Source organism: Drosophila elegans, unplaced genomic scaffold (genome assembly GCF_018152505.1).
Source record: "Drosophila elegans isolate 14027-0461.03 unplaced genomic scaffold, ASM1815250v1 contig_149, whole genome shotgun sequence".
NCBI lineage: Eukaryota > Metazoa > Arthropoda > Insecta > Diptera > Drosophilidae > Drosophila > Drosophila elegans.
This window is the reverse complement of record NW_024545513.1, coordinates 22,866,187-23,006,408: the sequence shown is the minus strand read 5'-3', so window position 1 is coordinate 23,006,408 and position 140,222 is coordinate 22,866,187. Positions and strand designations below refer to the sequence as shown.

Here is a 140,222-nt window from a genome sequence, read left to right as displayed (position 1 = left end):
TTTGAAAATAAAATTTTTGAATTTTATACCTTGGCAGAGGGTATTTCCAGTGAAGAATACATTTCCTTAACCCTAAAAAATTATAACTTAGCTGTTTATTAATTTCTTCCGTATTTAGTGATGGCTTATAATTTGTTCAAAATCGGACGGCTTCATAATATAGCTTTCACGCAAACAATCGGAATATTAAATTTCTTAATTCTTTTGGACATAAAAGTGGCTTAGTAATTCAGAATTACGATTTAAAATCCAAAAATCTAAAAAAAAAACTAGAAAATCAAATTTTTTTTATCAAAACGCTGAGTAGTAATGGTCAAAATATGGAATGTCATACATCGTTGAATTCGTCATTAAATTGCCAATCGAATGACATTCACAAATTGCTACAAAAATGTAATAAAAAAATTTTAAAATATAAAAAATATATAACTTTTCTATAATAAATTCTGTTTGGGCATAGTAATGGTTGAAAATTTCAGAATTACGCTTCTAATTTTTTTTAAAACGATCGAATAATTGATGCCTTATACTTGCATATAAATCAAAGTTTGATTGGAATAAAGAATAGTTAATTTTAGCAATAGCTGCCAGGGTATATAAACTTCGGCTTGCCTTCCATTCTTGTTGTGTACTGAAATGTGTGAAGGTGTGTTTGTGGAAATACCATGGTTATGAGAAAAGCGGCTCAGTGTCATTAGGTGTTTGGTTTGGCAGCAGGAACAGGAACAGGAACAAGAATCGAAACAGGGCGAAAGGGTGGACGAGGTTGAGGACCAGAGCTGCCATGTCATCGAATTTTCCGCATTTATGAGCGCCCAACGGAGGAATATACGAACATTTTCGTGGAGCGGTAACGTGGAGGGACTTCGGGACTATTTGCCGGGATTGGGCCGTGAACGAATGGCAAAGTTATTATGTAGCCGCGGCCGCAGCCGCGAACGCTGCATTCCTTTTATTAATGTATTCAGCGTGCCGGCGCAATCAATCCGTCAATAAATATAGACGGGGGAATTGCGGCAGCGGAATCGCAAAATCGGCTTTCGACCCCCTATGGTTCTACGTCGAGCAATCACAGAAAGCATTTAAAAGCTGTTGCATGCAAAATTCCTAGATTACTCATCCAGTGTGTACTGTATGTCTGCTCTGCTTTCCACAAAACCGTCTGCTTTGCCTAAGGATCATTTCAGACGAACAATGTTCACATTACTCCCCTTAATGTTGTTCACTTTTGTTGTATTGATTTGCAGGAAACAGCCATTGGGCATTGAAATTTCCTCATATTTTATATGCAATTTGTTCACTGTGTTAGACAAAAGACTGAACAGCTTACATTTCAAATGAATTCATACATACTCCAATTAACATTGTCTTGAAGTAAAACATTAATATAATGATTAAATATTCAAGAATTGACTGGGCACCCTGAAAACCTATCCTTAAATTTCCTTTGAAAGTAGCTAGCCTAAATCAATGTAAGTTGTAACTTAGTTTGTGGATTTCCTGTGACTGTTTGTTTTATGTACCAATTAAGTTGAAACTAATGAAAGCAGCTGGCTCTTGAATTTTTCAGTTCAATGTCAGGAGTCCTGCTCAAGTGGTAGTTTTGAGAACAATTCATTGGAGTCCTTTGCCTCGCATGTCGTTCATAATTGCACCAGCCGACCGCAAAACTTTTGTTTAATAGACCCAATCACGCGTTTCTCGGGATGAAGGGGACTCCTTAGGGGGCAGCAAGGTTGGTTGGCAGCGGCGCACACTTAGCTCAAGTTTCATTCAATTATTGTTAAGCACCTCAAGTTTTCTTAGCCGCATACCGCAAAACGGCCGCAGCCGCATTCCATTTCCATTCCCATTTCGATTCCCTTTTTCCCGTTCGAAAAAGCAGGGCCAACGCCCACCTTTTGGGTTTGTGCCACCCCTGGGTTTGGGCCACCCCTGGGTTTGGGCCACCCCTGGGCTTGGGCCCAAAAACCAGGCCACTTGACAACCAAGCCGACGGAGAAGACAGCGTCACCTACTCAGCGGACCCGACAAACCCCATAAACACCGTGTCAGGGACTACGGACTGCGTTCCCTTGCAAAAATGTTGTCGCACGATTTCCTGGCCGGCCAAAGTCTACTACACTGAGCGAAAACCAATCTAAGAGGGCGGCAAGCTTATTAATAAATTTTTTTGTTTGTCATTTCCTTTTAATATAGTTATTATTCGCACATTGTTATCTGTGATTTCAAATATAAAAGTTTGAAAATTAATGACTATTTGGGAAATTAAGAGGAAGTTAATATGGTATAACATACACACAAATTTAAAAAACTTTATTTATAATACATTTTTTATATTTATATATTTTGTAATGTATTTATTGACTGAGCTTAAATTAAGAGGAAATGTTTAAAAATCAATAATGGCATCCAAACTAGGTTTTCGAAACTACACCCAAACAAAAAGTAGTTTTGATTTATTGAGTGTGTCTTGAAATTAACTACAGATAGTATTAAATTAAAGGTATCAATTCAATACTAAATAATATACCCCCATTAGATTTTAGTTTCTTTCAAAACTGTAGTTTAGGGCCTCATTTTTAAAACACATAAGTTTGGTTTTAATACTTTTGTTATTATATTATTTTAATCCTCTTATTAAAAAATTGTTCATACCCATTAGTTTAAGATGCCTGCTTCAATAGTTTAGTTATAAAAGTGTGTCAAAGTTTGCAAACATTTATTTAAAATCAAGAAGCATGTGGGACCTTGTTTGAAAATCAACGGCATATTTTTTAGGAAATTGTTTACTGTGGAACCCATAAATCAAGTTCTTTTTCTCAATTTCGGGACTAGAGTGTTAATAAAATAAAACTTAAATTAATTAAACAAAAATACAAGTTTTTCATTACATATATATAAGCCGTATTTAAAGTCATAACAAGTAAATTGACATTGCAAACTCGTGGAGATTTTCTACTGTGTATCCATACACATACCCTGTCACACTTGGCTATCCCTTGACGCATCCTGGCCAACTCCCGAGGCCTGACACCAATACTAATGCGTGCGATTAACATTCGGAATGGTCCAGACGGAGATGCGATGGTGGTGATGTGGTGATGATGGTGCAGGTGCAGGGGGGGCTGAAGAAGACACTGCGGAAGACAGAGATGCAGGACGAAGGACGAAGGACGCAGGACGCAGGATTTCTGGCAATCGGCAGGCAATTGGCATGGTTGTGGGTTGTGGGGGTCAGTGCAGGGGGTTGGGGCCCCCATTCTGTGGCCATAACCCGTCGTGGAGCGGCGGACACGGTCAGATGGATGCGGTACATGTGTATCTGTACCCCACACACACCCACCCCCCCACACACACATACATATGTATAATCTAAGCCAACACGTCCGCCCACGCATACACACGGTTGCATATGTTTGTTTTAAGTCCCCCTGCAAATATGCGATAAACTACTTGCCACCTTGGGGGTTTCGTGGGCTTTCGCTGGGGCTTGGGTTTGCTTTACTTCGGTGCGGCATGTGATTTCAAGATCCCGAAATGGTGTCGGCCACACGAAAAATGGTGGCATGTCCTGTCCTGTTGCCGCAACGTGTGTCTTTCGATCGGGTGGTAAAAATGGCCAGAGATGGCCATTTCCTTTCAAAATTTTCAAGCTAAAAATATTTATTTTTTACTAAATAGCTAAATTTTTATAGTAGGTATTGAGGAGAAATACAATATTAAATAAATTCAAAAGAATGACTAGTTTTTGTAATGTAAAAATATATTTTTTTGTAAGCACATATTTTATTTAATACAAGAAATTGGACAGCTAAAAATTGAAAAAATATATTTGAGAACATGTCTGGCAAAGATATTTTTATAATATAAACATAAAACTTTCAAACTTACGGCTTTAACTGAAATTAATTTTAAAACATCATACTACTCATTGAAGCATCTACTTAAAAAAATAAAATTTTTTTACAGGATTGTGTACATGCTTAAGCAAAAATTTAAGATATGTTCATTAAAACATATAAAGTGGCTTTCATATAATTTCGCAATGATATATAATTAAGCATTTAAAATCATTTAAAATTAGCTCTTTAAATTAACTATTTGAAACCAATTAATAATATACTTGGCTTGGTCTAATTTAAATATGAACCAAGATCGTGCCTTAAGTATGAGCTGTTTCCGGTGAAATATGGCCGTTTTTCACCCCATTTACGAATGGGGAATTCTCCGACGGGCAGTTGCCAGCCCTTTAAGAAGCCGACTAAAAAAATGGCAACCATATTGCCAGCAGCCACGTAGATGGCATAACTTCGCTTCACTTTACGCCTATTTCACATAAAACTTACGCTTACACAAATAGAAAATAAAAAAACAGAAAACCCGAAGAAGAGAAACGAAAAATGAAAAACGAAAAAAAGGGGCGGCAGCGGTGAGTAGTGGGCGTGGCAGCTCACTTTAAGACTTCTTAGCGGAAAAGCGACACACAGGGAGTTTATTTTGCGGTGCGATTTGATTTTATGCAAATGATTTGGGATCGGAAAGTCGGAAAAGAGGGGAAGAAAGGAGTGGTTGCGGCAACTTTCAGGCAAATCAATTCGAGCTTGCCAAAGTGACACAACTTTGAGCACACACAACTACACACACCCACACACATAGACGCCAAAAAGGATGCGAAAAGAAGCAAGGAAACAACAACTCGGCGAAAAAAAATAAGGGGAACGGGTGTGGAAAAGTGTCGAAAATGCGAGTCAAGGCGCCGTTTTTGCAATTTGTGTGCGACGCGATGTCAAAATACATTGCCAGCTACAAAAACAACAGCAACAAAAATCGCACATGTCGGTGCAAGAGGAAGAGCAATGGCAAAAAGTTAAATAAAAAAATAGCAGAAGAGCAGAGAACCAACCGCATGTAAATGCCAAATGCTAGTTGCAGACAGTCCGTGACATAAGTCGAGTTAGCCCAAGTGCCCGAAACCCTTCTCGGTTTCTTAATGAATCGAAAATTCAAATTTTGATAAATATAAATATGCATGAACACCGCAGATTCACACAGTTGTATGCTAATTCTAAGGTCCTAGAAAATCCCCTCTGGATTACATTAAGACCCACAAGAAGTTACATAAAACGGAAATGGTTCTAAATAACTGTAATCATAGCCGCAGGTTTACCATATTTTCCTATTGATTTATTTTTAAAACTTTATCAGGGTTTTGTGAGTCATATATATTATATAAGCCAGCCCACGTGACGTATGAGTGATGTCTTGAAGACGCAATCTGTTTCTCATGTCGTATGAGTAATATTTTTTTTTAAATTTATTTATTTGATTATTATTTTTAATTCGTTAGGCTAAAGGAACAAAAATGATTAAGTTTATTCGACTTTTCAAACTTACACTAATTTGGCTTACGTACAAATTCATTAACAAATAAAACAACAACAAACCAACATACTATAATTTTGCTTGTTTTTTAAAAACTCGATGCAGACATACATATGCTCTTGTCGGTCACTGTACTTTGCATTCGGCTTGTGTTGTTATTGTTGGTCTGCATACGTGTCGAGTGTTTATTTGAAGGTTAAAAATGCATAAACTTTTAAGCTCGCACACACACAGATACCGACACTAACACTAATGGCTTTAATTATTAATATTTCAACGAGAAATTTAAATTCAAAGCATGGCAGCCAGCAGAGCAAAAGAGAAAGGGGAAATTGGGTATAGAGAAGAAGGAGTGGGAATGACAGAGGAAAACCCATTTCACCCATTTCACCTATTTCTTTCCCTTGTTTTCCTTTCTGTTCGCTCCGTTTTGTTATTGTTGTTTGAGCAATATATTAAAATTCAATTTAATACAATTTCGATTGCTTGTGCGTGGCATTGCAATTGCTTTGGCTTTGCCAAATAGCGAAAGGTGATGTGTTTACACAGTGGCACCCATTAGTTCGCCCAAACGAAGGGATATGACCCTTAAATTACTGACAAGGCTCTGTCGTACTTTGCTGAATGAATATATATTTACAAAATACACGTAGACAAATGAACTTAATGGAATCTTTAATGTTTCTCAATGACATTTACTTGCAATATAATCAGAGGATTAAGTTTAAAGCATACAATTTCTTCTTAATTTATGCAGCATGCTCTCAGACCCTATTAAAGTTCAGTTGATATGAAATAAAATATATATTTAACGAACGTTACAATGTTATTGGCTGAAATTTTAGGGATATTTTATAAATGCAATAACTTCTTACCCAGATTTCTCCATAAATAGGTAAAAAACCTATATACAAAGAATGTGTTACGAAATATAAATAAATAAACAAATTTAACGAAAATCGTAATGTTACCCTATTTATGTACTTAAAACAGTAATCACAATCTAAATAAAGTTACAATTATAATAAACAGTCAAAATTAAAAAAGAAGAAATATTAAATTTGTTTATGTTGTTTAAAAATAAATAACAATAAAATAAAAGCAAGTTCCTGTTGATATTAAGTTCCATAAAATATTTCCGCGACATTATGTCGTAGTTTTTAGAGTAAAATAATTGACTTTTACCTTAAGTATATTTAAGAGATAAAACAGAGCAAAGAGCTGATTTATTTAATAAATATACAAATATGTTTTAAATACTCTACAAATATATTTAGGACACATATTATTCTTTAGAATATTCGTGAACAATATTGCATAGAATGTTTGCTCTTAAAAAGAGAAAATAAACCTCTAGAGAAAATTAAATTTCTGCTACAAAATTAATTTGAGCACATTGTTCGGACATATATATATATACTCGTCTTGACAAATGCATTTTTAATATTTGTGAAAATCTGAATTACCCATGTTTGTGCTGAAATCTTTTGATACTGGGTATAACTAAGTTCTGCATTTTTTTTGTCTAAATTTCTTGTAGTTTCTCCACCACCTTTTTTGTTTGGCTGATATATTCTGCTTTGTATGCAAAACGTGCAAAGTTCTGTTGTTGTTGGTGAGTTGTTATTGTTGTTTGAAGTGCGTGTTGCATCGCTCAACGCTGGCGTTATTTATGCAGCAACAGCAGCAACAGCAGCAATAGCAACAGCAGCAACAGCAGCAACAGCAACAACAGCAACAGCAAAAAGCTAGGGAAGCGGCAACAACGCCTGCCAGTCGATCTCTGTGGCCCTTTTCTGTTGTTTCTACTGGCATTTAATGAAGAGCCCACATCCACATCCTCATCCACATGGCCGGCTCATATTCTCCTCCAAAAGTCGAGGCCATTCCATGTCAGTGTTGCTCTGCTGGCAGTGCTTGTTGTAATTTGCATTTCACTTTTCGCCTTTGTGCTGCAAAAATGTCATTAAATTAAAGGGCAAAATTGAAGGAAGCCTAGTGCGAAAGGATCCGAAATTTTAACTCAGTATTTTGAATGCGTCTTGCAGAGAAAGTGAACTGAACAAAGTAAAATAAATCAAGAAATCCAGCACAGGCACACAATCTGCACTTAATGTTGATTTTTCCCCTTCTTCGTTGTGCGGCAAAACAAAGCGGATAAAGCTCTGAACTTAAATCATATATATAACACTCGAATGAATTTCGATGAATGTCTCTATGAAAAAATTAGTTTTTTGTTTAATTTTAATTGGTGAAAAACATTTCAATTTTAAGTGCTAATCAATTTTATGACGAGGCACGACATTTAATAATTGGGAAACTATTGTCCAGAATCGATTTTTCTGATTGTAAATACATTAATTGCTCAATTGACAGGTAATCCACAGCATTCCCGGCAAGCGAAATTTCGTATCTAATTTGAATACCCTTGCAGAGGGTATTATAATTTCAATCAGAAGTCATATAGCTGCCATAGGGACTATCGAATAATTGGGCTGCAAATCATCATAGCTTCAATGTTTTTAAACATATACGCAAGTTAATCATATTTTTAATGCTTTCAAGAATATTTCATTTTTGCAATAGCTGCAAGGACATATGAACTTCAGCTTGCCGAAGTTTGCTTCCTTTCTTGTTTTAGATTATAATGTTTGGTTGTCTATTGTGCTTATGAAACCTTTTCAGCTTCTGCTATCCTTAGGCCTTTTAAGGACCTTGCCTTTTTACTCAATATTTGGTATTCATCTTGGGGTGAAAGTAAGCTGGACAACGTAAAATAAATCATACAAACACACACACACACACACACACAGAATCTGCACTTTATGCACAACTTTTTGTTTTTCCTTTCACATCCTGGGTGGGCAAAAAACTGATTTAACTGGAAATTTAATTCATGGGACACGCATATGCATGTCGATATAAATGTCACTGTGTGTTGTCCTGCATATAGAATTTATATAACATTTTTGTTAACAGACCAACTATATGTACATATATACGTATATGTGCGTGGACAAGCAAACAACTTACATAGGCGAACTGCAATCGTTGGCAAAACTTTATCAACGGCAAGTGGCGGGGTCAAAGGTTAGCCATAAATATGTATATATATATATGGACTCCTCTATGTGCATCCAACTGGCTATTTACTAACTGAATCAGGTCAAAGAAAACACGCGAAGGGTAATAAACATGATAAATACTGGGCAAAAAACACAGCAAGGGCAAAGGAATTAATAAAGAACGCAAAATAAAGATGCAAGAGCCTCAAAAAAATAAAGTATATAGATGGAGCATCGTAGGATGAGCAATAAACATCTACATAAATTTACTTTATTTCTTCTTAACTGAGCCTTAAATTGAAACTTAAGTTATTGTTCCACTGTTTAATTTTAAATCTCTTTAAAAGGTATCTAAAAGTATGCAATGAAAAACTGAAAGTCGTTTTTCGAAATAATTCCCACGGAATTGCGGGCTCGAATTATAATCACACACTTGTTTTATTAATTTCAAAATGACAATGATTTCTGCGGCACACCTTTTAATATATTATTTTTATATTTTTTATATATACAAAATCAAATTTAAATACTAAACAAACAAAAAAAAAGCTATTTATTACCCGCCAATTGTATTTGTTCGTTATAATATCAAGACAAAAGCCTTAAACAAAAACATAGTTAAGCCAACACGTAGAAAGCTGGCTGGTAAATCAATGAATGGTTGAAATCAGAAATAAACCTAATTAAAGCGGAAATTCTCGGGGCATCTCCATCTGAGCCATCATTACAGTTCCAAAGCCAATTGCAATTCCAAGCTGGACCACTGGCAATCGGACATTCCCTGGGAGGACAAATTCCAGAGGACGAACAGCGACTGGATCAGGAAGCTGGGGACCAGGGGCAGTACATTTTGCATTCCGGCAATGCCGAGAATCTCAGTTTCAGTGCAATTAGCTGGGCGTCCGGCTTAATCAAATGCCCAGCTACCTTCTCCTACTTCATTTTTTGTCTTGTAAAAAGTGCAGAGCATAAAAATGTTTGCTTCCGGCCAACAATACAAAAGCCGCAATGTTCACACTTTTTCCCACACACACACACACATATCCCGATGGCAAAAGGACGAAGAACGCATACAAATGAAGAGCTGGCAGGCAAAAAGCTGCCATGATGCAGCGCCCGACGAAGTCGTTCGAAATGAATGTGCGTGCAGAGCCGAAAACAGGACAGCATCCTCGTCTTGCTCATCATTCCGATTCCGATTCCCATACCCGTTCCTTGTCCCATTCCCAAGCACCCTCCTCTCCATCATTTATGATTGCCGCAGTCTGTGGTCTCATGATCGTAATTTACTATTCAGAAAATATTCAAAACTGCTGCACAAGTGACACTCGAATGTCTTTTCGCAGTCCCACTGACAGACGCAGACGCATTCACAGTTGGAGTCGGAGTGGAGTCGGGATTCAGGATTCAGGATTCCGGATTCAGGATTCAGGATTGAGGCTTGAGGATTCTGGTCTGGAGACATCCCCCAATACTCATCATCAACATCCCCCCATCCCTGTTGTCGTCTGTCAAGTGCCAAAAGTGCTTGTGCCTTTTGCTTTTGGCCCTCTGCGTTTTATTGTAACGCTCTTTGTCAGAGCTGGTAAAACTTTGTCCCAGGTTCGTCTTAATGAGGATGGGATAGGGCAGCTCCGGGGCATGACAACGATCCTTAAACAACACACCTCAGTCACAGATTTATTTAATTGAAATCTTAAAGATGCATGCTTGAAAATACCACCAGTAATAAATTTGATTCCAGCGAAGTATATTTATCCTACGTTGAACCATTTTTTCAAGAGGTGAGGCATATTATTTGTATGTATATTAAACTCTTTTGTTATATCTGAGAGTTAAGTTTACTAGCCATCCTAATAAGAAGGCTTTGTCTTTAAATAAATTTAGCCAAGCTCAATAACATATTGAAAATTCATAGAACAATATAATTTAATGTGGATCAATACTTCTTAGCATACTCTGTCCATACAAATAGGAACCAAGTATTTTAATATTAAATAATGAAATTTAACTTGAATTGTATTTATTATTATTATTTTATCACACATTTAACTTAAAGATTAAAGTAAAAGACATATATCTTTGCAACCCAAAGAGAAATTGTGGTTCAATATAATAATGAAATGATCTTTAAATAGCCGGTCATTTGATTTTAAAATTTTTCTTTCATTTCTTTCGGCAAAGAATAAAATTGTCTAAATGCATTTAATAATGATTGCCCCTTCAAGCAGTGTAAATTTGATTCTTCGTTTATATTATGGAGAACTAGCTTTCAAAGCATTCCAAGCAATTTGTCTTAAATCCATTGTACTGTTTGGCATAAAGCAAATTCAATGTTTGGCAGAAGGATGGTTCTCCCTGATTGGGGATTTAATTACCTTGGCTACTCATCCTAAAATACTACACTAGATAACAGTAGAAATAATTAGTTAAACTAAAATATAAAAATTAGTTAAATACTTTTTTAAATAAAATTAAACGTTTTGCCTTCACTGATTTATGTAAAATTAAATAAATGTTTAGGTTCAATATTAATATTAACATTACTCGTATTAATTTATGCAGTCCTGTGTTATTATTGCTCTGTTATTTGAGTTTGAATATTTGAGAGAATTGCATTAACGTGTGTCAAGAATTTGTAACCGACTCGATTTCCTTGAAGCTCCGAAATTTAATGAATTGCATGTCTTGGCTTGAATGATTCGTCGATGCACAATGCAAACCCCTTATTAGACCTTATCCTCGAATTTTATAGTTAAAAGCCAAAAATAAGCACTGCTCTGTTTTCTGGGATCTATTTTTGAATTGTCCAGAATTGTCCAAGAATTTGGATTAATATTCTTTTTCATTACTTTTAGTTTTACTTATAAGGAAGTTTGAGTATTTTAAGTAAATAGATAATTATTTTATAACTATTTTCTGGTTGACATAAAAGTTTAAGGCATACTTTAAGTATTACTGTATACTGTAAGTATTATTAAAGAGCTTAAAAACTGCAAACAAAAATAGTTTTTCGGCTACAATTGTGTAAAAGATTATAAAAATTTAACTTAGCATCAGAAGTTTTCTTTTTTACTTACCTGTTCCTTAGTTCAAATGCCTCTTAAATTGATTTATTGAATTGATTGTATCTTTAGAATTGCCGTCCGGCTTGCATTGACTAAATTACATTTGTTTTTTGTTCTTAAGAAACTTTCTTCTGTTTTGAAGAAAAAAGAGCTCGTATTATTGACAAACAAGAATATAATAATTTACTTTTGGTTGCGAGGGACTCTTTTTTGTTTTCACCTCCTTGCATTTTTCAGTGGAACAAGTCGAGGCAAACTTTTGGCTGATTGTTTCGACTTTCTGCCCCGCGCTGCCCGCTTTTGTCGCCTTTCACTTCTTTCACTTTTGGCAACAGGACCAACAAAAAGCAGCGCAGAGGGAAACAACAACTTGGTGGACCATAAACCAAGGTAAACTACATATAAAAAAAGCGACGCCAAAAGAAAGCAATTACAAATGCAAACTACGAGCAACAGCTGCGGGCGGCAAAGTCCGTGGGGAATTTGACTTGGGGGTATGGCTTTGTTAGACCGAAAGATATAGGGGAAGTCCGTAGTTGAAGTGTGTCCAATCTGCTGTTTTTGGCAGATGTTCTTGGCCGCGAAGGGAACTTCTTCTTCTTGTTTTTTTTTTTTTTGCAAATTTTAATGTCCAACCGAGGGCATATGTTTATGACGTTTACTAATAAAAATGTTTTTACGACTCGACTCGACTCTTCCACTTTCTAGCGGCACTTACAGTTTATGTGGCTTTCTCCAGCGAATAAACGAATCAAATTCCTTGGCAGGCGCGCACACGGCGTATGAGTAATGCAAGAAAGTGTTCGCGACGGAAATGGAAGAAAAAAAAGGGGTGAAGATGGGTGGGAATTTGGTAAGATAGATCATCATCATTGCCATGGCAATGGTATAACTCACTCGCATTCCAGACAAGTTGAGCGGGAGGAGGACCACGAGGTGGATGTGACACCCATCGAGGAATTCCAGGAACCAGGAGAACCATTCTCGCACAACTAGAGCCCAAGGAGCAGTCATAAAGTGCAAGGATACGTAATGCAATATTTAGCATCCTTTGAGCGCGCTTCCAGTAAAGTGACAAAAAAAAAAAGAAAGTAGAATAATCGCGCAAGGAGCAGCCGAAGGAGCCGGAGCAGCCGAAGGAGCCGGAGCAGCCGGAACAGATCCTTGGGCTCATCCTGCACGGCTCCTTGCTACGTGCATATCAAGTTACAACTTACAACAAATATTAAATCAGTAAAATGTCCTTTGGGGCGCACTCAAATGTAATTGTTGTTACTGCCCGGCACCCTCCTTCATCTCGCCGCCATTGTAGTCCTTGTTGTCCTTGCTGTCCCTGCCGTCCTTGTTGCCTCCCTTGCCGTTGCCTATGCTGCTGCCATTGCCCCATCTTCAGTTACAGCGCGTCAAAATTGCTGCCAGCCCGCTAGTGTTTATGGCGACTCACAGGATCGCCTTCTCCTGTTCGTCCTGTTCGTCCTGTTCGCCCTGATAGAGCTGCTGTTCCTCTTGCCGTCAGGTGAGTTTTACAGTGGAGCACTACTCCACATGTTCGATCCAAGCTGGGTTGAAGATACCATGCATTATTTGTAGTATTAAGTCCTCAGCAATTTATAATTTCCTGAGGGCATGTAGCATAGCATTTTCCCACATATATAAAATGCTTTATTCATATTACAACCATGGTTTTAATATGCCCTTTACAACATTTTGTTTGTAGTATTTTAATAATGCTCCAAGGAAATTACTCTCATAGCAATATCAAATTACTTGTATAGTTCCTATCGCTGCTACATAGTTGTTTTTTATAAGCACTGAGTTTAAATATTGGTACACAGATACAAACACACAGATGAGCTGAACTTCTATTTTCCATGCATCCGCATTTTTCTATATCAAATATATTATTATATATTATATTGGTATATATATTATAATATTTTATTATTTAGCTTACCATTTATGAATATAATTTGTTTATCTTTTAGTTTTTTCTGTTATACATATTTACTTTTGAAAATATATCCGTCAGAAGTATCATTCAGACCTAACATTCCATAAAAGATATAGATATATTACATAAAGATATCGAACTGATTTCTAGTGTATGAATTTCAAAAAAAAAGAAAAAAAAACTTAGCTGCAAATCATCATAGCTTCAATGTTTTTCAACATATACACAATTTTAATGTTTTCAAAAGTATTAAATTCTTGCAATAGCTGCAAGGGTATATGAACTTCGGCTTGCCGAAGTTTGCTTTCTTTCTTGTTTTTAATGCATTAAAAGGACGTTTTCCTTACTCTTAGCCACTCTTAGCCATTTTCTCAGCACTATCAGACCATCTTTACACGGTTTTTGTTGACCGTGCGTGTTGCCAACCATTCCTCGTCGCCTCGAATTGAATGCGTCTTGTGCCGGACACTTTGTCAGTGGGATAAATTGATTCCGATCCAGTGTGCCACGGTGCCACTACCCTTCAATCCGGCGGGATAGTTCGCTTTGGCCCGATCCCGTGGCGCATTTTATTACGCGTCCCTGTCGTATGAGACATTGTTGTGTCGCTGATGGATACCGCTACTTAGACCGGATTCCAGCGCACGGTCCACCTACTATAGATTACACTCATAAAAAAATTGAGCTGAATTTAGGATAAACGCTTTTGACTTTAAAACACAGAATCAAATGTTTCTTATAAATACAAAACTGTACATGAATTTAAAATATATTTGTTTAGAACAAACAAATATTTTTTTAAAATTAAATTAAATTGAGAATATTTCCTTATGTTTATTTTTAGGTCGTTTTTATGGTGTGAGCGAGTAAAAACTTTTCAAAATATAATTTTTTTCTGTATATAAAATAAATTGTTAAAATATAAAATCATTTAATAAAGTTAAACCAGTTTTCTAAGCTAAAGAAATATTTCTTAATTTTATGATTGGTTTAATATTCATGCTTTCTAGAAAGGTAAATCTACTGGCGATTTTTTTCCTAAGTGCATGGACTACGGGCTCCGGACTGAAAGAGCTAAAAGATTGTGCAAGTGCAAATGATTCTCGCGGCTTTAAAAATACCACCGACTTGGCCGCAGAAAAGCGGATATGGAAAGGGAAAGCCGGGCGGAGCCAAGTGCTCGGGATTCAACACCCACTGCATTTGACATTGTAATTTGATTTTGTGGTTTGCAGATACAAACGTGAAGGGCCTGCGATGTGGTCAGCCAAAGGCGCTGTCCAGGATTTGTCGGGTGGCTGATGCCCCAAAGGGAGTCGGTCCTCTCGGATTCGCACTCGCGAGTTTTGCCACTTGGTCTGCTCCTGACACTTGCACTTTTCAGATTGTGTGTCCTGTCCTGTCCTGCAGTCCTGCAGTCCTGGCCATGTTATTTATGCCCCTCGGTGTGCGTGTGTTCGTCATGGTGCCTGTGTGCCTATGTATCTGTGTGCTGCAATAAACGACTGTGTGTGTGAGCGGAAGTGTGAGAACGCCTCCGCTGGGATGATAATGTGTGCGCATAAATATACATGGGGAATTTATTAAGTTTTATGTGCCAGCGCACAGAAGTAGGCAACAAGATGCGCAGCTCACGGCAAGGACTCGCATTCGGATTCAGTTTTGACACCTCCAACCCCGCTTTGCCTCCTTCTCCCCTCCTTCCCCTCCTTCGCCTCCATCGCCCCCTTGCCGCCCTGCTCCATTGCTCTAACCGAATTCTGCTCTTGCTTTAAAACAAGTTTATCAACTTTTTTGGCAGGTCGAGAAATACAAGGCACTCGGAAAAAGACTTTCTCAGTTATTATAGATACAAATATCAAGTATATACCGAATGAAAATATTTTATACAAAAAATCTATAAAATCCCTAAAAATAGCTTAATATTAAATTTAATAAAAGAAAGCCTTTTCACTTAAGTCTGTTTTAGTAAATAGCACATAAATAGAACACAAGACAATATAGCTCAGTTAAATGAAATTTAATTTTAAACAACAAATTTTTTTTACAAAAATTACATTGATTTTACTACAACTTAAAGAAGGACAACCTTTTTCAAAATTTAGAAATATTTTTTTATTGACCGTTTTCCAATATTTTTACTTATATTTTTAATTGTGAATTTAAAGCTGTAAGTTGTCTTACTTTCTTATTTTAACCTTTTGAAAGAACAGAAAGCTTTAATATATAAAGAGAATACAGATCGCATTAAGTATTGGGATAGGTACTAGTTTAGGAAAATATTTTTTAATACCATTTTTTTAATATTAATCAGGTCATTTTGTTCTTTACGAAGTTGCAGATGAATTAAGTTATTGTGTATACGCTCTGTCAATTAAGTCTGGTTGTGTAAACATGTAAAAAAAAGAAACATATTATACCTTGCATATGCGATGGAACTAACTTTTCTCCATGTTGAAGTGAAATTATTCTCCTTTTTATTACCATATTGGCGAAATTAATACAAATATGAATTTAGTGGTAAGCTACATTGTAAACAAAACTAAATAGAAATTAACAGTACCTAAATACCTAACAAATTTTTATGATAAATAAAAATCTTTAATTAAATAAAATAACCACATAATTTTAAGCTTGTAAATATGGGCATTTTTTTTGGTGTTTATCCTTGAAGATTTCTCTGGAGTAAAACCATTTTGTCACAGTGCCACCAAAGTCATGACATCGCATTAGGTTCGTGTTTTCTGGATTCGGTTCAGATCCCTTCACATTCTGTCCCATTCATATGTGACGCATTTGTCGCACATTTGCTTTTAACGAGCCAAATTGTCTAAGCCGAAAGTTTGGCTCTTTTTCGGTGGAAAACTATGCGACGATGATGATGAAAAGTGGGAGTGGAGTGAATCTGAACTGGTGCATCAGCGACTTCATGCGCAACTCCCTGTGCTGGAGGAGTCGTCGAAAGGATCAGTCATCTGAGCGGTGCACATAAGGACGTAAACATTTGCCAATCTGCAGACAACGCCTCCGGGGCCTTGGCCCCCATCACTTCCTGTACCAACTACTTATCTTATTACTCGGGACCCTCCGGTATCCTGCTCCTGCTCTTTTTCGTCGAGTCCTCTCATCAAGTAGTCGCCATGGGAGGTAATTCCATTCCGGTTCTGGTTCGTACCGTTCCGATCCAGTCCCCACTGTGTACAGCTGCAGAATGCAGCGTTGACAAGTCGTCATTGCACTCCGAATTTCCCAACTGCCAGTCCGGAAAACCCTCCGAAAACTCCCACCCCCCCAGCCAGTACAACTTAATTTGCACTATTCAGGGTGCGACTTCGTCGTCGTCGTCGTCATGGCTGCCAGCATCAGGCGCTTTTTATTATTTCTCGCTCTGCCAAATTGTATCTCAGTTATTGTCGTAAAACATATGAAGCTGCCACAGTGCGTATGTGCTATATTTGCCGCACCACCTCTCCACCGTCTTCAGTTCTCACTTCCTTGCGGCCCTAGAGCATTGCCCGCTTTTGTTGCGACTGTACCCTGCCGCTAGGTACTCTGCTTTTCCATTCAAATCACCTAGTATGTGTTAAAAATAAATATATAATTTTAAAGTCAACAATATAAAGCTGTTTTCAAAATATTTTCCGCAATAATATTGCTAAAGGTCTTAACAAGTGTAGCCACAGTATATATAAAATATAAAAAATCACTATAAATTCGTATTTACTCATTGTATTTTCTTGAATTAATCAGTACTTTTTTTTTCTTAATCTTAAAATGTATAAAATCTATTCTTAATTCAAAAAATCCAGAAACATTTTATTATCTAGAACAAATTAGTTTGTTTTCCCCTTAAAATTGTTATAATATATTATTTTTTTAAATTTCCAAAAAAAAACCAAGATTAAATTTAAAAAAATTAATGTATATATATTAAAAAATTTTTTTGTAATCCTGGCAAAAATTCTTTTATTTTAAAAACCTTAAGAAATTGCATGTTTAAATAAAATATTCGTTCATTTGTTGTTTCTGTAATATTCACCATATATGTTAAAGATATTTGGAAAATGGTCGCCAATGTTAAACTTATCCAAGCGAAAGGTTGAGAGTGTTTTGGAGGTGGTCCATTGCCATGCCTGGCTGCGGTAGTTTTTTTTGCACAATTTTTATACATTTTACGCTGGCGTTGTCGCTGCCGTTTTTGATTTGGATTTTTCTCTCTTCGCGACTCGCAAGGCAACTTATCCCGCCAGCCACTCACTATCTGCCACGCCCACCTCCGCTAACCCACTTGCCCGCCCAAAAAAAAAAAACCACCAACACACCCACCCATATGTCAGCAGGCATCACGGGCTTCCCCCCCCCACACTTTTGCTCGTTTTTCCACGACTTTTTCTCGTGTTTTATTTCGCTGAGCGAATGTGTCACACAGTTTTTAGTGTTTTTAGTGTGTAAAGTGCAAACAATCAACGCAAGCGACTTTCAGCTGCACCGCCCCCTTGGTTTTCCGTCACGCTTTTAGCTAAGCTCGGTCGCACTCCACGTGGCTCCACTGTACTCGCACAAAACTGCATCTGGTCGCTTGTCAAACGCCAGCAGCATTTTTTCAGCTTGTTTCTGTCACTATTACATTTCATATTTCCACGCCCTTGTTGTCCAGCTTAGAACTGGAATTCCACACTTTACCCTCGTAAGCCCATTTTCATTTCCATTCCCATTTCCATTCCCATTTCCATGCCCCCGAACTTCAAAAGCCGTCCCCTAAAAAATCCCCCTTGACCTCTTTCGCTTCATGGAAACCCAAACTCCCTTCTATTTGGCTGCCAATTTTGTTGCCTCCTTTTTTTGGGACCCTCTTCACTGCGAGTGGGTTAAGTTCAGATCTTAGTGCTCAATTTTCTTCCGCAGCGAAAAAAGATATGTTTCAATTAAATTTTGATATTTTTAGACGATTAAATCTTTGTAAATTAGTAATTCATTATTTAATTGCAAAGGTGGAATGCTTTTTTCTGAAAATTTCTTACCGATGGCAGCACCCATAATCTATTTTACCATTTTCTTTAGAATTATTTGCTAAAACGTAACAATTTTATTTGTTGACCTTTTTAGCTAATTAATTCTTTACAGTACGGCCAAAACTTTTTTTCCAGAAGACAAGTACTTTCTTTATTGATTCTTGACGCTAGTAGCGTGTACTTTACCAAATATATGGAAATTAAACGTACAATATTTTTAAGCAAGATAAATAAAGGGTACCCCCTTCCCTGGTATGGGAAATTTTCAAGAGTTTTTTATGGTAAAAAATATCTACACTTATACTGCAGATCTATTGATTTATTTGTGGCGAGCATAAAACTGGCCACCATTTCCGACGTTCTTAAACTAATTTTATAACTGAAAAAATAAAACCATTTTATTGCTCAGTTCTTATATTTTTAAAAGCAAATATAGTTTATTTAAAATTATAATATTTTAAACTCAAAGACAAATGAATGAAAACCAGACTTTGTTGATTGGACATTCACGTCGGAGTTCTCATCAGCAACTGCAAACGGCGGCTATCAAAATCAAACCCCGATTTCAATTCCATTGGGAGGCTCCAAGGACAATGGCACCCCTGGCCCTGTCTGCTCATATCATTGTCGACTGACTCGCTTTAAATGACAGATTTATACGGCATACACAGGCAGCAAACAAGGACAACTCCGATTCCGAATCCGAATCCGAATCCGACTTCATCTCGAAGCTCCCTGAACAATTCAGCAGCACTGCACAGCACAGTATGGCAGTTGCAACTACAGTCCCTGTCCGAATGAGTGACATGTCCAGCCAGGACCAGGACATTGGTATGCACTACGCTCGTCCTTCCACTCATAAATGGAACGGGTGGGAGGGGCGACGTCGTTGTAATCCCAAAACATATACTTAGAAGTGCGGAGATCCTAGGAGATACAAACAACAATAAACCGGAAGCACAACGGGAAAAACCAACAAACGAGGGAAAGAATGCTTCGCAGGATGCTGAAGGAGTCGGAGCGGCAACATAAACTGAATAAAAAATAATTAAGCCACTGTTGACGCACTTTTTCGGCACGCTAAGCACGTGACAGGATTCCAAGGGAGTTAAAAGAAGATGGGTTACAAACTCAGCACAGAGGTGACCATTAACTTGAAAAAGAACCTGGAACTTAAGCTGGAATTTATATAAAGTTGAAATGGAGCAGGTTAAACTTTCTTCTATGGCCCATGGGATATCGTTTCTTTAGATTAGATTTAGATTCAGTTTACAGCTTTATTTTAATCATATTTTCCAACAAAAGAAGAAAAGATTACATTGTAAAAATATGTTAATTTCCAAAGTGTCTTTATTTAAATAAAAATAAAAGTTGTTTACTAAATAACTAGGACAATTCTTTCTTTAGACTAGATTTAGATTTAATTTAAAGCTATAGCTTAATCATATTTTCTAACAAAAGAAGAAAAGATTACATTATAAAAATATGTTATTTTCCAAAAGTGTCCTTATTATTAACAATATCCATAAAACAACTTATTTCTTTTGTATAGAAACGAAGTAAAAATGCAAATTAAAAGATCCCATTTGGCTTTAATTTTTTTTAATTGTTTGGAATTTTGGAAAGCTTTAAAAAAAGGTCGTTTTGGGTATGGCTAATTTATTACACTTTTTACACAAAACTGTATACTGTATGATTTATAATACAATGTTTTATTAACCAACACATTCGTTTGACAACAGATTCGTTTGATGGCGTTCTATATATTTTTTCTCGTTATAAATCGATTCATATCGCTTCAGATGGAACAGAGTTTAGTATATATAGTAAAGGGTTCAGTAGCCCCGGCATTCTCTGCAAAAGGGTCTCAATTATGCATTCATCGGGTTCTTTTCATATTTCCCTCTATTCCTGACCCACTTCCGGTCGCCCAGTTAGCGACCAAATGAACCAACATGGCTGACGCTGATGACCGCCTGCCATTGCCGTTTTGCCGTTTTGCCGTTTTGCCATTTTGCCATTTGCCGTTTTAGTTGTTTCTCTGTCCGACGCCATTTTGTGACCCCTAATGAATATGAAGAGAAGTTGGCTGCATAATTTAAGGGGGACGAGATCGGGGGAAAGGGGTGTTGAACATGAAGGACCCCCCAGCAAGGACATCCAAAAACTGCATTGAATGACATGCGTTTTGCCATCAGAGTTTTTACGAGTCGACTGCTGGTCAGCTGGTCATAAAAAATACACGCACAGCTTAACCAAGACAAATGACAAGGAAATGTGTCAGAAGGGGGGATACAAAGTCAAAATAAAAAAGGGGAGGGGGGTTCCAAAAGGTCAAAGGGGGGTAGGAGGGGGGTGGATCAGAAAGTGGGCCAAATTCGGCCAGTTCCTGGTAGTGTGCAATGACAGAAAGGCAACTGATTAAAGTTGCTGATTGAATGGCACGAGGCTAGAACACTCACTAAGGCACACACGCATGCACTTAAAAAAATGGGGAGTGGTTAAAGTGTTCGTTCAAAAATAAAAGTCATATAAAAAGGTACAAAACTTAAGCCATCAATAAGCAGCGATTAAATTATCAAACATGTTTTTGAGCAACTTTCAATTTTAAGATTTAGTATATTCTAACGTTTATTTATTCTTAATTTTAATCCCTTAGTTTTTAATTTTAATCACATAGATAATCACTTATCGCTACCATCTGTATGTCATTTATTAATTTAATTTAATAAATTGTAATTGTGATTTATGCAAACAGTTTAAAAAGTTAAAAAAAAATAATTATAATTCAATAAATACAAAAATGATATAAAAATGTATCAAGTTATTAGCATTATGATAGTTTTTTCACTTAAAAACTTAAAACTTACTTGACTTCTCTCCCAACTGGGGTAAGTTTTTCGCTCAGTGCAGTGTTGCCATAAATAAGTAAATGCAAAAGTCAGAAAGTTGACAGGGCCCGGGCTACGAAACGAGGCGCACATCACTGGCTGCGGATGAGGGGCGAAGGCCACTCAGAGGCAGGGGTTGGGATAAGGGTGGCTCAGGGGGTGATCAAGATGGGGGGGGGTCTTGAATGGGCGGCGGATTGGGGGGACAGCGAACGGCACGCATTTGTCAGGCAAACGGCAAACGGCAAACGGCAAAAGATGTTTGACGCTTTGACAGCTGTGGCAGCGGCAGTGACAGCGGCAGCGGTAGACGCAAAAATCAAACAAGAAATATGCGCGTCGATTCGCCGCTTTCGTCACTAGACGAAGGTGACAGGGGGGCTGAGTTCCTGAGTTTCTGGGTTTTTGGGCTTCTGGGGTTCTGGGCTTCTGGGCTCAGGGTATTCTTTTTTGGGCAGGGGAAATGGAACGTCATCTTCAATGGGACATTTCCACTTTGTCAGCCATCATCGTGCTTGTCGTCGCCGCCGTCATCGTCAATGGTCGCCAGGGACTGTTCGCCATGACAACGTCTGCTTTGAGCTTCCCATTTTCACCGCCGCTCTTAGATACGCCAACTCATATACCCAGTCAACACCATTTTGAATATATATATAGAATCCCTACGCCTACGAAGCAGGTCCTTTTTGACTGCAGACCATCTAACCCCATGACAAGTCTTTCAAATATATTTCACTGCACGTTCTCCTGCCACTTAGGAACGCTTTTCGGTTATTTTTAATATGAGTACGTGACTTTTTCCTCTGACACTTTGTCGGCGGAAAGCGATGAAAAACAGGGATGTGGCTTTTTTTGTCCAAAGCCTAATTGAATATAAGCCTGAGTCAAACGGATTATTGCTGCTGACACCGTTCAATCAGAAACCTTAAAACTAAGCCACCAAAATTTAAGTATTCTTTTTACAAAATTCTGGTTTTAAAAATTCATAGTTTTAACAAAACCGTGTTTTATTTGTATTTCTATTCCACTTATAATTACTTACAATTTTCAAGTTGATTCCTGCAGATGACGTTTGCAACTGTATCGTATTTTACCTCTGCCTTTTGCTTAATGCCACTTAATGAATTTAATTGTTTGATTCTTGATATAAACATTTTCTATGTAGGAATTACTTAAATCAGCATATTGATCCACATTCTAGGCTCTTATATATTAAACTTTTTAACGAATAATCAACGAGTAATGGATTTGAACATTTTTACAGACACTGAAATAAAGTTTTCAGGACATTTGAGCCACAATAGAATTTGCATTAATACAAAATAGAAATAAATATCGAAAATTGTCCATTAGTGGTTACACTGAAAAATAACGTGAACACAAAGATTTTGAGCTCAACGTTATTATTTTCACTTTGATTTTCATTCATTGCAGTTTTAAGTTATTTTAAAACAACTAATAAATTTTAAAAATTCGTATTTGACTATTTTTGTAATTTATTTAAATATCTGAAAAATTAATTTAAACTTATTTAAATTAATTTTTAATTTTTTTAACTGAAATAAAATGCACTTAAATAAAATATGAAATATAATTTAATTTCAATTTGTTCCACATAGCTTAAAACAATTTAATATGCATGGTATTTAAATTATGAAATTTTGAGCTCAAGTTAATGCTTTAATACAATTTCCAGAACTTCAAGTTAATGAAAGATAACTACTTGAGTGCCACCAAGACCTCCATCATTATTCGTACCACTATCGCGGTAGCCTCTAGTTGGCTGAAAACATCAAGTACTTCAAGGACTTACACTCTTAAATCCTTAACAATGACAGGGAATAAAAAGGAATTGTTTCTTTAAGCCGGAACGCTGCGTCGGAGCCGAGAAACTGACCAGGGAGCAGCGGCCAAGGAAAAGGATGCCCCTCACACCTTTTTGGGGCCAGGGTTTTCCAAATTTTGGCAGCCACACCAACGTGCAAGCTCGGAAACAGGCACCAATGCAGACGAAAATGGCAAATGTGCCAAATGATAACATTTTCGGGCCACCCCCAGCCCACGTATCGTATTTCATGGTCGAAAGTAGCCTCCAAAGTCGAATCTGCATCCTAGTGCTAATACATATGTGCGAGCACTGCGAGAAAATAAGAAATATTTGAAATATTTTTTCAATTTTTTTGTCCTAGCTAAACTAACACTTAATTGTTATACAATACATACAAAAAAATAATTTAATTTTGATATTAGTCATCCAGTTTTTCGCTCACTGCACACTGCCTTTTAGCTTCTTCGGCCAATTTGGCCAACTGCTCGGTGTTTTGGTTTCGGTGCGTGTGTCGCATTGCATTTCTTGAATGCTCATTTGCCCCGCTTTCACTGCGCTCTTGCTGCCACGTCCACACTCCCACACACCCACAAACGCACTCGCACCCACACACAAGAGCGAGAAGAAGAGGGCAGATTTTTCTGTTGCTGTTGATGCGATTTTATGTATTTCCATGATGCGCTTATTCGACTACGGCATTATCCAGGCGAAGCCACGCAGCGCTTTCCATGCATACAAATTGCTAAATTATTTAAGCAACGACAACGGCGCCGTTGTTGGGGAAAGCCGGGAGGAAAAACGGGAGGAAAACCGAGAGGAAAACCGTGAGGAAAACCGGGAGGAAAAGCCGGGTCAAAACCAGCAGGCTGGGATAGCGAACTTGCTATTAGTCCAACTTGTTCTATCCGGTAAGTCTAATGGTCAAGGGGATGGATGGTCAAGGGGGTGATCAAGGGGGTGGTCAAGAGGGTGGTCAAGAGGTGCGACTAGGGAGGCAGAAGGGGGTACAGGAGCTTAAGGACAGGCACGTGTGTGTGTGTGTGTGTGTGAGTGTTTGCGGTCAGTCCAATAATAAATAAGTGGCCAAAAGCATAGCATACTTTTGTGCGCCGTTAAACTTTCTGCGTAAATTCAGCGTTCATCATGGCTAACTTCGTTTCCTTTTTACCCCCTGCCACTTTCATTTTGCTGCTGCCATTACATACAATTGCTGTATGCGACACACACACACACTCACACTCAAACAAAAATCGCTTAAATTGTAGATAGATTCGAAATTAAAAACTACTCAAGAAAGAAAAATACTTAAAAGTAACATGATTGTTTAAATTCAGGGTGAAATACATATTTTTTTTTACACTTTCAAAAAATATTTTCAAACAAGAGTAAATTAAAATATATGTATATATATATTTTAAAATAATCTAGTTCTACATGTTTTTTTTACTCTAAGCCTAACTTTTTCATATTAAATGCTAGAATAAAAATCAAATTATTATTTTTTGTATTTGTATAATTTGGCACATATAACGTCACCTTTTTTATTATGAAATTAAAATTCCACCACACATTTTTTCCAGTGCACTCGCACACTTTCGGGCAGTGGCCACCGAAGTTGAGCAACTTGAACATGGGTTTCTGGCCTGCTGGCGGTTACGCGGTCACCGGGCCAGTGGTCACTGTACCGTGGACACCATACGCATTCAATTCAATTTGAAATTCATGGCATTAACTTTAGCTTCAACTTAAGTCCGCCGCATGCAACTTGATAAAATGTCTGAGTGTGTCCTGCGAAAAGAGAGGTCTTGCGGAAAATGAAAAAGGGGGCGAGAGGGAGCGTCAGGGGGCGTGACCACTGCAGTGAAGTCTTTTAACTTAGTTTGTGTGTGCGTTGATGTATTCCTTTTATGCTTGCAGCTTTATAATTTGATTGCATACTTTTCGGGATGCCCATTAACACGATACGCGTGAGTGTGTGTGTGTGTGTGTGTGTGTTGCCAGTTGCGTGTGCGTGCCAGCTTTTAGCTAGCTATTTGCGGCCAATTGGCCAAAACAAAACAGCCGCAAAAAAAAATATAAAAAAAAGACTGCACAGAAATTCAACATGTTCAACAATGTATGTTTTTAACTCAACCCGAAAAAGACAAACCAGAAATATTCACAAAATTTTGCAAAACTGTGTGAAAAGAGTGCAGCTATACAGTTATATTTATGCTAACTAGTTTGAAGCAGTGGCAGCTGCATAAACAATTCCCTGCGACTCGTTGCAACTTCCATGGACCAACTCGTGGCGAACAAATTTCGGTAATTAAACTACATTCGCATTCGCATTGCAGGGAAATGAGAAATGAGAAATGGGTAATAGTGCAAGGGGAAGGGGAAGGGGAACAACGAATTTGTTCACAAAAACATTGATTGTTCTTAATTGCGAAATGGATGGCTGATAAACTCATTCGATACCAAACCATAATAATTTCAATCGATGCTAATGAATGGGCGGCGGAGAATGTTTATTAGCGGAAAAGATCAACCGGCAAATGATTTTTTTTTTATTGTATACGATTCGTTGTTAAGTGAAACTTATTTTCAAATGTGTAGAGCTGCAGACGTCAAACAAAAAACAAATACATTTGAAGTTTGTAAAATATATTGTTTGATGGGGCTTATTGATCCTAATTTTATTCTTCATTTAGTTATTATTGTAATAATTTTTTGTTAAATAATTTTTAGCATGCAAATGATTTGTTTTTTATTGTATACAATTCGTTGTTAAGTAAAATTTATTTTCAGGTGTGTAGAGCTGCAGACGTCAAAAAAAACAAATTTGGAGTTTGTAAAATATATTGTTCGATTGTTTTAATATTTCTACCAAGCCATTAATATAAACAGTGCGACCGTAGTTTAGTTATGAGTTACAAAATCGTATTTACTATAACTTATATTTAAATTATAAAATATATATAAAATAAAAAAAATACAAATTTTAAGAAATTACCAACGCTTAAGAGTACTAATAATAAAACTCATTAATTATCGTTGCTTAAGAAAAATCACTCAAATCACAAGCGTATAGAAAAGCATTCCAAAGTTTATTAAACTTTATAAATTTGTAAGCCAAGTAAGCAATATAACTTGATAACATAATTGATGCCCTGCGTCGGCACTTGGGAATGATCTGTAATAGTTTCCTATTAAAATTGCAGCACTTGATTGTGCCCAAATTTTAATAAAAGTGTTGCACGTATCCATATGAATTGGATGCGTAGCGAAACTCTTGCAAGTTTAATAAGGCAATCATTCTGCAGAATTCATGAGCCGCAAAAGGCGCAATCAATCACTAAATTGCACAGAATTCTTGAACAGATTTATAGTCGACAGTAATTGAACCAATTACCACATGTGTTGGATTAGGGCAAACCGAAGAACTTTACAATTGCGATGGCAGGCTGGCCAAAAATATGAATATAAATAAAGTGCCCGTCCATCCGCTGACAGTCTGAGCCAACTTTATTGCTCTCCTTCGGCCACGTTAGCCACTTGAGGCTTCTAGCAACTTCCAACTTCGAATCACGTCGCTTTATTAGTTCAACTTTCATCGTTCGTCGGTTTTTCAGGTCCCCAGATCCCAGCCAGCTTTTCCAGGGGGCGGGATTTCGTTGCGGGTTAGTACTGGGTCGACTCACCTATTGACGTTTATTGAATCAAAAATGTTCGATTCGCCGCCGCTTTGGTTTTAGTTCAGTTCGCTCTGGTTTTCTAGCTCAACTTGGTGCTTTGTTATGGCGCCGTTAAAAAATAGCAAAACACTGCGAAAAATATCTCTCAAGTATGCTTAAAATTAGACATTTTTTGGAGGTAACGGGCGAAAAGCTTTCTTTTTGCCAATACGAAAAGGACGCAAACAAAAATGTCCAATAATCGAATAAATATATGACTTAACAGAGTCTCCAAAATAAAAAATGTGGTTAAGATCATTGAATTTATTTATGAATTGCAATTTGGCTATTTCTTTTCAGTTTTTAAAAAATATGGTTGTAAAAAGTCTAGAAATTTCTGTTGTAATACGTAATTTCTGTCAAAGCGTAATAATAACTTTGTGAAATTCTTATATAAAGGATGTTCAAAAGGATGTCCCAAAAAATAATCTTACTTAGATATTAATGTCCAATAATGTGTTCGAAAAAAGAACCATTACATTTTGAAGGAGTTCCGAATTGTCCTTTATTTCCCTTAAAAATTACTCATACGATTCTTTTTGTCAGACAAAACAAACGCTTTGATCAAAGGCAACAGTGCGTATAAGTGATAAACTTTATAAAAAAGCGCAGACCGTAAAAATTTGTTGGTTCTAGTGGTATGTTTTGAAAAAGCTCAAAATTTTTAATGCATATTTGGATAGCACATTATTATATCCTTTGGACGCCTATAAATACTAATGTACAATGTAAAGAAATATCTGAAGAAAAACATTTAATTGATTTAACTTTTGGTGAAAGCCAATTCAGTTGCTTGCCAATTTTTTTTCGTGTGCAGGGGAAATGTTTGCGCGAAGTGGAAAAAACAAAAGGGATTTCCCCACAGAGCGTGTGCTCGGCAAACTGCTAAGCCTTTTCAGCTCCATCGCTGCCGTTGCCCATACATCCACACATCCAAACACCCGGCAAACATTTCAAATCGCCGGGTCATGATTCAAGCACTCAGTCAGCTGTATTTTATTGAATTAAGGCGGAGCCCCGACTGCTGTTCGATGGGCTGATCGGATAGGATTGGATCGTGTGGGTGGATGGTTTGGGGGGTTAAGGAGTTGGGCTTCAAAGGGGGTGCCACAACAAATGCGACGCCTGGGGCCAAAGTCGAATGCGATATGACTGCAGGAGCTCCGGGCTTCATTCGTCCTTTGGTCCTCTTTTGCACTTCCATACATGAAAACGATAGGTATGTGCATGTACCCCACACAACCCCCAATAACTTCATAAATCAATGCTTTTGCTCAGTCATTTTAGAATTTGTTTGCCACTCCGCTGCAGTGCAAACGAATCCCCGGTTAGGACAACTCGTATGAGGATGCAAAAACGAACGGACGAGATGTTTGTGCTCCCCCGTGAAGCATTCCCTTTAGCCTTTGCTTTTCGCTGATTTTTCTGGCGTTTGCTCTAATGGCTATTGCAACGGGGTATATTGGAATACTTCTGAACTAAATTGTCTACCTAGCTCACAAGACTACTCCAAAATCTATGATTTTTGCGCTAAATACATTTGCGCCATAAATCCAATTGCTATTTTATCACACCCTTTCATCTTAAAGAATGATTTTCTTTCGTAACGACTTAAAAATCAAATCTTTGTAAAAGTTTTGCTTTAAAGCTAGAATTGATGGAGTTTTCTATAGCTCTATGGTCTTAAGCAAATATTTTTTAGGCTACAAAGATTTTTATTAGAAGAAAGAGTTTAAAATTAAATTTTTTTAAATTTAACCTTTTTTTTATTATCATTTAATTTGAATTTTTTCTTGCAATAATCAAAAACTAATACTTTTTGAAACAATGAAATTTGTTTAAATATAAATATATATTTTCTGTTTTGTACTTATGAAAGAAAAAAAATCATGTTTTGAATTAATCTTTTAAATAATTTTGAAAATGAGAAACTCAAAAATAAAGTACTTAAATTAATGAAAAAAGAAAAAAAAAATGTTCCTTTATCACATAATACATTTATGTGAAATAAGAAAATTTTATTTTATTTGTGCTCTAGGGAATCGAAATCACTTTCGAGGGCACCTGCAATTCGAGTCCATTTGGCATTGCGTAAATTCTTTGTCCTGTCCCATTTGGATTTCCATTGTTGTTGTAATTGCGCTGTTTGCATTTTTTGCTCTTTTTGTTGACTGGTGTTTTTGTTATTATTTATTTTTTTTTTTTTTTGCGCTACCTTTGCGTCTACGCTTGTTGGTTTCTCTGCCAATGCTATTCCCATTGCCATATATCCACGTTTCCAGTGATTAAAATTACAAATGTGGGCGGTGGAGGTGGAGGAGCCTGTTCATCGATGTGTCGCGTGTGACATTGTCATTTGTTTAAGCTTTATTAATGGTTTTTTGGCTTTGTGCTGCAGCGACGGAGTCTGGTGTATTGCAAATGCGAAACGCGAAATGTGGGTAGGCAACACTTTTGTCCCCGCCGAGTGCTTTCTAATTAGTTCTTGTTTACGGGGTCTGAGAACTCTTGACAGCCGGCGCCTTCAAGTATCCAAGCAAGTTTTGCCAAATACGATTTGCATATTAAAGTAGTAGGGGAGGAATGACACCCAGAGGGAGAAATGTTAGACCAGCCAGGCGAAGTCATTGAAATTGAACGGATATTTTGCGACCAAGTTGAGCGAAAGTTGAGCAACTTTTCCTCGTTTCTTGTTTTTCATGTTTATGGATTTATTCTAGCCACTTGCCTTTCACATTCCGCATTGCTTGTTGTTTAGCCTGGCTTTTTCTATTTGCAGATTATATTTTACCGAGGCCCTCCAGTCCATTCCTTGGCTCCTCTTCTATTTTATTTACACGCTCGCTTTGACTTGCCCGTGGAACAATGAATGTCACTTTGGTCTAGACCCCAGACATTGCCCTCGGCGTTGCGGTTGAAGCGGTTGAAGCGGGTTCCTGTCGCGCATCCTGCCAAGTATGCTGCCGAAGCTGGGATACTCTTTGGATACCCGAAAACTCTTACTATATAGTATACAAAACTGTTTACCATAATCTTGGATAATAAAATAGCATTGTCTGACTTCAAGATGGCTTTTTTTACACTGATTCTGATGATTATTTTATTTTATTTGATTTACCTTCAAACATGAAATACAAATAATCATATCAGTTTAATTACTAAACGTTCAAACACATTACCCTTAACATAAAAGAATTAATAACTATCCTGACAGTACAAATTTAGATAGCTTTATCCCAGTAGTCACAATAATATTTAAAACAATATAACTTCTTATTATCAGATTTGTTTTGATTTCCCTACTATTTTTTGTTTTATTTTGTTCATTTTTAAAAAATGCAAATAAAGGCATTTTAATTATATAATTAATATTATCGCCAACTTTAGCAAAAACTAAGTATTCTTGTAGTGTCTGGTATAAAAGTAATTTTAAGAATTTAATTTAATTCTGTTGAGTAGAATATAAGATCTATGAACATTTTATTTTAATAATATAATTAAATTCTGCTAATAAACCTGTCAAACTAAGTTTAAAATCATCCTTCATTTTTTTAAGCTTATACTTGAAGGTGAACTCCGATATGGTCTTTAATAATTTAATAACCAGCTTTGGAAAATGCTACGTTTTTTGGCTAACATATTAGATATATTGATAATTATACTCATCAATTTAATTAAAACGAGATTAGAAACATTCAAGACAATAATCAAATATATTTTGAAAGTATTTTGTTTTTTGTATTAAGCAAAGCCATAACTCTTGTGCGTTTTATTTATACTTTTAAATATTCATATTTTGTTCAAAGCAAAACCCCAATTTTGATCCGATTTTCAATTTCATTCGAATAAATCATTCCGCATTGGGTTGAAGATATTTTTGGAAATTTTTCGCTTATGATTGAATGAACCTGTTGCCCCCGGTAGAGTAATCGCCTCAAATATTTTCGTGTATAACTTTTGTTTGTGTCGAGCTGATGGCCAGGGGCTGCGGGTGAAAGGGGAAAGGAGAAAGGGAAAAGGGGATAGGGGGGCTCGGGATTTAAGTATATATATACGTGTAGAAGGTGGTATGTGACCTGGCCTGGAGTCACACGTGAAACGGGGTAAGCTTATAAGTTTATAAAGTTGCGGATGGACGCACGTGTCGTTGCTTTTTTAATGCTCAACTCGGCACGACTCAACTTTTTTGTTTGTTTGTTGTTTTATTTGCCATCGATGCGGCTGACCTTTTGCTGTTGACTCTGACCCCTGACCCCTGACCCCTGACCCCTGACCTCCCGCCCACCCCCTAGCTTCCGTTTGTTCCCGTTTCCGATTCCCTTGCTGTTATGGCTGCAAAGGATTATATTTTTGATGCTTTTCGGGCTAAAGAACATTTGAGGAAAGGCTCTTTCGCTCCCTGTGTCGCAATCGGATTCATCGCATTACGCATACGCACCGTTGGCAGCCTGGATATTCCCCAGCATCTCATCTTGCCGTCCCATAACCCATCGTACTGTTTATGGTCGTTTTACATAGCCAATGCTTTAATTAGGCCCACTTAGTTGTTGCTAAACTCATGTGGATGGAGTTTAGGTTACCCGTGTGCTCTCATATGTTCGTGCAAGTCAATCGATTATTCATCGTACATGCTAATGGACGAATCACTGAGTCCCACTAATTAAGGGCTTTAATTGGAGTCCACACAACTTTTTGGCACTCATTAAATATAACTGCTTGGTTGGCTAAAGACAAAACTAATATTTTGAGTGGTAATTGATTTTAAATAGCATTTCGACAACTTTAGTGCTGAATAAGGATACATTTGTAGTTCAGAAGTACAAGTTTAATTAAGTTTAGCAAGCATTATAATTGAAGGACTTGTAACTAACTTTTTGGTTTATCGTTTTTGATACTTTCTGGGAGGCAATGCCAACCCATACTTTGATTTTTCATGCATTGCGATGTATAAAATATGACAGCTTATTTAAAAAAAAAATTTCAGTAGTTTCAGAGGTTCTTCAATAAAAAAAGAAATAATACGGAAAAGGGTCTTAAGATATTGGCATTTGTTAATTTCCCTTTAATCCCTTTCAAAAACTTTCTGTTGAATTCCCCAGAAACATAAATACTCTTTATAGTTGGTACCTAAGAACACAATTAGACATATTTACTAATTTACCCTGACTTTTGGTTTCCATTTAAATGTAAAAACAAAAATATCTCTTAAATCTCTAGACCTTAGGGCCGAACCAAAAATAAATTATTCAGAGTTTTTAAATGCTTAAAAAATAAAATGAACTTGTAGATTGACTTAAGAATACTTAATTTAAATGAACAAGTAATTTTGTCTGACTTCTTAACATAAATTAATTGAGCATTCAAAAGAACAATACTTTTTCAATATTGTTTTCAATTCAAACTGAATCACACTACACTATTTGAAACTTCGCCATTTATCAATTAATCGACATTCATAAATTCTAAAATACTTATGTATAGGCAAAAAGGGTTGGCCTTTTTAAATGTATTGTAAGGTAATTTTGTATAATAATGGCATAATATGTTCACATTCGTGCCACTAGTGCTCTAAGTGGCCAAGGCAGGTGGTAATTCATTGATTTTGCGCCTGGGTAAACAATAATAATGCCACCTGCCAAGAACTCCGACCTCAAGCTAATAATCTCGACCAAATGCCTTTGTGGCCGTGTCCGACTTGTGGCCAAGTGCAGATCATATCCCTTGTTTTCCAGCTGGACAGCCTTAGAGGCTCTGGGGCATTGCTTATTTTTCGTCCTTTTCTTTGCACTCTTGCACAATGAAATCGCAGAAATTCCATGCCAATTTTATAAACAACAATGAACAGGCAAGTGTCGGTGGCGTGTTGATGCCAATACAAGGGGGGTGATGAGGAGAGGGGGAGGTGGGGAGTTGGGATGTTGGGAAGGTTGCCCACATTCCAGATTCTGCATTATTCTGCTTGTTAAACAGTTGACGGTGGCCTTTGACTGGCGACGCCGAATACTACCAAAAACACCAACAAAAGGACAAAACCAAAAAATGGAAAAGCAAAAAAAAAAAGAGGGAAAAAACACAGCCATCGCACAGAAATGCGGAAACAAAAAATAATGGCTTGACTTTCAATTGCACAAGGACAACAGGAACGGCAGGACGAGCAACCAGCGGCAATCAACAAACAACACAGCAGCGCCGACAACAATAAAAGGCTCAGTGGGGGGAGGGGGGGAAGGTGCTGCGGCGGGGGGCATCAAAATCAATTCGAGTGCGGAAGCTGCTGCAGTTGTTCAGTTGAACGGCCTGGACACACAGGCTGGAAAAGTGGCAGAGAAACCGGGCAGACTGCGCTGGCAAGAGGAAAATGCACAGCAGAAAAACCACAACTCTTAATCCAGAAATGCGAATTATAACAGCTGCCAAAACAATGAACAGGTTAACCGTAAAAACAACCAAAGCAACACTTTCTTCAAGCTCTGTCACTCGAAGCTGTACAAATAAAAATTATTTCAAAGTCTCTAGAGCTTAAAGTCAAACGAAAAATGCATTTTTCATATTTTATTCCTAGTGTCGTATTTTGCTTAAACAAATTAAAACGAAACGCATTTTATGCCAAGCTCAGTAAAGTCGATGATGAACTTAAAAATAGTAAATAAAATAAACTTCTAAATTAAACTGCAATAATTCTAAAACACAGAATTTTGTTTTTATGAATTTTTGTCTTATTGATGGCTTTGTGCTCCGTTTGTAAAACTTGGTGTACAAATAGTATGTTTTTATGTGTGCGGTGTACCATTATAATTATAAAAATAAGTTTTTCGTAGAAATAATTGTTTTTTAAGTTCCCTTAACCTCGAAAATTTTAAAAACTGCCAAATTTGCATACGTTTACACCTTCTATACCTCACTTTTCCATTGTTGTTTTGCTTTAAAAACACTATTTTAAGTAAAATTAAATATACCTAAAAAGTTATTCTTTACAATTTTTATCACACTTTCTTATATATATGCTACTATTCATATATCGTATTTAACATATATTTTAAAAATGTTTGCTTTGTGTTCCAAATTTGAAACAAAGCTCAAGTATTTATTCTTTATAACATTTTTTTCAGTGCATTGGAGTCATTCCCGGAAAGGATTCCCATTGTTTTTACTGCTGTGGTTGTTGTTGTTGCTGAGCAGGCTCTGCAGAATATGCATCGATATAAATGAATTGGTAGATTCAAAAAAGGATGGAAAATGGATGCACACGCGTTAAGAGGGAGACAGAGAGAGAGAAGAGGGAGAGAGAGAGAAGTGAGAGAGGGAGAGGAAGAGAAAGAGAAGAAGAAACACGATACTGCAAACCATGAAATCAACTTTAGTGTCAGAAATTTGAATTTAGATTGAAAGCAGACCGTGAATTGTCGAACGACTAAGGATCCCCATCGAAGATCATTTTTCCCATAAATCTTGTCCTTTTAATGATTAAATTTAAAACTTAAAAAATCTTTTAATCAGCTAAACAACCAAAAATCAGAGTGACCTGAAAAGTATCAAAAAAAGGTTAATAAATGTCCTAAATTTAAAGATTACATACAAAAATATTACCTTGATTAGATTTTAATTTATATTCTTTCGACAATTTAACATTAAGGTGTTTCTTTTTTCCTTTGAGTGTATGTGCGCATACTTATAAAAGGCATTTAGAATATGGAAATGCAACCAATTTTATATTATTCAGGAGAAAGGAAGCAAATATCGGCAATCCAAAGCTTATACACCCTTGCAGATACTGCAAAAATTAAATATGCTTTAAAACATCTAAATTTCGAGTTTTATAAGTATATGTTTAAAATCATGGAAGCTTAATGGTTTTTTGCTGAATTATTCAAAAATTCTTTATATTAAATATTAAAAAAATATAAGCCATTAAAACCTTACTACTACTAAAGAAAATTAAAAAACATCGAAGTAACAAATTTGTAAATTTTTTTCCGACTGCTCCTATGGAATACCCTTTGCAATGTTATAATACTTTAAATGATTTCCATTATATTAGTCGTTAATAAATATAAACAAGATAAAAAAGTATATTTAAAATAAAGAAATTATTTTTTTATGAGGAAGATGTTTAACAAGAAGTTCCACAGGTGACATGACAGGAAAACGAATAAAATTTAAACTGGATTAAAATAAGGTATAAAAAAAGAAACTGAGGTATTCATAAAGAAGAAAGGTAAATGAATATCTTCTTTCGTTATTTTGCTTTCTTGAATGAATGAAAGAAATGCAAATGAAAAGAGCTCGTATGGTACTTTCGCAATCAGGATTAATCCAAAAATGATTCGAAGGCTCGTTGTCCTTGCAGGACCTCGGTAGAAGAGCCATTTTTGCCATATACTGTGCCCACAGCTCATTCCCAAAACCGATCAGGTTCGGTCCCAAAAGGAAATCAATTCAAATTAGATGAAAATTATAGTTGAAATTGCCGGGGGCACCCAGCCGCCAATCTCTCCGATCTGATTAACACTTTGCAGCCGACGGGTTAGATAAAAAAAATCGGTTTGCTCACCACCCACGTAATCAGGGCAACCGGAATCGGAATCGGAATAGGAATCAAAATCGGAATCGAAGCAAAGCGAAGCGAAGGGATGACGCGCTGACCACCAGTTGCCCATTTGGTGGCCACCAACTGATTACAGTCTAATAAGTATGCGTGGGGCGTGACCGAGGGTCCTTTGTTAATAGGTCTCCAAAGGGTCACTCGCACACTCTCGCTCACACACACACGCGCACAAACACACACAGCTCCCATTGTGGTCATAAAAGGGCGAAAAAGAGAGAAAACTCGAGAATCGGACATGGCGAATGGAGCCTTCCAAAAGGGAATTCAAATTGAAGGCCACAAAACGAAATCTTAACAATAAAATGAGTTCAAAAGTTACGCACTAAAACACTGAGATAAACAACACAAAAAAATAAAAACATTAACAAATATCTTAAATTTTCTTTCCGCAGAATCCCCAAATACAAAATTGAAGCTTAAATTATGAAAGAATTAAACTAAGATACATAAATTTTAAATATGTAACCCTATTAAATACATTCTTTCAAAAGAGGTAAGCTTATACATCTTGGCAATTTGATTAAATAATTAACGATATAATTAAAAAAATGCTAGCAATGAGGTAACAAAAATATACAGCTTATCAATAATTTTATGTCAATTATTTTACCAACTTAGTAATAAGAAAACCAATGAAAAAACATGGTTGTTTCAAAAATTCAGTTAAAAGATATATTCTCCTCGGATGTTAACCAAGAATTATATTAATAATTGTACGAATGCTACTTAACAATCAAACTATTGTAGCAAAATGTATAACCCCCCATTATTAATAGTTTTATGTACCAATTTAACAATTTATTTTATTTAGCCCATTCTCATAAACTATTTCTAAGTTTCTTGAATTTATTCTCTGTGAGAATACTTTGTTACGTTACCCATTTTCTCCCCTGTTTTTTTGGGGGTTAAAGGAATCATGGCATTTTGAGTTTGATGTGTTCATTTACACTTGTCCTCACTCCCACCGAAGATAAATTAAATTTAAACTGATAATAAAAGAAGGAAATTTACGAGCCAATAAGACAGGGGTTTGGCCTTGAGATTCCGATGAGGAAAAGCCCTTCGGCCTCCCACACAAATAAATAATAACAAAGGGCCAAAGCCAGTGCCAAAGCAACAACAACACGCCTGACGGCAAAGGAGCAGCAGCAGTGGCAACTTCAAGTCCTGACAAAAGGGATATGTGTGTGTTTGTATGTGTGTGTTTGTGTGTGGAAAAGGAAAAGGGAGTCCTGACAAAGGGATGTGGGCAACGAAGGAGGGAGCCAAAACCGAGATAAGGACAAGACAAGTGCAGTGCGAGATAAACTTAACAAACGAAGTCAACAGCAACCAGACAGGCAGTTGGTCGGAGGTCCTTGGAGGTCCTGGCCGGGAATAGGGGGGCTTGGGATTGCCCACAATAAGAGTAAGAACAAGAACAATGGCATTGACAATGTTTAGCACATGAGAGCAGGACCACCAGTAAAGTAAAAAAAAAAAGTATAAGAAGGGAGCCAAGGAACAGGAGCAGCTGGGTCATAACAACAGATTCCAACTGCTTAGTGGATACTTATCCTGGCGAGCACACACACACACACATACACAAACTCACACTCACATACTGATCCCCACTAACAATCAAACGTTAAGGTAAATTACGTATACGTATTACGTATACGTAATGTTTGCTTAACGTGAGCGGACGGCGACAAAGAGATTAGAAATCTCACAAAGCACAGCCAAGCCAAATCCGACTTCAATTTAAGCTTTTGTCAGCGAAAAGAAAGGCGGACAAAAATGTGGGTTTGAGCCACAAAAAAAAAAGACAAAGAAAGGGCATGCTAAGGCGAAAGAGAATGGAGGAGTGCACTTGGCCAACAAATGGAATTAAATTCGCCACTTACCAACTCGCTGGAGGGAAAACTAATCTGGTTGCACTGAAGTTGAGCGAAATGTCTTGTTCTGGTTTTGCTCTGGCTTCTCTAATTGATTTAAATTGGTTTCTCTACAATTCTTTGATTACTTGCAATCGATCGCTTTCGTGGATCAACTAAGCTGTCTTTCGGTTCTCTGTTTTTCTCAGTTAAACTTCAATATCCGTATAACGCCAAGTCAAAATTAGTTTCGAATTGTTTCGACTTTCAGTTTTTCAATTTTAAAATTCAACCCACATTTCTTTGTAATCGTATCGCCAGTTCAAAAGTAAATACGTTAATAAGAACAAAATCTATTTTCTTTTAATTCAGTACAACTAATGTTCTGCCCTGCATTTTCTAATTGATTGTGCCCGATATTTTAGGCATGTCTTGTTTGTGTATTTATCGTTTCCCAATTTTCTTTTCTTAGTCTTGTTTTTTCTTGCTCTTCTTTGCTTTTCAAGTGATTAAATAGCTTTTTTAATTTACTTTAATTCTTTTTAAGCATTTTTCATTTGATCAGTGCGCATCTTTTTTATTCCCGCCGACTGCCTTACGAATGACCCCCAAACCTTGCGCCCATATTATTTTCCAGAAGCGGCGAAAAGTATGCTAAATGATTTCATTTAACCAGCAAATGGCACCGACACCAATTCACCAATACACCAATACACCAATACACCAAGTACACCAACAGGCGGCAAAGAACAAGTTCAGCAGATGCAAAGTACGAAATACGGCGGCGAGAACGAATGTAATTGCAGCAAATGAATAAATGAGACGAGGCAGACGAAAGCCACCGTTGGATGGTATTGCGTTGGTATTGGGTTGGGTTGGGTGACTCCTCCTCTCAAGACCCCCTAAAAATCCCCATCAGAAAACCCCCCTTGAAAACCCCCTGCTATCCTGCCATCTGGACATATTTGTGTGTGGGTCTCGAATGCAACGCATGTTTTGCCGCTTATTGCCCCAACAGCAACAACGACAACAACGGCCGACAGCGAGAGCCACAAAAAAACGTATGAAAGAAAATAATGAAATAAAAGTGCCAAAAATAGGTTTGCAACTAAGATATACCTGGTAATCCAATAAAATAATAAAATCTCTGGCGATTTTAAATCTAGTTTAATTTAAGGCCCTAGTGAGTTTAGTAAGCTTAAGTGCCAAGCATTATATATTACTCTTTGGACGCTTCTCTACCCTTTGGTATTTAACTGTTTAAAAACCTAACCTTAGTTTAATAGATTAAGAATTACGAATATCTCCACTGATCTTAGATTTTTATAAAATGCTAGTCTTAATGTTAAGATCACCAGAGATGATAAAATTATAACAAAAATGTGGTTGTAAATCTATGTTTATTGTAAGTGCCCGATATTTATAGTGGTTTTTAATAGATCCGGTGACTCGAAGATATTTTAATTTCCTGGTGGTTATAATATTTAAAGTCTCTATTTTATGAAGTTCTTAAATCTTTAAAAAACCGGATGATTGTAAATCTACGTTAATTTATATATCGTGTTATTATTATTAAATTTCCTAAGGTTTATTTTATAAATACGGTAACTCGAAGAGATTTTAACTCCCTGATCTACGAGGGAGTTAGGTCTCTGCTAAACAGATTTAAAAATTGGAAAAGTGTGAAAAACTTTGCGTAAAAACTTATTAATATGTTGATGACTTCAAATGAATTCGCTAAGGAAAAGTAGAACTATTTTGAACATGTTCCTGTTGCAAACTCCCCAAAGAATACGATATACCCTCGAACGCCACGTGCACCGGGTATTAAAATGAAAATGAGCAAATGTAAGCGCACAGTCGCTGGTTCTCCTCCTTCACCTTCTCCACCACCATCTCCCCCGTCCAGCATCCCATATATCCGCCTGATCCCGACGCTATACTGCTCGACTCCGCTCCCCGGGTGCTTCATAAATTCAAATTTGATTTTCATGTTGATTATGATGCGAGAGATGCGCAGATGATGATGGAAATGAAGATGGCAAATGGCAGTCGAGTCGAGTCGAGTTGAGTCGAGTCGAGGCCTCGGAGATGGAGCCACAATCAAAACCAAAGGCACACGGACACCCAGCATCCTGATTATTGTCCTGTTGTGTGAGTGTGCGAGTGTGCGAGTGCGTGAGTCCTTGTATGGGCATGTGTGAATATATGTGCGGTGACTCTGTTGCTTGTGTTTTGCATTCCACTTGGATTTTTATTAAAGCTTTCCTATCGTCTCGTCTCGTCGCGTTGGTTGCTATTACGTTTGTGTTTACGACTTGAACGAAACTTGTCAATTGTACTATCCTATTTCGCCGAGAAAGAGCCTTTATGTGTTTTGCCCCAGAAGTGCCATATACTTAATATGGTATACTATGTATATATTCCATACATAACCTATTCGTCAAATGTGTCATTTCGACATGATATCTTTTATTGAGTGACATCCAATGATTAAGTGACTTGGCCATTCCACACAATTTCAGTTAATGTACTCGTAATTACTTACGTAATTTACCTTAAAATGATAATACTGCACAAGATGGCCAACCTTAATCAACGGTATTCAGTGATGTTTATTCAAACAAACAACAAAAATCTCAAAGGACTTAAGAGCCAAAGTTGATTTATATACAGTCTCTGCTGAAACCCATTTGCTGATGCAACGATATGGCTTTAACTCTGTCGGATATACAAATGACATATAACATTTCGCTTCCATTCCGCTGTTTGCAGCAAAATCTCTGACTGCCAAATGGCCAAGACAATCAAAGGCGGTGGCCATAAAGTCAACTGACTTTATTACAGCCCTCCAGTTGGCTCGTTAGCGCGGTTAATGCCCAAAAGCGGTGATGGCAACGCCGATGACTGCGATGACGGCGATGACGGCAATGCATTCCCATTCTCGATCTGCAGCTCCGTCTATATCTGCCACATCCCACACTCACATTTGTCGCCTTCGCCTTGGCCATCTGCATTGTCAATTCCCGGACCACACCACCAATACCAATGGCGATACCAACAGCAGTACCAATCCACGTCGCACTTGGCCAGAAAAGACACAAAAACCAAACCAAACCAAACCGAATGGCTGGCGACATATGGACGTCATCGGCCAAAAAAAGGGGGAATTCCCCGCAATAACAAGGCGACTGGCGGCATCTGCTGGCGACACATCCTCCGATTTCCATCCGTACACCCACTTCCATTTCCATTTCCACTTCCATTTCCATTGCGAATCGCAATCCCAAGCGCAGAGACAAAAGACAAAAGACGCACCACTGTTGAAAGTCCGCCGTAAAACCCTCATTCTCAATTACAATTGTAATTGTAAAAGGCAATAATTTGGTGCAGGCGAGTTTGGATCCAGATCCATACGCTCGAATACATTACCTTTTAACAATTCACGTTTTCTTTCAACCGACATGGGGCTATCCTCATTCGTGGCCATACAAAAGTTTGTCCATTATTCCGTACCAGTTTACACGGAGAAACATTTTTGTTGCTGGCTGAATCGGCCAACTTTTGCAGTATATGGACTGCACAATAAGGGTATTGCATTTTGTTGGTTCAATTAACCACCGAAATCGTTACATATAAGTTGCAAATTGTCTATTTTGTTTTTGCTTACTTTAGCGAAGCAACTCGTACAAAGTAACTACGAAAATTGTATCTTTTTGGGTTTTTTTCTTCCACTTATGCGACCATAACAAATCAAACTTATATAAGTAAATAGAACGGAAAGAAATATAATAGATAATTTATTCTTATTCTTATTCTTAATAGAATAATATCTTCACATACTCGAAAATAAACATTTTGAACCCAAGCTTTACAGCGCTTTGGAATAAATTTAAACAATTTGACTGTGGAATTTATTGTTTCATTGAATTTATTTATTATTTATTTATATTATTTTAAAATATATATTTTAAGACACTCACAATCATTAAACTATTTAAGTGATGATTCCTTTATAAAAATATTACAATTTTATGGACTTAATCCAGTTTATATATATTATTTCTAAGTTAAGAAACCAAAAAAAATAAATACACCAAAAATTTTGAATGTATTTAAAAAAAAACTAATTGAATTTAAATTCTATTTAACACGTATTTAAATGTTAATGATAGATGTGGCTTAAATATGTTAATATGTCTATATGGGTGTCAGAAAACGTAGTTTGCGAACCACCAGAACTTTATTTGTGTAAATGAAACGAGAAAGAGTATCCCGCTTCCGGTTGGGTTCCATGGACATACTTTTCGCGTCATACCAACAGGTGGAAGCGACGGATGCGAGTCCGGTGTCATAACATCCAGTGGCGGCAAAAACAAAAGGACATGCTGTATGGAAAATGGGGACAGGATGCCGGGAAACGGGAGGAAAGGAGGATCGGCCGTTTGACTTCGGCCAAATGGCGAACGTTGACGGTCCGGTGCGGTTGTTATTGAAATTTTTCGAGCGTATGCTGTCGATTGGGTGACAGAGACGCACCGAAGTCGAGGAACAGAACGGGGGCGAGGCAGCTGCGAGGCCATTAAGTATGCAACAAATTGCAGCGAGGACAACCGGTATGCACACAACATGCAGGACATCCAGGACATCCAGGACATACAGGACATACAGAACCTCCAGGACATCCACGACATCGACAATCAAATGGCCGCAGCTGGAATGTAATGATAGGTGTCGAAGAATTTCCAAATGAGAAAACGGCCAATCGGCACCAAAAAGAACCTTAAAGTGGGCAAATTTAAGCTGCCAGTGCACAAGGTCCTGCATTGAATCAAGAATTTAACGACACGTTCTACACTGTACACACTCTCAAGCAAAAAAATAAACAAGAACCCTTTTGGCATATATTCTGTAAACTAAGAAAAACGGCGCCCGACTGTACCTAAAAATGGAATCGAATTGATCAACTGGGAATGCCGCACTCCTTCTACTCTATATGTACTCACCCAGCTCCGCCCGCCATTCAAGGTAAACCAGCCATAAATCCAACATAACCTCACATAAACTTCAAGAGAGGAGTGCCACCTAAAAAGGGCCGAGCAGAAAGTCGAGCAGAGCGGCGACCGTCGTAAAGCAGCTGTTGCTCCTATGTGGAGTGTCCTTGCCACACCACTTCCACACACACATCACCTCACACCCACACGCATACACTGGCGCAAAACTAATTCTTACTTTTAAAAATGAATTAAAAAATATCTTTCTACCTTCAAGGGGAAACTAAAATAACCTCCTACTTTTGTTAAAAAAGGGTGACCGAAATCTATTTTAAAGAAGTAAAAAAAAAAGTTACCAAAAATAAAGTTAGCATTTAAACATGCAAAAAATGTCATCGTAAAAATAATGTTAATTTTCCGTTTCTACATCATTTTTGTAGTCAATTATCAGTTTATCTTTAGCATACAAAAATTATAAAATTGTTACTCTAAAGCTTTTTATATATGTTACGTGTATGGTTAGCATTTTTTTATATTTTTAACAATAAAATATTAATGAAACAACCATATTTCATTTAAATTAAAAAGCCTCTTTTTTTAAAGTTTCTCGATGATTAAACAAATTCTTGACTTAAAAACTATTTGTTTTATTATAAAACTTGACACTATTTGGTGTTAATGTTTCTGTTATAATTCATTGCTGTTTCAGCTATATGAACAAAATGCTGCGAAATGTAATGTACTTTTTTTTTCAGCCGTTCACAATTGCCTGAATAGAGTTTTTACCAAAGAAAGCCTTGTTGGAATCCCTTGTGCACATGTTTGTAGTTTTTCACCGGTTAATATAAGATTATATTGAATAATAAACAAAACTTAACACATATAATGCGGCATATATTCTTATTTTTCCAAGTACATTTGGGTAATATATTTATGCAAGTCTGATGGGCGGGGATGATAAAGTGGAGGAGAAGAGCCGAAAAGAGGGGGAGACGTTGGCCGCCGCAGAAGGCAACAAAATTCAATTTACTATGCGCGCTTTATGGCCGATTCCAGCCGTGTGTTTGTGTGGGTATAAGCCGGGCAAACACCCAGTTCCGCCCCGCCCTCCCCCAAAAACAGCCCACTTTGAATGAATCCCAGTTTATGGGCAGAAAAGCTTGGCCAGTTGCCCCGCTGCTCCGCAGACAGAAGTAATTACAAGTGTTTGCTTATTAAGTTCCATGGCTCATTTGGCGGAGGGGAGCAGGAATCACCATGTGATCCACCTAACAGGAGGCCAAGGACGAAGGATGGCCCCCGCGGGCCATCGACACCGCATTAAGGCAACAGGAAACAGGAACCATCCAACCCACCAACTAGCAACATCAACATCATCGAGCAACAGGAGGCTATACGGCCGCTTAAGCCCACGTTCGCATCATCTAATTGTCAGTCTTAGTGCCGGGGATTACTGTACTAATTTTTCATCCATCAGTCCGTAAAATCCCACCATCCACGACCTCTGACCCCAGGGAAAGCACCGTTCCGCGCTGCGACCATCGGCAATCAGCGAAATTGTTAAAGCGTTAACCACACGGCCGGAATGGTGGAACTCCATCTGCTTTCACGTGGGGTTCCCCCGATTTGATGGCTGCACTTTGTGGCTGCCAGCAGACAGATTTTCCATTTTCCATTCGAAATTTTAGACCATCATGTTGCGTTTCCCTGCCATTTAATTCCACTGATTACAAAGCATGTTAGTTTTAATGGCTACCAGCAGTTAAAAGATACTGAAACATCTATTAAAACTGAAAGCCTACCTTAAGTGTTTTGCTAAAATATTTCTGACTTCAAAAATTAATAGAAATAATGCCTGAAAAATAAATTAATATATATATATTTATATTTTAATTGGTATTAAGAAGATGAGGTATGTTCAACTATTATCAAATTTTCTTGACTAGCATGTCACATTTTCACCTATTTACTGAGTGTACTACTTTTGTACTACTTGTTAACACAAGAGTGTTCGATTATTGTGCGCTAATATAAGCACTGCAAATATTTAATAAATCAATACGAAGTTGCCCCCTTCATGTCTCTATTTAAGTAAATCTCCTATAGATTTGGGGAGAGGGGGATTGGAGCAGGGACAGCGACAACGACAGCGACTAATCTCTCACGCTTAGTCCATTTCAATTTTCTTCGTCACACGCCGCACTTTTCACCTCCGTTTTCCGGCTGCCACTTGACCCTTTCGATCTTTTTTCGCCACAGTTCAGCATTTTCCTTTTGGCCGTACCGTCTGCCAATTACCAATTAAGCTTTGCTTAAAGCCCAATTAATACCCCCACTCTGATTACCCCCCACCGTCATCATGGCCATCATCAATGCAATTATTGACAACAAAGCTCGGCGCTGTGCCAAATCCCAGAATCCCAGAATTCCAGCCAGAAGCGGCAATCGACTAACTGGGGCGAAAAGCGGCACTCCAACTCATCCATGGACATTCGACGCATGGTAGGGGATTGGGTGGTTGGGTGGTTGGGGGGTTAGCTCTGTCCTTGGGGGTGCTGTGGTTTACGGGGGTGGGAACCAGACAACGGACAACCACACAATTCCTAAGCGAAGCTGCAGCAGCCCGATGACCCAAGGCATTTCATCTAACAGAAATTTTGCAGGTACTTTGGGGTACACACAGAAAAATACAAAATTACAGAAAGGAAAATACACTATAACTAATTGGTTATCAATTTCAAGCTTAATAATATTATGTTTTAATCGTCATCAATAATTTAATAATACTTGTTATAAATTTGGAAAACTCATTTCAGCAAATTGGAAAAAATTACGAATTTTGTATTAAAACAACCTTTTAAAATTAAAAAAAAAAAAATTGTCTAATATTAGAAAACTTGTGACAAAAAACTTTAGCGTGGTTCAACATTACCAACAACTATTAATTTTTTTTTTTTAATTGTATAGGGTGTATACATTCCTAAAATGCGAAATTTTTGTTCACTTTATTTAGATCGATTGGTTTTTTTTGTTGAGACCAATTTTCATGTTCAATTTGTAGCCTTTTGAGCAATACAAAAAATAACTATTTATTTTATTTTTGTTAATATATTGGTAAACTTGAAATCTCCATGCAACAAACAGAATTAAATTGATGTGTACAAACCGGTGGCTTTTCAATTGGTCCTGTTGGTGAGGTAAGTGAAAAATTGGTCACTGATTAAATTCAACACGTTGTGGGATTAACTAACTTGTTTTTTATTTCCCGCCGAAATTGTGTTGTTAACTTTTGGGCCCACGCAAAGCGGACAACGGACGTCCAGCCGCAGACCAGCAATTACACCTCATCCACTGGCCGTTCCCGGAGTGCCAGGAGTCCCCTTCGTAAGCCCCCGTAACCCCCGTTGCTCCCGGAAAACCCATGGAACCACATGGAATACCCCCCGAATGTCCGCCCAATCAAAAGACTCTCGAGCATTCAGACAAAACACTCGCGCGATTCTCGACAGACGGGGGACGCAATTTTTTCTTTCAATTTTCCCTTCAGGGCTAGTCAACAAATGTCCCGCCCATCAGCCCCGCCCCCTTTCCTAGCCGCCCATACGCCCGTTTCGGCGCCGCTGTTGCGTCATTAGCGACAGCAACAAAAAAAAAAAGAAAATAATCAGTCAGGAAAAGGAAGAGATCTGCGCCAGAGATCGAAGATTGGGATATCCTGTAGATGAAGTTATTTTCGTTAGGAGCATAAAATTAACTTGCGATTGGGAAGAGATTTAGTTATGTTTTGGGGTAAGGAAAACGGATAGGTAAAAACATTTGTGTTAGTTATTTTATGAGCTCTTGAAGTACATTTTTCATGTGCTCAATCTAGCACTTTATTTACAGAAACTTTTACCTTTTAAAGGTTGTTTTTGACTATATTCAAACAATTTCCATCTCAAGAAAATCTTGTTTAAAAACTTTATTTAAAATCTTAAACATTCTAAGTAAAGTAAGTAAAATGAGAAAACATTATAGATTATTAATTACTTTTACTTTTTTTGTATACTTATTTCCTAACAAAAGAATGAATTTATTATGCTTCTCAAATACTTATTACACAGTAAATGTTTTTTTTCAAGCACAAACAAATGCTAATTTATTTTAAGTTTGTTTTAAATTAACCTGTTAAACTGTGGTTTGAATTAATTAAAATTATTTTATGCATAACTAGAGCACACATACTTGTAGTCTGCCAACAAATTCTTAACGGTTTCAAAAAATCGTATAATATTTTAATTCTGCATAAACAATATTTTAGGCATATACAATTCTTAAAAATTGCATTTTGTTTCAAAACTCATTGCACCACTCAGAGGAAGTTTGCTTACATTTGAAAACAGAAAATACCCTTAACTTTTGTCTGCAAGATAGAAGAGCGTCATGCCGCAGAATTTGCCGCTGGCGGGAAATCGTTTTTGTTTTTGAAGTTTGCCCAACTGGAGCCGTGCGGACAGAAGTGGCGGAATTGGAGAATCTGTGGGCACGGGTGTGCGGAGTGCTTCTCGGATTAGGACCAGGATGCAGCGAAAGCGTCCCAACCTGGCCAACAACTTGGGGCGACTTTTTGCACTCATTTCGCACGTTCAAACAAAAGCAGTGAGGCAGGAAAAGGGGAAATGGGGAAACTCACAGCGCGCTAAAAGTAATTGGTAGTGGAATAGGACACGGGACACAGGACACAGGACATGGCCCAAGGATAGGGAAGTAACTGGGAAGACACAAACTGCGGCACGCATCTAAACGCTCTGGCAAAATTAGATGCCAGGCGACCAAAGTGGACATATTGTCATAGTTTTATATTTGTACATCTGTTTTAAATGCTTTGCTTTTAGTTTTTGTTAATTTTTTTTCAGTTTTTTAAGGGAGAATAATGTTTTTTCAAATACTCATTAGCTTACAAATAAAAGATATATTTTTGTCATATTTACAGTTTTCTTAAATTCATATTCTTATAATTTTCTAAAAAGGCTCTCAAAGATATACAATTAAAAATGTAGGATTTAAATAGCCTAAAAAATCCTTAAATTATTAATAAAATTTGCCTTACCTAGATTGAAAATTTTTCTCTGCGTATTTGTAAAATTTTCTACAAATAATCTGTAGGATATACAAAAAAAAATATGGTCTTTCAAAACTTATTTTAATAGTTTTGACTATTTCTTGATTTTATAAGAACACACTATACATTTTTAGACTTCCGACAGTGTACCTATTTAAATATTTAAAAAATTGGCTTAAAAAAATTAGAAAACTATGTGCTTTTATATTTAAAATTCTCGGAACCACAAAAAGTCCTTAATATGTTCAGCCAAAAAGAATGGATTTAGGAAGAAAAAGTAACTAACCTTTAATTTTATATATATATACTCTTTTTTGTTGACTCTAGAATTAATTATATATTTTGGGCAACGTTATTTTCTTATTTTATTTATCTTATGTTATTTATTATACCAATTCTAACAAATCAGTTTGAACCATCTATATGAAATACTCGTATCTTTGGGATCCCTTTCATCTTTGTCGGCTGGCTATTTGTGGAGATACTTAGTTACCTTCTGGGTTTTCGACTGGGAAAACTGAGCGAAACTGAGGGGAGTGGTGTGGGAGGGAAAAGCAGGAAAAGCGGGAAACTGGGAAAACGCAGAAGGCATTAGGGGCATCAGCCGCACACGAAAATACAGTTAGCTTAAAGCATTTCCCGTATTTCACTGTCAAGCCACGGCCTCTGCTTGCGTGTGTCTCGGGGGACGGTGGGCGAAGGGGCGCGTCTGGCAAAGGGGCGGGGCAGTGGGAGGTTACCCAACGGTGCTTTGGGGTTTTCTACTTGGTCGTTGTAAATTACTTGATTCGTTGTTGGAATTTAATTAACATTTTCCTAAGTTTTACTTTTAGTCTTTTTAGTAACTGTCTGTGTTTCTATGTGTTTGTTTGGTTGCCTGTGTGTGTCCCTGTGTGTGTACTTTTTCCATCTCTTTCACTCTGGCTGTTCCCTCTCTTTCTGGAAGTGACAGGCATTTCATGCTGGCAGAAACGGACCCAAAAGCTTACGAGCTTGTTATGTTTACACATTTGGGCTTTTGCATTTGTGTTCGAAAACAGGATCACAGCCACCTACACCAATACACACCTACACACATACAAAAACACACCCACACACATTGAGCAATGTACATTTTAAAGTGCAGATAATTGCGCGTGTAGACAAAATGGATTTTCGACTATTTATGTGGTTATCCCAAACTGAATCCAGAACCGTTTTTTCACCTTGTGCCCCAACCCCCTTTAGCGGCCAACCCACACACCCATACACCCACACACACACACCCACACACACACACAAATACTCATACACAAACAATAGGAAAACTGAGCCAACAAAAATTGTTTTTAATTGAAGCCCGATTGAAAGCAAGCCCGAAAATTAAACAAACCATTTGATGAGGTAAAGCGATGTTCAATTTTTTGAAAAGCGTTTATTAGCGGGTCTTATTTTGGAAAATACAAATGAACGCACATAATTTACAATCAGCAATCAATGGTTTTCGTGTGTGTCAGCATAGTAACTAAAATTCGGGTGGAAAAAGATTTAAGCTAGAATTTTATATTGATATTTATTTTAGAAGATGCTACTGAATTCTTTAAATTATTCTAGAAGATGCTACTGAATTCTTTAAATTTGTTTAAAATTATTCTATACTTTTGATTTTCTATCAAAAATTGTATTTATATAACATTTTTTTAAGATTGTATGTTTAAATCAGTAAGAATGTTTTAATGGAACTTGCGGAAATACGAAGTAAGTTCCATATCTACATATTAATTATTTCCTTTAAACCATTGACATTATTATCAATAAAGGTATCATTTTACTTGAGGCTAAACAACAAAAATTAATGACCCTTTTTTATGCTGATCAAAAAATAGCTGTATTTTGACAAAAGGAACTGACGGATATTGGATGTTTTATTTTCTTTTATTAGTCATTTGCTATTATTATCAATTTATGTATCAAGTTATTAAAACTATATGAACAAACGGATATTGGAGTTAAACGGGTAAATAGTCGCACATCTCTGGCTTTTTGATCCTTGCTGTCCATTTCAGAACTTTTTCCTCCGGCCAAAAAACCAATTCCAGTGACAGGACGACTCATGGATAGCAATTTCAAAAGGAATTTCAAATCGAGACGGCCAACAATAACAGCAAAGGAAGCCGCATCATCGGGAACAACAAAAACAAACGGCAACGGCAACAATCGTAATCATTTACATAAAAAACAATGCAAATAGAGTTAAATTAAGCAAATATAAATAAAATGCATTGCTCAAAAAACATCAACTGGAAAATGAAATGGAAACGTGTGTGCAACAACAATGGTTATCTACGTAAATATAAATATATATATATATATATATATATTTTTTTTTTTTATTTATTTATATATTTATATATATATATATATTTATAAATGTATGTATATGTGAGTGGGCAGCATAATGTGCATGTAGAAAAGGGAATCAAATGCAATAAAATGCTCTGACACGTTGCTATATGTAACCGAGAACCTTGCCGGCAAGATAATAAAACAAAATGTTATCAACATGAAAATCATATTGTATAACCCATTGAATCCGCAATGAAAATGTGCAACGCCATATGCGGGTGGCCAACTGTTTTTGGCCAAAATAGCTAACCGAATGGCTTAATTTTTGGGCCAAAGGCCTAACTAAAACCAGTGTTTACGGATTATCCATTTCACATTGGGAGAGTGTGGTTTGACTTTTGAAAATATCAAACAGAAATAGGTACATTTACACAATTAGCGAATTAATTATTATGCATGAAAAGCATTTGTAAATTATTTAAAATATTTGAATCCTGATTTTATAATTGATCGAGTCGTTATTGCGTTTAATAGTCGGTTTTACCGAAAAGTAAGCGGGACTACCAACTTATAATACGATGTTATATTTTTTGTGTAAAAACCTTTGCGCAAAGTAATGACTTTTCTCAATTTAATTTTCCACAAAGTAAAACAATAAACACATAAAACTTCGTGGTTATTCGTGCATTCCAAGTATAAATTAGTTACGTATTTGAACACTTTAAAGCAATGTCTCAAACCAATTGATGAATGTACATTTTTCAGACTATAAACATAAAGTACAAATTTAATAGAGTAAAAACAAAATGTAACTAAATTTTTTAAATGCATATACGATGAATATGATGAATGGAAGACAAATTTGAGGGATCTCACAGGGATAATTTTCTTTTATCCACTTTCTTTAGTACAAAATTTAAGGGTATTGAATTCATTCATCTATATGCTAGGGAACAACCCTACGTTTTACTTGCGTTTTTCCTTCAATATGACAGCATTTTGTGTTGGGCGTAATAAATATTTACATTTTGCCGTGCGCGCGAGCAAACAAACTTTATTTTGGGTAGCAGGAAACAATCCTTTGCTTTCCCTGCTTTTAACGCGCCTCTTCTTTTCCAATCCTCTCTTCATCACTTTCTCCCGCCCGCTTTGTCACCCCCTCCCTCCACCTTTCATTCTTTCTTCATTCTCGCTTGACAATGTAAGCTCAAACAATTTCATTTACAAACAAACATACTCACAGATACTCACACATACTCGCGAGCATGTACGCACAGAAATACGAATACAAATACAAACAAACTCACACACACACATATATGATATACTGACACATACACGCATAACGGTACATTAATTGATAATTGTTTTGTGCTCAAAAGAAATTAAAGAGCAGAAGCTGCCCTCCGCATTCTCCAATCCCTTTTCGTCACCCCTTTCGCCGCCTTTCTCCGCTCTTCACCCCTTCACTTTTACTTCTTCTTTGTTTCTTCACCCCTTCTCCTTTACGCCCCATTACACTGCAGACGTATTGCGAAAACAGGAGGAAGACGAATGTAAATAAAAAGCGAGACGACAACTGAGCACCTATACATTGAAAAACACATTTCGCAAATTAATTGAAAATCAGCATTCTTGAAAAATAAAATTTTTTTGAGCTTCTTGTTGTTCAAGCCCAAAAGATAATGAAATTACAATATTTTTATAAAAGCTACATATGTATGTAGTTTTGTCTGAGAAAATCGTTTTTTCAGTGATTTTCTATGTTAAATTTTTAATCATTTTTGGGGTAAAGCTTTTTACAGCTTCTTGGTGCTATCAACTTTGGGTTTTATACAAACAATTTTTAAATGCACCATTTGGAAATTTTACCCATTTACAATGTTTCCAACAGAAAAACTATACTTTTTTGCAGATTATTATGTTTACCTTATTTTTTGGGATTAGTGTAAGTAAAACAGCAAAGAATTTAATTTCTTGCAATCAAAGTCTACACAAACAAAAAAGTAAAAGTTTAGTTTTTTTTAAAAAGTGAACCTATAAAAAATTCAGACAGTATTAAAGTATAAGAATCAATTAACTAATTAACACCCTATACTTTTTAAAATCATTTTGAAACCAAAGAATCATAAATTGTAGCCTATGGCCTTTATATTTAAGTCATAGAAGTTTTATTTTGATTTATTTTTCATTTTTTCATATGTTCTATGATAATTTTTCGATGATTGGATTGAGTTTGGCTAAAAATTATTGCGAAACGAATTTTTGGTTTATTCACTAAAACAGTACGCATTGCAAGATAATTTTTTATGGGCAATAGCATGCACCGAAATTCCACTTGCCAATTTTTTAAAATTGATTTATTTTTCATCTTTAAAAAAATTGGTTATTTATAAATGCTTAAATATACTTGCGTGTGAACTTTACTAAGGCAATGTTTTTTTTGTTTTAGTGTAGTACACTTTTTATTTCCTAATACAATTTCCGCAAATTCTTTTCTTTTCGCTGCTTCTTTTTTTCATTAAGTTTTTCTGTTCGCTGCTTGTTTCGGACAAGGTGCCACGCCCCTTCGCCGCCAGCGGGCAACTAAATTGAACGATTAGTTTTTGTACGTGGACCACGCCCATGGCAGTGATCTCCCCCTTTTTGGAGCCCCCAAGTTTTGCTGTCCATCCTGGCTCACTATTTAATTTTATCCGCTCGCTTTGGCTTTTATTTTCGTTTTTATCGCGACTGGAACCAAACTATGTACTACAATTGCCACACCCCTCCCCGGCAGCCTCCGAAAACTCCCACCCCTCGATGCCTCTGCTTCTTTTGTGGGAAAAAAGAAAAGGGGAGTGGAAAAGAGGAGTGAAAGAAGAAGTCAAATGCCAAAGCACTAAAAAGTCAAAAGGCCACAAAGAAGCAACGAGAACAACAAGTAATAGTAATGACAATCTACTGGTTGAGGAAGTGAGATGGCAAGCAAGAGGGAGCGAGAGGAAGATATTGAAATGGAGGTGTATGGGAGAGAGAGCGGTAGATGGGCATAAAAGTTAAAACAAATATAACAAAGCAAACGCATGAAATGACACAACTGAGACAAAGAATGTAGGGCTGAAATGGGGCGGAGAAAGAGGTGGACAAAGTTGAGAAGGGGTGGAGTTACGCCCCCAAAACACCCACTCACCAAGCGCCACCAGCTGGGCGACAAAACGTGGCCAAACGACACAAAACCCGCCTAAAAATGACAGCAAACGTGGCAAGATGGTGCCTTCGACAAATTACACAGAAAAAAAGAATGGAAGCAAATTTCGGCAAGCCGAAATTTATGTACCCTTTCAGCTATTGCAAAAATTAAACACCTAAATTTCTATGGCAGCTATGTATGTATAAGAAATCGTTTTCCAATATTAATAAAACTAAAAGCGAAATTCTTAGTTGTTAAACCATTCCTATGTCCGAAAGAATTACAAAACAAAAATTGAAAATTAGAGCAGTTACAATTTTGTTGCTCATTTTTTTTTTTAATAATCTGATTGTGCCCATGGGAGAATATGATTTTGATCAAAAATAAACCGCAATTCCAATATGATAAGCTATCACTAAATATCGAAAAACTATAAAAAAAGTGAAAGACAGCAATGTTAAATTTTTTTTCCATTTTTTCCGCGATTGTTCCTATGGCAGCAATATGATATAGTCGTCAGCTCGTTCCGACTTACTTGTATATACTTCCTGCAATAGGAAGTCAGCTTTCAGCAAAGTTAGCAAGCAGATAGCAAAGGTATAAAAACACCTCTTTAAAACCTATGCATATATACATACATAACCGAATTTTAAAAGTACATAAAAAACAGGAACTGTAAGTAAGAGTTTAAAAAAATTAAAGCCCAAATAAAATTAACAAAAAGAAATTCAGCAATTAAATTCTTTAGTAATATATTTTTGATTACGTTAGCATTTTTAAAATAAGAATTTTTAAAATTTCCTTTCGCACAATAAAATCTCTTTTGAGAAAAAAATGTTTAACTATAGTTTTTGAGATTCGTTCAATATTTGGGGTTTAATAAATGCACAAAGCAAGTGGCTAATTAAACTGATAGCTTTTCTCAGTGCAGAAGGTTGCTAAGACTGGAGCGTTAAATAGTAGATGGGTGGCAGTGGTTGGGGATGTTTTTGTGAGAGAAGTGGGTGGTTGGTTGGTTGGATGAATGAGTGGCATGGTGGGCGGGCTGGGAAGGTGGGTGGATATGTTGCGACGGGTGGCGCCGGCAGCAATAACAGATAATTTAAAGCAACACGCCAATGCTGACTCCACCAGAGCTCTCCGATTTCCTGATTCTCGACCGGCTCCTGGTTTCCTCGCCCGCTGTGCCTCCAAGTGGCCGAATGGCAACTGTTGATAATGATGATGGAGATGCCGTCGACACGCTCTCGCCACGGGATACAGTGTGGCCTGGCTACAGAAATATATGATCACCCTGTAGCGATCAACCCAGAAAATTATATATCTAATTACAATATTTGTTGTATTTTTTTTTAACGGCATAATAAAAATTCTGTTGATATTTGATATTTATCCTGAATTGATTTTGCTTGTTGTTCATGAACAAATAGAATATATATATATATATTGTATAACTATTATTTACTTTAACTTTGTCTTTAAAAATATGCGTGTTTTCTGTGCCTGGGGGAACGGGATTTAAAAAAATGTGTACTTCAAAATATAAAAAAACCTTTTTTTATTTTAATATATTTAAGATATTTTAAGATAATTATTTTTAAGTATTTCAAGTATTTATAATAACTTTTCAATGCTGGTAATTTTTCTGGTATCCATAACAATTTCCCTTTAACTTTATTATTTACAGAGAAGAAATAAATGGACTTCATTGACTTGAAATTGATATTGAAAACTATCTTAAATGCCAGAAAAGACCTTAAATTTCTGAAAAGTGCTGCACTTATTCTATAAATAAGTATTGTTTATTGTTCTTTAATACTTAAAGTATTTGATTAACGTTATAAAAATATTTATTTATACAATGCTAACATATAGTTAAAACTAGGAGCTAACAAAAATAGTGGTTAGAGCTATAGCTGCAAGAGGCCTTCAGCTCTGAGGGTGGTATAGTATTTTATACTAACATTATTTATTTATTTATTTTATATTTATTTATTCTACTTATAGTTTTATAAATATATACATTTTCAGGTGAACTAATATACCTTATGAATAGTTTATATATAGGCTAAAGCCTGGGTGGGGGCTTTGATTGGGAAATGATGAGAATCGTTGTGCAGAGAGAGAAGGGCATAGGGAAAGGATATGGTGAACGTCTAGAGGAGCGTTGTTGCACAGTGGGCATGTGTTCGGTATTGAACGGTCAAGATAGTGTGCGTTTGTCCTCTTTGTGTGGCCAAAAAAAATAACTTTATCGTTTTGTCATTTATAGAGAGAAAATATCTGGACTTCGTTTAATTCTTTATATGCTGAAAAATACCTTAAGGTCCTGAAACCCCGCTCAGATTAGCTCATTAGCGGCTTAACGCACGTCTTGAACGCTTCATTAGCTCCCAAATGTTATGACAAAGCGACCTTCGATTTGGTCAGTTGAAAATCCTTAGTCCCGATTTTGTGGCTGCGACTCGCTGATGTTGATTTAAATGTTGATGCAACTGTGGGCGGACTGTGGGCTCCTTGAGGTCGCCGCAAACGCACACGCGCGTGAATCAAACGGCACAGGTGGGTGGTTAAGTGGGTGGTTCAGTGGCTGGCTGGGCTGTACAGTGGTGTGTGAATCGGTGTCTTGTCTCGCTGTCACTGTGCGTGTGTGTGTGTGTTTATACAAACACACGCAGTAATTAATTTTATTTAATTTTCGACGACAATTCAAGCGACAAGAGCAAGGGCAGCCAAAAAGCCGTCACAGAAATGAGAGTAGAACTGGTGGGGTGGGCGAGAAAGGAGGCGGGGCTTTTGTGGCACAGGAAAAAACAAGTTAACAAAACGACAACAATAAAAGAAAAGCTTGCCGAAATGACCAAAGCGTTCAAAGAAGGCGGACAATGCCAAAAATAAAAATGCCCCAACAGATGACCATTTTTCGCTTGCTCTAAATGTTTGACACGAGCCAATGCACAGCACAAAAATGAACAGAATTACATTAGATTTCAAAATAAGTAATTTTGTTTACCAAATTTGCATACTGATAAATCGTCAAGATTTGGAATAGTTTTGATCTGTATGCAGTCCAAAGTTCATTTACTTTAAAAATAAGCAATTTCTTAAAAATGAATAACCTGTTTATTAATTTTCTAGTATTTTAAAGCATTTAATTTTTGATATTGTTAACGATTATGGTAAAACAATTTCTTTGAAAACTGCTTAATTTAATTAAATTTTTTCTTGTTCCCAGTTTTCTATAGATTTGAGGTCAAAGTTACTTTATTTTAAATCAGGAAAAACTTTGTGTTAAAGATTATTGATGCTATTTTATTTAGTTCTTATCTTTTATGAATCTTATAAATCTTATATATTTTATTTATATTTTTAATTCTGTGACTTACATAATTTTTAATTTATACATTTTTTTTAATGTTATATTTCATTATTTCTTTCTTGTTTAGTATGGAATGCGTGACTTTTTGGCTCTGCGTGTATCCAAAGATAAGGCCAAGGGACTGTCCGTTGTCCTTTTCGTCCGTGCAGGGGGCACATAATTATCAGCCACATCAGCCGCAGACGACAGGACTTTGACTTTTAGAGGGAGAGCGAAACTGGCGAAACTGGCGAAACTGGCGAAACGTAACGAAACGAAGTAAGAAAACAAGTTTAACTTAATTGTCAACATTGTGCCAAGCGGACACAAACAGCGACAGCAAGGACAATGGAAGGATGTGGAAGGACATGGGCAGGAGATAGGGGACAGAGGAGGAAGATGACCAAAAGAGCACAAAAAAGGAGCTCAGGGAACAAGCAGAAGTTGAATACCAAAACGGAAGGCCATAAAGTAACGGCACTAATGATGGAGCACGCCATCTTTGCAAAAATGGTGTGGGAAAGGGAAAGGGCGAGCAGTGATAGAGAGAAAGAGAAGTCAGCAGTTCTGATTTTTTAAACATTACAAATTCATCAAAAAAAAACTTATAACAAGCCCTCAAAGAATATATATAAAACATATACTTTCATTTTAATTGGTTATCCAAATATAACATAAAGGAGTAATCAGAAAACATTTATAAGATATTTAAATTACAAATAATTATTTTAAAGTTTCAAAATATCTATCAAATAAATATTAAAAATAAGTGTTAAATATAATTACTGATTAAAAACGGAATGAACCTTTAATCGCACCTTTAATTTCTAAAATTTTAATTTGCCTCAATTCAAATTTTGTCACCTTTATGGCACGCTTAATTTTCAACGGAGCACGAGCAAAAAACTAAACGCGAAAAAAAGTACAATCAAATGGCAGCGTGCTAATGAGACTCTAAACAAGCGTCGGGACCATTAACCCATGCCACCCCCCAGTGAAAAACGCATGCCAGCACGCTTCTCATAACCCTTAACACTCGCTCCCCCAGAAAAAAAAGGCAGCGAGCTCAAAACGAAACACAAAACAAACAGCAAACAAGTAGCGTGCCATGGCAATAAAATTTAAAAGCGTGATTATTTTCAAGAAGCCAAAAGAAATAAGCATAAATGGGGCTGGTGTGAAGGGGTTTTAAAATAAGAGAATTTAAAAAGCTTTCAGCGCGGACTAATTATGATTTGTGGCGGCTAAAAGCTAATTGCAACTAATTTCAGTTGGCTTAAAAAAAAAAAACAAATATCTCAACAGTCCCGCTAAAGCGCACAAAACCAATTTGAATTTGAATTTAAATGCATTTATGGGAACCACTATCGATAGCAATCGATAAAGAAGGGAGACTGAACGAGCTAGTTCACCAGTGTGTGCACACCTTAATATTGTTTTTAAAAAAATCATAAAAATCGAAATATCATCGTTTTTTAATCAATTTACTAAGTTAATAATTAATAATTTTTTTGTATATATTTTTTGGCAAATTAAAAAATGTTTAAATGTTTTATGTTTTTAGAAGGTTTGAACTTCTTAGCTTTTATAAAAACAAACGACCGAAATGTTTTTTCGTAACACAAATTATGTCATAGCTCTTTTAATCGTTTTAAGGGCTATGTTTACATTAATTTTTCGGAAGGAAAGCTTTTCTTAATTCTATATGATTTAAAATGTTGTCAATCGATAACCATTCGTTGCCTATAATCGATAAGCGCAGCTATATATCATTATTTATATAAACAGTATGTTTTTACGTATTTTATATGTTGCCGATTTTGGCGGCTTCAGGCTGTTTTAACGCATATATTTGAATTTAAGTACAATAATTACAAATTTTTTAGGAAACCAAGTGGCCAGCTGATTTCAGTCAGTGGGAACAGATGATCACAACAGACTAAACATTACCCAATTAGACTGCCCACAAAGACGATTCCCGTACAGTAAAGACAATGTCGGAGGACAAGCAATTTATAAGAAGGGAAAAGGATACCAAGGAGACTGGACACCAGATAATAACAAAGGATGTGGACATATATCGGGACACCTTCATTCGCTATATGGGTGAGTTCTTATCTGGATAAGACCAACATGGTTAGACGACTAACTCCCCTTTTCTTGTTTTAACTACGCCAACAGGTTACAGCAACGAGATTGGCGAATCCTTTCGCCCTCTAGTGCCTAAATCCCTGGTGGCTGCTACCTACGGCATGGCCATCGGATACGTCTGCACGGATACCTTCGATAAGACACTCCGCCTCCAAATGGACGGGGCATCCCCCCGAGAAGTGGCCATCAAGGGCGGCGACGTCTTTGGCTGGCAGATGCTGGCCTCCGTGGCCATTCCCGGCCTGGTCATCAATCGGTGGGTTCCTCCCTTTCCTGGGGGACTATCACCCAAAAACCCATATCGGTTATGGTTGAGAGCATACTACCTCTTAGTCGTTTTATTTTCATATTGGTTACGTAATGGTTAGCTTAAATGAGATACAAAGCTGAGCTTAGATACTTTAAAGTACTGTCATCTATAGTATATATTTACATAGTATATCGTCATAGCAAGCTAGGTCGCGACTAACTGGTTATGAAGTACTATAATTTAGTGTGGGTAGATGTCATCATTTATTTATTTTTTATTTAAGTACCACAATTTTGTGTCGGTAGATAGTGATATCAGCGTTCTCATTTGGTTAACAAATTTTGTAAATAAAATATATTGTATGTATTAATTTTTTATATAGTATATTGTTATAACAAGCTATGTTGCTAATAACTTTTTTAATAGTTTTGATGTTGGTTTAAGGTCAGCAAAGAAGTCATCATTTCCATTTCAGAAGCAAATTTATATATATCTTAGTGAGTAGACTAAAGCAAATATTTTATTGACTGAGAGTCGCAGTATAAAATTATCATTAACTTAAGCTCCTTTTTCAGTATATTCTAATATAGAAATGTATGATTGGGATTTTATGTGAAGACAAAAAATTCAATAGTCCTCGTGTCAACAAGCTTAATTGTTAGTCGGAAAATATGCCAAACAACTTAAACTATCACATATGTACATATAATATTCTAGATTTTTTCGAAGAATATTTTAACGAGATTTAGTTGTATATGTAAAGACTCTATTATTAATTGACTTGAAGGGTTTTTCGTTCAGGCTAACTTTTTTTGTAGTGACATAATACTGCATATTGATGATAGGGTTTTTGCCTTTTCAGGATCACTTGGGCCACCAAAAGACTGCTGAGCCGAGCTCCCATGCCGCTGCTGAAGACGGTGCCCACTCTTGTGGGCCTGGCCAGCATCCCGCTGATCATCCATCCCATCGACACCTTGGTGGACCGCCTGATGGACGCCACGTACCGCAAGATGGTCAGGTAGTGAACGCCGCGATGACGATCGATGGCAACCTGTTCCTATCCTGCTATCCTGTACACTCCCCCGGTGATAGTTCTTAGATACTAAGTGTTCGTATTAACTGTAGCGAAGCTTTATAACCCCAAAAATCCAGTTTGCATCTTGACAAGGATTTTCCAACTTAACGTTTTTGTTTATTGCAATTTGGGTGTGTGGGAGGGGGGGGTGTGTGCGGGGCAAAATAGTTAAAAATGTACACGCTTTACAAAAATAATCATTTACACAAGACTGAGGCAACAGGTGAAATGCCGGCCTTTAGGCCCTTGTCCCGAAAGACACCTAGTTCTTCTCGTCGTCGTCGTCGTCGTCGCTGTCGATCAGATAGGGACTGTCCAGGGCGCCCAATCCGGCGGCCACGCCCCCTTCGTTGGCGGTCGAGAGCTTGGTGCGCAGCATGTGCCCCGCCTGGTAGTTGTGCACAATGTGCTCGGCATCCCCGATCACCACGCCGAAGATGCCCAGCTCGGAGACCATGTCCACGATCTGGGGCGGCATATCGCCACCGGGCCGCACCATGTAGCCCTTGGTCAGCGGCGGATGGATCAGGTCCATCAGGATCCAGGCGGACCGCTCCACGCGCGACATCCGCTGCAAGCAGAAATCGATCAAAATTCATCAGTAAACTAAAGATGACTTTATCACTGGCACTAGACATTTTTCAGATTTAACTGTAGAGACTATTTGCCTTAATGCTTTTGAATAGAGACACATAAATATAGCTTTATAAATTAAAAGAAATCAATGCGCCAATCTAAAATAGGTTTCTGTAGATTTCTAGTTGTGTACATATATGTTGATCCAAATATTGGACAAAAAATAATAAATAATTCATTATTGTAATAAAATACAATTAATATCGAAAAAATAAATAGTGATTTGCTGAAACCACACACCGATTAAGATTCGTAAGTAAACGGGTAAATGGAACTTTTAAAATAGTAGAGAATTATATTTTTATACTTTTCAAAATATCGAAATTAATTTGCTTTTTCGATTTGATTTCGATTTAATCAATCAATTGAGTGCCTTGAATTCGATTGACTGTTACTTTAAAATAATGTGGGCAGTGTTGGGAAAGGTACACTTTTTTATGGATCTAGGTACGGTACAAATACCTGTAAGTAAGTACTTAGGTAAGGTAAAAGACACACAATGTTTTAAGTATCTAATTTAAGTAAAAAGTGTGAAAAAGCTAAAAAAAAATAAAATTTAATCATTTTGATATTTTGTGTATCCTCCTGCAATTAAGTCTGCTTGTAGGTACATGTAAAAGAAACATAATTATATCTTGTACATGCGGTGGAGTTAAATTATTTTTAAAATGCAGTACAATTTATTAAAACATTTGCGAAATTAGTTCAACATTTAGTTTAACCGGTGTCACGCAAATATCAAAAACGAAAAAATAGATGTATATTTTAGTACCTAACAGGGCACATTCATAAGATAAATTGCCTCATTTTTGTTTTAAGTTTAGAAGCAGTTGAGCTAGAAAAGTGGAAAAGTTGGATAAACCTACCTTGAGGGCATCGGGTATGTCCACGCCATAAACATTATTGCCACCGCCCTCGCGCTGGGGCTTCAACACGAATCTCTCGGGAGTGCGCAACGCCATTTCGTAGCTGGCGTTGCCCGCCTCGTTGTCGTCCAGCGAATAGAGACCCGTGAAGATCTTGCCCACCGCCTTGATCTCCTCCGGATCGTTGATGAAGCGCTCGAGCACCGCCGGCTGGGCCAGGGCCTGCTGCACCTTCTTGGTCCCCGCCAGATGGTAGTGGATCGAGGGGCACTTGATGGCCAGCGATGTCTCCATCAGGTAGCGGGCATCCCACTCCGCCTGCGAGTGGTAGTGTCCGGGCTCGTAGCCGGCACGGAAGTAGATCACGGCCACCTCCTGGGTGCCCCTGTCATGTGCATATGCAAATGAAATTAGGAAAATTAGGAAAATTCCTACATATGTGGGACGGGGGGACCACCTACAGCAGCAACTCCTTGGCCAGACCCAGTTTGCCCTCACGGTGAACCTCGGTGAGGGTGCGGCGCAGCACCTTGATGTGCGGATACGTCTCGCGGATGTAGAACTCGTGGAACCGCTGGTCGCAGATGTTATACGACACATCCTCGATGATGAACAGGATCACAGCCTTCGGCTTGCCATAGATGTCCCAGGCCTTGACCATGCCATCGCAGAGTCCAGAAAGGGCCTTGTTGTTGGGCATCTAGAGTACAATATCAAGTTCAACCGAATTTATTATTCCTTCTTTTTATATGTTTTATTTATCTTAATTTTTCTCTGACTTTTAAACTTTTTTTTAGTATATAAAGGTCAAACTTGAGTAACATAGTTTTGAAATAATAAGCCTCTCTATATCTATCAAAGAAATGATATATTTTTAAGATCTTGTGAACTGCTTAATACTTGTTTGTTTTCGGGTTATAGAGAACATCGGACTTATAGAATATTGTATTGATAGGGGTTTTGACAGTATCTTAATATAATATTAATCTTTTTTTTTACAAATTTAAAAGGCTAGTTGGAACAATGTATGTACATTCTATAAGAAAAAATACTGCATATTTAAGTATAAACTTTATAGATAGCAGTATATGTTATTTTTTAAAAATAATTTCCCCGGTTTACTCACATTGTGCAATTTATCCGCATGTCCCAGTTCGCTAAGTACAAATCTGCGCGGAAGAAAGAGATGGGGAGTACCGGAACAGAAAGAGACAGATTAGCATGATTCCGTAATCGTATAATGACCAACAACAGCAACAAACAACAACAAATGTTTGGGGGCAGATGGGGGTTAATTACTGAGTCCAGAACCGCAAATAGTAGGTTAAGAATGTTTGGGAGTGGGAGTGGGACGGGGGGTGGTGGGGTTAAGTGTAAATGTTAAAAATGTAAAGCGTGTAGAAAGGGACGGATATACAGCTAGCTAGAACTAATTAAACCGCATGCAAATAAGAAACAGCAAACGATAGAGATGGAACCCTTTCAAAAGAAGTGATCTGTGATCAGTGATCAGTGATCACTGATCAGTGATTAGTGATCAATGCGTGCGTGAGTGATTGAGTGGGTGGGGGGGGAGGGGGAGGGGGAGTAGTTAGATAAATAGATAGATAGACAGGTGTGTGTGTTTTTTTTTTTTTAGATGTGTGTTTGTGCATCCGTGCGTTTGATAGAGATAGAGAGAGAGAGAGAGAGAGAGAAGAGCGCTTAATACTTCTGCTGCGGCACCAATTGGGTGGCAATGCCAGCGAAACTGGAGGCCACCGTGTTGATCTCGACCTGCTTTATCGCACAGCCCTCGGACACGTGTGCCATATAGTCGGATCGCAACAGACCGATGCTATAAGCCTGCAATTATGATCATTATACATTATATATACATTAGGTGCGTCACAGCAGCAACCCTTAAATTACCTACTTAGCCGGTAAAGCGATTAAAAAAATATATATTTGCATAAATCTAAATATGGTGTGATCCTCGGCCATAGTTCTTAATTGTATAGAATGAGGCAGGTGCATTTATATATAAATATATATATTTAGAGAGAGGTGAGAAATGGCGGTAGATGAGACAATGAAAATATGCTTTTCCCCAATTCGATTTGAAATATTTCCAGAGCTATTAATGCAGTATTTTCTAATTATCTTTAGAACTAGAGAGTAAAAGTTTCCACACACGCAATGTAATCTTATCCTTATCTCACATTGGATTTTAGCATATAAATCGCCTTTAAGAAGTGTTTTTTTTTAATATATTTTTAGCAGGGTAAGAAATAATACAAATAAGCAGAGTCATACATTTGGTTCAAATTGGACTTAACTATGATTCAGCTTTATTTTTTGGATAAGCAAAACCTTAGTCATATTGAAAATTATTAACCAATTCACCCGCTTTTTAAAGCCCCCATTTCATGAAAAATGAAACTAAGCAATGCGTAGCAAAAGCAAGTTTTTAACACCATTATAATTTACAGCGGTTACTTTTAATACGTAATGAATATGTTGTGATCCAATCTGTTTAAATTATGTTTACGTCACCGCTGCTGGCAATTAAATAAGCAGACAACTATCAAATACCTTTAAACAAAACCCCATTGAACAGGGGTTTTTGGTCTTAACATGTTTTTACTTGGCTAAGTTAAGCAGGTGATTCAATCGCTTGGCGGAATGGAGAGTTAAGATAAAACTGGCACCAATTACTCTAGTTGCTATCCATATTTTGCACCCAAAAATGCACCCGGTTTGTCCCTGTTATCGCTTTAAATAAACAATTACCAGGGGTATCTATATCAGTTGGGCCCGTATCCCTATCTGTAAACCTATCTGTAACCCTATCTGTAGTTCAGCTATGTGTTCGGTCTAAAAAGTGTGTCGAATAATCGTCAAATTCTGACCTTGAGACTATGAGATTAATATCTATCTTTAAGTGCATTTATAAGAAAGAAGTCTATATTATGCCTCTCATAAAAATATCTATATGAAAGTAATCATAAATAAATAATAAATGAAAGTAAATGGTTTTATTTTTATTTTGATTGATTAGACCTGATATGTATGTATGCATGTTCCAGAAACTTCTAGATATTTAACAAACACAATTTTCTAATTGTAAACTATATTATTTGGCTGAAATAACTATGAATGACTATTCTCTTGGAAACAAAATTAATACTATGGACACAGTTTCATCATCTCTTGAATATATCATATATTTTGTATATTTTCATGATATTTTGAGGACCCAAAATATTTCTATTCCCCAAAATCTCTCATTAAAAACGCAAAACTAAACTATGACGACTGTCACCTAAAAATAGCCTTCTCGATAAGTTGGAAAAGTTAAGGACAGCTGAAGGGACAATCACTGGGAAAAGTGGAGAATATTAAGCGGGTTAGCTGCTTGAGTTAGATCGGGAGGAGCAGGTGGCAGGTGGCAGGTGGCAGGTGGCAGAAGGCATGTGGCATGAGGCATGAGGCAGGAGCAGAGCAAATCAGATCAGATCAGATCAGATCGGGTACAGAGCAGGCAGGAGACAACAGGCGACAGGCAGCGGCAGCAAATCAAAAGAACTACGCAACAATCTCAAGAACTCAAACAAAAAAGTTTGTTCAGGCACATTGTTAGCAATATATTAAGCTATAAATACAGATCTAAGAAACAGTGGAACAAGAACAACTTCAACTTCAACTAAAGTACAAAGGCCATGATGGCAAGGCAACACGCACTTAAGCACACACAACAAGAGAGCTTGTATTACAATTTAGCTTCCTCAAATTATAGCTCATGTCTGATTTTAAATTTTTCATAGAATTATTATAATTTTCATAGAATTTTCTACATTACATAAAGTTTAGATTTATTAATTTTGCACTCAGATATAATATGATTCGGTCTAATCGGTCTCGGAATTGGTTTTGAAAATCTTTTGACTTAAGAACTTACAACCGTTATTTTCAACTTTAGTATTTTTTGGATTTACATATTTAATTAACACCCCTTCTTGATTTCTGAATCAATAAAAATGTTGGGTTTCTTGCTTTAAACCTACATAATATATATGAATATATATATAAAATTGTTTTACTAGGGATCGTTTTTCTTTTGTGCAAAACAAAGCTATATATATATATACATATATATATCGGAGTTAGATTCAGGAAACGAGATGGTTTTTGGATCTAGTGTTAGTGTGTGTTTTGTGTGGTTAGGCGGAGGATGCAAGCGGTACAGGAATGCAGGAATGCAGGAATGCAGTTATGCGATGAGATGGCCGGGACATAAGAGGACTGGGTATTTGGCTAATGTTGCTGATGGTGGTGTATGTTGCAGTAACTGCATTGATGGACTCTGGGTGTGGGTGTGTGGGTGTGTGGTTGTGGACAGCACCTTTGTATGGTTTTACTTGCTGGTCCCAAATGGCCAAAGCCCGAAGCTATCGTATTGATCTCGACTTGTTTCCAGCAGCAGTACGCGGATTGAATGCCAGCCGCCCTGTGTTCCCGCTCTTTGGTGGCCCGGCACAGCTTAATTGCCCCGTGCTCCTCCATCCGCTCCGCCTTCTCCTTCATCTCCTTCTCCTTCTCCTCCTCCATCTCCAACTCCATCTCCATCTGCTTTCTGCCAGCAGCAGCAGCAGCAGTTCCGGCTCCTCCTTTCCCCACAGCAACCGCATCCTGGTCCCGATCCTCGCCAGCCACTTGTCGCAGTGCCCGTGGCGACAACTCTGGACAACCGGACTCCAGCATCAAATCGCTGCGCAGCATTCCCAGCGATATTTTCTTCGATTTGAGTCGATTCGATTCGATTCGATTGGATTTGTATTTCGTATTTCGTATTTCGTGCCATAGCGATGCAATGAGTGACGGATAATGGAGCAACAGATTGTGGTTGAGATCGAGAGTTTGTACAATTGCGTGGTTAGGTTTTAATTTTTGAAAGGTGGGGGGGGGTGGTGTTGAGAAAAAAGCACATATTGTGAAAGAGTTTTGCACAGAAACCAAATGCATATCGCTTTGGAACTTGATATTTACAGGCGGTTTTAATCGTTCATATTAATCATTTAAAACTTTATCCTATTCGATATAAATAAAATGAATCGAAATGATTGCAAAGATCAAGTTCTTAACGATACGAAAAAGGTAATAGAATTCATGACTGTGCTGGTTTCGTTAGGGTAAATTAATGTAAATTAAAAAAAGGAGTAGCAACGGCAAAATGGCTAGCGTTTTTGGGGTCAGGAATGGACTGTCCTACATCGATTTACAAGCGGCTAACTGAGCGAACCAACGATAAGGAGCTGCGAGACCAGGATGCTCGCATAAATCACGCGAGATTAGCGCCTACAACCGACTTCTTTTCGCTATGACTATGGCCGGGCGATTTATGGATGGGCGATTAGATTGCGACCGCGGGTGTAGAGAGGGGCCCAATAAATTCTAGCGAGAAACCCACTGGCTGCCTCTTGATGTGCTCCCGATGTGGATGGAGGTGGATACGTTGGGTGATACTGATACTGATACTGATGATGATACTGATGGTGATACTGATGGTGCAGGGCGGAGGATAGCAGATGGATGGATGCCAGCTAACGAAATCTCACCTGGGTGAATCCGTGGGCCAGCACCTTGCGGTAGATGTTGAACAGATTGGCCGTGAACTCGTCCACTTTAATCGTCTCCGCTAGCGTCGTGGTGATGAACTCCTCGTCGTGGGCCACATTGTGCATTAGCCGGTTGATGATCGGCTGCAGGGCCACCGCCTTCTCGAACTCCTTGCGGGGAAACGAGGAGGGCACCAGCACAAAGGGGGCGAACTGCAAGAGATCTGGTTTAGTATACTCGTCTGCAAACACAGTCGATAAACTCTAGCTTGAATCTTGACCAAATGTTTTACATACTTCTTTAGCTAACTACGCTACGAACTAAACTTGGTTATAACCAAATGTAAACCCTGAATACTTAAAAGGTACAAATCTCTTAGAAAGAAAATACTCAAAATACCCAACCGTTAAAATCTGATTTTAACATTTAACAACTGAATAACTAACCAAATTCGAAAGTATTTAGTTATTCGTTTGAAAGAAATGTACCTAAGTGCATAAATAAATAAAAACCACTAAAATCAAGACGATAGATTAAAATTATTAGACAAAACATAAAATATCAAAAGAGGCTTACAATAAACCCATCAAAAATACATATACAAACTACTTCAGAAAAAGTTAAGAAAAAAACCCTTTAGTGCACTCTTTTTAAACAATAGCTTTTAAGTCCAGAAAACCATAGATATTTACTTGTTTCTATGTTAATTAATAAAAAAAACTACTTCTGATTCGGTATGGAAATTTTAAGAATTAGAAACAAAAACCCGATTCTCGTTACAGGTTTTACTGCACTTTTTCAGTGACCAACAAATAAAAAACAAAAAAAAAAGAGTGAAGAAACTAGCTCTTGGGTCTATCAAATCAACACAATGGACGAATGATTGAATACCGTGAGATTCCTCTGTAGGAAACTCAAGATTTTGTTAGCGAGACTCGACTCTATATTGACCCACATTGAGGGAGTCCGGGCTGAAGGCGGTCTTCGATCGCATGGCGGCGCCGTGCATGATGGCATAGTCCTTGGCCTTGGTCGTCACCTCCAGGAGCTCGTCCTCCGGCAGCGGCAGGCGGATGCAGTTGCGCAGCACGGGCGTATTGGCGTCGCTGGACATGATCGCTGGACTCTGGTCTCTGTGGGGTATGGGATCGGTGGATCTGGTTCTGGATCGGGATCAGGATCGGGATCTGCAAAACAAAGTGGAGAGCACGGAGTGAGTATGTTTCGATGCCTCGCGATGGGTTTACGGAGCCATCTCACGGTCTGTTCGCCGGAACTGCTCGCTGGCCACTGAATACTATGTATATGTGGTTTCTGGTGTTTGGTGACTGGTGACTGGTAGCCAATGCTCTGGCACTCTAGAACCCGAACTCGAACTCGAACTCACCACTGAAACTACGCTATCTCCCCCGACTTTTGATTTCGTCACGTTACACACACACTCAGTGGCCGATTGTTGTGGCTCCTGCGCTCGTTACCGTGGTGGTGGCACTCCCCCCTGTTGGCTGGACACAATGCGAATTTGGATAGCAAATGGTTTGGTGCGGGGTTTTCAATTTAGAAATCAGTCAAAAACTGACACGGAACGAAAGTAATGTTTGGAATGGAAAGTTAAAAAGCAAAATAATGCATGGGAAACTAGAGATGGAGCCCGGATCGATGTTTGTTTTTCGATAGTATCGCATGGAAAGCCGGACCGCATATGTCGTCGATCTGGCAGCGCCGCTGTCTATCGATAACTTTCATTTAATTAAGCGTTATTCTTATCGAATTTATAAGAGTTTAAAGTGTTGCTCATTATTTTAATTTAAAAAATGCTGTCAAACTTTGGTTATTGAATATCTTTTGATCGGAGTATAGGATGGAGATGACCGAGGTGTCTTTGGAAGCGTAATTAATGCCAAAATCTTATAAAAGCTATACCTTTCGATTGCTTTGTCATTGGAAGCGTAATTAATGCCAGAATATAAAAATGACCAATGAGTCTTATGAAAACTCTTATTCTGCACAAACTCTTTTAAAAGCTATACCTTTTGATTGCTGTATCAATTAATAAGATCGAACTATAGTAGTCTCCACAGTGATAGACAGCCCAAAATCGATAAGTCTGAAAAGCTGATTTAATTTTGAATTCCCGCCAAAAGTGCGACACTTGCTAAAATGTTATCCGTCCGAATAAATCGGAAAACTGCGAGGTTCGAGTCATTGCTAAACTGCCGATTGAAAACGCTCAAATGTTATCGAGTTTAAGGCGGCAACAAAGTTGTCCTAATAGTTATTTTTAGGAAAATCTGGGTAGAGCGGGATAAATGGAACTCATGCAAAGCTAATTATTGTTATAAGAGCTAAACATATGATTTTCTCCACTATAGACTCACATATCTTTGATGTTTCTTTAGGTAAATTGCCTTAGCTTACACTTATTTGATATATTTCGACATTGAGATTAGCATATATTTCTTGCAGATTTTGAAGTACGGAAGAATTGGAGTGCATAAAAACAGAGTGAAATCGTTAACAGTGTGCAAAAATTGGGCTGATATATTTTCGTGCAAGGTTCAAATGATTAGATACACCGGTGACACCCGCCAAACAGCGATGTTAGCATTAAGTATTTTAACATTTCGGTATATTCCTATTCAAGTTCTCAACCAGTCGTGTCGAAGGGAAAACATTGTTTTCGTTTTAACTTCCATTGGAAAACGATGCATTTTAACATTTCTGTTAGAAAAACATAGTATTTTAACAGTTTTTATGGAAAAACGTTTCTTAACATTTCGTTGGCAAAATCGGTGGTCCATCGATATTTTGAAAACATCGATACATCTGGGTCAATGCCCAGTTTCCAAGCCAAACATCGATGTTTGAAATAAGATCTTTGTTATAACAAAACTATTACACCTATTTATTTATATGTTCTTGCTTCACAACAAGAGCTTGTCCACAACAGTTTTCGTCGAGAAAGGTTGCTCAGAAGTCGCTTTTTGTTTAAGTGGTCAAAACACCTCGTTTTCTTATTGATCCCGGCTCTTTCAAATATTCTTCTGAACTCTTCTAGCACAAATGCTCGCAAGTTAAAGCACAAATACAGTTTACATTAATACAACTTACTTTTCAGAAATGTATCCACCACAGAACACACAGAGCACATAATAATGTAGTCTGCCGAGGCTCAACAAAAAATGAGCGACTGAAAACGAAAAATTCAAAAAGATTATGAAAGCTAAATATATTTCCCCGACAATGACCTGCGATCTTTAAAATTTAACAAATATCAACAAAATAGCTTAGGTTTGAAAAACAAAGTGAAAAAATTATTAATATTATTATTTTGTAAATTTGGCAAAATGAACAATTTTTAACCAATGCAAAATTATGTAGGTCATTGTTGGTAGGACCCATTTAAGGTGATTAAGTCTTAATTTGAAACCCATCGGTTTACTTGTAGTCGAGTTATGAAGTCAGCTGTTTTCAAAAATGTCGTTTCGAGATAAACGCTTAAATTAAAATAAGTTGCACTGGTAAGGCGCCATCATCGTTTCCCTTTAACTATTTTGTTGGGCAGAGGGAAAGCAGAGTAGAGATGGGAAAACATCGATGTTGCCCCGCAAAACATCGATGAAACCGATGTTTGGAAAACATCGATGACATCGAGTTAGCATACATGTTTCCACATCTCTAACAGGGAAATGTAAAGAAAACGTCGAGCTAACAGAGAAATGTTACGAAAACGTATTTTGCGCGTCCGTTTTCGTCCGATTTTCTTCGATTGAGTCGAGCTGCAAAGATCTGTGAAAAAAACCACGCGCTGCCGCCGCCGCCAAAAAAGAAAAATGCCGAGTTGGTGAACCAAAGAGAATAAGGTTAAAATTGCCTTGCTTGGATCGGGAAAACAGAAAATCAACGCGTTTACTTAAGCATTTTTCCCGATTTACCCGTGTCTGTGTATGCGCGTACCTGCGTGAGTGTGTGGGTGTGTTTTTTTTTCCTCTTGGTGTGTGCCTTTTTTTTTGTACACTGCTGTGGAGACGCGCTCTTTTTTGTGGCAGACGGGCGGAAAGAAGAAAAACCAAAGAGAGCTAACATAAAAAAATAAGAAATAGCAGTCAAAATCGCATTGTGAAAAGTTTGTTTATTCAGTTAGAGTACAAAATGTAAAACATGGAAATAAGGAGCAGCGGCAGCAACAACAACAAGTAACGAAAAACGGCAAAAATTTTTGTTTGCCTCTCTCGCTGCCTGGGTGTACGTGTTGTGTGCGTGTGTTTGTGTGCGCGTCACATATCGACGTCCCTCTCCACCGACAACAACAACAACAACAAAAGGAAAGAAAAAGGGAATAAAGTGAAACATGTTTTTTCTGTGGCAGCAACAACAACTTCGAAAATGGATCGAATAAGTTTTATCGAAAAGAACAACAAAGCCAGAAGCCGCAAATCAAATAACCCAGAAACAAACGGCGAAAATTAAATGTAAGTAAGCCTTTTTTTATGCTTCTGTTTTTCTGTTTGGTTAGGTTGAAAAAAGAGAAGAGAGTCGAAAATCAAGCGTCGAACATTAACAGCGTGCTGTTGCTAACAGTGTTGCTGTTAGGCGCCCAAAGGTAATTCAGTTGGACCAACCGGCATGTTAAAGTCCAATTGGATTTTGTACATGGATTAATTTAATTAATTTTTTGTTTTCATAATATAAATCAAGCGTAAAAAAGATATAAATTAATTTTAAAGCTGCGCCATTGCTTTTGCAAACAAACGTCTTTCAAGAATTTATTTGTACTGTTTTTTATAAGGGTATATAAAAGAAAATGGTTTTTAACACAAAGAAATAGCATTTACCCTGATGATTCAATGTTATCCCAAAGTATATTGAGAAAGTCTTTTTAAATGAATTAGTTCTAGTTTTCTTTAACTTTTATTAGCAGTTCATTAATCTAATGATACAGTTCGTTTTAGGAAAAAATATGAGCAATTTATATACATATAGCGAAGTTGAGATCTGGACAAAACAATTTATAAGTTTTAGGCTATGTTTTGTTATATTGTAAATTGAGGTTTTAAAACTATGATTCATGTTTTTATTTAATTAAAAGTATCCTTTTTATTGTTCTTTTTCATTATTGTAATTTAATAATTAAATATGCTAAAAGTGTTAATTGGCGATTTAAAAATTATATTTCAATTTAGTCTAATTCGATAGATTTGCTCTTTTTTTCGCTCTCTTTCTTGCTACGAAATGCGCGCGCCCTCTCTATTTCTCTCTTTTGTAGCTCTTTTCTCTTCCGTTTCGAGTTTCAAGAAGCGACGCCAAATAGCAATAAAAACAACAACAACGCAACAGCGCCGCAAAAGGTGGCAACACTGCTGCCGTTGCACTTTAACCAACCGCACATATTTTTCGTCAAAAAACAAACGAACAAAAAAAAAATAAAAACCCCAAACAGCTGGACGCGCTGCATAGGCAGATGTTTTTTTTTTGGTTTTGACCGGAAAGGGATGAGTTTTCCACTCTCCAACTCCTCCTGCTCTTTTCTTTCTCCTCTTTGTGATCGTGCTTCGTTTAATTTTTGGCCTTGCACTCGTTTTCCTTTGTCTATTCCATTCGCCCAACAACAACATTTCCCCCATTGTTATTGTTTATTTAAAAAGAATTACGGCACTGCAAAGCGAATTTGTTGGTAAACAATTGCATATTCAAGCAGTCGCAGTGGTCACTCGGATTGAAGAACCTTGAAGTACTTGGATATTCATGTTTTTGGCTTTCACTGTGATAACCATTGGCATACAAAATCTAACAAAAATATTGTTTTGTACTTTGTACAACAAACAAGCTGAAACAATTAACATTTAGAACGTTGAAGTGTACTGCAAACCTGATGTAATCTGAAGGCATTTTAAAATTAGATTACATTATCTATAGCATTTGCAAAAAAAGAAAATATAATCTGCAAGCATTATAAAATCAGAACGTATACTTTTGAATCTTTATCAAAATAAAGAAGGCATTTGAACGGGAATGTGATCCTCTCTGATCCTTTAAATATGAATGCGATTGAAAAACTCCTTAAGTATAGAAAATATAACGTTAGATGTTTTTAAAAACCCGTATTAGATCGTGGGAGATATCCTGTAAACCTTGCTAAAGCGCAGTTTGAAAAATGGATTTAGGAACCGCTAAAAAAAAATAATCTTCACATACAAAATTATGATCTTAAGCCTTTTTAGTAAATGACGAACAATTAACAAAATTTAAACGGAAATAGGTTATCCGTATCAGAATATAGAGTGTTCATCGAAACCCTTGTACATAATTTATCCTTGACCACGAGACCCCCGTCGGGGGAGCTTCCCGCTCCGCTTTCGCTGTTTATCCCGACGTCGCTGTCTGTAGAGATCCAAGAGGACGTTGTAGCTGGCTCTATCGGAGCCGAAGGCACCGCCACATCCCGCCGCCCTCGGAGGAGGTGTTGTGGGTGGAGGCACGCAATTGCTTGCAGCAGCCTTTTGCTTGGCCTCAGCGGCGTCGTTAGCCGCTCGACAGGCCGACTCCCTCACCTGCTCGTATTCCACTTTGGCCTGCGCCACCTGGCGGGCCAATCGCTCACCACGCGCCTTGGCCGCTGCCAACATTTGGATTTTCTCATCAAGGTCTTTGTGGGCCTGCTCGATCAGTTGCTCAATGTCCGCCAAAGTGCCCTTTGTGCTATTCACCAGGGCGCTGACAGAAAAGATGCCGAAAAAGATCGATATCAAAACGGTATTTAAAATGGCGTCAATATTGATTGGCAGTTTAAATATATGATATGATATTTTGGAAAGGCTTTTGTTTTACTACGAAATTTGTAACGATTGAATATTTAGGCAGGATAGTTTTGCTTATACCTGAAAGAGGCGGCTTGAGCCTCAGCCGCCTTTACCGCTGCACAAGCGCATCCCGCATCCTCTTCACTGGACTCCAGGGCATTGGTCACCCGTATCACAACCTCTTCGGCATCCTGCATTTCCCTTTCGTACTGGTCCACAATGTTTTGTTTTCCTTCCAAAACGGCATTGGCGGCAGAAGAGGCGGCCTTCGCCTTTTTAGCCAATTTCATTTTCACCCTACGCGAGGCATTCTGGGCCGCCTCCGCCTGGGCATTATTGGCAGCCCTGGCCTCTTCGGCGGCCTTCTGGGCTATGTGGGTGGCCTTCATGTTGGTGTTGATCATCTCATTATTACCGCAATAACTATCACTCGTTGATGAACTGAGGTGGCAGGTCGATCTCATGCTGGACGGGGGCTCCATTGTAACCGGAACGCTGATCTTCGGATCGCATTTAGCCTCATCCGGGAGCATGTCATCGCTGGTGTTGTCCAGATAAGTGTCGAATCCATACATGGGTAGGTCAAAGCTCATCGAGCGGGCACACGTTATCCGGAGGAATATCATAAGTGCGATATACGCTAGAAATGACTTCATTTTGGATTCGAAATTTTGAAGGATTCGACTCAGACTGCCTAGCAGCTGATAAAAATGTCTAAAAGAACTAAAAAAAAAACATATATTGTGGTTTATTTTAAAAAACTTCTCCCTGGAGGATGTTTGAAAATAAATCAGCTCAGACTGCTGAGACCCATTAAACCTGCTATAACATAGTGGCTGTTCTAAAAAGATTCATAATTCAAGATTCATGAAATATATATGATAAATTATAAAAATATATTAAATTTGATGAAAAATGAAAATGTATTCAAATTAACAAGTCCATTTTGGAATAAATGGTGTTTTCACATAAATAACTCCCTTCAAAGTATTAAAATATATAAATTTATTACCTCATAGAACCCTTCGAATTCGCATTTATCAAAAAAAATCGTATTGTTTGCTTTAAAACACAATTTTGTTTCTATAACGCCAATTCAAAAGTATCTTCAAGAGTTTGGTTTCCCTATAACGATTTATTAATTAAGGGAAAAATAAAGAGGTTGCTCATATTTTCCCCTATCGCATTCCCCGCTTTCTATTTTTCCTGCAGGATTAATAGGTGCCACAGCAATGTGTAATTAACACCTTAGTTAGTAGCTTTCACACCTTTCTCCCCCTTTTGGCGGGTAAAATGCGTATCAAGAATATTTTATTAGTCCTCAATTGCGGCGCAATTGTGACGCTGTCGCCGCAGCCAACCAACTAACTAACTAGCTAAGTAACTTACTAACACGTGTGCTGACCAGAGAGAGAGAGAGAGAGAGAGAGTGACTGAAGGGGAGAAAGGGGAAAAAGTGGGTGGTACAACTGTCACTTAATCAAAACAAACCAGCTGCCATACACGTGCTGCCAGCGAGCGAGAGAGAAGACATTTGTTTTGGTTATTATTATTTTTCTCTCTAATCAGTGCAGCAAAACAAATAAAAATACTGAAAACAGAAACCATAAGTGCAGTTAACTAAAGGCGGGGAAAACCCGCTGGCAAAAATAACGCCAACTCATCGCAAACGATCTGTAGATACAGTAAATATTGGTAAATATCGTTGTAATCGGTTTGGACTGGACAAATAAACCAATTTATTTATTTTGACTAAATAGACCCTTCGATTTGTTGCTAAGAATTGTCTTTTTCTTTTTTCATTACCAAAACTTTGATTCCCAAAACATTGGAAAGACTTAATCCCTCAAATAAATATTTATTCTTGGAAAGATTCACATTTAAAGTTTTCTAAGAAGTAATCATTTTCTTTTTAGCTGAAATTCCTAGGCAAAATTTTAATTGACTTAATAATCTTTATAGGTTGGCTTTTAGATGTGCTTTCTCAGGACTTATTGTGTTTAACATTTTTGTTTAATAATTTATAAGCTAGGAGCATTTCAACTTTATTGTTGTTTAAAACATTATTCAAAAGAGCTATGAAATGCATCAGTATATACAGATTTCCTACCTCCAATGTATAATGAGTTAACATTTCAATAATGTACATAAATACGAAATTGTTCTGAAGGAGATATTTATTTAATTGAAGTTCATTCCAGCTATTTGTCTCCATTGTTATTTAGTAAAGTAATTGTAGCTTTTTCTTATTCTTTTTCCTGTTTTTTTTTTATTGTTGTTGTTGCTTGCAGTCTGGTTGTGAAATTTAAATTTTCAATGCCACCGTCAAAGCTGCGACGTCATCCGTCATCAATGAATGCGCAGTTTTGAATTACCATACAAAACACACAGCTGCACTTAAAGAAATTTAGAATGAAACCGAGTTTTGTACAATAAGTTTACAGAGGCATACTCAAAATTAAAAAAATATGTTTTGTAGAAATATAATATTGCATTTGCTATAAAAAAAATCAAAATGATATCACATGTAAACTTAATTATTGGGAAATCAAATTTATTTGGGAATTACCACCATCTGCTTTTAAAAACAAAAATGAACTGAAACTAAAATGTTTATATTTAAAAAGAACTAATAGTAATTATTAAATTATACATCGGCCACAATTTATAACTTTAATTTACAAACATGAAAGGTTATTTTAATTGCCGCTTGTTCTCTTGTATTTTTGCCACTTGTTAGTGTTTATATTTTTTATTTGCACATTTTTGCGCTATTGCGTATTGAGCAAAAATCAACTTTATTAAGTGACCTTGTGTGTGGCCATGTGCCTCAGTGTGTGTGTGTGTGTGTGTGTGTGTGTGCGTGTGTGTGGGAGGGAGAAGGCAACAAAGCTCTGCGACTGCGCCGCTCACTTCACTTCACTTTACTTAACTTATTTTTTTTGTATTTCAGTTCATTTCGCTTCAGTTTCGGCAAAGGCAAAATCGGTCATTGAACTTTGAACCAAGCCGAGGAAAAAAAAACAAATAAAAACAAAAACAAAAAAAAACAGCAACAACAATGGCAGAAATAAATAAAATAAACTTTGCCAGCCAGCGGCATTTAAATTCTTCGTTCTTCGCTCTCCTCTCTTCTCCGCTTTCGGTTCTTCTCTACCGGTCTTTCTCTTTCTTTACTACGCACTTAGCCAAGGGGTGCGAGTGGGACGCGGGATAGGGTGATGGGGTACGGAGAGTGGGAAGAAAGAAAGCATAAACTCTTCGCCTTTTTTTGCACAATCTTCCATTGAAAAAACGCTTTTAAAAGCGCAAAAACCGTTTTGTTGTCGTTCATTTTTTTTTTTTCACAGTCGTAATTCATTAGCTGATTTCAAAAAAACGCGTGGAAGAATAAGGTATGTTTTTTTTTATATGAGCAATTCAAAAATTCTGATCAAAAATGACTAAAGTTTTCTTTGTTTTGAAAGACTTATGTTTGAAGTTAATTTCATGGAAGTATACAAAAATATAAACAAATGTATGTACACATAATTTATTTAATATATAAAATCTTATGGAAGTGCTGCCGTATTATTTTCTTGCCTCTTTCACTGGCCAAGTTCCTTCAGTTCTTTTTTTGGGCTAATCAGCGATACTAATGAATACAGAAGAAGCGGAAAACGCCTACAAGGTATTTTTAGTAGACACCTAGAAAATCTGGAGCACGCATATAGCCAAATATATACACTGGGTGGTAAAAGTGTGAGTAGGCAATATTAATGAAAACTACTTTTTTTTCGGGCGTCGCCACATGTTGCTCAAAAATTAAACCGAAAAAAACACAGAGAAAGACGCTGGTTGCTGAAATATGATTTATTTCTCGTATTAGTTTAGTAACAGCATTTAATTTGCACACAAATTGAATTAAACAAAACGAGCGCAAATGGAAAAAGTCACACGAACGATTTGGGTCACCACATGCCGTCTTTATTTTCTGCGGTGGGTGGATGTAGTGGCTGGGTAGCGGAGAAAGGAGAAAGAAAGAAGAAAAAAGAAAGAGAGCACGAGCACCGAAGCAAACACATATACATACATATATTCACTATCCGTATGTATAATAGGCACAATCTGACAGACAGACAAACCGATTCTGACGTCAAACGGCCGCCGCTTGATCATAAAGTTTTATTTTTTTATGCCCCATAAATATAGTGGCTATTCGCTAAATTGGCTCAAAATTCGGAGTTCCCCACTTCAAACTTATAATTCATAGAAAGTTTCGACCCGAAAAGCCAACAATTAAAATTTGGTTTCAATCTAATTAGGTAATGAAATTGCAGTGGAAGGTCGTTACAGCCAACCCACAAACAGCAAGAGCATAAACCCTATTGATAAACATCTTATTTTCTGCAATTTTGTTCAAAACCAATATTTATATTTATAACGACCCAGCCTTGATACGTTTCCAAAAATAAATAATATTAAAAAATATTACTTTTTAGTTATGTAACGAAAATTCATAAAACTACTAGAATTTATTTGCGAATCAGCACTGTATTTGTATGAATGTTTACGTGGAATTTGTAGTATTTTTTCCCAAAGTTGGGGGTGTAGAATGAGACTCGATCTCGGAGATATTTGTAGACCACCCACCCGATGACGGGGTTACCAGCTACTCCGAAAAAAAAAAACAATTAGCTCGCGTTTCTTTCAGTGTGGTTTATTTTGTTTTTTTTTTTTTTGTGTGAGGAGTGCGTGGGTATGTGTCGTTATTGCAGCTATTTATTGTTTCTTTTTGTCGATTTCGTGTTGGCCCCAAAATAAAATGATGAAACATGCAAAAAACTGTGGCTGCTGCCTACGCTAAAAATAATTGCAAAATAATAAATAAATAACGCTTTCTCCCCGGACATTGCAGGAAAGTGTGAAAAGTCAAATGAACTGATAAGCGGTCGACGGTCGATCAGTTGACAACAACGGGTTAACACACGTTAGCCACATGCAAAGATCCGCGCGCTGGGAATTACTTGTTTATTAGTCACAAACTGCAGAGAGGAGTGACGCATTCAATTCGTTTTTATACATTTCTGATTCACGGGAAGAGAATCATTCACAGGCTGCACTTTTCTTCTTTTCTTCTTTTTTTTTGATTAAGAAACTGGTTTTTTTCTGCTTTGCCGGTAAATTGTGTGAATAATTTTCCGCAGAAATGCAAAAAAAAAAAAAAAAAAAAAAAACCACAAACATTCACGTCTGTACATTGGGAGTTGTAGTTGGGGAGTTAAAGTAGTCACATAATTTTGGTGTGTTTTGGACGGCTCAAGGTCTGGGTTATTTATAGTGCCTATTTTTCTTTCATTAAATGAAATAGTAATTACATACAAATATCATTAAATAAGTTAATTAATTTATAATTAAAATAATTTTCTTTAAACACAGTGCAATACCCAGCAGAGCAATTAAAACTTGGTTCAGGTAAAAGATGGAAAGATCAAACATTTTTCAAATTAGTTACACCTAGCTTAAGCTGTATTAGTTTTATATTGCAATAAATCTTTATCTCCATAGAATTCTTAGGTTGAAAAAAAATTAAAAGAAGTTGGCTCATAATTAAAAAAAGCAACTTTACTCCCACTAAAAATGTATAAATATTTGCTTTGGTTTTAAATTTATTTTACTGTATAGGTGTTGAAATATAACTATGCTTGTGACCGTAGCTGTATTTTTGTCCTTTTTTGTGTTATCCCTTTATTTGTCGAGAGGCAGAGCCAAAATTTGAAAGAGTGGTGGCAACCCTAGTTGTCTGCTGGTCAATTCCATTTGCTTGGCAACAAAATCGCGAAATGCCGACATGTGCCGCAGAAAAGCAACAACAAAGAGCAAGCAGCGCAGCTCTAAACGCTAATAAACGCTACTTTCACCGCAACAACAAAAATGTGCTAGTATGCTTTTTGTTTAGCTAATTAAAATATTTGCTCACGTATTTGTATGGGGTTAAACAACATTTGTAATTAAAATGCACATAAAATTTTTCGCCTTGACAACAGAGTCGAAAAGGAGTAATCGAAATCGAAATCGAACTTGAAACAGCTGTCACTCGTGTGCATGTTGTGTGTGTGTGAGTGCAGTGTCAGAGGTGGGCGCGTGTGTATGTATTAGAGGCGGCGCCCCGGCAGCAAAAAAAAAACGATAAAAAAAACGCCAAGCCACACGTTGAACTTGCGCGCTCTCTCGCTCGCACACAGACGCATGCTTTTTGCGTCGCGTGTCGTTCGTTCACCTGCCAAAGAGAGAGAGCGGCACAAGAGAGAGAAACCGTTAACAGTCAGTTAACAGAGGCAGAGAGCGCGCGATTGTTTTTATTTATTATTTTTATTTGCGCCGTACGTTTCAAACCCTTTCCGGCTCTCCAATATATGTATATTATCTATAAATAATTATAATTCAATTAGTTAATTAAACAAACGTGTTTTCCTATTCTTCCAGCGAGCTACAACCACATCAGCAGCAAGCAGTACAGTTTTGTAAACAAAGCGTGGCGACAATTATTGACCAATGTCAAATATAAATGTTAATGTAAAAATAAGCGAAAATTAAAGTGCTTATAAAATGTTTAAGCAAAATGTTGAGAAAAGCGGCAGTCAAAAACTACCATAATACTAAAGCAACATTAACTTGAGCAAATCGATAAGGAATTGCAAAGTAATCGATAATTATTTCATGAAAACGCAGTAGAAAGCAAGATCGTGCTTTCTTCTCAGATTTCCCTCGTGCGTGAGTGTACGTTCGTGTGTGTGTGTTTTGTTTTCATTAGAGCACACACACACGCTCCCGTTGTGTGGGAGTGTGTGTAATTGCAATGCTAAACGGTATATAAACGGAAAGAGCAATAACAACAACAGGAGGAGACGGAGAAATACACATACCAACGTGTTTTTGTTTTGTTTGTTTCATAAATGTTCAACTATTACACTGCAAAAAATAATAAACGGCAAGCAAATCCAACAAAAGACTTTAATTGTGTTCATAATTTTAAATAAAAAAAACAAACAACAAAAAGTATTCGACGCATAAAAATATATACGAAAAAAAATATATATATTATTATTGGTTATAACACATACATAATTATATATTAACTGGTACTCACGAAAAAAATAAAATGCAACAACGACACAAAGGATAACGAAAGGAATAAAAATACACAAAAACTATTTATTTATAAAATAAAAAAATCACAAAAAACCAAAATCCGACAAAAATACATTTTCAATTTATCCAAATCACATGAACAAATAACGCAATATATATATACATATACACATATATATATTTATATATATATATAAAAACACAAGTATATATATGTCAAGTACATATATAGTAAAATATAGGAATAAACAAATCCAAGTAACGATTCATTTATCAGCGTAAAACCAACAAACATCAGCTCCATGTATAGATTAGAGGATACGAATAGCGGCGGCGTTATGGATAAGAATAAACAGAAACGTAAGTACTCTTCGATTTCACTTGTAAAAACTCAAGATCGGATTGCTCGAACCCCTAAAAAAACTGTCGATTATTTCATCATTCTACCTAAGTCTTGGACTCAAATTTCATAAACATTTCATTTTTGTCATCTGTTCCAAAAGGTTTGGTGCGCTTTTGACTTTTAAAACTCATTTTTGAATTTCACGCAAAGCAGGGGCTCGCGGATTCATATCGTTAATAGTCAATAGCTCAAAATATTATTTTAAGAATTTTTCTTTTGCAGCCTGAGTACCGCTGTCCAAAGACCATAACAAAAAATTTCCACCAACATGTTTGTGCATTTTTGTATTTTAACAGCTGTTTAAGAACTTATAATTTATAGTTTTATAGACTTTTAATAATGTTTATAAAAATATTTAAAAATACACGAGTACAAGTTAATTGATCATTGCTTTAAAATCTCGTGAGAAACTTATAAATAATTATTAGCTTTTCAAACTAATTTAAGTCATAAAAACACACAACATTTATGTTATTGCAGAGTATATTTGTATAATAAGATTTTCTTGAATTTCTAATCTTACGTTGTTTAACAAAAACCTTAATTTTTTAATGTTTAAACATTTGAATCAAATTGAAAATCACGAAAACAGTCAGAATTCCGAGATATTTTGCCCAATGTTTTTAAGAACAAGCCTTTTATCTGTAACTTGGGGCAATAAATCAAACTAAAGTTTCCACCCTGTAAATAGTCGTGACTTTCTCAAGAAAAAGGGTGTTGGCTGACGACACAATTTTACAGTGTTAATGGTAGGGTGTTATTGACTTTTTAAAAAACCATTACTAGTTATAATTGCAGTGCAAGAGCTACAATCATTACCTGCAATCAACTCGTATTTATAGACGGGGATTTGGGCAATATAAGGTGGAATTTTAAAGGGGCGGACAGGGGTATTTTAGCGGCTAATTCCGGTTCCCACCCGCTGAGAAATGCAACAATGTCACTCCATTCAGCCAGCAAATATTATGTCAACTGTTTGCTTATCACTCAACTGTCTCCGTCTCTATTTGCCTCTATTCGTACTATTTCGAAAACCCGGGACTCTGTGGCACTTCCCCATTACTTGTCAAATATGTGGGGTTACGGCGACCGGGACTTTTGTATCTGATTAGCTTGGCGCCAACGGGTCGTGACTCACTTGCTCCGGATTCCATCGTCATCGTCATAGTCCCCCTCCCAAATGTAATTATCGATGGAGATTGTTTGTAATGCCCCGATCCCATTCCTGGGCCAAAATGCAAGTGGCCAAAAGACGAGGAACGAACGCAAAATGTCGTCAACTATTTTTATTTTCGGTCGAGACGCGACAGACATCGAAACATCGGAAAGGGGGGAAGTCCTACATTAGAGACGGAGGATCGGATCCCTATAAATAAATTTGCTGTTCACTTTCCTCCTCCTCATCTTGCACCTCCTTCTTTTTTGGGGGGGGACCCAAATTCATTTATTATTCAAGTCTTCCATCGATTGGCAAGCGTTCAATTTATGTATATTTGCTAATAATTTTATAATTGGTTCGGAAAAAGTCTTCCAAAAAATCTGACGTATGTTAATGTATAATTTTACATAACTTTAAAGTGGTTCTTGTACATCAATTATATTATTTTGTGTGTTTGCTTTTTCTTTCAATTCATGGTACACACATAAAAAAAAAAAAATTATGTAAAACTACATATGTCCCAACCTAGGACAAATTTTTAATTTGCTATGAAATGGTCATTTTTCACAAAATAGTTAATTACACAAAAAATAGTTGGCATTACTATTAAATAGTGGGACCACCAAAAAATGGTATGTTGGCTCTACAACCATAAATATTATAGTTTGTGAAACGAGCACTGGTCCCGCCCTATATTTGCTTGTCTCTAAATTAGTGACTGTTTCATGACCAGACATGTTAAGCAAAGCGTAGACAATTAAAATATATGCCCCAAATTTCCATGCACGTTTACCACGATGTAAAGAATCATTCTTTCAGTTAAGTCTAATACAAAAAAAAAGGACAAAAATAACATCCCGTCTTAAGATTCGAACTTGCGTTGCTCAGATTTCTGGTCAAGCGTCTTACCCGCTGAACCACGAGTTTGCAAGCTGGGACGAATGCCACTTGTGAGCTTAACACTTATTAAAATATTTTTTAACAATTTGTAAAATATAATTTTACTATTAAATTGGCCTGAAGAAACGATAACAAAATACATAACGAATATGAAAATATTTGTATTACAATTTTAATATGAAACGTTACTGTTTAATACGTCAGAAAAGAAATAACAAAATACTATCAAATGAATTACATAGTAAAGTAAAAATTATTTAATGTTAATTATACTCTTGATATATTTTTGGTGGGTACACCCTTGGCCAAGAAAGCAAAAACAAAATGCATGAAAAATCATAAAATAATGAAAAACAACAACTAAATACAAAAAAAATATACTTTATTTATTGTTTTGCCTGTAGTTTATTTATTACCCCCCATACACATAATATAATTGAAATTTTTTGGTACGCTATGTTATGTATTGTTTTATACATTACATCTTATTACATGAACTCAATCAGTTATACAATTTTGTAACGCACTGTATTATGCACACACTTTTTAGCTGGGGTTAATTACATTTTATTTTAATTTCACATTTCGTTTGCTTTGTTTTGTTTTGATTTCCCTGACTTGACGACGACGCAAAAGCCGAAACAAAGAAATGAATTTATCTGTATCTCTACCCGCACGAGACAAGTGCGAACACTTTCCCACCCGCAACCCACTTCACTTCGCAACATGCCATTATTGAAATTCCATTATCTATAAACAGCGAAACTCCCCTTTTACTTCCAAAAACAGCAGCGATAAGAAACAAAAACCCAGATGTGCTCTCTTGACCAACGAAAACTGCCGGAAAACCCATAAGGCAACAGGAATAGAATGAATTATTTGTTTACGATCAGCAATTAATCGGGAAGTAAGACCGTGGTCAAAGTCTTCCGGTGATTTCTTTCTCGTATACTTGAATTACTAAACCAACACCGTTTCTCAACACTAAAAAAGAGACGTTTAAACTAAAAGTGTTGGCAATAGATTGTGGCTATTATCAGAATTTAATTTATTTTCGTTGGGATTGTTTAAGTTCTACCAAGTATTTGGCCCTCAACTAAGATTGTGCAACACTGAAAAAAACTCTGTTGTGAGCAAAACTAATTTCGATGCCATATCGCCGGGCATCCCCTACATCTTCATTATCATTATCACCTCGAGATCGTGATGATCATTGCAATCGCTATCGCTCGTTCGTTCGTGTGATCCGCAGAAATGCAGCAAAAAAAAAAAAATGCAAAACAAAAAAAAAGCAGCCAGAACCAGCAACAGAAAACAGTGTTCCGTATAAATAAAACAGACGACAAAACGACGAGTGGCAAAACTTTGGGGCTAGGGAAAAAAAACTGCGTCAGTTTGCGCTGAATTTTCACGCGACACAGATCGCGCTTTCAAAGCCAGGGAAATGGATCTATAGCACAGTCAATTAATGAATTCATATAATACAAACAAACAAGGGAAATATAAAATATAGATAAACTCAAAGAGGAAGCAGGAAGTGCGAGTCCGAGTGCGAGTGCGAGTGCGAGTAAAAGTGACAAAAAGACGAGATATGTCGGCGGCTTTGCTTTATTGGCAGTCAACGAACGGCGGCGATGCGGTTGACAAGGCCACCAACAATTGGGCGCCATTCGTCGTCGGTCCACCTGGTGGAAGTTATAGTAGCAGTGGCAGTGACAGCTTGAACCACCATCATCACAGCCATCACAACCACCATCATCCGCCTCATTACATCAATTATTTGGCGCAAATTGGCTGCCAGCATCGTGTCAAAAATTGGCCAACAAATGGCAATCAGGAGGCGGACGGTGATGGCGATGGCGATGGCGATGGCCATCAAATCATCTCAAAATTCCAGCCCAAAAGTGTTTGGAACACAGTGGATGTGGATGTGGATGTGGATCGTGTCGATGGCAATCTGTTGGTGGTTCAGGGATCATCGGGGAATGAAGTAGAACGACCACTGCCTTTTGCTTGTAAGCTGAAAGTTTTTCTTCTATATGGGTTGTTAATAACTAGAAAGATGCATTTGAGGTTTAAGGCTCTAAAACCTTATTTGAGTGTCACGTTTATGTCAACTGATTAAAATTTGTTTTTAAATCTTTTCTTAGTATGACGTCTATGTTTATAAACAAAGCAATTGCCACAATTCAAAAAACAAACTATAAAATCAATTAAACAGGTTTATAGACAATGTTTATAAAGTCTCAATAATTTTCACCGGGGGTGTAGTGTTCAATATTATACATATATACACACAAAACACAATGACATTTATATGTTTATTTGTCATTTCTTTTTAAATATTACCTTTCTCAAAAAATGAATTACTTTCTTGCCAATATTAAATATAAAACTAAAGTTACATTTTTGTCACTTTTATTTCCTTTCTAATTTAGTGTATTTTCCTTTTGAATAATTTTTTTTGTGCCCTAATCTTTAAAATTGTAATGCTTATACAAATCAGGTTTCTGTTAATAAAAATATGATGAATTAGGATATCATTTAACATTAAACGCAACTGCTGGGTCTTGCAGGTTTTTCTGTTACCCTCCTCAACCCCTTTGCCGTGTTTTTCGGTGTCTTGTTTATAACGTTTGGTGCTATTTTTATTGCACAAGCCAAGCTAAAAGCAAAACAAAAAGTGAGCAAGTGAAATGGTCACAGAAACTTTGTAAAATAGAAGCAAGAAACGGCAGAATTATGTATGTGCGCCTGCATATTGTGTAATAATTTTAGTTCCGTCTGGTTCTAAATTTAAGGTAAAGCTTCTATCTTCTATGGCGACTTCTCTTCTTCTACTGACTGCCTCTGCACAGAGGAAAAAGAATAATAATGAGAATATTGTTCTTAAAAAAGAAAGTTAAGAATATAATCTAATCTTCAATCAAATTATAATAGTAGGTATGATTAAACTTAACGTACGTTGACTTGTTCACAATCTTAAATAGCTTTTATAAATCTCAATTTGACTTACATCACTCGAAACTTTTTTTCAAGAATAATTTTTACTAAGTTACTTGTAAATCTATTTCAGATTTGTATATTGTGATAACGTTCATAAAAACATTTATTTGATTGACTTGTTTCTTATTTGTTTTTTTTTTTTGTACACTTAAACGGGAAATTTAAAATGTATATATTTTAAAAGTTTAATTTATATAGTAAAGGTTGATTCAGTTATCCAAGGAGTATAAGTTGCAAATATTGGGAACTTGTATTGTTTTAACCCCAGTGCATATCATATCATCTCATCCCTCCCCTTTTGCGTTTACCATCGTTTTGGCAACTCTCGACGCTGACGTAGTCAGGTGTGCGAGAAAACAGGTGCATTCTGCAGAAGAGCGGTGTCCGAGCGATCCGGTCAATGAACCAGCACGAAAAGCAAAGCAACAAACAAATACAGAAATACAGCAAAGACATGTGTATAATATTCAGCCGATGTCTGATTAATATCTTTCCTCTCATTCGCTCTAGTATCCGCTTATGTGTCCAGCGGAGGCAGCGTTGCCGTCGACGCAGCCCAGGGCAGCGGGAGCGGGGGTGGAAGACAGCGCCACGCCCCCCTATACGGTCGCATCGTCGTCGAAGAGGATCTGCCTGCCACGCACCGGGATGTCATGCACCATGTGAGTAAACACGAGGACTATATCAAATAAGTATTCCCAAAACAAGATCTCAAATCATTTTACAAAAGAGTACTTCAAAAACTAAAAGAAAGAGTTGAAGTATGCTTATTCAGTTGTTTGCTATTTAACATAAATTAATTTCCATAATATTTAAAAATGAATAACCTCATGGAATAATATTATTATTATGAAATGTATAAAAAAAAAACGAATAAGTTTAGAAAGAGTAAATACGTTTTGTGTTAGTCCAGAAATTTAGAAGGGCAAACCGTGCTAAAGTTATAAACGCTCTTTCAGAGAACTTTTCCCATGCTCCAGTTAAATTATGAGTTGCAATTAGAAAGGTTAATACCCACATTAAAGTAAGTGGAAAATATAAAAGAAAGGCTTACCTACATACAACTGGTTTTACCTTAAGCAAGTGAGGCAATTATGACTCATGACATAAATGATTCATAATTTGTGAGGCTTAACAAAGAATTTTTTGGTTTATTACAAACAAAATTAAAGTTAATGTATTAAATCAAAATAAAAGGAATGTTCGAACCCTTAAAAAGCTTAAATTGTTTTTAAGTCTAACATCATTTTCAAACAATGGAGAACCTTCAACACCTAACAACCTACCTTTTCATAAAATAATATATATAAATTATAATATAATATATAAATAGATCTTGTTTAGGAATTGTAAACCAGCAGCCACTGTACCAGTTAACCTTTACGTAAATATTTTTAGTTAATATTAATTCTAAAATTTTCTATTTGATTTCGCAGCACTCTAGTCCCTCGTCTTCGTCGGAGGTGCGCGCCATGCAGGCCCGCATTCCCACCCACTTTCGGGATCCCGCTTTGGGACCTTTGCGCAAGCTGAGCGTCGATCTGATAAAGACCTACAAGCACATCAACGAGGTGAGTGTGAGCCCCAAAAAAACCTTTAACCAAAGCACCCTCACAACCAAAAATATTAATAATTAAGTCATAAAGCTCATAAATACTCCGTTTTGTCAAGTATTTTTTTTAATCCAAGCCTATCATCAAAATGGTTATTATCGTCTTCTTAAATGTGATATTAATCTTTGTAATATTCTTTAAAAAAAATTTAGTAATTATTAAACATATAATACTGGTAAAATCATAGACTTTTTTTTTTTTTGTATAACAATGATAACTTAATAATTTAAATACAAATTGAACTTGTAAACGGACAAACACTAATGTTTTTCTATGAGCAAGAAACCTTGGCATCTATCCCGTATTTTTTTTTTTATTTTGTCACGCTCTTATGACGATCGGAATTTTGTCGGTGGTTTTTTTGTCTTGTGGTTGTCTGACTATCTGCTGACAGCGGATATTTGTGGCGTTGAGCTGAGCTAAAGATACGTTTGTCCTTGACCCGCTTGAGGGGGTCAATTCCCAATCCCACACCACCCACACCACCCTCGCCCGTTCGCAGTTGACTTCGATTGACGTCGTCTGCCGCCTCGGTTGACAACAGTCAGAAAATAGCAAGAGGATAAATAAGCAGAGAAAGCCAGCCACACGCAACTGTCTCGGTTTTCCTGCCAAGTTCTAAATGGCTCTTATGAAAACTGTCAAATGACGTTATGACGAAATGCCGCCGACCTAAATCGGTGATTATTCGCCTTGCGGGGGCGGGGTGATTGTCCTATGCCCCATTATAATGTTAATATTTCAGGCTGCTCGAAGGAATTCGAGTTGCACGCAAGTTTTTGACTGAATCAATAAGATTTCGATGTATGTATGTATGTTACACAAAATTCCACTTGAAAGTTTAGACACAAAACATGTTGTAGAGGGATGGTCCTGATTTTTTAAAGGAGAACATATAGAAATGTTTATATTATATATCTTGTTTTAAATACGTCGTTTTATTTGTTTTTTTCTTTTATTGACAATCAGAATTCCACCAAATTTAAAATTACATTAACCTTTCCAAGAAAACCCATAACGCAAAGTCAAAAACAATATTGAAATATTAACAATCACGCTTGCAAGTCAAACATATTGATGTTGGTAAATAAGAGCTTTGCAGTCAACCGATTGACAGCTGGCGTTGCGGTTGGTTGCAGGTATTTGAATTTGACAGGTGCTCTAGAGCAGGCTGGAGTGTTTTTGACAGACGTTACTGTTACATATGCAGTTGGCATTTTGTGCCGTTAGAGATGCCGTAATATTGCAAATGCCTTTTCGCTGCCGTTTTGTATGCTACAGTTTTCGATTTAAGAGAGTGGGGCTCTTCCTCTCTCTCTATCTCTCTCTCTCTCTCTGCTTCTTTATATTTTTATCTCTCCCACTGTGGCCCTATCTCGCTTGCTCCACCGTCAGCTTGCCGCGTTAGCAACAACTTTTTTCGCCAAGCTGCCACCTTTTCCCCCCCTTAAGTAAAAGGGAGCGTGAGAATGAAAGAGAGCTGGAGAGAGCACCGAAAGAGAGAAAATTTCATCTCATATTACTCTGCTTTGTTTTCGGTTTGGCGTCGCCCTCTTTCATTATTTTTTTTTTTTATTTGCCGGTTTTGTCTCTCATTTTCGGAATTTTTCCACTTTCCCCATTTTGTGTTTACATTTGTCGTTGATGAAGTGGAAGTAACGGGATAACTTCCAGCTGGCCAATAAAATTCAATTAACATTAACTCCCTCAGTTTGTAGCATTTTCAATTTTTTTTTTTGTAACGTTTCAAGAAGATTTGAAATTAAAAATATAGTTTAGGCATTTTTGGTAACTATCGATTGACATCGATCGATTTTTTGAGTGTAGTTACGCTTATCACAAGCAGGGGGCGTTATGGCTTTCAAGCCACGCTACTCGACGCCAGGTGGCGTTAATCCCTGCAGCTATCTTACAAAAATCAAATATATTTATATATTATTAGCTAAATAATAAACATAGTGTTTCACAAAGAAAATATTTTGATTACTTACGATGGATTTTCTTTTGAATAAAATGTGTATTTAGTTAATTTTAAATTGAAGAATGTGCTATAAATGTGCTATAAATTTGTCCAAACCAAAAGATAGTTTTCTATTTTGAAAAAAAAAAGTATATAACGCTTTCCTCTGATTAATTGTCAAGAACTAATGTTTATTATTTTTTGAACTCCAGGTTTACTATGCGAAAAAGAAACGTCGTGCCCAGCAGACGCAAGGCGACGACGATTCGTCCAACAAAAAGGAGCGAAAACTGTATAACGACGGTTATGACGACGATAATCACGACTATATAATCAAGAATGGCGAAAAGTTTTTGGATCGCTATGAAATCGACTCGCTGATCGGTGAGTGGCAATCAAATATTTTCCTATTTATGTGTTGACCTATTGAAATGTCGCTTCGATCCCACAGGCAAGGGCAGTTTTGGTCAGGTGGTGAAGGCCTACGACCACGAGGAACAGTGCCACGTGGCGATCAAGATAATTAAGAATAAGAAACCGTTCCTAAACCAGGCACAGATTGAGGTCAAGCTGCTTGAGATGATGAACCGGGCGGATGCCGAAAATAAATACTACATCGGTACGTAAATGATGCTGAATTCTTTTCCTTAAGTTACAACTTTCAAACTTGCAAAAAGTTTCTGATACATTTACGTATCAACGTTTTACAAAAGTATTCTTATCTTGGCTGAGTTAAACAACATTTTAAGTGCTGTAAAAGCAACCAAAAAAGTCCCTTTTTAAAGAAAATTAATTAATAATATTATTCAAATCATATATTTTGTAACGTTTTATCTTTAAATCTGATACTCATCTAAATCAAAAAAGCTATGAATATTTTCTTGTTAATTTTGATTCAAGTGAGTGTGAGTTATCAAGTCTTATACTCACTCACTTAAATCAAAAACCCCAGGAAACAAAAATTTCATTTGAAAAGTTAAGCTCAGCAAAATATTTGAAAGAAAGTTGATCACTTGGAAAAGGAATACGAATGCAATATTAAATCCATTGCACCGCCATCTTTTCGATCCACAGTTAAGCTCAAGCGGCACTTCATGTGGCGCAACCACCTGTGCCTGGTGTTCGAGCTGCTCTCATACAACCTGTACGACCTGCTGCGGAACACCAACTTCCGGGGCGTTTCCCTGAACCTCACGCGCAAGTTCGCCCAGCAGCTCTGCACGGCACTGCTCTTCCTCAGCACCCCCGAACTGAACATAATTCACTGTGATTTGAAGCCCGAGAACATCCTGCTGTGCAACCCGAAGCGCTCGGCGATCAAGATCGTTGACTTTGGCAGCTCCTGCCAGCTGGGACAGCGGGTAAGTGTTTGTCCATGTCCATGTCCAATCCTATTAAATTATAAATGATACTGATACCATCCCCCATCCCCCATCCCCCATCCCCCATTTAGATCTACCACTATATACAGTCGCGCTTCTACCGCTCGCCGGAGGTGCTGCTGGGCATCCAGTATGATCTGGCCATCGACATGTGGTCGCTGGGCTGCATCCTGGTGGAGATGCACACCGGCGAGCCGCTCTTCTCCGGCTGCAACGAGGTTGACCAGATGAACAAGATCGTCGAGGTGCTGGGCATGCCGCCCAAGTATCTGCTCGATCAGGCGCACAAGACCCGCAAGTTCTTCGACAAGATCGTGGCCGATGGCTCCTATGTGCTGAAGAAGAATCAGAATGGAAGGAAGTACAAGCCGCCGGGATCGCGCAAACTTCACGACATACTGGGCGTGGAGACAGGCGGACCAGGGGGCAGGCGTCTGGATGAGCCCGGTCACTCCGTCTCCGACTATCTCAAGTTCAAGGATCTGATCCTGCGCATGCTGGACTTTGACCCCAAGACCCGGGTCACGCCCTACTATGCCCTGCAGCACAACTTCTTCAAGCGCACGGCCGACGAGGCGACCAATACGAGCGGTGCGGGTGCCACTGCGAACGCTGGTGCCGGTGGCTCTGGATCCAGCGGCGCAGGTGGCGGATCAAGTGGCGGAGGAGGCGGAGGCGGCGGTGGCGTCGGTGGCCTCGGAACGGGCGGCAGCAGTAGCGGAGCGGTCTCCTCATCCAGTGCAGCGGCTCCGACGGCGGCGACAGCAGCGGCCACGGCCACGGGCTCATCCGGTTCGGGATCGAGCGTCGGCGCAGGCTCATCTGCGGCGCAGCAGCAGCAGCAGGCGATGCCATTGCCCCTGCCCCTGCCCCTGGCGTTGCCCCTGCCGCTGCCACCACTCGCGGGTCCTGGCGGTGCGTCGGATGCCCAGTGTCATGGTGAGTAGTAGTGGAGCCCACCTAGAAACAATTCCCCAAAGCTTGGCAAGCGGCTCGATTTTATGGCACTCAAACAGAAGGGTTTAAATCGAAGATGCTTCCCGTAATCTGTGGTCTATTTTTGGTTCGAATTGAGAGGAAACTAAGGTAGAAGAATATCAAGGATTAAACTAAAGAGACTTTCACCGCCATTTAAGGCGGACGAAATATGCAAAATCATAGGTTCTTCAATTGACTTTCTAGCAAAAATCCGATATACTTTTTTGTTTTCTCTTAGTGTTAAATAAAAGAAATATTAAACAGTCTAGTACTTTGTAACGCTAATGAATAACAAAATGTTGAAGCTAAGCACTGTTCTTATTCGAGACTTTAGTGGTATACTTTTTTTTAACCTTTAGCCAAGTGAGTACACATTGAACTTAGAAAAAAGTTATCACATTTCCTAAAATTTATACAATTCAATTACAAACCTCTAACTATTTAATGTAAATACCACATTTAGAATAATGAAAAGTAGCTATTACACGGGATAATCAATTTTAGAGAATGATAGACAGTTTACATTCACTGGGAAAATTGAGAATAGGCCATATATTACGTTGGGCATCCAAGAATCTGGGCCGTAAAACCGATAAAGCCGCCCAAGCTTGTAGCTGCTGTCCCATAGAATTTTGTGTTTGTTGATTATGATTATAATTTTTTCGAGAGCTAATGCTGATTTGAGGCAAAAGCTCCGAGTTACATATATGTTGTAGTTTGCAACGAGTGGGAGACTGTGCTGTGTTAACACTTTCGCAGTCTTCGCTTGTTGAAATTCGTGTGTGTTTTGTGTGTGTGCCATTTAGTTATTAGCTGTGATCAAAATTGTACTTAAGACATATTGTGTTTGCATTAGGCATTTTACGTTTTTAGTTGATACTTGATTACCATTTAGTTGCTCTAGTCACCCGTACATGTAAGAAGTGTTTCGTTTTATCTTTAGTTCGGCGCTTAATTAGTTGTACGAAGCGAAAGTTTGTGATAAGTAGCAATGCAAGAGCGTAAATCGATTGTGCTCCCAAATATAAAGATCAATTCCTTTCTTTTTCTATTCGAACTGCTCGATCGCGAACAAAAATATAATTGAAATATAATGCATTGCTGAATTTGAATGGCGGCCGCAGATGATCGCCGATGACCGGCAACAGCAGCAGCAACATCCGCAACATCAGCAGCAGCAGCAGCAGTAGCAGCAGCAGCAACAACAGCAACATCCGCAACAGCAGTAGCAGCAGCAACATCGATTGCAGTTGTTGCAACTTCAAGGATACCACAGCAGTAACCAGCAATACACGACGTGCGAGCCACATCCACATTAGCAGCCCGGTTATCCGCTGGCCATGTTACATTATCCATTATCTAACAGCTCCGGCGTTTTGTAAATAGTCATGCCTCTCTGTCACACACACTCACGGTCTGTCTCTTTCACGACTTTCTCCCTGTCCCTCTCCCTCTCCCTGTCTCTGCCCCCCCTATATAGTCACTCAAAAACAAACAAAAAAAAGATATGTTTTTTTTTTTCCTATAAGAATAATGTGGCGCCTTCCTTAAATTCCAAAAACCATGTTCTTTTTTTTTTGTTAGAATATAATATGTAATTTGTAATATGCTCACGCATTTTAAACGCTCGGTTGAAAATGCAATCGTGTGTTAAGTGTTTAAAGTGTTTGCAACTTAAACTAAGTCGAGAATAAAGAATTAATTAAGTCTAAGCATTTAGGTTCATAAAAATGTACGAAGAGTTTGCGAATACATAAGAGAGGATACATATGTTGTAAGAGGAATCCTTAACGACTTTCTTAATGACTGCCATACATATACATACAACTTTATATACATATGCATAAGTAAAACGGAAATACCAGTTAAATCACACTGAGAGAAAACAGCGAGCTGCGGGGAATCTCGTAGGAATACATATGTATTTTAAAAAATAGTGCCGCTTCTGGCCCCTTAAAGACGGGAAAAAAAAACTTTCTAGAAATGTTAAAAATGTTAAAGTGAGGAAAACTGAACCACTGAACAAGTGAGCAAAAAAAGACGAATAATTGTAAACATGTTCAGTTCACTCACTCTTTTAAGTTCACTCATTCATGAGCAACTCAGCTCTAGTGCCGACCACTGTTCTAAAGGTATATTTAAGAATTCTTCTTGTATATGTCAAAGGTGTTATGTTTTACAAAATACTTACAGACACCTCACAAGAAATTTGTTTTTGCCATTTATAATTTTATAAAAAAGACCAGGGTTTCACGAAAATAATTAGTGATATTATTAAATCGCCTCCTAAGAATTCTAAATGTGTCAGACAGCGATAAGTTACCTCTAAAAACTTTGGAATTTATTATTTGCTTATTTGTAAGTTTATTCATTCAAATTTAAATTCACTAAATATCTTTTTTAAGAAGGTACTTTAAATCATTACACATTTTCGTGGTACTCCCATTGGTTCAAAGCACTTACAAAGATACATTTTAATAAACATAAGGAATCGTAATCCAAACATTCAAATTTCTATGGATTTCTCAGAGTTTCTCCTGTCGAAATAAACGACCTGCTCTGCTGTATACATTTCGAAAAGAAATTAGAGCGAAAAACGATAATTAAACATTTGGAAAAGCGATAATGGATCTCAGTGAAATATGCGAAATACGAAACACAAATCATAGTTTGTAAAAAGTATAACACAAAAACAAAAATCGTAGATATGTAAAAACGAAACAAAATTCACAAGCAAAAAAGTGGTAAAGAAATGATGTCGTTTGGTAAAACAAGATACATAAACAAAAGTCAAGTAATAAAAAGTGAACTTAATGGGAAAAAAACCAGTTGTAACATAGAAACACATCCATTTTTTTTTTGTTTCCTTAATCTAAAACTTTATAATGCCTTCGGATAAAGTGTGGTAACAGCAAGTTATAAAGTGGCTTTTAATTTTTGTTTTTAAATTGTATGCAGTAAAATAGTCTTGAGAGCTAACTTGGTAACACAAAAATCGATAATGAATTCTACTGAAATCAAATGATTTAAATGTTGTTTTAAAATTCAAAGTTATATTAACCCCCAGAAAATGTATTGACCACTTTTGTTCTTACGACCCCTTATCTGAAACACTTTAGAGGCATTAAAGGGTTAACTTAACAGTGGCTTTCTCGCTCTCTTTCTTTCTCTATTGGGAATTTACAGGGATTTGGTGTAACGGAACCTCAGAGAAGAAGGGGAGCGAGCAGGCAAGCGATGGCCGCTTTCTTTTGTGATAAAAAAACCGCAAAAATATTTATCCCTCTAAAACCTTTCCATTGCCGCAATCTTCAAAAAGTTCGGGCCTTGTTACAAATAAAAAGAAAACAGGCATATTTGTTAAATAAAAAAAACTAACACTCAGAAAAAAGCAGCGGTAAATATTTATACATATATATAGATATATACCAGTTTTAATTGGAACGATTGATAAGCGATAACCGATAAACAAAGCGATAATTATCGATAGAGCGCAAATAAGCGGCATACGAGTTAAAAACCAAACACAAATCATAGTTTGTAAAAAGTATAAAACCGTAGGCATGTAAAAATAGAAGAAAAAAAAACAAATAAAGGATGATGCGATTAGTAAAACCACAAAAAAAAAAAAATAAATAATAAAACAAACGAATTCGTATAGCAAGCATAACAAATTAAATCAGTACTTACTAAAGAGATGAACTTTAGCATTTAATAAATTAACATACATATATATAACACTTACAAGTAATTATGCGGAAAACTCAATTAATTTTATTAGACACAAACAAGAACGCAGACAGACAAACGGATACGAAATACATATAAAAGTAAATATTAATTAAAATTAGAGGTTAGCCCCGAAAGAAAATGATCCATGATACAAGAATTTAACAGCAACCAGAGAGACACTTAACGAAACTTGTGTAAAATACTAAAACCCGAAAGGCGAGAGTAATAAATCGAATAAGTTTAAAAATCCAATCCTCATACATAAACACACACATACACCCGCAAGCAAAAACATAAGATGAAGAATATATGCAATAATAACGATAACTGCAACGATAACGATACCATAACCGATTGTTATTCGAGCAGGGTTGCATTTTGGAACGAAAGCGGAAACGAAAGCAAAAAAAAAAAGTGCAATAGCGAAAAATAGAGAGGGAAAATCGGGGAGACCATAATGCATTTTTTTTTACAAAACAGTATTGCAAGAATATGATAAACAAAAAAACTAAAATTCAAACCAAATTTAAAACTAAACACGAAAAGCACTCACATACACACACAAAAACCAACAGACCGACACACATATGGACATGCAACATATGTGGCATTTATATAATATAAACATACAACAGCTGATGGTTTAAGTTAAATAAGTACGAGATAATTTATTAACGATTGATGAAACCGAAATGGAAACTTTACCAAAACAAAGCAAAACCCTGAAAAAGGAATTCATAAAAAAAACTAAAGCAAACCAAAGCGAAAGACAAAAATTAAAAAAAAAAAGTGAAAAAAAAATCTTCAATAAAAACTTATGATATAATCAACAAAAAAATAAGTGGGCTATAAAACTTTAATTGTGGGTTGTTACTTGTAATCCATGGAAAACTCTAAGGAACTTTGATCCCTAACTTAACTTTTTAAAAATTTGCTTAGGAATTTACCATTGATAAGGAGTTAAATGTAGAACATTCAAAAAAATAGATCAACCGAAGGTCAAATCTTCAGAGATAGAAATCTTTTGCTAAAAAAGAAGCTTAGTATTTTGTTTTATATTTACAAGAAACTCCAGATTTTGTTTATATAAAGCTAAGGCTTAAAACTAAAAGCTAACTAATATCCTAAGCAGTTATGGCCTTCCGCTTGTTTACAATATTATTTTGATAACAATATTATTTTCATTTGACAAAGAATTATGGATGAATTAATAAAATGCTTTTTGTTACATTTTCGTTAGTGGTGTGTCGGAAATCTCAGATATTTTATTAAGTTACAAGTCAAAGTAGCTTAGTGTTTTCCAAGGATGGCTATCTGAAATGTGGTTTTGGTCAGAGACTATTGAAGAGTGTAAACTGTATCTAAAAGTTTCTAAATTTGTTTTGGTTTTGCAGGTCTGCTAATGCATTCGGCGGCGGCCAACGCGATGAACAACTTCTCCGCTTTGAGCCTGCAGCCCACCGCCCATGCGCCGCCCTCGCTGGCCAACAGCCATCACAGCAGCAACAGTTTGGGCAGCCTCAACCACATCAGTCCCGGCAACAGCAACATTGGCAGCAGCAACATTGGCAGCAGCAACAGCAGCAGCAACAGCAACCAGCGACACAATCGCCTGTACGGCGGCAACATGGTGGTGGGACACCACAACAGCAACATCAGCAACATCAGCAGCAGCAACCACAACAGCATCAGCTATCCGCACGCCATGGACTGTGATCCGCCGCAGATGCCGCCACCGCCGCCGAACAATGGCCACGGTAGGATGCGAGTGCCGGCGATCCTGCAGCTGCAACCGCCGAACAGCTATGCGCCCAGCTCGATGCCCTACTACGGCAACATGTCCACTTCCTCGGTGGCCGCGGCGGCGGCGGCAGCAGCGGCTGCCGCCTCGCACCTCATGATGACCGACTCGAGTGTGATCAGCGCCTCGGCGGCGGGCGGCGGTGGTCAGGGGGCGGGCGGAGGCGGCGGCGGTGGCATTGGCGGCAATCCCGGACCGAATCCGGTACCGCCCTCGGCTGCCGCCTATCTCTATCCATCTCAGCCCGCCGGAACACTCTATGGAACGGCGCCCGCCTCGCTGAGTGAGTTGCCGCTGCCATTGCCGCCACTGCCGCTGCCGCTGCCACTGCCCATGTCCATGCCCCTGCCCATGCCACTGCCAATGCCGCTGCCGTTGCCGCCCTCATCCTCGTCATCCTCCTCCACGGCATCGGGGGAGGAGGCGGATTAGGCGGGCTAGGGGGGCCAGCGGGAGTGGGCGTCGTTGGCCAGAGGCGGCACATCGGCAGCGGACCCGCCTCGCAGCAGGGGGGCATCTCACAAAGTGCGGGGGTGGGCGGCGGCGGCGGCGGCGGCGGCAGCAACTCGGCCACCGGAGCCAGCAGCAGTGATGCCTCCTCGTCGTCGCCCATGGTGGGCGTTTGTGTTCAACAGAATCCTGTAGTTATACATTAGCATAAACTGGAAGAAGAGAGGAGGAAAACGAACGTTATTTGCCCGCTTAATATACTTTTTTTTTTTCAACCCCCCTTTGCCGCTCTCTGCTGCTATTCATCGCACCGCCACCAACGCCCAGCCAAGAAATCACTGAATCACCAGCGCAGCAGACATTTAGGTGGTCCAAAGTCGTGGGTCTTATGTCACGCGAAGCTCCCAAGCAACGTATAATCTTTCCTCACACAAAATGTATTATTTCCTGCTCTTGAATTCGGTATGAAATTATAAGATGCTTTTTTAAATGTTCAAAAGATTTCTAACTTGAGCAAACTTTTCTAAAATCTATCAATGTTTATGGGGCTTATAACTCCGAAGCAAATTGGGGTATTCTCAAAGAATGTTTTATGAAGTGATTTTGATTTTTTGTTAAATTTTATAAAGTTTTTCTAAACATAAGCCTCAAAATTTACTCCCAAGATTATATTTTTATAAAAGTTTAAACATGTATACGATTTGTTCGAAGATTAATTCCTAATATCATTGAAATGTGGCTAATTTTTAAAAGCAAAAGAAATTTTATACATTTAAATGTGCTTTTTCTTAAATCTATTAATATGTATATCCAAAATTGAGTTCTTCTTAAAATCTTATTCTTAAAACGATTTAAAAATCAAAAAGTTGATGACTAATTTTCAGTGAGAATTCCAAGACAAAGGCTGGATAAAGTATACATTTATAGATCCCATTTTGTTGTGCAGAAGCCTACGATTAGGGCCAATTCTTGTGAGATACGACACCCGATTTAAGCCACCACGCCACAGACACACAAACACAAACTATATATACATTAACATTAACTAGCTGAAATTGACCCTCCATGTACCCGTACCCTCACAAAAAACTCATTCACCTGCGGTTTTTACTAATTAGTCACTTCGCGCTCTCACCGCCGCGCCCACATCACCGACCACGCCCCCTCATTCGGCCCGGATGAAGGCAGGGATCAGGATCCTGTGTGTGGGCGCCCGACTTGATGGATTTTGCAAAGCGTTTATTTTTTTTACATGCTAGAACCTATTATTTTTTTTTTTTTTGGTCTAATTATAATGTTTAATTTTATGCTGTAACCGTAACGACATAACTTTACTTTATATAAACGAATCAAAATTATACTTTATTTAATTGTTAATTTAAATTATGTAAAATTACATCGACGAGAAATCGCTAGTAATATAGAAAGCAAAAAACAAATGCTTAATTTAAGCAAAACTCGAGTTGTATTTTTATTTTTATTTAATTTTGTACAATCACACGGGATGAAAGCTAAATGATTAGATCAGAACTTGGGCGCGATAGTGCTTCTGCAGCTTGTTGGCCTTGCAGCCCAGTTTCATCTGCCACTTGGACTGCACGCGCTTCATCAGATGGATATCCCGAGCCTTGCGAGCGGCGGACAACTGTTGGGTGTGCGTCCATCCCAGTGCCCGGTACTCGCTGAGCACGCGGTGCAGCTTGCGGTCGGACTTCTGCAGCACCACGGCGCGCTCCGGCCGCAGACGCTGGCGGTAATAGCGGAGCAGGGATCGATGCCCGATGACTGCGCCGGAGGGCAGCACCAACTGGTACTCATCGCCGTCGAGCAGATCCGGCACCACCTCGTCATCAATGTCCATGCCCTCTTTCTGTGCGGGTTAAAGAGTTGGGAGAGATTTTGTCATTTGGATGCTAACTTAGTTCCTATTAGTGATTGTATTACTGGTGTTCACGCAGTCTAATAGATGGTTGAAACCAAGATCTTAAGCTTCCTAAGTTTGTTTTAAACTTTTTCGTTAAGCTTAAGGCATCTTTAATTAGTCTGATTTAATTTTGTTTTACATTAATGGCATAAATACCAGTAAGTGGTAATACATTTAAAACTAAAGATAATTAGTTGACAAATTTACCCGTCACATATTTTGTTCTATAGCAAACTTTTAGTTATTAAATACGAAAGACTCAACTTCGAAATTGGATTTTGTAAAGTTGCCTTTATAAATAATTTAATTTTGAACTCTTTTTGATAACTTAAGGCCCAGTATTTAGGCCAGCAAAATCTTTTTTAAAACCAACAAAAAATGGAATCAAAAAAGTGTTGTGAATCAACATTTTTGGGGTAGAAACAAACAAGCTGATACATTAAAAACAATACCAAAAACACAGGGAAAACCCTGCTTGAACATATAGTTTTAGCAATACTCACATTATCGGGGTAACTGGAGCTATAGTCGTAGTACTCGGCATATTCGGCCAGTGCCACGCCCTCGTGCAGCATCTGACAGTGGCCCTTGTCGACCATGTGCTTGCGCACCGCATCCAGGGAGTAGAAAGTCTTGCCGCGATCGTTGCAAAACAGGCAGATGAAATAGTTGGCCACCTTTTCGCCCAGGTAGTACAGCAGGCCCTCGATGTCCGTGCAGTATTCGGTGTCCGGAATGAAGAAGGAGTGCGCCACGGACATGTGCTTTAGGTTCTCCACCAGATCCTCGCTAGTGTGTGCACAGAACAGACAGTCGCGCTCTGTAAGCGGGTTCTCGGGTATCTTGTCCCACTCATCGGAGTCCACCTGTTAAGCATCAACAAAAGCTCCATTAGGTACATTTATAGTTACATTTAATCAATGGTTATTATTAATCAACAGATAAAATAAGGACTTCAGAACTATACGCTGTTAAGGGTCGTTAAATCTATAGAACATGACAGATTTATTGAATGAAACAGAAAACATAATGTCCAAATGCTTTCTTTCAAAAATAATAGATTGATATTCATTAGAACTTTGATACGATTTGAAGGTCTTCGTAGTTTAACCTTAAAGAGAATATTATAATGCTAGTAGCAAAAAAGTATTGTAGTACAACAGAAATATAGTAAGTAATGTAACTGTTTTGTGATTTTTCTGTGGACTACAATATTAATGTACAATTCCTAACTTCCTGCGTTGAAACGTAATTCTTGGGGTATTCTTAGAGTCACATTTATACTATTGGAAAATGTGTCCAAGCCCAATAAGGAAAGAAACTAGGTGGAAAAAACCCCAAATATATGCCAAATCGAATCCTCGAGATTTCTAGACTCTTGGCAAATGTTTCTAAAGCCAATGATGGAATGGATGACCAATATTGGATAATAGACTTTCAGACTTTTAGACTCCTAGCGAATGTTTACTCCTATTGGGTATGGAATAATATGTAAATGGAACTTGTTTTCATTTAAATGGTAATAGGAAATAGACGAAAACAGTTATCCCTTTTACTGGTAACTATTTAGGACGTTCCGACTTTAGTTACTCTACAGAGGATTTCGTTTTAGAGGCGTAACACTGAGGAAATATTCTGTAACGGGATCTCTGATACTTAATAACTGAGGCAACCAGGTTAAGAAACAGTTGTAGCTTTCTGTGACATAGATATAGTGCTCCTACCTCCTCCTCCTCAATATCCTCGAACTCGTCGTCGTCATCGTACTCCGCGTCCATTTCCTCGCCATCGTCCGCCTTGGCTGTCCGCTCGGCGAAGGCCAGTCGACCCTTGCCAGCCGCTGCAGCGGCCAGGGCGGGATGTGGGCGTGGCTCCAGGACGCTGCGCGTGCAGACGGACGCCGTGGTGCTGGCACTGCCGCCACTGGCGGTCATCTGGTTCCGCTCGAAGCGGGCCAGCAGCTCCTTGTGCTTGCGGCTGTTCAGGTGGTTGTCGTGGGCCTTCTGGCTACCGAATTGGCGGCGACAGGCCTGGCAGTAGACACTCAGGTTCTGCTCCTCCAGGGCGGCATCGGTGGCGCTGCGGGCGCTCAGCACGCGCTGCTGGAACTCCTCGGCGGTCACGGGCGGCAGCTGGGCCACCCTGCGCTTCAGGTTGTAGCGGTGCCAGTCCGTCTTGTAGTGATCCCGCTGCACATCCGCGCTGGCGAAGCGGGCATCGCAGTTCAAACAGGTGAAGTGCGACATTCCGTTGGATGGTGGTGGTGTATCAGTTCGGGATTTCCGCTGATTTGCTGATAATTTTGGAATGGCGTATTTCACAACGGGCTGCTCGATCTGCTAGTGATGGTGATAGCAGAAAAACAAACCACGTTCTTGGAGGCTGGACTGGAACGATAATCGATATTCCAGTCCATCTCTAACCGATAGCCAATCGATAGCGCCGTTAGCACTGATATCGATTGCGAGGTAAATGTTGTTGCCACGGCCAATTTGACGCCGCCAAAGATCTGAGCCGGAAACCTAATGATGCAGTGAGTAGAGTCAAGTAACAAAAGATGCCTAATCCCGCAAACCGACCGCGCAGACGATCCCGTGCCAGCAGCACCAGCAGCGGCCGCCAGCCGGCCCCGCCGCCAACGGGACTGCCTCAGCCGCAGGCTCAGCCGCTGGAGGCGCCCAAGATTATCGTAATTCATCCGGGCTCGCAGCATTTGAGGATCGGGCGGGCGGCCGACCTGAATCCGCTCACCCTGCTCCATGCGGTGGCCTACAAGCGGCGGCAGGTGGACGGCGACTGGCCGCACCACGATGCCCTGCTGCCGCCGCTGGACAACATCAATCCCGCCCAGCTGCAGGTGGAGTTCGAGGCACAGCGCCTGGCGGTGTCGCGCATCCTGCAGCACTGCGTCGTCGATGAGAAGAACCGACTGCGGGTGGCCACGCCGCCGCAGCAGTTGGCCAACTTCAACCGCAGCAGCCCGGCCGAAAAGGTGCCGCCGCCCAGTGGCCAGCCGCCGGAAGACCAGCAGCCCTGGCTGGATCGCGAGGCACCCGTCCTGTTCGACGACAGGATCCTGCGACTCAGCGCCTTCGATGCCCGCGACTACGACATCCATTTCCCCATGCAAAGGGGCGAGCTGAATGTGCACAAGGAGAAGGGCGGCTCGCTGCAGGTGAGAGGAGGCTGCAGGTGTTACACTGGCTTGCCCGTGGCTAAAAAAAACTCCCTTCATTGTAGGCCAGCCTGCAGCATTTGGAGCGCATCTGGGCATATGCCCTGGAGGCACGTCTGAAGATACCGCTGCGCGATCTGGGCACCCACTGCGCCGTCTTGGTGGTCAACGATGTGTATGTGCGGCGGCATTTGCGCGAGTTCATGACCCTGCTGCTGCAGCGCCTCGGCTTCCGGCGCTGCTTCCTCGTCCAGGACAGCGTGGCCTCCACCTATGGCGCCGGCATTGGCTACGGCTGTGTGGTGGACATTGGCGCCCAGAAGACCTCCATTGCCTGCATAGAGGACGGCATTTCCCAGCTGGACGCCAGGGTTAGGCTGCCGTATGGCGGCGGTGACCTGAACCAGGTGCTCCTCATGCTGCTGCGCAAGTGCGGCTTTCCCTATCGCGAGTGCAACGTCCAGGACAGCTATGTGGATGCACATCTGCTGGATGAACTGAAGGAGAAGTTCTGCCATCTGAACGCCAGCGTTTGCGGCGCCCAGGAGAAGCACTTTACCCTGCGCAAGCAGAATGGCCAGTGGCTGCGCTACACCATCCAGGTGGGCGATGAGGCCATCATGGCTCCGTTGGCCCTCTTCCACACCGAGCTGCTGAACATTACGGGCCGGACGAGAGCGGTTTGCACGCAGCAGGCGGCTCACGAGCAGTACGATTGCGAGGACTGCTTCGATGCGGAGTATCTGAAGGAGACGGGCCGCAAGAACGGGGTAAGGGGTGGCGACACCTTGCCCCTGGGCACGGGCCCCGGATCTCTGCCCCGCCCCCCGCTGCCGGTGACCGCAGACGACGAGGAGCTCATTGTGGTGGATCAGGACGAGGCAAACAGCAACTGCCAACCGCAGCCGGCGGCGCAGACAGCTGGCGGGCAGTCCAATGCGAATGGCTGCTACCACAATGGCCAGGGCCAGGTGCTGCCCCTGGACCAGGCCGTAATCCGGTCCATCAACCGGCTGTCCAGCTACGAGACGAAGCGCAAGATGTTCGGCTCCATTCTGCTCGTGGGCAGCAGTGCCAAGTTGCCGGGACTGGCCGCCTGGCTGGAGCACCGGATTAGCCAGCAGATCCAGCCCACCGGCGCCGAGGTGAACGTCTTCACCAAGGGCATGGATGCGGGCATGGTGGCCTGGAAGGGAGCGGCCATTATGTCCGTGCTGGAGAGCGCCCGCGAGCTGTGGATCTCGCAGCACGACTGGCAGCGCTACGGACTACGCATACTCCGCGAGAGATCGCCCTTCCTCTGGTGAGATGGCCATGGCCCTCCATCTCATTGCATTTCGAATATGTTTAGGGAAACTGTAAATGTTAATTATAGAGAACAAGTTATGTAGGATCCTAGCAGTAGGCTCAAAGTTTCGACCAAAGCATCAACGACTTTTGCAACCGATCATCCTGAAGCGTCTTGGCGCTCACGATCATTTCATAAAAAAAAAAAACATTTAGCGTGTTTTTTAAGGCGCGTAACGAAGTATGCAAAATAAAAACGAGCATCTGAGCCTGTTTTTGTTGTTTGCTTGCTCGTTTATTTAGAATTGTATTGCATTGTATTATATGGTATCAGAGATTAGGTAAACAAATTTAGAGTCCAGCGATAAGCACAGTATATACGCAAATTTTATGAGTGCCAAAAACAAAACAAAAACGAACAAAAAACAATGCTATTGTTATTGCTTTGGCCGTGAAATTCGAACTTTATCCAGCGACAAGTAAAACACGACTTTCCAATCCAAATAAAATCAACAAAAAATGCATTTGTTACACAAAATACAACACCAATGTAATATCAGGCCAGGTACTTTGGCGCACTGGAGCCCATGTAGTGGTACAGGTCCTTCAAATTGGACCTCACCAGCTTCGCCTTGATCGTGTCCCGCTGTAGTCGCTTGTAGGCCTCGAACCGGTGGCATCCGCCGAAGCTGAAGTAGTAGTCGCCTCCCTCGCTGCCCGATATCCACAGCAGATCGATGGGGGGCACCTCGTCCTCGCTGCTCTCGCCCTGTGGAGAGTAGAGTGGTGACTGTGTGGTGAGAACACTCCTAACCCAAAAACCTATTTTTTATATTCTCGACCTTGGTTGGTTGCCATATCAGTACTTATTTAGGCAAAAATTTTCATTTATTTATAAAACATCTAATGGAATAACTCTTCACGTTAGTTTTTGAAAGCCCAAAAGTTTTAGTTTAATCTTTAATTTTTAGTGGTCCTTGTACCCAATAAAAAAAAAACACTCTTTTAATAGAACTTTAGATTAATTTTTAGAACATGTACAGGTATGTTCATTAAACGATCAATACTCCTATACCTACATATATTTTTTTGGTTTTTAAAATTCAAATTGGAAACAAAATAAAAATAAAAAAAACTAGAAGCATTTCTATTAAACATGTTATGAACCTATAATTTTAGGAAATATTCTTATACCACCATAAAAATCCTTAATAGCTTTAAATGTAATTTCAAAATGTTGTTAGATCTTCCCAATGCTGTTTTTGTAATCTCACAGAGTTCTGAACTTGTTTTGTACCTTTCACCTTATCTAGGCACATTGCACCCCACCCATCGCCATCTTCGGGTTGTTTGGTACCCACCTTAATGGTTTCCATCAGGGACTCCACCTTCTTCTCGTCCAGAACGGAGGGTATGGGTCTCTGGATCACGCTCATCGGAACATTATGGATCTCGGCAATGCCCGCAGAGTGAATTGTGGTGTCCATGGTGCTGTGTGCCTGCCGAGCGGTTAAAAATCTTGGCCAGTTGTGAAATTTCACCAAAAACCGGCGGCAGTACAATATTGCTATCAATGTGAGTGTTATGGGGCAGGGTTGCCACCCACACACACACACACTCACACAGATAACCGTTGTCTCTGCCACAAAAGAGGGGAAAACCTTACTGTTTTCGGATGTTTCTGCTCTGATTTCTCTGCAGGATTGGATTGAATCCGGTGGCGCGTCTGCTCGCCAATCGTACCAACTGGCTAATGAACTCCATGGCGGCCAATTGAGCGATTTTTGCGGCGTTGAAACTTGTTTGCCTACGTACACTTCGCCTTATGTGTGAGTTCGTTTACCGCTATATGTTTTGCTGCAGCTACTTGTTGTTTGTTTTATGCATAATCATACCCCCCACCACCCACAAGCACAAACACACACACACACACGGCCAGTATTGCCAGTGCGATAAAAGCAAATGAAAACGAAATTCAAAATACATTATATGGTACGCTAATAAGGGGGTTGCGGGGGGTTGTGGCTTGCTTGCTTTTGCCCCCAAGACAATGGCAAAAAAATACTCTGGAATACTCTCGGCTGGTGGGCAATCGCAGTCTGATTAGCGTCAGCACAGAAATTAAAATGTGTAATCTTCTCTGACAACTCCTGCTGCTTGTTTTTTCCCATCGCATCGCCCTATCAAACCCAAGATAAATGCTATGTGCAAATGGGGGGCAAAGGTATGGGTGTGGCTGATAACGGGTACCATTTCTCAAAACAAGTTTTGCATATTTCTAAAATATAACTGCCACAAAATCAAACTCGCTTAAGCTTTAACAGTTGCCCAACGGGCAGTTGCAAACTCTGCCAAAGTGGCACGTTATGCAACACTGTTTCGTTCGGATTTAAAATTTCCTAAGAATTATTAGAAGTACAAAAACTAATTAAAAAATGTAAACAAAATATGTTGATATTATTAAAATGTTATACAAATTTTGAAGCAGTTAAAATTTAATTGTAAAAACATTTAAAGCTTAAGAATTTGTAGAAATTTAGCCTATTTTAAATAGTTTAAAATGCTTGAAACTAGGCTTTTAAATTTTATTAAATTCTAGTTTCACCATTTTAAACTTTTTAAAATTATACATTAAAAAAAATGAATTAAGAAGTTAAAAACCAAAATTTAAAAATGAACAGAGTTTTATATTATTTGAACGGTTTCTGTTTAAACATTTAACGTTACATTTTATTGTTGTCATAATAATTTATTTTTAATTTGAGTTTGATATTGAGGTACATGATTTTTTTTTTTTTACCTTGCAAATTTGGAAAACAATAAATCACTGCACAATTTAAAATAAGTTGTAACACGAATGAAGATGTTGGTTTCCTTTCACATTTACCAAGGCTGCCAATTTTTCTTTTTGGAAATTTACAAACTAGGCCAATGCCACTGCCATTTCACTGTGAATCATTTTCGCCAACAGTAGCTCCTGGAACATGGGGAATTATTCGTGCATGCGCGTCAGTAATCGGCATCTTCAGTTCTTCCAGCGGCTTGTCAGCCGCACAATCTTCAATTAACTGCTACGAGTTGTTTGACACGGCCGACAAGCAACCGATTCCAGGCAATTCCGGGCCGACTTCCCTGACGGAGTTGCTTACAAAAAGGTAACCGATGCCGGAAGATCATTAACAGTCATATTTGGCCCTCAGCCATAGCCACAAAGGCGGCTCCAATTTCAAATTTGATTCGTAAAATAGTGCTTCTGTTTTTGTTTCGATTGGATGCGAGCATGAAATTCAATTTGGTGCAGACACTAGTCTTCACTTTGTGCCTTATAAGCGTGCAAATATATGGCATTCAAGGTGCTTAAGTGAAATCGAATAAGACTACACAAAACTACGTTCGCAATTTGAAGAACTTTCAATAAAAAGTCGATCAAAATTGGTGCATACTTTGAGTTTTATAAAACAAAAACCTAACATATAACAATATTTTTTTAATTGATCTGTGTCTGTTTAAAAAAGTTTAAAATGCAATTTCTAAACCTAAAACAGCTCAAGGATATTTAAACAACAGGATCCTGATACTGATAACAAACTTTAAGCTTTTAATTAGCTGTTCGCTATTTTCTTGTTAATGTTAAAAATCACTACATTATTAAAAGGACATAACCACTAACTTACTAAACTAAATAAAGTGAATTATCATGATATTTGGAGATACATTTAAATGATATAAAGGGATAATTATCTAAATTGTCTGTTGTATTGATTGGCAACATTTATAGTTCCAAACTCTTTAAATAATAGAACTTAATAAGTTAAGAAAAATGTCGAATTTAACAATTTGCCAATAATACCAATAGATGCCAGCGGGAAGCGGATCGTGAGCAAGTATGAGCGGATAATGCAGATGTATCCCCAGCTGTCCTCAGGCGCAGGCGAGTCCTCGCAGTGGCGGGCGGCGGAAAAGGACAATATGCGGCATCCTTGCAAGCGCGACTGCGCGGACAACCAGCCAATGACCTGCTACTACTACATGGTGGTGCACTACGACGACACGATGGCGGAGACCTGCAAGCGATACCTCCAGGTGAGATCAAGGGACTCCAAAAAGACCCTATAAAAAAAAATCCCCACACCTTTTGCTTTAGAACATGGTCTGCGTCACGAGTGTTCTTATTTCCTTGTGACAATTGCAGTTCCTTGAAAATCTTTTGGTTTTTGAGGTTCTTCTCTCACTCTCTTATAATATGTACTTTGGTGCATTTAAGGCGCATAGAAAGGAATTTAGCGTTGTCCTTAAAGTTTATCACTTATACGCACTGTTGCTCTTCGATCAAATTGTTTACCGCTTTACATACGTGTCGTATGAGTAATTTTTTTTTTATTTTTAAGGCCAGGCGCATTTTGCGAACAAATTTATTCCATTTTATCTACACTTTAAACGGTTTGAGTCAACATGTTTCCTAACCATAATATACACAATACCAAATATACAGCCCTTAAAAGCCACATTAACTATACAAAAGTTTAAGTAAGCGTTAGCTTTGATACAGGCAGTTTAACTTGAAAAGAAAAATATTAAAACAAAGTATGGATTACAACATTATTATTATAAAAACCGCAATTAAAATTAAGTTATTTTATAGAGTCCTCTAACCCACCCAGTCTGAAATACTCTGAAAAAAACAATAATGAAAGCAAACTTGGGCAAGCCCAAGCTAATATAGCCTTGCAGCCATAATTAAAATATTATATTCTCTATGAGGACTCTATATCGTGATAATCATTGAAGTGAAGTGATGTTGATTTTTCTATTACTTTCTCATTCAATTTTATATGAAAACTCTAATTTAAGATCTGTTTCTCGAGGCTTACATTTTACCATCTTGTCCTGATTTTTTAATTATAATAAAGTCTGCAATTGAAACCCTTTAATTGCAGTCCAAGTTCCGCTTCAAGCTGAGTGGCAAGGAGTACATCGACGGCATTAAACTGGCGGAGCAGCTGGCGGCGAACGACGACTGCAAGTACGCGGATGGGCTGGAGAGCGAGGTGATGGTGGTCAACGGCCAGCTGCCGGGGATGAGCATCGAGGTGTGCCACGGGGACACCGTGGTGGCGGACGTGATCAACAGCATGCACGAGACGACGACGATCCACTGGCATGGGATGCACCAGCGCTTGACCCCGTTCATGGATGGGGTGCCCCACGTGACCCAATATCCGATCGAGGCCGGACAGGCCTTCCGGTACCGCTTCGAGGTGGATCACGGGGGCACCAACTGGTGGCACAGCCACACGGAGCACCAGCGGGCCTTCGGACTGGCCGGTCCGCTGGTGGTGCGCATGCCGCCCAAACTGAATCCCCACGCCCATCTCTACGACTTCGATCTGACGGAGCATGTGATCATGATCCAGGACTGGGTGCACAACTTCGTGGAGAGCGTGGCCGAGAACATCCTGATCAACGGGCGGGGCAGGAACCTCAAGAAGGGCGTCAAGGCCCCCAAGCCGACGCTCTACGCCCACTTTCCGGTGGTCAGGGGCGGACGCTACCGGTTCCGGGTGATCTTCAACGGTGAGTCTGTGAACAATGTCTATAATTATGTATAAAAATCAAGGATGAGCCTTGAATAACATACACCAAAACGCAAAGTTTTTGAAACCCAATTCTCTCAGATCCATTTAATTCATTTCCCTACATTTTTTATTTATCAATTAATTATAATTGTTTAAGGTCTAACGATTTAATGTTAACAAATATTTAATTTATTTTATTTTAAAAGATTCCCAAGCCAATATTTATTTAATTGTCATTAATCTTTTAAATTTTCGGTGCGTTCCATTTTTATTACCATGTCTGAACTTAAAGGTTATATTAATTTTGAAGATTTTTACCGAAACGTCAATCAGTAGGGATGTAATAAGCCCTAATTTAATTATGCCAAAAAAAAAAAAAAACAAATATTTTTAATAGCTCAGAAATACAAGAAAATAAATATTATTTATTTAAATTTTCGTTGGTATTTAAACATTTTTGTAACTGTTTGATATATAATAATAACTTGGGGTGAGACTTACTTGAATTATACGTCTTATATTCTATGTCCAAAATACTTTGATTAAAAATAGGGCCAAAAAGAACGTTATTTGAGATTTTTATTTTTAAAAGCTTACTGAGTTTTTACGAGTTTTGTTATGGGTTTTGTTGATTTTTACATCGTCGGGCCTAAAAGAAAAACGAGTTTTAGTTGTTTTTTTTCAATTTGGCTAACAATCTTGCACTTTCTGCACAAGAGTAAAAAATAGATGTATTTGTAATTGATATAGACAAAGTTCCCAGTAGATGTTTAAAAACAAAAGCCTCAAGAAACGATTATTTCCGTTCCTAATAAATGCATTTGCTAATGTTTGCAATCCACCTTCGCAGGTGTGTCCAACTGCCCGATCAGCCTGAGCATCGACAATCACGACCTGGTGGTGATCGCCAGCGATGGCAACGACATCGAGCCGGTGGAGGTGCAGCGCATCATGATGCACGGGGCGGAGCGGTTCGACTTTGTGCTGCACGCCAACCAGGAGGTGGGCAACTACTGGATCCGGGTGAAGGGCTACAGCTTCTGTGCCAAGAACCAGCTGCACCAGGAGGCGGTGCTGCATTATCGGGATGCGGATCCGCGATCGCTGGACACCCATACCCTGAGCTATGCCTACGATGCGCCCGGCAAGACCCTCAATGAGCTGGGCGACGATCCAAAGAGTGGTGGTAGTGGTAGCATATCGCTGGCCAGTCTGAATGCCCAGCGACAGGAACCGGAAGTGCAGCCATCGGTCACGTTCTACACGAGCATGAATGCGTTTGAGGTGCGCCAGGGCGAGGGTTTCCGCTTCCAGATGGACGACATAAGCTTCAGCATGCCCAAGATGTCCCTGCTGCAGACCCGCAACCTGGGCGTGGGCCAATTCTTTTGCAATAGGTCGCAGCAGGCGGATTTGGGGTTCAACTGCCGGCAGCGCCACTGCCAGTGCTCGAATGTCATCCAGGTGCCGGCCAATCAGCAGGTGGAGTTCGTCATCTCCAGTCTGTCGCAGACGCCGCATCCGGTCCACCTGCACGGCTATACGTTCCGGGTGGTGGGCATGGGTGTGCTGGGCGAGCAGAAGATCGCCCAGATCGAGCAGATCGACAAGAAGACGCCGTTGCCGCGTCGCGGAAAAGGTGCTCCTCTCAAGGATTCGGTGCAGGTGCCCGCCTTCGGCTACACCATCATCCGCTTCTATTCGAACAGTCCCGGCTACTGGATGTTCCACTGCCACATCTCGCCGCATTCCGAGAACGGAATGGCCGCCGTGGTGCGGGTGGGCGAGGATGTCGAGATGAAGATGTGTCCGGTGAGCAACTGCGGGCTCTGCAGCTCGGTGGCCTAGTCTGCTGGATCCGATAACAAAGTTCCCTCAGTTATGAGCAATAAAGCGTTACCTTTAAACTGGCATTTCAAATGGATTCATTTTGAGCGGACTGAAACGGTTAACCGGTTAACCGGAAGGTGTACGACGATCAGTGTTGGAAAGCGCCTGATTATACGGTTGGCAATCGGTAGCTACAAAATCGACTTAGAAATATATATATCTAAAAAATTTCATTAAAATTAAATTTATTTAAAATTCACAGAATTGGGCTGAAATAGGCGACTAGTCTCTTAAAATAATATGGGGATTATTATAAGTGGTAGGCCTATTTTTATATAGAATTTATCCTGCAAAAGTTATGGACTTAGAAGTGGCTTTAGCTCATTTTTCTCTTTAAAATTAAACAAAAATCGATCCGAAATTAGAAGCCAACATTTCAGATTCTTGGAAAATTAAATTACAAACCCTAAGTGTTATGCTTTTTCCAAATCGGATATATGTAGGCAATGTTATGGTTAGATGTGTTGGTTTTGGGCCACTTTTCAACAAAGCCATTTATTTTAATTATACATTTTCTTAAGGCCAGAATTTGGAAGCAGATTCTTAGAAAATTGAACCACAAACCTTTAGAGGTTTGGCTTTTCAAAATCTTCGCGAGAAAAGTTCTCGGCTTAGAAGTACTGGTTTTAGGAAAATTTTCTACAAATCTATTTAGCTTTATGATATAATGGCAATTATTCTAAAACTTCATTTTCGACCCTAACTGGAATAGTTCTTAGGGTGTAAAACCCTCATTTTATTGTTACACAATAAACATTGTTAAAATTAAATTTTCCATTTAGGTTTAAAGAAGATCACATTCAAAATATCTAGAATACTCCGGTTGCTAATATTTAAAACACACAAATATAGTGTTGAACAATATGACAAAACACGCACGTGTGCATTATCAGCCGGCTCGGCTAGGTGCAAAATGTAAACAAACGCTGTTAGCTTAATATAGTACAGAATGAAGGAGAAACCAAGATCCAGCGACTCCGATTCGGATTCTGAGGATGATGCGCAGATGCGTCAGTTCCTGGAGGCGGCAGATACCACCCTGCTGACAAATGCCATGTTTCAGGGGCAGCCGAAAGTGGAGCCAGGTGAAATAGCCAAGGAGGAGCAGCCAATGGTCACTGGCAAGGAGGATAAACCGATCCCAAAGAGCGAACGCCACCTGGAGGAGCACGAGGCCCCCGCCAGTGACCTCCAGATCACGCGGGAGATGCAAACGCACATCTGGAGCAGGCTCAGTGGCATAATCCAAGAGCAAATTGAGTTTTCCCTGGTCAAGCCCAATCCCCTGAAGAAACAGAAGCCCCCACCCGACAAAGTTAAGCTGGTATCCAATGCCGATTGCTATTTAATCGCCGATTTGGTGGTGGAAGGCCCTCCAGGTCCTAAAAAGAAACCCAAAATCAAAAGACGGACCTCCAAAGAAGATCAATCCTCGTCAGAAGCTCTCAACTCTGTGGTGGTCTCTGGTGAATCCATACTCGAGGGCAAGGATCTGCTCGCCTGGGCCCAAAAGAAGCCGCGTCCGGACAAGATCTTCCAGTACAGAGCCAGCGATCCTAAGGCAACCAAACTCCTGGCCATTGAAGCCACAAACGAGTTCACCAAGCGAAGGCGACAAAACAATTGGAACGAGTCTAAGATTAGTAAAAATAAAATAAATAAATGACATGGAAACTCTATAAATAACGTTATGTAGAAAGGTATTTATTTATTTAAAAAAAATATGGCCTTAACATTAAAACTTTAAACTGGAGATCTAAGTCGATCCCTTGAAGATTTAAAAGGTTTAATTTGTATAACTAATGTAATCAGGAATCTTGAACTAAAGTTATGAAAAACAAAATGTTTAATTATTAAAATTTCTATGGGTTTATGACTTTAAACTAAAGATCTTAGTTGATCCATAAACAACTTGAAAGTTTTTATTTTTATAACCAATGTAATAAGGAATGGATCTTCTTGAAAAAAAAATATTTAAATATTAAAAATTCTATGGCTTTATCTTTTAATGATAAACCTTAAACTAAAGGTCTTAGTTGATCAATAAACAATTTGAAAGGTTTGATTTGTGTTACTAATATAATCAAGAATAAATCCTCTTGAGCTAAATTTATGAACAATAAAATTTAAATTTTAAATCTTATATGGCTATACCAATACATTTTTTAACTGGATATCCATTAGATTAAAAAAAAAAAAAAGCGCGATTATTATAATAATCAGGAAAATTTTGTGAGATATCTGTGCCCGTTAAAATTAACTAAGTTTTTAAACTTGTTTTGGCATCTAATCAGTATCGATTAAATCTGAATGTTCTTGAAAATCTGTATGAAAAATTATATAAGGATTTTTTGGGAAGATAGCTTAAGAAAATTCCTCCTCCCTTAAGCAGTTGCTTTTATGCCATATTAAAAATCAGTTGCGTTTAGTTTTAAAAGTTGAGGATTCTGTGGCTTTATTACGACTCGAAGGTGGCATGAAAGTTGGTGACCGTGACCCCGTTGCCATTGCCACTCGTGCTGCCATTGCCGCTTGTGCCCGTCATGTTGGAGGTGTTGGACGATATCTGGCCATCGAGCAGACCGTACAGCATCTGCTGGGAGCTGACCGTGCCACTGGAGCCCGTGCTGCCGCCCAGATCCTGCAGCATGTCGCCCATGGCCATGTTGCCACCGATGCTCTGGCTGCTGCCCGTCGCACTGTTGTCCAGGATGTTGAGGAAGTCGTGGCCGTTGAACTCGTTGCTCTGCTGCTTCTGCATGCTGCTCTGGCTCTCCTTCATCAGCTTGTCGTACTCCTGCAGCACGCTGTTGAACTCCCCGATCTCCACGCGGTTCCTGGCCAGCACCTTGTGCTTGTAGTAGTTGTGCACCTGGGTGAGCGAGGTGCCCGTCAGCGCAGCATGGGCCCGTTCCAACGGCGCCAGCTGCAGTACCGTGGACTTCTGCAGTCGGGACTGTGCATCGTAGTAGCCACGATACTCGCCGATGAAGCTGCGCAGGAACTCCTCGGTGGCGTCCGTCAGCAGCTGCACCGCCGACTCGGAGCAGTCGGTGAAGCCGGTCAGGCGCAGCATGCCGCACATCACTTTGCGCACCGCCTGGCGACAGGTGCTGCTCGAGATCTCCGGATACGACTGCGGATCCCCGCGGGAGTAGGCCGTGTCCACCGTGGGCGTGAACCAGATGGGCTTCTGGAACTTCTGGCTGCCCACCAGCTCGGCGGCGTTTTCCGGCGGAAAGTCCACCTCCGGTATCATAAGGCAGGGATTTAGCAGGTAATTCGAACTTCCCTGGGGTAAATAGAGTGGCATTTTGTACTTAATAAAAATATAATTTAAATGGAGTTGTGAGTCTTGTAAAAACAATTAACGTTCAGTAAATATATAGTAAACAGTGATAATTATAACATTGTATCATTAGTTTCTATAGAATTTGAAGTTTAGAGTTAACTAAGACACAAGATATGATTAGAGCACACACGATATAAGAACTGCTTTAACAAGTAATTAACGTTAGTAAAATAGAATACATTTTTTTCCAGGATTACTGAAAGATATACTACGATTTTAAGCATATTTACCCATAAGATGCCTAAATTAAATTACAATTTACAGCATTTAAAGCCATTTTAAATTAAATGTAAATACCATTGCGGGTTTAATTTCTGTGGGAGTTATGGGCATAGATAAATTCATAAAACTAGATTGGAAATCACATGATATTAGAATTTGTACTTAATGCGTAGTGGTAAAACAGGATGAAAAATAAATAAGTTTATGAGTTGGTACACAACGTTAAGTTATAGGAGTGGTTTATTTGGTGTACCTTATACTTCCTTTACTTTTAAAATCTGATTCTCACAATGGTTAGGGGGTGTTACTTTATGTCTAAAGAGGGGACTTCCCGGAACTTACATTTTTGTTGGAGTACGTTTCGATGAGGGATTGCAGGACCTCGGTTTGCTTCATCACCTCGATGGTCTGGGTGACCAAGGCGCTCTTTAGTTCCAACTTGTGGCTGCGTGGAATGGCAAGATGTGCAACCCAATCGAATTGAACAGGTATTCTGGATATACTTACTTTTTTTCGTACGGCTGCGGTTCCCGAATCTCGTCCAGTTTTGGTTTCTTGGCTGCCGTGGGCACATATTTGTCCGGCGTCAGTTGGACACCATCGTCCTCCGTGGGCAGTGCGCCCCAGTGCTCCACTTGCATGGCTATTTATTTCGCCCAATTAAAACATTTACTTCACTTCAAATTTAGACCACCAAAAAAAAATTGTTTGCTCAAAATAAAAACAAACGCAGCTGGCAGTGTTGGTAAACGAACACAGTCAACGACCGGCATCTGGCAACGCCCGCCTCGAACGTTTTATCACAAAACGTCGTCGTCGTCGTCTAATAAAATCAAGGTTACGATCAAAGAAAAACAAATAACGAAAATTCCGAATCTAGTTAGTTTAAATTTTGAAGTTTTGCCGTGTGAGCTGTTTCTGCTCGGTGTAGGTCACACACATATATATTTATTTTCACGCACGTCATGACAAATGGCAACGCCACGGCAGCTGGACACGCACACAACCACAAAATGTAATTATTTGTTTTCTTTTCAAGAGTTATTTTAAAGGTAAAACCGAGCGAAATACGTGGTGGCAAGATAACGCAGCGACACAGACGACGTGTGGGATTGTCCGGCGGATTGGCGGCTGCGGGTTACGGCGGACACAACGGCAATAAGATGCACCAGCAGCACATGGACCTGCACGCGCCCGTGGACCTCAATAAGGTGAGTGCTTTTTTTTTTTTGTTGCTGGTGGATTGAAATAGGGCTTCTTTACGGATAAAATGTTATTTCCCATTCACATGGAATCACCTGGATGCTGTGTGTAGTCCCTGGACGAGATGACGCCGGAGGAGCGCATGCGGTGAGTTCTATCCCAACAGAAAGTAGCCCCTGTTTTCCAGTTGCTAAGTATATACCCAAATCCCACAGAGCGGAGCACCAACTGATGGTGGAGAAGCATCGCGGCCACGATGCCATGCACTCCGAGATGGTGATCATCCTGTTCGTCACCCTGGTCATTGCCCAGATCATCCTGGTCGAGTGGAAGAAGCGCCACTACAGCTCGTACTCCTTCGTCACCCTGCTGGCCATGTGGCTCATCCCGCTGATCATCTCCTGCAGCTTCGGCTGGCTGCGCTTCATCCTCATCTGGCTGGTGTTCACCTGCATCACGGCCCTGGTGATGCGCCGGGCCATCAGCAAGCCCATCCAGGGCACAACGCCCAGGTGAGTCACCCTAGAGCCGTAGATAAGGCACCCCTACGCAACTATCCGGATGATAACCAATCTAATCCGATTTGCAGGCTGGTCTACAAGTGGTTCTACTTCATCTACAAGCTGAGCTACGGCCTGGGTCTGGTGGGCTACCTGGTGATCATGGCCGCCTTCCTGGGCATGAACTACCTGTTCTCGCAGCCACCCAACACCTGGATGGATGTGGGCCTAATGTTCTGTTTCTATGGTCTGTACATCGGTGTGCTGGGTCGGGATATATCCGAGATATGTTCGGATAAGATGGCAGCCGCCATAGGCGTGAGTATGGATTGTCCTCCCAAGGCCTGCTTTACTAAAGCCACCACCATTTCCCTCGCAGTACTACACACCTCAGGGCATTCCCACCCGGCATTTGGATCACAATGTCTGCGCCGTTTGTGGCAACCAGTTGCTGGTCTCCGAGAAGGAAGAGGGCGTCATCGAGAACACGTACAAGCTGTCCTGCAACCATGTGTTCCACGAGTTCTGCATACGTGGCTGGTGCATTGTGGGCAAGAAGCAGACGTGTCCCTACTGCAAGGAGAAGGTCGATCTGCAGAAGATGTTCCGCAATCCGTAAGCCATACAGAGTGCTCTGTGATCCCAATATCTAACCTTGACTCTTTGGGCAGCTGGGAGAAGCCACATGTGCTGTACGGACGCCTGCTGGACTGGATCCGCTGGCTGGTGGCCTGGCAGCCGCTCATCTTCTTCATAGTACAAGGCATCAACTGGATGCTGGGACTGGAGTAGTGGTCCTGCTTCCGGCACTGGCTTTCCTCGGCGTCTAGTCAAGCACACACACTTTGGATTAAGTCTTGCACATGTAGCCACACAGAAAGAACACGACGACTTCAACAACGACAGACCAATTGGAGGGGCGGCGAGACACCTGCACCATCAGCACCGTCGCCGTTCATTCATTCCCCCGCTCCCCTCCAGAACTTCAGAACGTCAGATGATGATGACGATGGCTAAAGGATGTCCAACCAGATGCCTTTGTCATTCCAGCTGTTTTCGGGTTTCCAGTTCTGTGTGTGTTTTGCTTTTGGGCACCCAACTTTTCCATTGTTCAGTCTTTAATCGAAACGTAAATGCAATTTTGGATATATGTATCTATATCTATATATATTATACATAGCTATGTATTTATGTACATATGTGTGCCTGTGTGTATGTCTCCTAGGTATTATTACCAATTTTATTTTCTTGATTTTACTTAATTGCACTGGAGCTGGTTAGAAATAAACATATACCAAAAAGACATCTATTGATAAAACACTCAAATCGATCTATCATTTTCACAGGAAGGCTTATAGCTTATTTATATATGTATAACTCGATTTAAAGAAGAGCACCAGCATTGCTGTCTGTCTCTTTCTATTTCAAAAGGCTCTTTAGAAAAGTAACCCATCTTTTTGAAATAACAAGTTTCTTGCTTTATTGTAAGGTTTTTGATTTTCTTAAGGCAACAACAATAACAAAAGATACGAGAAAGGAACCCAAAGAACTGAGTGGGGAAAACCCTCTGGCATATGACAGACTAAAACTGGACATAGCATGAGCTATAAGCTTGGGCAAAAGCCGCTTTAAGGTATTCAGGCACGGGAAAGAGGGTCAGGACCAACTCTCTGGCGGGTTAATTTGAACGAACTGCACTATACATACATCCCTCAGCCCGTATGCACATTTACACCCCCAGACATAAACTGGAGCGGTGGCTCAGTAGCCAGAAGCGCCGATCATCTTGCGGATCTGCTCGAAGGACAGCCAGAAGGTGAGCGACCATGGTGCCATCCGTATCCAGCAGGGCAGGAAGCCCTTGTACAGCGCCACAAAGCCCTCCTTGGCCACCGTTTGGCGCAGACAGTCCACAGATCCGCGGTACAGGAGGCCCCTGTGGGAAAACAAAGCAAAGCAATAGATGGATAGCGATTCGAATGGCTCTAATCCAGCTCTACTCACCGCCCCTTCTCGTCGGTGGGCTGGTTCATGATGCGCGTCTTTACCACATCCGCTGGCGTGCCCATGATCGCCGCCACAAAGCCGGCACAAACGGAGGCCAGCACGTGGACCGTGTGGCAGTCGGGCATCTGCAGGCGGTCCATGATCAGGTGCTTGATGGTGTCGTATGTGGTTAGGTCGCCCAGATTGACCAACGCCGCTCGCTGCACATTTGGGATGCTGCCCTTCCACAGGCCCTTCACTCCGCCCCGTTGGACGATCTGTCGGAAGGCGTGGCCGGCGGAGTGCACCCTCGGCGGCTCGCCCATCAGCCGTCGCCGGCCTTCCATTTGGATTTGCACCTTGACCAGGTCAGCGGGCGAGGCCAGCCACTGGGCAACGGCGCCGGCGGTGACACCACACAGCGCCGACTTCCAAACGGGCAGCGCCTGGCTGCCATTCTGAGTGAACTCCTTGCGCATCAGGTCATAGCTGCAGATCCTCACTCCGCTGCGGATGGACAGGGAGAACTCGGATTAGAATTTGCTGCCGTTGATGGGTGATAGCTGATAGTTGATAGCTGATAGTTGATAGCTGATAGCTGGACAGCTGCTGGCAGATTGACTGTGGCTGTGGCTGTGGTTGTGGCTGTGCCTGCGGCGATGATCTAGATGATCTGGAATGAGGATTTTTGGGAATGCCCACCTATAGACGACGTGTCGGTAGAGCGCCGGCGTTACGCCCTGCCACAGCTTCAGGGCGCCCTCCTCGCGCGCAATTCCGAAGGCGGTGGCCACCATGCCGCGGTATTGCATCTGGTAATGGTAATCGTAATCGTTGGTAATCGGTAATTGTGGGTGGTTCATTGTAGGATCTGTATCAGTATCTGTATCTGTTGCAGGCCGAAAAAAAACACAAGATTCACATGGAACAGGCACACACAAACGGAAAAGGTTGGGCAGTGGGTTGGTTCGATCTCTAAAGTGCAATGTATTACCTGCTTTTATGCCAACGATATGCTACCTCTATCATTTTATCCAATGGATAACATTTTGATTAAGTAAAAAGTTAACTAGTTCAATGTTTACTTAGGTAACGAACATGTTAAACTATAATATATATGTACACTTATAGTTCTTAATAGACAACACGTTTCTTTGCACCTAAAGTTATATTCCATATTCTAAAATTTTAGTTGTATTGCTTTTAATATTTTAACATTTAAACATTTGAGCTACCTAAACAATATACAATTATCTTTAATAGGAAAAACAGTAATTTATTCTGTATCTTTAAACCGTTTTTACATATTTACAAAATCAAAAATAGGTCGTCAAAAAATATTATCTGTATCTACAAATCTTTTATCTTGACAATTATATACGTTTTCTTACTTAAAATCATTGTTTGTTGTCACTAATTTCATACATTTTAAAGTAGCAAAGGTTTGTTGCTGTCATTAGCTAAACTGTATTATTTTATTAAGTTTAAAATGAGTACCTATTTATGTTTATCATCGTTATCTTATTTTCTTTCAGTCATAAACAGAGCTTATCTAAATTGCCCAGGAATTGTCCGTATGACGAACGATTCGTTTCAAATCGATCCACACAAAAATGGGAAAGCAGGATGGGGTATACGATTACGCCTACGGATGTGGTGGTGGTAGTGGTGGTGAATGGGCGAACCAAGGTGGGAGGGAATGGAGCTGTAACAGATGAAGCTGTGCCTGATACCGAAACGCCCTGCAAAAGCGTCTCGAAAGCCAAGTGTTATCAGCATGGCCGTGCCCACTCCGATTTGCCTTATCTATCGTTCGCAATACATTGGAAATTTGGCACTCTTATCGCGTTAAATCAGAGGGGTAGGCAGTTCTATGTTTGGATTAATTTGTGAGCAGAGGAATCTATGATTGGAATTAGGAACTGGGTTCGGGATTGGGAATAACCAAAAGCCGGAGACGATAAGAACGACAAGCAGGAAGCAGGAATCAGGAAGTTATGGGTTCCACTCACATTGGATTTTCCCGCGGGGATTGCGGCTCCCTCACCCTGGATCTGCAGACGCGTCTTGGTCAGGTCCAGGGGATAGGTGGCCAGTTCCGCGATGGAGGCGGCCACCACGGACACAATGTAGGTGCAGGCAAAGGAGTCCGCATAGTCGAACTTTACGGGGCGCAGCTGATGGCGTCCACTGGAGGGCACGGGACTGGGAGCACTACTGCCGCCGGGCGCAACTGCTGGCGAGGATTCGTCGGCCTTGGCGGCCATTTCCGAGCCGTGGGATGATCTGTAAAATAGACGGTACGTTAACACTCAATAACTCCACAATACGAAAGGTAAACAAGCGCTAAACAAACTCTGGGCAGGTGAAACTTTCACAATCGCGTGATGTTTGCGGGTGCTCCGACCTTTCGCTTTGTGTCCCAATGGGCGACACCCGGACTATGGCGGATTATCCGGAGGCGGATGCGGATAATGATGATGATGATGATGGTGCCTTTGTGTCCAACGTTCTGCTTCCGTGCATTTACATAACAACAAAGATTTGGCAAGGTTTTGTGTGCTCTTTTTGGTTGTGGGTTTTTGTGGGAAGAGGCGTAACAAACAACAATGGCAATGGCAAATCAAAATCAAAATCGAAATCGAAATCGCGCTCTTATAAAACACTCGGTGGCACGCGCTGGGCGGCTTATCATGTTTGTCCACCCGCCTGCGAAAGCCGCTCTATTTATATCCTGCCAGATATTGTGGGGGCTATTGTATAAAACCAGTAGTTAAGCGCAATAAAACAAAAAAGGCCACAAAAACAATAACACAAGGGGCCAGTGTGCAACAGTGGCGATGCAGGCCAGGGTTGCGAAGTGCAACGTGTTTCCTACACAGCAACAAATTATCTGTATTAAATTATTCTTTTTAATTTTTATTGTGTTGGTTTTTGTGTTGGTTTTATTGACCTTGTGTTATGTATACATAAATTGAATTTTTATTCCTAAATACAAACAATTTTATGTAAATCGTAATTATATATACAGCCCTGTAAATTAGACTTCCTCTTTACTATCACCAATATTTAAATATATATTTTAAGGATTGAGCTTTAACGAACGCATTAAGTGACAGGAAAATTTGGATATTGCATTTTGGATCTTCTGTTGTAAAATATATGAAACAAAAAGAACTTAATATGAACTATTGAACTTTACAAAATAAGTAGCAAAGCCTAATTTAAGTGCATGGAGAAGCGAATAAATCAAGAAACAAAATATCTAAAAGTTTATCCAAACATAAATTATATACCTCATGCCAATCCCCTAAAAGCATCGTTCGTATTTGTACAAAAACAATTTATTTATAAACGTTATTCTACTTTTCTTAAGTGTACTGTTGCCAAGCGCCGCCTGGCAACCCTGCACCCGGCAACCTGGCAAGCCTCGATAACAGTTTATCGATAAGAGCGCGGTCTGGACGCGGCAAACTTTTGCTTGTTGCTCGACTTATATTTAATTTTTTTTTGGTTTCAACTCGTCAATTGCGAGATGCAGGCATTTCTGAAGACGGGAAAATCGACGGCGGGATCTGGCGAGAAGGGTCAGGGAGCTCCGGTGGAGCGACGCAAGCCGCCGGCACCTTGGGTGGAGAAATAGTGAGTTGCCGGCACTTCAAAAGCGAAGCACATGCTGAATAAAGTGGCTAAAATCCTTCATAACTGAATCATTTAGCCGCCCGCGCAACGTGGACGATGTGGTGGAGCAGTCCGAGGTGGTGGCCGTGCTGCGCAAGTGCGTCGAGGGCGGGGATCTGCCCAATATGCTGCTCTACGGACCTCCCGGCACCGGCAAAACCAGTACAATCTTGGCGGCCGGCCGGCAGATCTTTGGGGACATGTTCAAGGATCGCATCCTGGAGCTGAACGCCTCCGACGAGCGGGGCATCAATGTGGTGCGCACCAAAATCAAGAACTTCTCGCAGCTCTCGGCCAGCAGTGTGCGTCCGGACGGCAGACCGTGTCCGCCCTTCAAGATCATCATTCTGGACGAGGCCGACTCGATGACCCATGCCGCTCAGTCCGCACTGCGTCGCACCATGGAAAAGGAGAGCCGTAGCACCCGCTTCTGCCTGATCTGCAACTATGTCTCCAGGATCATTGTGCCCATTACTTCGCGCTGCTCCAAGTTCCGCTTCAAGGCCCTGGGCGACGACAAGGTGATTGCCCGTCTGCAGCACATTTGCGAGATGGAGGGCGTCAAGATCGAGGAGGATGCCTATAAGTCCATTGTTAAGATTTCTGGCGGAGATCTGCGCCGGGCCATTACCACCCTGCAGTCGTGCTACCGCTTGAAGGGCCCCGAACATGTCATCAACACGGCCGATCTGTTCGAGATGTCGGGCGTTATACCGGATTACTATCTGGACGACTACCTCGAGGTGTGTCGCTCGGGGAACTACGAGCGCCTGGAGCAGTTTGTGCGGGAGATCGGCTTCTCCGCCTACAGCGTTGGCCAGATGATGGAGCAGTTTGTCGAGTACATTGTCCACCATCCGGGGCTGAATGATCCGCAAAAGGCCAAGATCTGCGATAAGCTCGGTGTACGTTGTAGCTATGTAACCCTATTCTGTTTATACTTCCTAACTGGTCTGTCTTGTATCCCTTAGGAATGCTGCTTCCGGCTGCAGGATGGCGGTTCCGAGTACCTGCAGATCATGGACCTCGGCTGCTGCATCATTTTGGCTCTAAAATGATTATACTCTCAAAATATTCTTTATACTTTTGTTAGCGTCTGAAGTTTAAAATATATTTTATATTTAATTTAAACAGCTGATAATTGCATTCATATATATAATTCTTATTCATTTTTTTTGAGAACGAACATCATCTGCTTTTCTGTTTTTGTGTCGAGGTTCATCCTGCGTTTTCTATAAAACGTATAACTTTCTTTGGACTATCTAAGCATTTATACTTAGGCTTCCAAATGCAAATTTTAGAATGGAACATGCATATTAGTTCGAATTTCGGAAATAAAAACAATTATTACCCCCCAGAAATACCCAATCAAATTCTAATGCTTTTGGGTATGGTATTGAAAATATATTTAAGGTTAATCTGTTCGCTCCGCTAGTTGGCTACAAACTCAAACTCCTCCTCCTCGCGCTCCCGCTTGACGGCCATTCCAACGCCGGAGGATCCAGATCCGCCTGCCCCTCCGGCATTTCCAGATCCCGATCCAGATCCACTGGCGATGCTGCCCACGGCCGCTGCATCACTGTCCACGTCCATCTTGAGATCTCCTCCGGTTCCACTGGGCTCGCTCTTGACATCCATACCAGTTCCACCGCCGCCTGATCCCCCGGAGTTGGTCACCGTTTTCGTGGTCGTGGTGGTGGTGAACTTGATGACGGGCTTGGGAATGGTCACCACCTGTTGCTTGGCCACCACGGAGTGGGCCCGCTTCGGCCCATTGGCACTGGACACAGGCTTGACGACGGTCTTCAGCGGCCGTCCCTCCACCGCCGACTTGGTCATCTTTTTGGGCTGGTTGGTGGCCCGCAGCTTGTAGTTGACGCCGGTGAGGCAGTAGCGGTCGGGCGGCAGCCGGAGACCGCAGTGCGGCTTGATGGGCGGCAGGGGCATGCCGTTGCGCACGTCGGCCACCTTGGCCAGAACATGACGCGCCGGAGGCCCGGTGAAGCTCTTGTCCAGCGTCATCTCGGTGGCCAGGCGCACGTCGTCCATGTCGATGGTCTTTTTGCGTGCATGGTTGGCATACACCTTCGCGTCGTCCAGGATGCAAGTGACGTAGCCTGAAATGCATACACCATTATTAAGTATATTCAACGGAATTCATCCAATTCTGCGACTCTTACGGAAGGTGAACTCGAGCATCTGGTTGACCACGCGTGGCTCGTACTCCTGGATGTTCAGCTCCTTCAAAATCGACATGATCACCTGGGCGTCCTTGGGCACATGCTTGATTTGGGCACTGATCTTGGCCTTCTCGGCCTTTTCGCCGCTCATTTTGTTGTTATTCGTGCGGATTTGTTTATTAAAATTGACATGTACATATATATCTATCGGTTATCGTTATCGGTTGTCCATATTCAGTGGAATTCCTAAAAATATGGTACTACTTTTGACGTAGTATTATGATTAGTTTGGTATTATTATATAACAACGTATGGGCACACTACAAGTATGCCGCCAAAAATTTAAATCATAAACTAAATCAATTACTTATTATTATTATTATTGTTATTATTGGGAAGCCACCAAACAATAATTTTAGAAATAAAGTCAATACACTTTACATTTTAATCACAACAACAAAAGTAAGACTTCTAGAAAATAACGTAAATTAATTTGATCTAAAATTGTCTTAATAGTCATAAGGCCGTCAGAATATAAAATAGTTAAGTTGTTTGTTATCATCACAAGAAATATCAAAAACTGTGAGGAAAATATATTTTTCTTAAACTTTTTACACAATGTTATTTCTGGAGATAGAATCAATAAAACATGTTCTTCATGTCAAACGATTAATAGCAAATCTTGAAAACAATTATATTTTTCTCTGATTAAAAAGCTTTATACTTTCTCATGGCTATTAAAACATGCTCACAATAAAAAAAAACCCAATCGTCGGCCAAAAATTTTAAGGAAATGCCCCATACCCGCCAAATAGAGAAAACATAACATTTTAACGTAAGAAACTTTTATTTATTAAACGTACAGCTCTACATACAATATGCACTATACTTGGAAGACAATTTGAAGCTTGTCGCGCATTATTACATTCATATACATTGTACAATGAAACTTTAGCTTAGATACATACATATTTTGTTTATTATTATTATTTTAGATACGCTACATGTACGTTACGTGCTACAATAAATTAACTCTTTATTGTTCCGTCTTTTATTCGCCATCTCGCCGTGGTCAACATATATATCCAACCATATACTCATTCTAAGATATTTGTTTCGCAAAAATACCCGAAACTAATTTGCGCACCAAAAACTTGGACGCAACTTTGACTCAAGTCCCACTATCAGTTATACATACAAGCATATTTTTATAGCTCTATATAGACTACAAGCTAAATTCTCGTAAAAAAAAAATTAATGCTTTATATTATTGTCATTGTCAGAGTGCAATTTAAGATTTCGTTAGCGGTTGCTCTATTTGATCGCCAAGTTTCTTGATTACTGGGGAGGGGTTGTTGGAGAACCAGGTCATTTCCCTCCTGGTCATTTGTGATTTCTATGCTGATATTGCTCGCAGAGGGTTTTTCTATTCGATTCAAGCTGGTTTTCCTCGGCTTCCATTGCTGATTGCTCTGGCTTTGTATCTGATAGCAGTCCCTAGTAGTTATAGGGGCCGTACTGCGAGCCATGATAATAGGGTCCTGGGTAAATCTGCGGCTGGGCATAGTTGGCGTACGGCGGATAGGGTGGCTGCTTCTGCGAGTAGACTGCAAATGGATATGGAAATGGGTTGTAATTAGTAACATTGTATGATCGCAAAACTGCTGCTTCCAATCCCACCTGGCATCAGGTACTGCAGGTTCAGCTGCTCCTCCTTTTCCCGCTCGTTGCGCAGACAAACAGCCGCTCCCGACAAGAGGATGGCCGCCAGGAGACAGGTTCCGATTCCTGCCCAGGCCACGATGTACGACCAGTCGTAGGCAATCTTCGTGTTGTCGCGCAGGACCTGAAACAAAACATTCAAGTAAGTAAAACACAAATTAGCATTTGTTTTGAAAAGGTCAAAATACGAAAATTGTATTCCTCCGAACAAAAATTGTCATGTAAGCAAAACTATTGCTACAATTCTAAACTATTGGTTGTGAATCCCTTCGTAATAATAATAAATACATTTCTGATTGTTACATATTTAAAGGGACGTTTCTTGGCTTATGTTGCTGAAGTCATTTTAAGCAATAGAAAATGCTCAGGATAAAAAATCTATCGTTTCGAAAGTATCAAAATTAAAATTTCAGTCACAAAATTATAATACAAATCATAGGCTTTTTAATATATATATAACTAGCTGCCTTATTTTTTTTAGACGCCTCTTAAATTAAAACTATATGTTATTATTATTGGTGCACTATTATTGGAAAATAAGAAATAAAAGTTAATGTTAACATGCTATTTTCAATCAGAACTTAAAACTTTTTAAAAATATAATTTAAATTGATTTTTCTGTAAAAACTGATTTTTAAATAAGGATTAAAAGACTAAATACATTTTGAAATATTACATGTTTTTTAAAGGGATAGTTCTAGGCCATTGCTTCTGAAGTAATTTTAAGTCAAAAGAAATGAAATAATAAATAAATAATAAAATTATATGTACTTGAAGAACAACATACAAATTTAAATTTTTTAAACAACTCATTTTTAAACCTAAAATTGAGATCCTAAAGGATCCTCAGGAATATCAATATATGGATACATACCGTGTTCCACTGCTGGAAGTAGTCCTCGCCGACGACCTTCTCCTTCTCGAAGAACTCGACGGTGTGCCAGAGACCCATGGCGCCGGCGGCCAGGAGGCAGGTGACTAGCAGCAGGATCGAGGTGGCCGTGATGGCGCCCGAGGAGCGCTTCCAACAGCCGGAGAGGCCGGTCCAGAAGGCACAGAAGATGGTCACGAAGCTGATGATGAACAGGGCAATGCAGGATCGGGCCAAATGGAGGCGCGAGGTGGCGTCCTCGTTGGCGATCTTCTCGTCCTCCGCCTGCGGGAAGTAGTCGATGTTCGAGCAGTGCGTCTCGATTGGCGACAGATAGGTGGGCACTACGCAAATCGGGGAGACCATAAATTGTTATATCCTATATCAAATAGTTTACTAAGTCCATTACTCACCCGCTGAAGCCGGCGGCCGCTCCTTGGGATAGCAAATCCGGAAGAGACCTCGTGTCCTCGTGTAGTAATAGTACTTCACGTTCATGTTGTGCAAAAGGGACTCTGCATCCGAATGCTTGGCGGCAAAGGACTGTAAATTAATAAGGAAAACACACAAATTATTAAGATGTACTATATTTTTGTAAATCATAAAATCCATTAATTTCAAATTGAGCAAACCAATATAATAATGTCAGTTGAATCATTTTGAGTGATGAATGATTTTTTATTTATACGCTATATACAAAATTTAAAGTTTGAAGTACTTGAAAAGAAAACAGAAATGAAGAATTGAATATAAGGTGTCTTGATGTTGTTAAATACAAACAAAAAGAAACATTTAAAACTGTTTACCCTATACAAATTGATAAGATTGATAAATATGCTTATTTAGCACTTGATTTCGTGCAGCTTATGAGTTAACCTTCTTAAGGGATTAACGCCTAGAGTTAATGTCAAAACTCAAGCTCACAGCCAATTGTTATTCAATCGAAATTGGCAGTCGGCCAGATTTTCTATATGCTCATTAATAAACCCGTTTCCGCCCCTGGTGGGCGTCTCTTGATAATTTGTTCAACTACCTCGCCTCAGACTCCAATCACAATCGCAGTAAATAATTAACAATAACAATCGCAATCGCAGTGAGAAAAACAGACAGTCAGCATTGAACCGCATTGAAAGCCGAAGTCGATCATCATCATCATCCGGTCATCTTAACGATATACGGATGTTCGGATGGCGTGGGCTAAAAGGGATGGTATATGGGTATACATATGCCGTATGCTATATGCTATATAGCCATCGTATCAGATCGAGTGGCATTTTAAACACGTTCCGCGGTTTCTCATTGTATTTTTTGGTTTTTAGCTGCTGGGTTGAGCAATTCTCGAGAGCGAGTTTACGGCCCAAGGTTCGCTAGGCTTAAGTGGTGTGCATAATGCATAATACAGTGCGTTTCTTGGCTGTAAGTTACCCGGCATTAACGATCTCTAACTGATCATTGTCATCAGGGGGTCGCATCTCGGTTGAGATCGTTTGGTAACTCAGTTAATGTACAGACCTTGAGCCCAATGGCTTTTGGGTAAGTAAGGTGAGTGTTAATCTGATAATTAAGTGATCTATCTTTTGAGTAAATATGATCTTCACCTCAAGTAGGAAAATGTTTTGATATTGACACTTAACTCACTACGCAGAATGAACTAGCTTTTTAAGTAAGAAATCGGTTGAACGAAATTCTGATTAAAAGCGTTTGTGGGTTAAGAGATTTATCTTTAAGCTGAATTAATAAAACATAAATATTGATTTGATCAAATGGTTTACCTTTCATAAACAAGGAATATATATTTTTAAATTAATAATGAGAACTCTCTTTTCCTAACGTAAGATCTAAGCATATAAGTAAGCTGTCTGTATAATCAAAACAAGAATAACTTCAGTTTTCTTTAAAAAAAAATAAATATTAAAATAAAAGATCTTTTAGCGACTTGCTTATGAATAAAGTGATTCTTTTATATAATCGCATTAATCATCTGACACCGTTTACTCAAAATTATATAATGTCATCTTTATTTAAGACCCCCGAAATGTGATCTTAAAATGAATTGCAATATGACGCATTTGATTAAATCACCATTCAGTCTTCTGCCAACTTTTACTCATTAAATCGTGAACCGTGTTTTGAGCATTATAGAATTCCACGTAGTGCTGTCTAACATTTCGATTCCTGCCCCCCCTCCAATTTCTCTGCGTGCAATCCGAACTATCCGAGTGAAATCCGACTATTCCGAGTGATATCACGTTCCTCACGTTTTGGCAGTTTGCCAGAAATTCTACGATTTCGGTTTACGCGGATGATCGTTGGCTTTTCCACCTTCCCAAGTGGCGAGGGAAATCGCACAGAGACGGAACGGAACGGAACGGGATGAGACGAGACGAGAGGAGACGAGTTTTTCTTCATTACAGCCATGCATTTTCATAAGGGGAAAAGAAATGCCAAGTCGAAAAACGTGTTTTACTGTACGATATGTCCGGTACTTAAACAACAATGGGAAATACCAAAAACGAGGGGCTGCCGAAGGGGGTTCATCGCCCAGGTCCAGGCTCAGGCTCAGGCTCATATCGAAAACAGTTTTCGGTTTTTTTGATTGTTTATTATTTGTATGTGTATATATATCGGATCGAGGGCTTATGTAAATTGGTGGCTTGTTGGAAAAAGATTTTCGCTTGCGTAACCCTCGTCTGGAGACTATGGTTAGGGCACCGTGAACTGGTTAGGGCGTTCCACCTTCCATTTCCATTTCCATTTCTTTTTCCATTTCCATTTTCTACTCGCCACTCAACCACTCTTGTGAAATGTTTTCGCTTGACTCGGTCCCAAAACGAAAAAAAACAAAAATAAAGATATCACAGACCCCTCTTTATTAGCGCCTCTTCAGCGGATTAATTTTGTAACTTTCTTATGAAAGTCTTGGGCAATTAAGGGCCTCAGACTTGTAATTCATATATATAAATATATATATCGACAGCTTGTATATATCTAACAAATTGTCCAGCATTCAAAGAGGAAGGGGGCTGAGGCTGAGCTGGATTAGAAATGCATTCGGCTGTGAACGAAAACTGCTGTGAGAGATATTGTCGAGAAATGTGAAGAAATCGGTAATCAGTCGTGTGTACCAGCCCCAGCCTCAGACGCGAACTCGGACTCATCCTACAGCGTAGGTGGAAAACGAGAGCGATTCGAATAGTCGGTTGGTTAGCTGGATTAATGCGGCATACTATATACATATATCCATGTGGCTGTAGGGTTATGCATGGCGAGATATTGATTGCGAACAAAACTGTAATGCGAAAATTGCTTCAAGGTTGATTGGTGATCGTCGATTGCCCAGTGCATAAGGCAAAATGGAAAATAAACTACAAATTATCTTATTAATATCATATAACGTTTCGATCTACCAAGATCTTAAAATCATTTAAACGTGTCCAACTTTTTCTGCAGCCCGGGGGAATTTTGATCCGATCGCCTAACGATAATACAATGCATTTTATTGTTAACCCAAATCAATACGATTTTATCTTCAGCTCAACACAAAAACTTTCTTCAATGAAATTACCCATCGAGCATATGAAAGAAAGTCCATTATGAAAGACTCTGCCATATCGCCGCCAAAAAGTCTTAATTTGTTACTGAAAAGATTATCCCACTAAACCATTATTTACCACTCATTTCTGAGAAAAGCTTGGCTTAAATCTTCACTTTGTTTTAACTGATTATTTGTTTGATATGCATTTTAATTACATTTCATTTTCTATAAAGTTAAAACAAATGGGAAGTTTCTTAAAGACATTTATTTAATTTCACTTGTAACGATAAATTCTTTGATACAACCTGTAAGCTGATAATATTCTAACAATCTAATTTAGCTGATTATTATATATTTTTAACATGGAACTGCAGCTTGGCTTCTCTGAGTGCGTAGAACTCGATCAGGTTTTCGGTGAATTGACTCAAAAATCAGCATGACTCGACTTAAAAATTGTAAATTACCCTAACAATCTAACTATTCGGACAACAAGTAATATATCTAAACTGAAAACAGCGTTCATTTTAAATAAAGGCGATGAAAGAGTCCACAAAAACGTCTGCTTTTTGTGTAATACTTGTGTTTGTACAAATAAACATAAGTAATCTAATCCGTTAAATGAAGCTGCAGATCTTTAAAGCCATCGACTGGAATCGGTTGCATTCTCTACCGATTAATTTTACTGCCCAGAGAATGAGCATCATGCCATGTCCCAATACTTCCGTGAGCTAGTTTCTGTGGATAACGATATGACCAACTATAAGCTTTGCTGTTCCTGTCCTGTTCCATGGATAACATATTTAAGTTGAATTTGTTTTAATTTTTTAAATTTTGCTTACTTGTTTACTTTAGTATAAGCAAAGATAAGATGATGTTTCAAAAAGTGTCTCTGAACAGATATCTACATATATATGATCAGAATTAACTCAGTTTGCCATTGCTATGATTCAGGTTTGCTTTATGAAGAAATTCCAATCGATTGGTAGATCTGCGGAAACACTTGCGTACAGCCAACTGCAACCACTTGGCACTTGGTTTGGTGGTTTGGTGGTTTGGTGGTTCAGTGGCTTAGTGGTTCGGTGGTTCAGTGGTTGCCTCAGTTTCCTCGGTTTCCAGAGCTCAGTGGCTCAGTTGGACAAATGGCGGCGAGGCACAAATATTTTTATGACACCCGGGCCGGAGCAGCACATGCGAAACTAGTTTGGGGCCCCGGTGCAGACCAAAACTAGACCCACGGGTACCCCTTCATCCCGTTTCGTACCCCTCGACTGCCGACGACGGATGTCGGTGATTAGCCAATCGGGCAACATGTGTAAGTCGGGGCATTGTGGGGCCGCTCGGATAAAACCAGATAAAGCCCCCCAGAGAGTGGCAAACTGGATCGGTTCTTGAGAGCAGGATGCCAGCAGCTGGACCAAGTTACTCCAAAACCCCCTCACCCCACCAAAAAACTGAAAAGCACTGGCTAAACGGGCTGAAGTCAAGGCCGATCAAATGTTGCCCACCAGCGGAATTTGCAGTCCCCGGGGGTGTGGTTGTATATTTATTACACCCACCACCACTGGGAACAAATATCACAACAATTAGTCATCTATTTGGCATTTCTTGCCACCAAAAATGCATTCTATTGTGTCATATTATTCGGATAAGTGTTAAGAAAATAAATTAAATTTGAGACAGGTGAAATTGATAGTCTTTTTTTTTATTCACAGAGTTCAGATAATACCTAATTTGGAATTTTATTTTCCAAAAACGTGAATAATTACACTGGTAAAAAAAAACATATTAAATTAAAATATTTGTATTCACATAAAGTATTCACATTTTCTTACTTCTATTACTTAAAAATTACTTTGCGTGCTATTCAAGCACTTGTAAAAACAGATACAGATTAAAATAATTGTCTTTGTCTTGAATTTCATCGAATGACTTATTCTTAGCCTTATTTCTTGCGGTGCAGCATTTAATGAATAATTTATAACACACTGCACCTAAGACAATACAAAACAAAAATACAGTTTGCAACAATTCCAATGCACAGACATCAATTTTAGTCGCCGAACAACTGGTTTCTCTATTTCTGTGAATGTTTCTTTACTGGTTTCTCGATTTGTCGAAAAAAAAGGTCGTGGGAGCGCGACATTGAGGGAAGATCGCTGAGGTATTTCAATTCCACATCGCATTCTTGACACTCGTATGCGTACTTTGGCCCACACAGATTGCCAGATCGCAATTACAGCCCCCAAAGAAGCCCCATTATATTTTTTGTAAATTTTTATAGAAGACTCGACTCAACGCGACACGGAAGTCGCCACATTTGTGGATGAAAAGTGATAATGAATAAAAGTAATAATAGTAGCGAGAAGCGTAAATGGGCGCAGAAACCTGAAACCGATTGAAATCAAATGATTTGTTTATTGAGTGAAGTAGCGAATCAAAAAAAAAAACGTACACGATTATCGTTTGAAACTTTGTTTGCTCTTGCCGTTTTTTTTCCTACCATTTATTTTGTTTTTTATTTTATTTTATTTTTTTTTGGATGGGAAGCGAAAGCGTTTTGAATCGCACGCTCAAGCGGTCTCCATTATAAGAGACCTCGGATGCAGAGATCTTCGAGACCCAAGAATCTCGCATGCGGATAATTGCGAAGAAATTAAATTTCGTATAGCCTTAATTTTCAATTGCCGGGACCTGATTTTTCGATAAACGTATGTGTGCTTCGGGGAAAAATAACTATTCATAGGTGTTTCTAAGCCTCGTTTTGTATGTGATAGTTATAATGATCTAATAATTTGTTTATTTCCAAAACTTTTATAAGTTATCTTTGTAAAAGAAGTTTTCTAGTTCTATACTCAATTTTTCAATAAGAAAAAATGGAAACAAATTGAGTTCTTTGAATTTCACTAAACAATTTTGAGTTCTTCTTCCGCCAGAAGAAAACAGTTTTAAGCCGGAAACAGTCCCCGATAATCAACGTTTCTTCCCAGAATTCTCCCAGGCTAAACATCAAATCAATTTCTAATCGCTCTGGCTGAAATTCTCGTCGCTCCGGGCCAAATGCAATTCAATTTATGCTAATTTAAGCCAATCGCGGGAATATGGCCAAGTGCTGATTAACCGATTTGGAATTTCACATGATGTCAGCAATAAAATAATAAATTAAACACTCAACGGTGGCGTCAATACATTTGGAGAAATGAAATGGGTTCCACTTCAGTAAAAACGCCAGCGAGAAAAAAAAGGTGGTGAAAAGAAATCTTCTGTCACACACGGCGTATGCGCAACCCCAGTTGAAAATAATTAATTTCACATCGCGAATTAACATGTGTTTCGTCTTTCTCTCGACAAAGCGCTTACTAAGCGTTAAGGCCCAGCACGATATTCATTCATCGCCACCAAATGGCAGGGAAAACGGCCAACTGGAAAGAGCCAAGTGAAAAACTAAAAACTAAAATAACAAGACAACTGAACAACAGGCAGCAGCAGCTTTTCATTTGATATTTGATTTGACTTCGGTTTTGGGTTCGCTTTTTTTTGTTTTTCTGCCTCTTTTCATTATATTTCTTATTTTGTATTTTCAGTTTTTTGTCGTCGTCGGCATTGCATTGCCCAAAGTGAGACGGTTTTTTTTAATGAAATCGAAGACAGAAGCGAGGGAGACAAAGGTATGGAGTGCATATATCCACAGAAAAAAATATATATTACACAAAATGAGGAATTATTAGGAGCTTTTCACTTTTTAAGCCGTTCCTATGCGACCAAAAATTGTTTTAAAATAAAATGTAAGTCTGCTTGTTAAAGTATCATACACAATTCGTTAAAGCTAGAAATTCCCTATAACCAATATATATATAAATATATATAAACTTACAATATTTGTCAAGAATCAGAGTTTTATTTGGCTTTCAGTGAATATCAAACAAAAAGGGACTGCTGTACAACCTAAATATGTTTTCGAAATAAAAACCACATTTTTTTAAAGTCAAACTACTTCTTTACGTTTTTTTTTTGTAATTGGGTATTCCTAGTAACACATATTTTAACAGTTTTCTTAAACTCATTACCAAAATTGAACATGAATTACTTCTGATATTTTGTACAAAATGAATTTTTAATATTAATATTTATTTAACTATTTGTATATGAATACTTTCTATTTATATAATATTATCATTAGCAAATAAATTAAAAGAATGTATTTGACTTGCTAAAATAGATCAAACAAGTATTTTTTAGCATATATATTTTAAGGTATTATTTGATTTTTTCTAAAAGGCTTTAATCTGATATTATATTCGATTTTATTGCAGCGTGGGGAAAAGGGTTTTCTCTTTTCACCTATCGAGCAACGAACGCCGTTTGGAGTTAAAGACGCGGCCAAAGCGCAGTTTCATCAATTGGGTTTGGGTGCCCGGGGATCCCAAACCCCCAAAACCCACCATCACCCCTCCGCCCGGGGAGAAACAACAACTGCGAGTTAGGGCCAAAAAGCGAAGTGGCAAAGCAAACCGGCCAACTAGCCGCATACCAATTTTGAGTCGTCGTCGTTGTGGTTGTCTCGAAAACGTGAAACGAGTGAAAACTCAACTCGAAAACCAGTTTGATGGGGATCTGAGAGGGGGGATTTCGGCTATAAAGGCGTGGATACGATACAAAACCCCATAGCCAAAGCCAAATGGTTTGGCCTAAGACAAAACAAAAAGCGATATGGCTTTGGCATGCCAGCCAGTACGGGTACCTCGAAGATATTGACCAAAGGAGAAGCAGCAGGGTCGGTGGGGGAAAGCCATTGGTAGATAGGGACATTAGCGTTCAAATGCCTGAACTTTGCTAAGAGTAAGATGAAGTAAACTAAATATAAATACAGAGGAAGGAAAAATATATTTCGAGTTGGTATCAAAAGTTAATAACAGGATGACAATAGAAAGTCAAATAAATGTTTAAAATTAATTAACTGCCAGGAGATATAGTATATTTTATCTTAATAAATGCAAAAGAATATTATTTTTAATCTCGAAAAGAGTTAGCTATTTGCTATATTCCATCCATAAAGGAACTAAGATTTTCAATTATTATAAGCGACCATTTAATTTTTTTTTAGAAATGCTACCAAACTGTGTAATTGCAATTAGGCGGTATAAGGTTTTTGGCTTAATGACTTCATGTTTTCTTCTAAAGAAAAATGATTGTTATTCGATAAGCAACGAAATGGTTAATATTCTCAGTATGCTGCGGCATCCCAGAAGGATTTCCATTATGAGGACCGTTTATAATCGATCTTAGTATTTAATTTCCACTCCACTGGGGATGCACTTCATAAGATTGCAGGTTCTTTCGATGGTTTCCTGTACAGGTAGCCCATCTTAAATTACCTGTTGCACCTGAGCGGTTTTTTCAAAGTCGCTTCTAAGGGCGGAAATTAAAAAAAGAAAAGAAGAGGGAAGGGAAAAGGGAAAAGGGAGAAGGGACGAAACGTAAATAAAGAGTTGGGGACGATGACCCAAAATGAGGGAGATCAAGGCAAACGAATTCCCTTCTGCTACTATTAGTTCTAATGGCTTTATGAGTGCCCTAAACATTTTGTTAAACACTTCGACGCAGGGAGAGATTTAATCCGATCCACCAGCAGATCTCACCGTAATTATCGTTCCCTCGATTCCATTGAAACTTTCGGATTAGGCGACAACTTCACCCGGAGCCCCAAAGTCAAAAACGTGCAAATATTTTCAGCACACTTTGAGTCGTTTTCTTCCTCTTCTTTAGCTGTTTTTATTGTGATTTTTTTTTTAGGTAACTTGTTTTGGTATGAATGGTATGCGCACTCACACTCAAACAATCTCCGTATTACCTTTACAAATACTTATGTATAGCTATATCTCTCTCGTGTCTAAAGTTTTTCCCTCTCTTTCGGTTGCACCTCTAATTCGGAGTTAGTTTTTCTACAGTGGCACCTCTTCAAGACAAACTTAACCTTATTTGGAAAGCAAGTAAATTTGTTTTAGAATTGCATATAACAGATATTGAAAATTACTCACTAAAACCAAAATTCAACTTGAAAGGTCAGTTCTAAGTTAGGTTTTTAAAGAACAAATCAATTTACAACAAATACCAAGGACAAAATTATTGTTGAGTGACTTATTAGTTTGTAGGCTTTTTTTTACATTAAGAATTCAATGTTCCATAAGATTTTTTTTAGAAAATGCGCAAGAAATACCTATCTTTTTGGGAACTTCAGATATTTTTCAACATCTGTTGAAAAGATTAACCTTAATAGAACGGCACAAAATCGATTGCATCCAAAGATCAAAGGATTTAAAAAGCAAAAGCAGCGATTGGCTAACAGAAGTTTGACTGTTTTTGCAGTGTATAAAATGTGAAATTGTGCTGGTGTTGGTGATAGTGTTTCCTACTCCTCTTCTCCATCTCTTCTTCTTCTGACTGGGCTCTTCTTCTTTTTTCGCTTCTCCATTCATCGCGTTTGGCTTGGCTAAGCGCTCGCGTAGAAAGTTTTAACGTTAACGGCCGTTGCCCACCCTCCCCCTTTTACCCGCCCCCTCTTTCCAACTCCCCCTCACACCCCTCCCCCCCAGCCACTACGTTCCAATGCCAGTTGTTGGCGTGTTTGCTTTCGACCTTTCTTCTTCTCCGCCTTGCCCTTATTTTCTTTTGGCCAAGCACAAAACGAGCAACTGTTACTGTTACCACCGTTTGTTGCTGTTGCCTTTGTTGCTGCCTCTCTTCCTCCTCCCCTTCTCTCTTTCTCCCTTCCTCCCTTTTCCCCTCCTCTTTCCGCACAGTGGGCCACACACACCTGTTTGCAATGCACAAACGCCTACAAGTGCATCCCAATTATCTTGTTTATCTAAGCATCGCCTTGGTTATTGTTCTTAGAAGAGAGACCTCAGATTACGAAAGAATTTCTAAGATCCACAATGAGTTATCACTCTCAAAGGTACTCCATATTTTGTATTTCAAAGTAATATATATATATATATATATGAGAAGATTTAAATTTGATTTCTTAATAGATACATGGACCTTATTGTTTTTGCATTTTTAGATCCTAAAACAACAATGTTAAGGTCTATAAAAGCACATTTCTTTTTCGGGCGATATTTTTTATGCAATCTAGTAAGATCAACGAATATTACTAATTTTAGAAAACAGAGATCCGTTACATTTCATCATTAAATGATTTTTAATTTCAGATATTTGTATATTTAAGTACATTTATTTTATGATTCATATATTTTTGTATATTTCACATTTTCACTATATTGAACTACTCCTAAAACAACACTTTTATTAAGAAAATAAAGATTTACCATGGTATTAAAATTCGAATACATTTGCATATTAAATTTTTACCGATAATTCTTCACATCAAACACCTTAAGACACTTATCAGTCTTATGACTAGATGAGCTGTTCTTTCAGTGGCATGACTTTGAACCCGACGTTTTGCTAGATTTCTTAAGATGTTGCCTAATCCCCCCCAATTAACTCAAATTTTGCTATATCATTTGACCCAATGTGCGGAGTTCGTAACCGGAGTTTAAGCTCCGTTTTAAGCGGCAGAAGCAGAGTCTTCGGTGTTGGCTGCGGCTTCTGCTTCTGCTTCTGCCACGCAGTCGCAGATGCACCGTATTTTTCGGTGGCTCTGGGTCTGGCTGATTATGTATTCCGAGCAGTTGGGCCTTGGTTTAATTCAATTCGTAGCCCCCACTTTTTTTTGGTAGCGGGCCTTGGCTGCCAAGACGCCAAACTGAAGACGCCAAACAGAAGACGCCAAACTGAAGACGCCAAACAGAAGACGCCAAACTGAAGACTCACCTGTATCTGGTTGCGCCAGACATCGTAGTGCAGCCAATTATCCGTGGAGAAGGCGATCGCCAGGAGGGCGGTGGCGATGATCGCGCAGATCGTCGCTATAGATAGTGTTACGGCCGAGCAGGGCATTATGGTGTATTTATATTCCGGATTCCTGTTTTGAAATCGGTCTCTTTTTCGGTTATATTTCGAGTTTTATCAACCGAAAATCCAATCCCCGAATAGAATTAATTACAACAATCTACAGTTGCTACTATTCTTCTTCTTCGTCGTCTTCTTCTTCTTTGATCTGTGATCTTCTGCGTCTTCTGCTTCTTCTTCTTCCGCTTCTTCCGCAGCTAGATTTGTCTGCTGCTTCTTCTTGCTACTGCTACTGCTGCTGCACAAATACACAGTTAAAAGAGCAGCAACCAGTTTGGAAGGCACAGTAAAAAAAAGAACAATGTTCGTTAAAAAAAATAATAATTTTAGCAACGGGCCAGCAGCACTAACACACTGACACGACCTCCAGCACACACGAACACTACACACACACAAACACACGCGCGCCGGCGAAGAATCTGAGCCGGAGAATCTGGAGAATTGAGAATCTGAAGCTAAGCAGCAAAGCGAAGCGAAGAAACTGAGAACTGAGACGTTGTGATCGCAACAACGTTCGCTGGCGGACTGAAATCGGTCGGCGACTGAGCCCGACTTCAGGTAATACCAAACAGCCATACCCACATACCCCATACCCACATCCATACACCCAGTCTCAACTCGCAGTCGACGTCGCAGCTGGCGTCGCTGTCGGCGTTTCATTTGAGCGCATTGCAATGCAACGATGTGAGGGGGAAAGAGAGATAAGAGAAGGAGGCAAGGAGACGACGTCGCCTCTTCTACCTGCCGGATAACGCGAAATCAAGAAAGGTAGACCCGGTTCGGGATCCGAACTACGAAATACTCTAACAGACCGTTAAAATCCAAGCCCATCTTAACCAAAATAGCGATGATCCCCTGCAAACTGATTATACAGTCATCTACCAAGTTTCATATAATTTGTTTGAAAACGAATAAAATAGAAATCC

General features: G+C 38.9%; 15 protein-coding genes across 28 annotated transcripts; 7 read left to right on the top strand and 8 right to left on the bottom strand.

The window, feature by feature from the left end:
- Positions 1-58,061: 58,061 nt before the first annotated feature.
- LOC108135429 (mitochondrial fission process protein 1) lies at positions 58,062-59,914 on the top strand. The gene is made up of 4 exons (XM_017256164.1): positions 58,062-58,114; positions 58,214-58,433; positions 58,509-58,734; positions 59,591-59,914. Exons 2-4 carry the CDS (start codon positions 58,322-58,324, stop codon positions 59,751-59,753), a joined length of 501 nt encoding a protein of 166 aa, XP_017111653.1. The 5' UTR covers positions 58,062-58,114; positions 58,214-58,321; the 3' UTR covers positions 59,754-59,914.
- LOC108135428 (glutathione synthetase-like) lies at positions 59,892-68,563 on the bottom strand. Of its 5 annotated transcripts, none has more exons than XM_017256160.2 (8): positions 68,294-68,557; positions 67,862-68,093; positions 66,906-67,118; positions 65,693-66,084; positions 62,435-62,477; positions 61,770-62,008; positions 61,309-61,693; positions 59,892-60,377 (listed from the first exon to the last, which is right to left on the bottom strand). In XM_017256160.2, the coding sequence occupies exons 2-8, from the start codon at positions 68,018-68,020 to the stop codon at positions 60,069-60,071; spliced, it is 1,740 nt and encodes a 579-aa protein (XP_017111649.1). In that variant the 5' UTR covers positions 68,021-68,093; positions 68,294-68,557; the 3' UTR covers positions 59,892-60,068. The 5 variants fall into 5 exon arrangements, 4 of the variants coding, with proteins under 4 accessions (XP_017111649.1, XP_017111651.1, XP_017111650.1 ...); XM_017256162.2 differs by lacking the exon at positions 65,693-66,084 and adding an exon at positions 63,020-63,153 and having other exon boundaries at positions 68,294-68,553; XM_017256161.2 differs by lacking the exon at positions 68,294-68,557 and adding an exon at positions 68,167-68,287.
- A 2,822-nt stretch (positions 68,564-71,385) lies between these two features.
- Positions 71,386-78,149, bottom strand: LOC108135417. 2 transcript variants are annotated; one of them, XM_017256126.2, is made up of 3 exons: positions 77,289-78,149; positions 73,785-74,429; positions 71,386-73,620 (listed from the first exon to the last, which is right to left on the bottom strand). In XM_017256126.2, exons 2-3 carry the CDS (start codon positions 74,360-74,362, stop codon positions 73,215-73,217), a joined length of 984 nt encoding a protein of 327 aa, XP_017111615.1. In that variant the 5' UTR covers positions 74,363-74,429; positions 77,289-78,149; the 3' UTR covers positions 71,386-73,214. The 2 variants fall into 2 exon arrangements, with proteins under 2 accessions (XP_017111615.1, XP_017111616.1); XM_017256127.2 differs by lacking the exon at positions 77,289-78,149 and adding an exon at positions 74,975-75,288.
- Positions 78,150-84,655: 6,506 nt separating this feature from the next.
- LOC108135414 (serine/threonine-protein kinase minibrain) lies at positions 84,656-99,678 on the top strand. Its single transcript, XM_017256123.2, is given in 9 exon segments — positions 84,656-85,314; positions 86,816-86,967; positions 87,742-87,876; positions 90,091-90,262; positions 90,330-90,497; positions 90,953-91,239; positions 91,332-92,199; positions 97,365-98,194; positions 98,197-99,678. Coding segments are annotated over 9 exon segments (3,267 nt in total). The 5' UTR covers positions 84,656-84,890; the 3' UTR covers positions 98,428-99,678.
- Position 99,679: 1 nt separating this feature from the next.
- LOC108135415 (zinc finger protein 622) lies at positions 99,680-102,508 on the bottom strand. The gene is made up of 3 exons (XM_017256124.2): positions 101,870-102,508; positions 100,649-101,011; positions 99,680-100,091 (listed from the first exon to the last, which is right to left on the bottom strand). Exons 1-3 carry the CDS (start codon positions 102,389-102,391, stop codon positions 99,741-99,743), a joined length of 1,236 nt encoding a protein of 411 aa, XP_017111613.1. The 5' UTR covers positions 102,392-102,508; the 3' UTR covers positions 99,680-99,740.
- A 73-nt stretch (positions 102,509-102,581) lies between these two features.
- LOC108135442 (actin-related protein 8) lies at positions 102,582-105,145 on the top strand. 2 transcript variants are annotated; one of them, XM_017256184.2, is made up of 3 exons: positions 102,582-102,678; positions 102,732-103,320; positions 103,386-105,145. In XM_017256184.2, exons 1-3 carry the CDS (start codon positions 102,671-102,673, stop codon positions 104,625-104,627), a joined length of 1,839 nt encoding a protein of 612 aa, XP_017111673.1. In that variant the 5' UTR covers positions 102,582-102,670; the 3' UTR covers positions 104,628-105,145. The 2 variants fall into 2 exon arrangements, with proteins under 2 accessions (XP_017111673.1, XP_017111671.1); XM_017256182.2 differs by having other exon boundaries at positions 102,607-103,320.
- On the bottom strand, positions 105,112-106,405 carry LOC108135443 (putative sulfiredoxin). Of its 2 annotated transcripts, none has more exons than XM_017256185.2 (3): positions 106,274-106,405; positions 105,969-106,125; positions 105,112-105,376 (listed from the first exon to the last, which is right to left on the bottom strand). In XM_017256185.2, the coding sequence occupies exons 1-3, from the start codon at positions 106,369-106,371 to the stop codon at positions 105,164-105,166; spliced, it is 468 nt and encodes a 155-aa protein (XP_017111674.1). In that variant the 5' UTR covers positions 106,372-106,405; the 3' UTR covers positions 105,112-105,163. The 2 variants fall into 2 exon arrangements, with proteins under 2 accessions (XP_017111674.1, XP_017111675.1); XM_017256186.2 differs by having other exon boundaries at positions 105,969-106,106; positions 106,274-106,387.
- LOC108135450 (laccase) lies at positions 106,350-112,094 on the top strand. 3 transcript variants are annotated; one of them, XM_041709918.1, is made up of 4 exons: positions 106,350-106,436; positions 108,464-108,690; positions 109,545-110,181; positions 111,034-112,094. In XM_041709918.1, the coding sequence occupies exons 1-4, from the start codon at positions 106,433-106,435 to the stop codon at positions 112,029-112,031; spliced, it is 1,866 nt and encodes a 621-aa protein (XP_041565852.1). In that variant the 5' UTR covers positions 106,350-106,432; the 3' UTR covers positions 112,032-112,094. The 3 variants fall into 3 exon arrangements, with proteins under 3 accessions (XP_041565852.1, XP_041565853.1, XP_017111681.1); XM_041709919.1 differs by lacking the exon at positions 106,350-106,436 and adding an exon at positions 107,640-107,762; XM_017256192.2 differs by lacking the exon at positions 106,350-106,436 and adding an exon at positions 107,801-107,960.
- An 859-nt stretch (positions 112,095-112,953) lies between these two features.
- LOC108135427 lies at positions 112,954-114,216 on the top strand. Its single transcript, XM_017256159.1, has one exon. It carries the CDS (start codon positions 113,023-113,025, stop codon positions 113,737-113,739), a length of 717 nt encoding a protein of 238 aa, XP_017111648.1. The 5' UTR covers positions 112,954-113,022; the 3' UTR covers positions 113,740-114,216.
- A 281-nt stretch (positions 114,217-114,497) lies between these two features.
- LOC108135423 lies at positions 114,498-116,582 on the bottom strand. Its single transcript, XM_017256152.2, has 3 exons — positions 116,155-116,582; positions 115,990-116,092; positions 114,498-115,365 (listed from the first exon to the last, which is right to left on the bottom strand). Exons 1-3 carry the CDS (start codon positions 116,286-116,288, stop codon positions 114,532-114,534), a joined length of 1,071 nt encoding a protein of 356 aa, XP_017111641.1. The 5' UTR covers positions 116,289-116,582; the 3' UTR covers positions 114,498-114,531.
- On the top strand, positions 116,470-118,653 carry LOC108135426 (RING finger protein 121). 2 transcript variants are annotated; one of them, XM_017256156.2, is made up of 7 exons: positions 116,470-116,574; positions 116,687-116,858; positions 116,963-116,997; positions 117,066-117,362; positions 117,440-117,668; positions 117,730-117,965; positions 118,022-118,653. In XM_017256156.2, the coding sequence occupies exons 2-7, from the start codon at positions 116,811-116,813 to the stop codon at positions 118,140-118,142; spliced, it is 966 nt and encodes a 321-aa protein (XP_017111645.1). In that variant the 5' UTR covers positions 116,470-116,574; positions 116,687-116,810; the 3' UTR covers positions 118,143-118,653. The 2 variants fall into 2 exon arrangements, with proteins under 2 accessions (XP_017111645.1, XP_041564679.1); XM_041708745.1 differs by lacking the exon at positions 116,470-116,574 and having other exon boundaries at positions 116,646-116,858.
- Positions 118,654-118,804: 151 nt separating this feature from the next.
- Positions 118,805-122,158, bottom strand: LOC108135424 (mitochondrial uncoupling protein 4). 4 transcript variants are annotated; one of them, XM_017256155.2, is made up of 5 exons: positions 122,046-122,158; positions 121,349-121,622; positions 120,039-120,148; positions 119,355-119,843; positions 118,805-119,286 (listed from the first exon to the last, which is right to left on the bottom strand). In XM_017256155.2, exons 2-5 carry the CDS (start codon positions 121,601-121,603, stop codon positions 119,112-119,114), a joined length of 1,029 nt encoding a protein of 342 aa, XP_017111644.1. In that variant the 5' UTR covers positions 121,604-121,622; positions 122,046-122,158; the 3' UTR covers positions 118,805-119,111. The 4 variants fall into 4 exon arrangements, with proteins under 4 accessions (XP_017111644.1, XP_017111642.1, XP_017111643.1 ...); XM_017256153.2 differs by having other exon boundaries at positions 121,693-122,156; XM_017256154.2 differs by having other exon boundaries at positions 121,744-122,156.
- A 618-nt stretch (positions 122,159-122,776) lies between these two features.
- On the top strand, positions 122,777-124,148 carry LOC108135446 (replication factor C subunit 4). Its single transcript, XM_017256189.2, has 3 exons — positions 122,777-122,978; positions 123,055-123,922; positions 123,989-124,148. Exons 1-3 carry the CDS (start codon positions 122,872-122,874, stop codon positions 124,073-124,075), a joined length of 1,062 nt encoding a protein of 353 aa, XP_017111678.1. The 5' UTR covers positions 122,777-122,871; the 3' UTR covers positions 124,076-124,148.
- A 251-nt stretch (positions 124,149-124,399) lies between these two features.
- On the bottom strand, positions 124,400-125,415 carry LOC108135447 (transcription initiation factor TFIID subunit 9). Its single transcript, XM_017256190.1, has 2 exons — positions 125,198-125,415; positions 124,400-125,134 (listed from the first exon to the last, which is right to left on the bottom strand). The coding sequence occupies exons 1-2, from the start codon at positions 125,346-125,348 to the stop codon at positions 124,449-124,451; spliced, it is 837 nt and encodes a 278-aa protein (XP_017111679.1). The 5' UTR covers positions 125,349-125,415; the 3' UTR covers positions 124,400-124,448.
- A 610-nt stretch (positions 125,416-126,025) lies between these two features.
- On the bottom strand, positions 126,026-139,837 carry LOC108135437. Its single transcript, XM_017256178.2, has 5 exons — positions 139,159-139,837; positions 128,204-128,333; positions 127,794-128,134; positions 126,878-127,043; positions 126,026-126,804 (listed from the first exon to the last, which is right to left on the bottom strand). The coding sequence occupies exons 1-5, from the start codon at positions 139,282-139,284 to the stop codon at positions 126,695-126,697; spliced, it is 873 nt and encodes a 290-aa protein (XP_017111667.1). The 5' UTR covers positions 139,285-139,837; the 3' UTR covers positions 126,026-126,694.
- Between the last annotated feature and the right edge of the window lie 385 nt (positions 139,838-140,222).

What these genes read in the sequence shown, in the direction of transcription:
- LOC108135429 (XM_017256164.1), top strand. Translation starts at nt 58,322, where the DNA reads ATGTCGGAGGACAAGCAATTTATAAGAAGGGAAAAGGATACCAAGGAG. An exon ending in CACCTTCATTCGCTATATGG is followed by an intron (nt 58,434 to 58,508) that starts GTGAGTTCTTAT and finishes CTACGCCAACAG; the next exon opens with GTTACAGCAACGAGATTGGC. An exon ending in CCCGGCCTGGTCATCAATCG is followed by an intron (nt 58,735 to 59,590) that starts GTGGGTTCCTCC and finishes TTGCCTTTTCAG; the next exon opens with GATCACTTGGGCCACCAAAA.
- LOC108135428 (XM_017256160.2), bottom strand. Translation starts at nt 68,020, where the DNA reads ATGTCCAGCGACGCCAATACGCCCGTGCTGCGCAACTGCATCCGCCTG. An exon ending in TCAGCCCGGACTCCCTCAAT is followed by an intron (nt 67,119 to 67,861) that starts GTGGGTCAATAT and finishes GATCTCTTGCAG; the next exon opens with TTCGCCCCCTTTGTGCTGGT. An exon ending in CTGGCCAAGGAGTTGCTGCT is followed by an intron (nt 61,694 to 61,769) that starts GTAGGTGGTCCC and finishes TGCACATGACAG; the next exon opens with GGGCACCCAGGAGGTGGCCG.
- LOC108135417 (XM_017256126.2), bottom strand. Translation starts at nt 74,362, where the DNA reads ATGAAGTCATTTCTAGCGTATATCGCACTTATGATATTCCTCCGGATA. An exon ending in GCTCAAGCCGCCTCTTTCAG is followed by an intron (nt 73,621 to 73,784) that starts GTATAAGCAAAA and finishes CTTTTCTGTCAG; the next exon opens with CGCCCTGGTGAATAGCACAA.
- LOC108135415 (XM_017256124.2), bottom strand. Translation starts at nt 102,391, where the DNA reads ATGTCGCACTTCACCTGTTTGAACTGCGATGCCCGCTTCGCCAGCGCG. An exon ending in AGGATATTGAGGAGGAGGAG is followed by an intron (nt 101,012 to 101,869) that starts GTAGGAGCACTA and finishes GATGCTTAACAG; the next exon opens with GTGGACTCCGATGAGTGGGA. An exon ending in GCTCCAGTTACCCCGATAAT is followed by an intron (nt 100,092 to 100,648) that starts GTGAGTATTGCT and finishes TAACCCGCACAG; the next exon opens with AAAGAGGGCATGGACATTGA.
- LOC108135442 (XM_017256182.2), top strand. Translation starts at nt 102,703, where the DNA reads ATGCCTAATCCCGCAAACCGACCGCGCAGACGATCCCGTGCCAGCAGC. An exon ending in AGAAGGGCGGCTCGCTGCAG is followed by an intron (nt 103,321 to 103,385) that starts GTGAGAGGAGGC and finishes CCTTCATTGTAG; the next exon opens with GCCAGCCTGCAGCATTTGGA.
- LOC108135443 (XM_017256185.2), bottom strand. Translation starts at nt 106,371, where the DNA reads ATGGAGTTCATTAGCCAGTTGGTACGATTGGCGAGCAGACGCGCCACC. An exon ending in AGCAGAAACATCCGAAAACA is followed by an intron (nt 106,126 to 106,273) that starts GTAAGGTTTTCC and finishes CAACTGGCCAAG; the next exon opens with ATTTTTAACCGCTCGGCAGG. An exon ending in CCCTGATGGAAACCATTAAG is followed by an intron (nt 105,377 to 105,968) that starts GTGGGTACCAAA and finishes TACTCTCCACAG; the next exon opens with GGCGAGAGCAGCGAGGACGA.
- LOC108135450 (XM_017256192.2), top strand. Translation starts at nt 107,888, where the DNA reads ATGAAATTCAATTTGGTGCAGACACTAGTCTTCACTTTGTGCCTTATA. An exon ending in CCTGCAAGCGATACCTCCAG is followed by an intron (nt 108,691 to 109,544) that starts GTGAGATCAAGG and finishes CTTTAATTGCAG; the next exon opens with TCCAAGTTCCGCTTCAAGCT. An exon ending in GTTCCGGGTGATCTTCAACG is followed by an intron (nt 110,182 to 111,033) that starts GTGAGTCTGTGA and finishes CCACCTTCGCAG; the next exon opens with GTGTGTCCAACTGCCCGATC.
- LOC108135427 (XM_017256159.1), top strand. Translation starts at nt 113,023, where the DNA reads ATGAAGGAGAAACCAAGATCCAGCGACTCCGATTCGGATTCTGAGGAT.
- LOC108135423 (XM_017256152.2), bottom strand. Translation starts at nt 116,288, where the DNA reads ATGCAAGTGGAGCACTGGGGCGCACTGCCCACGGAGGACGATGGTGTC. An exon ending in CCGCAGCCGTACGAAAAAAA is followed by an intron (nt 116,093 to 116,154) that starts GTAAGTATATCC and finishes CATTCCACGCAG; the next exon opens with CCACAAGTTGGAACTAAAGA. An exon ending in AAACGTACTCCAACAAAAAT is followed by an intron (nt 115,366 to 115,989) that starts GTAAGTTCCGGG and finishes TATTTACCCCAG; the next exon opens with GGAAGTTCGAATTACCTGCT.
- LOC108135426 (XM_017256156.2), top strand. Translation starts at nt 116,811, where the DNA reads ATGCACCAGCAGCACATGGACCTGCACGCGCCCGTGGACCTCAATAAG. An exon ending in CGCCCGTGGACCTCAATAAG is followed by an intron (nt 116,859 to 116,962) that starts GTGAGTGCTTTT and finishes TGCTGTGTGTAG; the next exon opens with TCCCTGGACGAGATGACGCC. An exon ending in AGATGGCAGCCGCCATAGGC is followed by an intron (nt 117,669 to 117,729) that starts GTGAGTATGGAT and finishes TTTCCCTCGCAG; the next exon opens with TACTACACACCTCAGGGCAT.
- LOC108135424 (XM_017256155.2), bottom strand. Translation starts at nt 121,603, where the DNA reads ATGGCCGCCAAGGCCGACGAATCCTCGCCAGCAGTTGCGCCCGGCGGC. An exon ending in TCCCCGCGGGAAAATCCAAT is followed by an intron (nt 120,149 to 121,348) that starts GTGAGTGGAACC and finishes TACCATTACCAG; the next exon opens with ATGCAATACCGCGGCATGGT. An exon ending in CCCACCGACGAGAAGGGGCG is followed by an intron (nt 119,287 to 119,354) that starts GTGAGTAGAGCT and finishes GTTTTCCCACAG; the next exon opens with GGGCCTCCTGTACCGCGGAT.
- LOC108135446 (XM_017256189.2), top strand. Translation starts at nt 122,872, where the DNA reads ATGCAGGCATTTCTGAAGACGGGAAAATCGACGGCGGGATCTGGCGAG. An exon ending in GCACCTTGGGTGGAGAAATA is followed by an intron (nt 122,979 to 123,054) that starts GTGAGTTGCCGG and finishes TGAATCATTTAG; the next exon opens with CCGCCCGCGCAACGTGGACG. An exon ending in AGATCTGCGATAAGCTCGGT is followed by an intron (nt 123,923 to 123,988) that starts GTACGTTGTAGC and finishes TGTATCCCTTAG; the next exon opens with GAATGCTGCTTCCGGCTGCA.
- LOC108135447 (XM_017256190.1), bottom strand. Translation starts at nt 125,348, where the DNA reads ATGAGCGGCGAAAAGGCCGAGAAGGCCAAGATCAGTGCCCAAATCAAG. An exon ending in GATGCTCGAGTTCACCTTCC is followed by an intron (nt 125,135 to 125,197) that starts GTAAGAGTCGCA and finishes TATGCATTTCAG; the next exon opens with GCTACGTCACTTGCATCCTG.
- LOC108135437 (XM_017256178.2), bottom strand. Translation starts at nt 139,284, where the DNA reads ATGCCCTGCTCGGCCGTAACACTATCTATAGCGACGATCTGCGCGATC. An exon ending in ACTTCCAGCAGTGGAACACG is followed by an intron (nt 127,044 to 127,793) that starts GTATGTATCCAT and finishes GTTTTGTTTCAG; the next exon opens with GTCCTGCGCGACAACACGAA. An exon ending in CCTGCAGTACCTGATGCCAG is followed by an intron (nt 126,805 to 126,877) that starts GTGGGATTGGAA and finishes ATCCATTTGCAG; the next exon opens with TCTACTCGCAGAAGCAGCCA.